This window comes from Rhamphochromis sp. 'chilingali' (assembly GCF_963969265.1).
Source record: "Rhamphochromis sp. 'chilingali' genome assembly, chromosome: 6".
Lineage (NCBI taxonomy): Eukaryota > Metazoa > Chordata > Actinopteri > Cichliformes > Cichlidae > Rhamphochromis > Rhamphochromis sp. 'chilingali'.
Genome location: NC_137933.1, coordinates 7,417,354 through 7,561,532, shown reverse-complemented (window position 1 = coordinate 7,561,532; position 144,179 = coordinate 7,417,354).

Here is a 144,179-nt window from a genome sequence, read left to right as displayed (position 1 = left end):
CAAAGTATAGGTTTTCATTATGTGTATAACTTGGAAATCTTAGCTCAAACAGCTGCAAAACCTGTTTTCCCAGCACGGGGACCTTGAGTTCTATAAGATAAAGCCATAAACATGTTTGTCTGAGTCTTCTATCAAAAGTTACAGCTATTTATATGAAGTTGTACAAAAACGCTTTCTTTCGCCAAGACAGTGCGTTTCTCACTGTTACATGCATTTGAATGGGGAACTCGACCGAAACAAAGTATAGGTTTTCATTATGTGTATAACTTGAAAATCTTAGCTCAAACAGCTGCAAATCCTGTTTTCCCAGCACGGGGACCTTGAGTTCTATAAGATAAAGCCATAAACATGTTTGTCTGAGTCTTCTATCAAAAGTTACAGCTATTTATATGAAGTTGTTCAAAAACGCTTTATTTCGCCAAGACAGTGCGTTTCTCACTGTTACATGCATTTGAATGGGGAACTCGACCGAAACAAAGTATAGGTTTTCATTATGTGTATAACTTGAAAATCTTAGCTCCAACAGCTGCAAATCCTGTTTGCCCAGCACGGGGATATTGAGTTCTATAAGATAAAGCCATAAACATGTTTGTCTGAGTCTTCTATCAAAAGTTACAGCTATTTATATGAAGTTGTACAAAAACGCTTTCTTTCGCCAAGACAGTGCGTTTCTCACTGTTGCATGCATTTGAATGGGGAACTCGACCGAAACAAAGTATAGGTTTTCATTATGTGTATAACTTGGAAATCTTAGCTCAGACAGCTGCAAAACCTGTTTTCCCAGCACGGGGAGCTTGAGTTCTATAAGATAAAGCCATAAACATGTTTGTCTGAGTCTTCTATCAAAAGTTACAGCTATTTATATGAAGTTGTACAAAAACGCTTTCTTTCGCCAAGACAGTGCGTTTCTCACTGTTACATGCATTTGAATGGGGAACTCGACCGAAACAAAGTATAGGTTTTCATTATGTGTATAATTTTAAAATCTTAGCTCCAACAGCTGCAAATCCTGTTTTCCCAGCACGGGGACCTTGAGTTCTATAAGATAAAGCCATAAACATGTTTGTCTGAGTCTTCTATCAAAAGTTACAGCTATTTATATGAAGTTGTTCAAAAACGCTTTATTTCGCCAAGACAGTGCGTTTCTCACTGTTACATGCATTTGAATGGGGAACTCGCCCGAAACAAAGTATAGGTTTTCATTATGTGAATAATTTTAAAATCTTAGCTCAAACGGCTGCAAAACCTGTTTGCCCAGCACGGGGATATTGAGTTCTATAAGATAAAGCCATAAACATGTTTGTCTGAGTCTTCTATCAAAAGTTACAGCTATTTATATGAAGTTGTACAAAAACGCTTTCTTTCGCCAAGACAGTGCGTTTCTCACTGTTACATGCATTTGAATGGGGAACTCGACCGAAACAAAGTATAGGTTTTCATTATGTGTATAACTTGAAAATCTTAGCTCAAACAGCTGCAAATCCTGTTTTCCCAGCACGGGGACCTTGAGTTCTATAAGATAAAGCCATAAACATGTTTGTCTGAGTCTTCTATCAAAAGTTACAGCTATTTATATGAAGTTGTTCAAAAACGCTTTATTTCGCCAAGACAGTGCGTTTCTCACTGTTACATGCATTTGAATGGGGAACTCGACCGAAACAAAGTATAGGTTTTCATTATGTGTATAACTTGAAAATCTTAGCTCCAACAGCTGCAAATCCTGTTTTCCCAGCACGGGGACCTTGAGTTCTATAAGATAAAGCCATAAACATGTTTGTCTGAGTCTTCTATCAAAAGTTACAGCTATTTATATGAAGTTGTACAAAAACGCTTTCTTTCGCCAAGACAGTGCGTTTCTCACTGTTGCATGCATTTGAATGGGGAACTCGACCGAAACAAAGTATAGGTTTTCATTATGTGTATAAATTGGAAATCTTAGCTCAGACAGCTGCAAAACCTGTTTTCCCAGCACGGGGAGCTTGAGTTCTATAAGATAAAGCCATAAACATGTTTGTCTGAGTCTTCTATCAAAAGTTACAGCTATTTATATGAAGTTGTACAAAAACGCTTTCTTTCGCCAAGACAGTGCGTTTCTCACTGTTACATGCATTTGAATGGGGAACTCGACCGAAACAAAGTATAGGTTTTCATTATGTGTATAATTTTAAAATCTTAGCTCCAACAGCTGCAAATCCTGTTTTCCCAGCACGGGGACCTTGAGTTCTATAAGATAAAGCCATAAACATGTTTGTCTGAGTCTTCTATCAAAAGTTACAGCTATTTATATGAAGTTGTTCAAAAACGCTTTATTTCGCCAAGACAGTGCGTTTCTCACTGTTACATGCATTTGAATGGGGAACTCGACCGAAACAAAGTATAGGTTTTCATTATGTGTATAACTTGAAAATCTTAGCTCCAACAGCTGCAAATCCTGTTTTCCCAGCACGGGGACCTTGAGTTCTATAAGATAAAGCCATAAACATGTTTGTCTGAGTCTTCTATCAAAAGTTACAGCTATTTATATGAAGTTGTACAAAAACGCTTTCTTTCGCCAAGACAGTGCGTTTCTCACTGTTGCATGCATTTGAATGGGGAACTCGACCGAAACAAAGTATAGGTTTTCATTATGTGTATAAATTGGAAATCTTAGCTCAGACAGCTGCAAAACCTGTTTTCCCAGCACGGGGAGCTTGAGTTCTATAAGATAAAGCCATAAACATGTTTGTCTGAGTCTTCTATCAAAAGTTACAGCTATTTATATGAAGTTGTACAAAAACGCTTTCTTTCGCCAAGACAGTGCGTTTCTCACTGTTACATGCATTTGAATGGGGAACTCGACCGAAACAAAGTATAGGTTTTCATTATGTGTATAATTTTAAAATCTTAGCTCCAACAGCTGCAAATCCTGTTTTCCCAGCACGGGGACCTTGAGTTCTATAAGATAAAGCCATAAACATGTTTGTCTGAGTCTTCTATCAAAAGTTACAGCTATTTATATGAAGTTGTTCAAAAACGCTTTATTTCGCCAAGACAGTGCGTTTCTCACTGTTACATGCATTTGAATGGGGAACTCGACCGAAACAAAGTATAGGTTTTCATTATGTGTATAACTTGAAAATCTTAGCTCCAACAGCTGCAAATCCTGTTTTCCCAGCACGGGGACCTTGAGTTCTATAAGATAAAGCCATAAACATGTTTGTCTGAGTCTTCTATCAAAAGTTACAGCGATTTATATGAAGTTGTACAAAAACGCTTTCTTTCGCCAAGACAGTGCGTTTCTCACTGTTGCATGCATTTGAATGGGGAACTCGACCGAAACAAAGTATAGGTTTTCATTATGTGTATAAATTGGAAATCTTAGCTCAGACAGCTGCAAAACCTGTTTTCCCAGCACGGGGAGCTTGAGTTCTATAAGATAAAGCCATAAACATGTTTGTCTGAGTCTTCTATCAAAAGTTACAGCTATTTATATGAAGTTGTACAAAAACGCTTTCTTTCGCCAAGACAGTGCGTTTCTCACTGTTACATGCATTTGAATGGGGAACTCGACCGAAACAAAGTATAGGTTTTCATTATGTGTATAATTTTAAAATCTTAGCTCCAACAGCTGCAAATCCTGTTTTCCCAGCACGGGGACCTTGAGTTCTATAAGATAAAGCCATAAACATGTTTGTCTGAGTCTTCTATCAAAAGTTACAGCTATTTATATGAAGTTGTTCAAAAACGCTTTATTTCGCCAAGACAGTGCGTTTCTCACTGTTACATGCATTTGAATGGGGAACTCGCCCGAAACAAAGTATAGGTTTTCATTATGTGAATAATTTTAAAATCTTAGCTCAAACGGCTGCAAAACCTGTTTGCCCAGCACGGGGATATTGAGTTCTATAAGATAAAGCCATAAACATGTTTGTCTGAGTCTTCTATCAAAAGTTACAGCTATTTATATGAAGTTGTACAAAAACGCTTTCTTTCGCCAAGACAGTGCGTTTCTCACTGTTACATGCATTTGAATGGGGAACTCGACCGAAACAAAGTATAGGTTTTCATTATGTGTATAATTTTAAAATCTTAGCTCCAACAGCTGCAAATCCTGTTTTCCCAGCACGGGGACCTTGAGTTCTATAAGATAAAGCCATAAACATGTTTGTCTGAGTCTTCTATCAAAAGTTACAGCTATTTATATGAAGTTGTACAAAAACGCTTTCTTTCGCCAAGACAGTGCGTTTCTCACTGTTACATGCATTTGAATGGGGAACTCGACCGAAACAAAGTATAGGTTTTCATTATGTGTATAATTTTAAAATCTTAGCTCCAACAGCTGCAAATCCTGTTTTCCCAGCACGGGGACCTTGAGTTCTATAAGATAAAGCCATAAACATGTTTGTCTGAGTCTTCTATCAAAAGTTACAGCTATTTATATGAAGTTGTTCAAAAACGCTTTATTTCGCCAAGACAGTGCGTTTCTCACTGTTACATGCATTTGAATGGGGAACTCGCCCGAAACAAAGTATAGGTTTTCATTATGTGAATAATTTTAAAATCTTAGCTCAAACGGCTGCAAAACCTGTTTGCCCAGCACGGGGATATTGAGTTCTATAAGATAAAGCCATAAACATGTTTGTCTGAGTCTTCTATCAAAAGTTACAGCTATTTATATGAAGTTGTACAAAAACGCTTTCTTTCGCCAAGACAGTGCGTTTCTCACTGTTACATGCATTTGAATGGGGAACTCGACCGAAACAAAGTATAGGTTTTCATTATGTGTATAACTTGAAAATCTTAGCTCCAACAGCTGCAAATCCTGTTTTCCCAGCACGGGGACCTTGAGTTCTATAAGATAAAGCCATAAACATGTGTATCCGATTCTTCTATCAAAAGTGACAGCTATTTATATGAAGTTGTTCAAAAACGCTTTATTTCGCCAAGACAGTGCGTTTCTCACTGTTACATGCATTTGAATGGGGAACTCGACCGAAACAAAGTATAGGTTTTCATTATGTGTATAACTTGGAAATCTTAGCTCCAACAGCTGCAAAACCTGTTTTCCCAGCACGGGGACCTTGAGTTTAATAAGATAAAGCCATAAACATGTTTGTCTGAGTCTTCTATCAAAAGTTACAGCTATTTATATGAAGTTGTACAAAAACGCTTTATTTCGCCAAGACAGTGCGTTTCTCACTGTTACATGCATTTGAATGGGGAACTCGACCGAAACAAAGTATAGGTTTTCATTATGTGTATAACTTGGAAATCTTAGCTCAAACAGCTGCAAAACCTGTTTTCCCAGCACGGGGACCTTGAGTTCTATAAGATAAAGCCATAAACATGTTTGTCTGAGTCTTCTATCAAAAGTTACAGCTATTTATATGAAGTTGTACAAAAACGCTTTCTTTCGCCAAGACAGTGCGTTTCTCACTGTTACATGCATTTGAATGGGGAACTCGACCGAAACAAAGTATAGGTTTTCATTATGTGTATAACTTGAAAATCTTAGCTCAAACAGCTGCAAATCCTGTTTTCCCAGCACGGGGACCTTGAGTTCTATAAGATAAAGCCATAAACATGTTTGTCTGAGTCTTCTATCAAAAGTTACAGCTATTTATATGAAGTTGTTCAAAAACGCTTTATTTCGCCAAGACAGTGCGTTTCTCACTGTTACATGCATTTGAATGGGGAACTCGACCGAAACAAAGTATAGGTTTTCATTATGTGTATAACTTGAAAATCTTAGCTCCAACAGCTGCAAATCCTGTTTGCCCAGCACGGGGATATTGAGTTCTATAAGATAAAGCCATAAACATGTTTGTCTGAGTCTTCTATCAAAAGTTACAGCTATTTATATGAAGTTGTACAAAAACGCTTTCTTTCGCCAAGACAGTGCGTTTCTCACTGTTGCATGCATTTGAATGGGGAACTCGACCGAAACAAAGTATAGGTTTTCATTATGTGTATAAATTGGAAATCTTAGCTCAGACAGCTGCAAAACCTGTTTTCCCAGCACGGGGAGCTTGAGTTCTATAAGATAAAGCCATAAACATGTTTGTCTGAGTCTTCTATCAAAAGTTACAGCTATTTATATGAAGTTGTACAAAAACGCTTTCTTTCGCCAAGACAGTGCGTTTCTCACTGTTACATGCATTTGAATGGGGAACTCGACCGAAACAAAGTATAGGTTTTCATTATGTGTATAATTTTAAAATCTTAGCTCCAACAGCTGCAAATCCTGTTTTCCCAGCACGGGGACCTTGAGTTCTATAAGATAAAGCCATAAACATGTTTGTCTGAGTCTTCTATCAAAAGTTACAGCTATTTATATGAAGTTGTTCAAAAACGCTTTATTTCGCCAAGACAGTGCGTTTCTCACTGTTACATGCATTTGAATGGGGAACTCGCCCGAAACAAAGTATAGGTTTTCATTATGTGAATAATTTTAAAATCTTAGCTCAAACGGCTGCAAAACCTGTTTGCCCAGCACGGGGATATTGAGTTCTATAAGATAAAGCCATAAACATGTTTGTCTGAGTCTTCTATCAAAAGTTACAGCTATTTATATGAAGTTGTACAAAAACGCTTTCTTTCGCCAAGACAGTGCGTTTCTCACTGTTACATGCATTTGAATGGGGAACTCGACCGAAACAAAGTATAGGTTTTCATTATGTGTATAATTTTAAAATCTTAGCTCCAACAGCTGCAAATCCTGTTTTCCCAGCACGGGGACCTTGAGTTCTATAAGATAAAGCCATAAACATGTTTGTCTGAGTCTTCTATCAAAAGTTACAGCTATTTATATGAAGTTGTTCAAAAACGCTTTCTTTCGCCAAGACAGTGCGTTTCTCACTGTTACATGCATTTGAATGGGGAACTCGACCGAAACAAAGTATAGGTTTTCATTATGTGTATCACTTGGAAATCTTAGCTCAAACAGCTGCAAAACCTGTTTTCCCAGCACGGGGACCTTGAGTTCTATAAGATAAAGCCATAAACATGTTTGTCTGAGTCTTCTATCAAAAGTTACAGCTATTTATATGAAGTTGTACAAAAACGCTTTCTTTCGCCAAGACAGTGCGTTTCTCACTGTTACATGCATTTGAATGGGGAACTCGACCGAAACAAAGTATAGGTTTTCATTATGTGTATAACTTGGAAATCTTAGCTCAAACAGCTGCAAAACCTGTTTTCCCAGCACGGGGACCTTGAGTTCTATAAGATAAAGCCATAAACATGTTTGTCTGAGTCTTCTATCAAAAGTTACAGCTATTTATATGAAGTTGTACAAAAACGCTTTCTTTCGCCAAGACAGTGCGTTTCTCACTGTTACATGCATTTGAATGGGGAACTCGACCGAAACAAAGTATAGGTTTTCATTATGTGTATAACTTGAAAATCTTAGCTCAAACAGCTGCAAATCCTGTTTTCCCAGCACGGGGACCTTGAGTTCTATAAGATAAAGCCATAAACATGTTTGTCTGAGTCTTCTATCAAAAGTTACAGCTATTTATATGAAGTTGTTCAAAAACGCTTTATTTCGCCAAGACAGTGCGTTTCTCACTGTTACATGCATTTGAATGGGGAACTCGACCGAAACAAAGTATAGGTTTTCATTATGTGTATAACTTGAAAATCTTAGCTCCAACAGCTGCAAATCCTGTTTGCCCAGCACGGGGATATTGAGTTCTATAAGATAAAGCCATAAACATGTTTGTCTGAGTCTTCTATCAAAAGTTACAGCTATTTATATGAAGTTGTACAAAAACGCTTTCTTTCGCCAAGACAGTGCGTTTCTCACTGTTGCATGCATTTGAATGGGGAACTCGACCGAAACAAAGTATAGGTTTTCATTATGTGTATAAATTGGAAATCTTAGCTCAGACAGCTGCAAAACCTGTTTTCCCAGCACGGGGAGCTTGAGTTCTATAAGATAAAGCCATAAACATGTTTGTCTGAGTCTTCTATCAAAAGTTACAGCTATTTATATGAAGTTGTACAAAAACGCTTTCTTTCGCCAAGACAGTGCGTTTCTCACTGTTACATGCATTTGAATGGGGAACTCGACCGAAACAAAGTATAGGTTTTCATTATGTGTATAATTTTAAAATCTTAGCTCCAACAGCTGCAAATCCTGTTTTCCCAGCACGGGGACCTTGAGTTCTATAAGATAAAGCCATAAACATGTTTGTCTGAGTCTTCTATCAAAAGTTACAGCTATTTATATGAAGTTGTTCAAAAACGCTTTATTTCGCCAAGACAGTGCGTTTCTCACTGTTACATGCATTTGAATGGGGAACTCGCCCGAAACAAAGTATAGGTTTTCATTATGTGAATAATTTTAAAATCTTAGCTCAAACGGCTGCAAAACCTGTTTGCCCAGCACGGGGATATTGAGTTCTATAAGATAAAGCCATAAACATGTTTGTCTGAGTCTTCTATCAAAAGTTACAGCTATTTATATGAAGTTGTACAAAAACGCTTTCTTTCGCCAAGACAGTGCGTTTCTCACTGTTACATGCATTTGAATGGGGAACTCGACCGAAACAAAGTATAGGTTTTCATTATGTGTATAACTTGAAAATCTTAGCTCAAACAGCTGCAAATCCTGTTTTCCCAGCACGGGGACCTTGAGTTCTATAAGATAAAGCCATAAACATGTTTGTCTGAGTCTTCTATCAAAAGTTACAGCTATTTATATGAAGTTGTTCAAAAACGCTTTATTTCGCCAAGACAGTGCGTTTCTCACTGTTACATGCATTTGAATGGGGAACTCGACCGAAACAAAGTATAGGTTTTCATTATGTGTATAACTTGAAAATCTTAGCTCCAACAGCTGCAAATCCTGTTTTCCCAGCACGGGGACCTTGAGTTCTATAAGATAAAGCCATAAACATGTTTGTCTGAGTCTTCTATCAAAAGTTACAGCTATTTATATGAAGTTGTACAAAAACGCTTTCTTTCGCCAAGACAGTGCGTTTCTCACTGTTGCATGCATTTGAATGGGGAACTCGACCGAAACAAAGTATAGGTTTTCATTATGTGTATAAATTGGAAATCTTAGCTCAGACAGCTGCAAAACCTGTTTTCCCAGCACGGGGAGCTTGAGTTCTATAAGATAAAGCCATAAACATGTTTGTCTGAGTCTTCTATCAAAAGTTACAGCTATTTATATGAAGTTGTACAAAAACGCTTTCTTTCGCCAAGACAGTGCGTTTCTCACTGTTACATGCATTTGAATGGGGAACTCGACCGAAACAAAGTATAGGTTTTCATTATGTGTATAATTTTAAAATCTTAGCTCCAACAGCTGCAAATCCTGTTTTCCCAGCACGGGGACCTTGAGTTCTATAAGATAAAGCCATAAACATGTTTGTCTGAGTCTTCTATCAAAAGTTACAGCTATTTATATGAAGTTGTTCAAAAACGCTTTATTTCGCCAAGACAGTGCGTTTCTCACTGTTACATGCATTTGAATGGGGAACTCGACCGAAACAAAGTATAGGTTTTCATTATGTGTATAACTTGAAAATCTTAGCTCCAACAGCTGCAAATCCTGTTTTCCCAGCACGGGGACCTTGAGTTCTATAAGATAAAGCCATAAACATGTTTGTCTGAGTCTTCTATCAAAAGTTACAGCTATTTATATGAAGTTGTACAAAAACGCTTTCTTTCGCCAAGACAGTGCGTTTCTCACTGTTGCATGCATTTGAATGGGGAACTCGACCGAAACAAAGTATAGGTTTTCATTATGTGTATAAATTGGAAATCTTAGCTCAGACAGCTGCAAAACCTGTTTTCCCAGCACGGGGAGCTTGAGTTCTATAAGATAAAGCCATAAACATGTTTGTCTGAGTCTTCTATCAAAAGTTACAGCTATTTATATGAAGTTGTACAAAAACGCTTTCTTTCGCCAAGACAGTGCGTTTCTCACTGTTACATGCATTTGAATGGGGAACTCGACCGAAACAAAGTATAGGTTTTCATTATGTGTATAATTTTAAAATCTTAGCTCCAACAGCTGCAAATCCTGTTTTCCCAGCACGGGGACCTTGAGTTCTATAAGATAAAGCCATAAACATGTTTGTCTGAGTCTTCTATCAAAAGTTACAGCTATTTATATGAAGTTGTTCAAAAACGCTTTATTTCGCCAAGACAGTGCGTTTCTCACTGTTACATGCATTTGAATGGGGAACTCGACCGAAACAAAGTATAGGTTTTCATTATGTGTATAACTTGAAAATCTTAGCTCCAACAGCTGCAAATCCTGTTTTCCCAGCACGGGGACCTTGAGTTCTATAAGATAAAGCCATAAACATGTTTGTCTGAGTCTTCTATCAAAAGTTACAGCGATTTATATGAAGTTGTACAAAAACGCTTTCTTTCGCCAAGACAGTGCGTTTCTCACTGTTGCATGCATTTGAATGGGGAACTCGACCGAAACAAAGTATAGGTTTTCATTATGTGTATAAATTGGAAATCTTAGCTCAGACAGCTGCAAAACCTGTTTTCCCAGCACGGGGAGCTTGAGTTCTATAAGATAAAGCCATAAACATGTTTGTCTGAGTCTTCTATCAAAAGTTACAGCTATTTATATGAAGTTGTACAAAAACGCTTTCTTTCGCCAAGACAGTGCGTTTCTCACTGTTACATGCATTTGAATGGGGAACTCGACCGAAACAAAGTATAGGTTTTCATTATGTGTATAATTTTAAAATCTTAGCTCCAACAGCTGCAAATCCTGTTTTCCCAGCACGGGGACCTTGAGTTCTATAAGATAAAGCCATAAACATGTTTGTCTGAGTCTTCTATCAAAAGTTACAGCTATTTATATGAAGTTGTTCAAAAACGCTTTATTTCGCCAAGACAGTGCGTTTCTCACTGTTACATGCATTTGAATGGGGAACTCGCCCGAAACAAAGTATAGGTTTTCATTATGTGAATAATTTTAAAATCTTAGCTCAAACGGCTGCAAAACCTGTTTGCCCAGCACGGGGATATTGAGTTCTATAAGATAAAGCCATAAACATGTTTGTCTGAGTCTTCTATCAAAAGTTACAGCTATTTATATGAAGTTGTACAAAAACGCTTTCTTTCGCCAAGACAGTGCGTTTCTCACTGTTACATGCATTTGAATGGGGAACTCGACCGAAACAAAGTATAGGTTTTCATTATGTGTATAATTTTAAAATCTTAGCTCCAACAGCTGCAAATCCTGTTTTCCCAGCACGGGGACCTTGAGTTCTATAAGATAAAGCCATAAACATGTTTGTCTGAGTCTTCTATCAAAAGTTACAGCTATTTATATGAAGTTGTACAAAAACGCTTTCTTTCGCCAAGACAGTGCGTTTCTCACTGTTACATGCATTTGAATGGGGAACTCGACCGAAACAAAGTATAGGTTTTCATTATGTGTATAATTTTAAAATCTTAGCTCCAACAGCTGCAAATCCTGTTTTCCCAGCACGGGGACCTTGAGTTCTATAAGATAAAGCCATAAACATGTTTGTCTGAGTCTTCTATCAAAAGTTACAGCTATTTATATGAAGTTGTTCAAAAACGCTTTATTTCGCCAAGACAGTGCGTTTCTCACTGTTACATGCATTTGAATGGGGAACTCGCCCGAAACAAAGTATAGGTTTTCATTATGTGAATAATTTTAAAATCTTAGCTCAAACGGCTGCAAAACCTGTTTGCCCAGCACGGGGATATTGAGTTCTATAAGATAAAGCCATAAACATGTTTGTCTGAGTCTTCTATCAAAAGTTACAGCTATTTATATGAAGTTGTACAAAAACGCTTTCTTTCGCCAAGACAGTGCGTTTCTCACTGTTACATGCATTTGAATGGGGAACTCGACCGAAACAAAGTATAGGTTTTCATTATGTGTATAACTTGAAAATCTTAGCTCCAACAGCTGCAAATCCTGTTTTCCCAGCACGGGGACCTTGAGTTCTATAAGATAAAGCCATAAACATGTGTATCCGATTCTTCTATCAAAAGTGACAGCTATTTATATGAAGTTGTTCAAAAACGCTTTATTTCGCCAAGACAGTGCGTTTCTCACTGTTACATGCATTTGAATGGGGAACTCGACCGAAACAAAGTATAGGTTTTCATTATGTGTATAACTTGGAAATCTTAGCTCCAACAGCTGCAAAACCTGTTTTCCCAGCACGGGGACCTTGAGTTTAATAAGATAAAGCCATAAACATGTTTGTCTGAGTCTTCTATCAAAAGTTACAGCTATTTATATGAAGTTGTACAAAAACGCTTTATTTCGCCAAGACAGTGCGTTTCTCACTGTTACATGCATTTGAATGGGGAACTCGACCGAAACAAAGTATAGGTTTTCATTATGTGTATAACTTGGAAATCTTAGCTCAAACAGCTGCAAAACCTGTTTTCCCAGCACGGGGACCTTGAGTTCTATAAGATAAAGCCATAAACATGTTTGTCTGAGTCTTCTATCAAAAGTTACAGCTATTTATATGAAGTTGTACAAAAACGCTTTCTTTCGCCAAGACAGTGCGTTTCTCACTGTTACATGCATTTGAATGGGGAACTCGACCGAAACAAAGTATAGGTTTTCATTATGTGTATAACTTGAAAATCTTAGCTCAAACAGCTGCAAATCCTGTTTTCCCAGCACGGGGACCTTGAGTTCTATAAGATAAAGCCATAAACATGTTTGTCTGAGTCTTCTATCAAAAGTTACAGCTATTTATATGAAGTTGTTCAAAAACGCTTTATTTCGCCAAGACAGTGCGTTTCTCACTGTTACATGCATTTGAATGGGGAACTCGACCGAAACAAAGTATAGGTTTTCATTATGTGTATAACTTGAAAATCTTAGCTCCAACAGCTGCAAATCCTGTTTGCCCAGCACGGGGATATTGAGTTCTATAAGATAAAGCCATAAACATGTTTGTCTGAGTCTTCTATCAAAAGTTACAGCTATTTATATGAAGTTGTACAAAAACGCTTTCTTTCGCCAAGACAGTGCGTTTCTCACTGTTGCATGCATTTGAATGGGGAACTCGACCGAAACAAAGTATAGGTTTTCATTATGTGTATAAATTGGAAATCTTAGCTCAGACAGCTGCAAAACCTGTTTTCCCAGCACGGGGAGCTTGAGTTCTATAAGATAAAGCCATAAACATGTTTGTCTGAGTCTTCTATCAAAAGTTACAGCTATTTATATGAAGTTGTACAAAAACGCTTTCTTTCGCCAAGACAGTGCGTTTCTCACTGTTACATGCATTTGAATGGGGAACTCGACCGAAACAAAGTATAGGTTTTCATTATGTGTATAATTTTAAAATCTTAGCTCCAACAGCTGCAAATCCTGTTTTCCCAGCACGGGGACCTTGAGTTCTATAAGATAAAGCCATAAACATGTTTGTCTGAGTCTTCTATCAAAAGTTACAGCTATTTATATGAAGTTGTTCAAAAACGCTTTATTTCGCCAAGACAGTGCGTTTCTCACTGTTACATGCATTTGAATGGGGAACTCGCCCGAAACAAAGTATAGGTTTTCATTATGTGAATAATTTTAAAATCTTAGCTCAAACGGCTGCAAAACCTGTTTGCCCAGCACGGGGATATTGAGTTCTATAAGATAAAGCCATAAACATGTTTGTCTGAGTCTTCTATCAAAAGTTACAGCTATTTATATGAAGTTGTACAAAAACGCTTTCTTTCGCCAAGACAGTGCGTTTCTCACTGTTACATGCATTTGAATGGGGAACTCGACCGAAACAAAGTATAGGTTTTCATTATGTGTATAACTTGAAAATCTTAGCTCAAACAGCTGCAAATCCTGTTTTCCCAGCACGGGGACCTTGAGTTCTATAAGATAAAGCCATAAACATGTTTGTCTGAGTCTTCTATCAAAAGTTACAGCTATTTATATGAAGTTGTTCAAAAACGCTTTATTTCGCCAAGACAGTGCGTTTCTCACTGTTACATGCATTTGAATGGGGAACTCGACCGAAACAAAGTATAGGTTTTCATTATGTGTATAACTTGAAAATCTTAGCTCCAACAGCTGCAAATCCTGTTTTCCCAGCACGGGGACCTTGAGTTCTATAAGATAAAGCCATAAACATGTTTGTCTGAGTCTTCTATCAAAAGTTACAGCTATTTATATGAAGTTGTACAAAAACGCTTTCTTTCGCCAAGACAGTGCGTTTCTCACTGTTGCATGCATTTGAATGGGGAACTCGACCGAAACAAAGTATAGGTTTTCATTATGTGTATAAATTGGAAATCTTAGCTCAGACAGCTGCAAAACCTGTTTTCCCAGCACGGGGAGCTTGAGTTCTATAAGATAAAGCCATAAACATGTTTGTCTGAGTCTTCTATCAAAAGTTACAGCTATTTATATGAAGTTGTACAAAAACGCTTTCTTTCGCCAAGACAGTGCGTTTCTCACTGTTACATGCATTTGAATGGGGAACTCGACCGAAACAAAGTATAGGTTTTCATTATGTGTATAATTTTAAAATCTTAGCTCCAACAGCTGCAAATCCTGTTTTCCCAGCACGGGGACCTTGAGTTCTATAAGATAAAGCCATAAACATGTTTGTCTGAGTCTTCTATCAAAAGTTACAGCTATTTATATGAAGTTGTTCAAAAACGCTTTATTTCGCCAAGACAGTGCGTTTCTCACTGTTACATGCATTTGAATGGGGAACTCGACCGAAACAAAGTATAGGTTTTCATTATGTGTATAACTTGAAAATCTTAGCTCCAACAGCTGCAAATCCTGTTTTCCCAGCACGGGGACCTTGAGTTCTATAAGATAAAGCCATAAACATGTTTGTCTGAGTCTTCTATCAAAAGTTACAGCTATTTATATGAAGTTGTACAAAAACGCTTTCTTTCGCCAAGACAGTGCGTTTCTCACTGTTGCATGCATTTGAATGGGGAACTCGACCGAAACAAAGTATAGGTTTTCATTATGTGTATAAATTGGAAATCTTAGCTCAGACAGCTGCAAAACCTGTTTTCCCAGCACGGGGAGCTTGAGTTCTATAAGATAAAGCCATAAACATGTTTGTCTGAGTCTTCTATCAAAAGTTACAGCTATTTATATGAAGTTGTACAAAAACGCTTTCTTTCGCCAAGACAGTGCGTTTCTCACTGTTACATGCATTTGAATGGGGAACTCGACCGAAACAAAGTATAGGTTTTCATTATGTGTATAATTTTAAAATCTTAGCTCCAACAGCTGCAAATCCTGTTTTCCCAGCACGGGGACCTTGAGTTCTATAAGATAAAGCCATAAACATGTTTGTCTGAGTCTTCTATCAAAAGTTACAGCTATTTATATGAAGTTGTTCAAAAACGCTTTATTTCGCCAAGACAGTGCGTTTCTCACTGTTACATGCATTTGAATGGGGAACTCGACCGAAACAAAGTATAGGTTTTCATTATGTGTATAACTTGAAAATCTTAGCTCCAACAGCTGCAAATCCTGTTTTCCCAGCACGGGGACCTTGAGTTCTATAAGATAAAGCCATAAACATGTTTGTCTGAGTCTTCTATCAAAAGTTACAGCTATTTATATGAAGTTGTACAAAAACGCTTTCTTTCGCCAAGACAGTGCGTTTCTCACTGTTGCATGCATTTGAATGGGGAACTCGACCGAAACAAAGTATAGGTTTTCATTATGTGTATAAATTGGAAATCTTAGCTCAGACAGCTGCAAAACCTGTTTTCCCAGCACGGGGAGCTTGAGTTCTATAAGATAAAGCCATAAACATGTTTGTCTGAGTCTTCTATCAAAAGTTACAGCTATTTATATGAAGTTGTACAAAAACGCTTTCTTTCGCCAAGACAGTGCGTTTCTCACTGTTACATGCATTTGAATGGGGAACTCGACCGAAACAAAGTATAGGTTTTCATTATGTGTATAATTTTAAAATCTTAGCTCCAACAGCTGCAAATCCTGTTTTCCCAGCACGGGGACCTTGAGTTCTATAAGATAAAGCCATAAACATGTTTGTCTGAGTCTTCTATCAAAAGTTACAGCTATTTATATGAAGTTGTTCAAAAACGCTTTATTTCGCCAAGACAGTGCGTTTCTCACTGTTACATGCATTTGAATGGGGAACTCGCCCGAAACAAAGTATAGGTTTTCATTATGTGAATAATTTTAAAATCTTAGCTCAAACGGCTGCAAAACCTGTTTGCCCAGCACGGGGATATTGAGTTCTATAAGATAAAGCCATAAACATGTTTGTCTGAGTCTTCTATCAAAAGTTACAGCTATTTATATGAAGTTGTACAAAAACGCTTTCTTTCGCCAAGACAGTGCGTTTCTCACTGTTACATGCATTTGAATGGGGAACTCGACCGAAACAAAGTATAGGTTTTCATTATGTGTATAATTTTAAAATCTTAGCTCCAACAGCTGCAAATCCTGTTTTCCCAGCACGGGGACCTTGAGTTCTATAAGATAAAGCCATAAACATGTTTGTCTGAGTCTTCTATCAAAAGTTACAGCTATTTATATGAAGTTGTACAAAAACGCTTTCTTTCGCCAAGACAGTGCGTTTCTCACTGTTACATGCATTTGAATGGGGAACTCGACCGAAACAAAGTATAGGTTTTCATTATGTGTATAATTTTAAAATCTTAGCTCCAACAGCTGCAAATCCTGTTTTCCCAGCACGGGGACCTTGAGTTCTATAAGATAAAGCCATAAACATGTTTGTCTGAGTCTTCTATCAAAAGTTACAGCTATTTATATGAAGTTGTTCAAAAACGCTTTATTTCGCCAAGACAGTGCGTTTCTCACTGTTACATGCATTTGAATGGGGAACTCGCCCGAAACAAAGTATAGGTTTTCATTATGTGAATAATTTTAAAATCTTAGCTCAAACGGCTGCAAAACCTGTTTGCCCAGCACGGGGATATTGAGTTCTATAAGATAAAGCCATAAACATGTTTGTCTGAGTCTTCTATCAAAAGTTACAGCTATTTATATGAAGTTGTACAAAAACGCTTTCTTTCGCCAAGACAGTGCGTTTCTCACTGTTACATGCATTTGAATGGGGAACTCGACCGAAACAAAGTATAGGTTTTCATTATGTGTATAATTTTAAAATCTTAGCTCCAACAGCTGCAAATCCTGTTTTCCCAGCACGGGGACCTTGAGTTCTATAAGATAAAGCCATAAACATGTTTGTCTGAGTCTTCTATCAAAAGTTACAGCTATTTATATGAAGTTGTTCAAAAACGCTTTATTTCGCCAAGACAGTGCGTTTCTCACTGTTACATGCATTTGAATGGGGAACTCGCCCGAAACAAAGTATAGGTTTTCATTATGTGAATAATTTTAAAATCTTAGCTCAAACGGCTGCAAAACCTGTTTGCCCAGCACGGGGATATTGAGTTCTATAAGATAAAGCCATAAACATGTTTGTCTGAGTCTTCTATCAAAAGTTACAGCTATTTATATGAAGTTGTACAAAAACGCTTTCTTTCGCCAAGACAGTGCGTTTCTCACTGTTACATGCATTTGAATGGGGAACTCGACCGAAACAAAGTATAGGTTTTCATTATGTGAATAACTTGGAAATCTTAGCTCAAACAGCTGCAAAACCTGTTTTGCCAGCACGGTGACCTTGAATGCTATAAGATAAAGCCATAAACATGTTTGTCTGAGTCTTCTATCAAAAGTTACAGCTATTTATATGAAGTTGTACAAAAACGCTTTATTTCGCCAAGACAGTGCGTTTCTCACTGTTACATGCATTTGAATGGGGAACTCGACCGAAACAAAGTATAGGTTTTCATTATGTGTATAACTTGAAAATCTTAGCTCCAACAGCTGCAAATCCTGTTTTCCCAGCACGGGGACCTTGAGTTCTATAAGATAAAGCCATAAACATGTGTATCCGATTCTTCTATCAAAAGTTACAGCTATTTATATGAAGTTGTTCAAAAACGCTTTCTTTCGCCAAGACAGTGCGTTTCTCACTGTTACATGCATTTGAATGGGGAACTCGACCGAAACAAAGTATAGGTTTTCATTATGTGTATAACTTGGAAATCTTAGCTCCAACAGCTGCAAAACCTGTTTTCCCAGCACGGGGACCTTGAGTTTAATAAGATAAAGCCATAAACATGTTTGTCTGAGTCTTCTATCAAAAGTTACAGCTATTTATATGAAGTTGTACAAAAACGCTTTATTTCGCCAAGACAGTGCGTTTCTCACTGTTACATGCATTTGAATGGGGAACTCGACCGAAACAAAGTATAGGTTTTCATTATGTGTATAACTTGAAAATCTTAGCTCAAACAGCTGCAAAACCTGTTTTCCCAGCACGGGGACCTTGAGTTCTATAAGATAAAGCCATAAACATGTTTGTCTGAGTCTTCTATCAAAAGTTACAGCTATTTATATGAAGTTGTACAAAAACGCTTTCTTTCGCCAAGACAGTGCGTTTCTCACTGTTACATGCATTTGAATGGGGAACTCGACCGAAACAAAGTATAGGTTTTCATTATGTGAATAACTTGGAAATCTTAGCTCAAACAGCTGCAAAACCTGTTTTGCCAGCACGGGGACCTTGAATGCTATAAGATAAAGCCATAAACATGTTTGTCTGAGTCTTCTATCAAAAGTTACAGCTATTTATATGAAGTTGTACAAAAACGCTTTATTTCGCCAAGACAGTGCGTTTCTCACTGTTACATGCATTTGAATGGGGAACTCGACCGAAACAAAGTATAGGTTTTCATTATGTGTATAACTTGAAAATCTTAGCTCCAACAGCTGCAAATCCTGTTTTCCCAGCACGGGGACCTTGAGTTCTATAAGATAAAGCCATAAACATGTGTATCCGATTCTTCTATCAAAAGTGACAGCTATTTATATGAAGTTGTTCAAAAACGCTTTCTTTCGCCAAGACAGTGCGTTTCTCACTGTTACATGCATTTGAATGGGGAACTCGACCGAAACAAAGTATAGGTTTTCATTATGTGTATAACTTGGAAATCTTAGCTCCAACAGCTGCAAAACCTGTTTTCCCAGCACGGGGACCTTGAGTTTAATAAGATAAAGCCATAAACATGTTTGTCTGAGTCTTCTATCAAAAGTTACAGCTATTTATATGAAGTTGTACAAAAACGCTTTATTTCGCCAAGACAGTGCGTTTCTCACTGTTACATGCATTTGAATGGGGAACTCGACCGAAACAAAGTATAGGTTTTCATTATGTGTATAACTTGAAAATCTTAGCTCAAACAGCTGCAAAACCTGTTTTCCCAGCACGGGGACCTTGAGTTCTATAAGATAAAGCCATAAACATGTTTGTCTGAGTCTTCTATCAAAAGTTACAGCTATTTATATGAAGTTGTACAAAAACGCTTTCTTTCGCCAAGACAGTGCGTTTCTCACTGTTACATGCATTTGAATGGGGAACTCGACCGAAACAAAGTATAGGTTTTCATTATGTGTATAACTTGGAAATCTTAGCTCAAACAGCTGCAAAACCTGTTTTCCCAGCACGGGGACCTTGAGTTCTATAAGATAAAGCCATAAACATGTTTGTCTGAGTCTTCTATCAAAAGTTACAGCTATTTATATGAAGTTGTACAAAAACGCTTTCTTTCGCCAAGACAGTGCGTTTCTCACTGTTACATGCATTTGAATGGGGAACTCGACCGAAACAAAGTATAGGTTTTCATTATGTGTATAACTTGGAAATCTTAGCTCCAACAGCTGCAAAACCTGTTTTCCCAGCACGGGGACCTTGAGTTCTATAAGATAAAGCCATAAACATGTTTGTCTGAGTCTTCTATCAAAAGTTACAGCTATTTATATGAAGTTGTACAAAAACGCTTTCTTTCGCCAAGACAGTGCGTTTCTCACTGTTACATGCATTTGAATGGGGAACTCGACCGAAACAAAGTATAGGATTTCATTATGTGTATAACTTGGAAATCTTAGCTCAAACAGCTGCAAAACCTGTTTTCCCAGCACGGGGACCTTGAGTTCTATAAGATAAAGCCATAAACATGTTTGTCTGAGTCTTCTATCAAACGTTACAGCGATTTATATGAAGTTGTTCAAAAACGCTTTATTTCGCCAAGACAGTGCGTTTCTCACTGTTACATGCATTTGAATGGGGAACTCGACCGAAACAAAGTATAGGTTTTCATTATGTGTATAACTTGAAAATCTTAGCTCAAACAGCTGCAAATCCTGTTTTCCCAGCACGGGGACCTTGAGTTCTATAAGATAAAGCCATAAACATGTTTGTCTGAGTCTTCTATCAAAAGTTACAGCTATTTATATGAAGTTGTTCAAAAACGCTTTATTTCGCCAAGACAGTGCGTTTCTCACTGTTACATGCATTTGAATGGGGAACTCGACCGAAACAAAGTATAGGTTTTCATTATGTGTATAACTTGAAAATCTTAGCTCCAACAGCTGCAAATCCTGTTTTCCCAGCACGGGGATATTGAGTTCTATAAGATAAAGCCATAAACATGTTTGTCTGAGTCTTCTATCAAAAGTTACAGCTATTTATATGAAGTTGTACAAAAACGCTTTCTTTCGCCAAGACAGTGCGTTTCTCACTGTTGCATGCATTTGAATGGGGAACTCGACCGAAACAAAGTATAGGTTTTCATTATGTGTATAAATTGGAAATCTTAGCTCAGACAGCTGCAAATCCTGTTTTCCCAGCACGGGGAGCTTGAGTTCTATAAGATAAAGCCATAAACATGTTTGTCTGAGTCTTCTATCAAAAGTTACAGCTATTTATATGAAGTTGTACAAAAACGCTTTATTTCGCCAAGACAGTGCGTTTCTCACTGTTACATGCATTTGAATGGGGAACTCGACCGAAACAAAGTATAGGTTTTCATTATGTGTATAACTTGGAAATCTTAGCTCAAATGGCTGCAAAACCTGTTCTTTTTTCCCAGCACGGGGACCTTGAGTTCTATAAGATAAAGCCATAAACATGTTTGTCTGAGTCTTCTATCAAAAGTTACAGCTATTTATATGAAGTTGTACAAAAACGCTTTCTTTCGCCAAGACAGTGCGTTTCTCACTGTTTACATGCATTTGAATGGGGAACTCGACCGAAACAAAGTATAGGTTTTCATTATGTGAATAACTTGGAAATCTTAGCTCAAACAGCTGCAAATCCTGTTTTGCCAGCACGGGGACCTTGAATTCTATAAGATAAAGCCATAAACATGTTTGTCTGAGTCTTCTATCAAAAGTTACAGCTATTTATATGAAGTTGTACAAAAACGCTTTATTTCGCCAAGACAGTGCGTTTCTCACTGTTACATGCATTTGAATGGGGAACTCGACCGAAACAAAGTATAGGTTTTCATTATGTGTATAACTTGAAAATCTTAGCTCAAACAGCTGCAAATCCTGTTTTCCCAGCACGGGGACCTTGAGTTCTATAAGATAAAGCCATAAACATGTTTGTCTGAGTCTTCTATCAAAAGTTACAGCTATTTATATGAAGTTGTACAAAAACGCTTTCTTTCGCCAAGACAGTGCGTTTCTCACTGTTGCATGCATTTGAATGGGGAACTCGCCCGAAACAAAGTATAGGTTTTCATTATGTGAATAATTTTAAAATCTTAGCTCAAATGGCTGCAAAACCTGTTCTTTTTTCCCAGCACGGGGACCTTGAGTTCTATAAGATAAAGCCATAAACATGTTTGTCTGAGTCTTCTATCAAAAGTTACAGCTATTTATATGAAGTTGTACAAAAACGCTTTCTTTCGCCAAGACAGTGCGTTTCTCACTGTTACATGCATTTGAATGGGGAACTCGACCGAAACAAAGTATAGGTTTTCATTATGTGTATAACTTGGAAATCTTAGCTCAAACAGCTGCAAAACCTGTTTTCCCAGCACGGGGACCTTGAGTTCTATAAGATAAAGCCATAAACATGTTTGTCTGAGTCTTCTATCAAAAGTTACAGCTATTTATATGAAGTTGTACAAAAACGCTTTCTTTCGCCAAGACAGTGCGTTTCTCACTGTTACATGCATTTGAATGGGGAACTCGACCGAAACAAAGTATAGGTTTTCATTATGTGAATAACTTGGAAATCTTAGCTCAAACAGCTGCAAAACCTGTTTTGCCCAGCACGGGGACCTTGAATTCTATAAGATAAAGCCATAAACATGTTTGTCTGAGTCTTCTATCAAAAGTTACAGCTATTTATATGAAGTTGTTCAAAAACGCTTTCTTTCGCCAAGACAGTGCGTTTCTCACTGTTACATGCATTTGAATGGGGAACTCGACCGAAACAAAGTATAGGTTTTCATTATGTGTATAACTTGAAAATCTTAGCTCAAACAGCTGCAAATCCTGTTTTCCCAGCACGGGGACCTTGAGTTCTATAAGATAAAGCCATAAACATGTTTGTCTGAGTCTTCTATCAAAAGTTACAGCTATTTATATGAAGTTGTACAAAAACGCTTTCTTTCGCCAAGACAGTGCGTTTCTCACTGTTGCATGCATTTGAATGGGGAACTCGCCCGAAACAAAGTATAGGTTTTCATTATGTGAATAATTTTAAAATCTTAGCTCAAATGGCTGCAAAACCTGTTCTTTTTTCCCAGCACGGGGACCTTGAGTTCTATAAGATAAAGCCATAAACATGTTTGTCTGAGTCTTCTATCAAAAGTTACAGCTATTTATATGAAGTTGTACAAAAACGCTTTCTTTCGCCAAGACAGTGCGTTTCTCACTGTTACATGCATTTGAATGGGGAACTCGACCGAAACAAAGTATAGGTTTTCATTATGTGTATAACTTGGAAATCTTAGCTCAAACAGCTGCAAAACCTGTTTTCCCAGCACGGGGACCTTGAGTTTAATAAGATAAAGCCATAAACATGTTTGTCTGAGTCTTCTATCAAAAGTTACAGCTATTTATATGAAGTTGTACCAAAACGCTTTATTTCGCCAAGACAGTGCGTTTCTCACTGTTACATGCATTTGAATGGGGAACTCGACCGAAACAAAGTATAGGTTTTCATTATGTGTATAACTTGGAAATCTTAGCTCAAATGGCTGCAAAACCTGTTCTTTTTTCCCAGCACGGGGACCTTGAGTTCTATAAGATAAAGCCATAAACATGTTTGTCTGAGTCTTCTATCAAAAGTTACAGCTATTTATATGAAGTTGTTCAAAAACGCTTTATTTCGCCAAGACAGCGCGTTTCTCACTGTTACATGCATTTGAATGGGGAACTCGACCGAAACAAAGTATAGGTTTTCATTATGTGTATAACTTGAAAATCTTAGCTCCAACAGCTGCAAATCCTGTTTTCCCAGCACGGGGACCTTGAGTTCTATAAGATAAAGCCATAAACATGTTTTTCTGAGTCTTCTATCAAAAGTTACAGCTATTTATATGAAGTTGTACAAAAACGCTTTCTTTCGCCAAGACAGTGCGTTTCTCACTGTTGCATGCATTTGAATGGGGAACTCGCCCGAAACAAAGTATAGGTTTTCATTATGTGAATAATTTTAAAATCTTAGCTCAAACGGCTGCAAAACCTGTTTGCCCAGCACGGGGATATTGAGTTCTATAAGATAAAGCCATAAACATGTTTGTCTGAGTCTTCTATCAAAAGTTACAGCTATTTATATGAAGTTGTACAAAAACGCTTTCTTTCGCCAAGACAGTGCGTTTCTCACTGTTGCATGCATTTGAATGGGGAACTCGCCCGAAACAAAGTATAGGTTTTCATTATGTGAATAATTTTAAAATCTTAGCTCAAACGGCTGCAAAACCTGTTTGCCCAGCACGGGGATATTGAGTTCTATAAGATAAAGCCATAAACATGTTTGTCTGAGTCTTCTATCAAAAGTTACAGCTATTTATATGAAGTTGTTCAAAAACGCTTTCTTTCGCCAAGACAGTGCGTTTCTCACTGTTACATGCATTTGAATGGGGAACTCGACCGAAACAAAGTATAGGTTTTCATTATGTGTATAACTTGGAAATCTTAGCTCAAACAGCTGCAAAACCTGTTTTCCCAGCACGGGGACCTTGAGTTTAATAAGATAAAGCCATAAACATGTTTGTCTGAGTCTTCTATCAAAAGTTACAGCTATTTATATGAAGTTGTACAAAAACGCTTTCTTTCGCCAAGACAGTGCGTTTCTCACTGTTACATGCATTTGAATGGGGAACTCGACCGAAACAAAGTATAGGTTTTCATTATGTGTATAACTTGGAAATCTTAGCTCAAACAGCTGCAAAACCTGTTTTCCCAGCACGGGGACCTTGACTTCTATAAGATAAAGCCATAAACATGTTTGTCTGAGTCTTCTATCAAAAGTTACAGCTATTTATATGAAGTTGTACAAAAACGCTTTCTTTCGCCAAGACAGTGCGTTTCTCACTGTTACATGCATTTGAATGGGGAACTCGACCGAAACAAAGTATAGGTTTTCATTATGTGTATAACTTGAAAATCTTAGCTCAAACAGCTGCAAATCCTGTTTTCCCAGCACGGGGACCTTGAGTTCTATAAGATAAAGCCATAAACATGTTTGTCTGAGTCTTCTATCAAAAGTTACAGCTATTTATATGAAGTTGTACAAAAACGCTTTATTTCGCCAAGACAGTGCGTTTCTCACTGTTACATGCATTTGAATGGGGAACTCGACCGAAACAAAGTATAGGTTTTCATTATGTGTATAACTTGGAAATCTTAGCTCAAATGGCTGCAAAACCTGTTCTTTTTTCCCAGCACGGGGACCTTGAGTTCTATAAGATAAAGCCATAAACATGTTTGTCTGAGTCTTCTATCAAAAGTTACAGCTATTTATATGAAGTTGTACAAAAACGCTTTCTTTCGCCAAGACAGTGCGTTTCTCACTGTTACATGCATTTGAATGGGGAACTCGACCGAAACAAAGTATAGGTTTTCATTATGTGTATAATTTTAAAATCTTAGCTCCAACAGCTGCAAATCCTGTTTTCCCAGCACGGGGACCTTGAGTTCTATAAGATAAAGCCATAAACATGTTTGTCTGAGTCTTCTATCAAAAGTTACAGCTATTTATATGAAGTTGTTCAAAAACGCTTTATTTCGCCAAGACAGTGCGTTTCTCACTGTTACATGCATTTGAATGGGGAACTCGCCCGAAACAAAGTATAGGTTTTCATTATGTGAATAATTTTAAAATCTTAGCTCAAACGGCTGCAAAACCTGTTTGCCCAGCACGGGGATATTGAGTTCTATAAGATAAAGCCATAAACATGTTTGTCTGAGTCTTCTATCAAAAGTTACAGCTATTTATATGAAGTTGTACAAAAACGCTTTCTTTCGCCAAGACAGTGCGTTTCTCACTGTTACATGCATTTGAATGGGGAACTCGACCGAAACAAAGTATAGGTTTTCATTATGTGAATAACTTGGAAATCTTAGCTCAAACAGCTGCAAAACCTGTTTTGCCAGCACGGGGACCTTGAATGCTATAAGATAAAGCCATAAACATGTTTGTCTGAGTCTTCTATCAAAAGTTACAGCTATTTATATGAAGTTGTACAAAAACGCTTTATTTCGCCAAGACAGTGCGTTTCTCACTGTTACATGCATTTGAATGGGGAACTCGACCGAAACAAAGTATAGGTTTTCATTATGTGTATAACTTGAAAATCTTAGCTCCAACAGCTGCAAATCCTGTTTTCCCAGCACGGGGACCTTGAGTTCTATAAGATAAAGCCATAAACATGTGTATCCGATTCTTCTATCAAAAGTTACAGCTATTTATATGAAGTTGTTCAAAAACGCTTTCTTTCGCCAAGACAGTGCGTTTCTCACTGTTACATGCATTTGAATGGGGAACTCGACCGAAACAAAGTATAGGTTTTCATTATGTGTATAACTTGGAAATCTTAGCTCCAACAGCTGCAAAACCTGTTTTCCCAGCACGGGGACCTTGAGTTTAATAAGATAAAGCCATAAACATGTTTGTCTGAGTCTTCTATCAAAAGTTACAGCTATTTATATGAAGTTGTACAAAAACGCTTTATTTCGCCAAGACAGTGCGTTTCTCACTGTTACATGCATTTGAATGGGGAACTCGACCGAAACAAAGTATAGGTTTTCATTATGTGTATAACTTGAAAATCTTAGCTCAAACAGCTGCAAAACCTGTTTTCCCAGCACGGGGACCTTGAGTTCTATAAGATAAAGCCATAAACATGTTTGTCTGAGTCTTCTATCAAAAGTTACAGCTATTTATATGAAGTTGTACAAAAACGCTTTCTTTCGCCAAGACAGTGCGTTTCTCACTGTTACATGCATTTGAATGGGGAACTCGACCGAAACAAAGTATAGGTTTTCATTATGTGAATAACTTGGAAATCTTAGCTCAAACAGCTGCAAAACCTGTTTTGCCAGCACGGGGACCTTGAATGCTATAAGATAAAGCCATAAACATGTTTGTCTGAGTCTTCTATCAAAAGTTACAGCTATTTATATGAAGTTGTACAAAAACGCTTTCTTTCGCCAAGACAGTGCGTTTCTCACTGTTACATGCATTTGAATGGGGAACTCGACCGAAACAAAGTATAGGTTTTCATTATGTGTATAACTTGAAAATCTTAGCTCCAACAGCTGCAAATCCTGTTTTCCCAGCACGGGGACCTTGAGTTCTATAAGATAAAGCCATAAACATGTGTATCCGATTCTTCTATCAAAAGTGACAGCTATTTATATGAAGTTGTTCAAAAACGCTTTCTTTCGCCAAGACAGTGCGTTTCTCACTGTTACATGCATTTGAATGGGGAACTCGACCGAAACAAAGTATAGGTTTTCATTATGTGTATAACTTGGAAATCTTAGCTCCAACAGCTGCAAAACCTGTTTTCCCAGCACGGGGACCTTGAGTTTAATAAGATAAAGCCATAAACATGTTTGTCTGAGTCTTCTATCAAAAGTTACAGCTATTTATATGAAGTTGTACAAAAACGCTTTATTTCGCCAAGACAGTGCGTTTCTCACTGTTACATGCATTTGAATGGGGAACTCGACCGAAACAAAGTATAGGTTTTCATTATGTGTATAACTTGAAAATCTTAGCTCAAACAGCTGCAAAACCTGTTTTCCCAGCACGGGGACCTTGAGTTCTATAAGATAAAGCCATAAACATGTTTGTCTGAGTCTTCTATCAAAAGTTACAGCTATTTATATGAAGTTGTACAAAAACGCTTTCTTTCGCCAAGACAGTGCGTTTCTCACTGTTACATGCATTTGAATGGGGAACTCGACCGAAACAAAGTATAGGTTTTCATTATGTGTATAACTTGGAAATCTTAGCTCAAACAGCTGCAAAACCTGTTTTCCCAGCACGGGGACCTTGAGTTCTATAAGATAAAGCCATAAACATGTTTGTCTGAGTCTTCTATCAAAAGTTACAGCTATTTATATGAAGTTGTACAAAAACGCTTTCTTTCGCCAAGACAGTGCGTTTCTCACTGTTACATGCATTTGAATGGGGAACTCGACCGAAACAAAGTATAGGTTTTCATTATGTGTATAACTTGGAAATCTTAGCTCCAACAGCTGCAAAACCTGTTTTCCCAGCACGGGGACCTTGAGTTCTATAAGATAAAGCCATAAACATGTTTGTCTGAGTCTTCTATCAAAAGTTACAGCTATTTATATGAAGTTGTACAAAAACGCTTTCTTTCGCCAAGACAGTGCGTTTCTCACTGTTACATGCATTTGAATGGGGAACTCGACCGAAACAAAGTATAGGTTTTCATTATGTGTATAACTTGGAAATCTTAGCTCAAACAGCTGCAAAACCTGTTTTCCCAGCACGGGGACCTTGAGTTTAATAAGATAAAGCCATAAACATGTTTGTCTGAGTCTTCTATCAAAAGTTACAGCTATTTATATGAAGTTGTACCAAAACGCTTTATTTCGCCAAGACAGTGCGTTTCTCACTGTTACATGCATTTGAATGGGGAACTCGACCGAAACAAAGTATAGGTTTTCATTATGTGTATAACTTGGAAATCTTAGCTCAAATGGCTGCAAAACCTGTTCTTTTTTCCCAGCACGGGGACCTTGAGTTCTATAAGATAAAGCCATAAACATGTTTGTCTGAGTCTTCTATCAAAAGTTACAGCTATTTATATGAAGTTGTTCAAAAACGCTTTATTTCGCCAAGACAGCGCGTTTCTCACTGTTACATGCATTTGAATGGGGAACTCGACCGAAACAAAGTATAGGTTTTCATTATGTGTATAACTTGAAAATCTTAGCTCCAACAGCTGCAAATCCTGTTTTCCCAGCACGGGGACCTTGAGTTCTATAAGATAAAGCCATAAACATGTTTTTCTGAGTCTTCTATCAAAAGTTACAGCTATTTATATGAAGTTGTACAAAAACGCTTTCTTTCGCCAAGACAGTGCGTTTCTCACTGTTGCATGCATTTGAATGGGGAACTCGCCCGAAACAAAGTATAGGTTTTCATTATGTGAATAATTTTAAAATCTTAGCTCAAACGGCTGCAAAACCTGTTTGCCCAGCACGGGGATATTGAGTTCTATAAGATAAAGCCATAAACATGTTTGTCTGAGTCTTCTATCAAAAGTTACAGCTATTTATATGAAGTTGTACAAAAACGCTTTCTTTCGCCAAGACAGTGCGTTTCTCACTGTTGCATGCATTTGAATGGGGAACTCGCCCGAAACAAAGTATAGGTTTTCATTATGTGAATAATTTTAAAATCTTAGCTCAAACGGCTGCAAAACCTGTTTGCCCAGCACGGGGATATTGAGTTCTATAAGATAAAGCCATAAACATGTTTGTCTGAGTCTTCTATCAAAAGTTACAGCTATTTATATGAAGTTGTTCAAAAACGCTTTCTTTCGCCAAGACAGTGCGTTTCTCACTGTTACATGCATTTGAATGGGGAACTCGACCGAAACAAAGTATAGGTTTTCATTATGTGTATAACTTGGAAATCTTAGCTCAAACAGCTGCAAAACCTGTTTTCCCAGCACGGGGACCTTGAGTTTAATAAGATAAAGCCATAAACATGTTTGTCTGAGTCTTCTATCAAAAGTTACAGCTATTTATATGAAGTTGTACAAAAACGCTTTCTTTCGCCAAGACAGTGCGTTTCTCACTGTTACATGCATTTGAATGGGGAACTCGACCGAAACAAAGTATAGGTTTTCATTATGTGTATAACTTGGAAATCTTAGCTCAAACAGCTGCAAAACCTGTTTTCCCAGCACGGGGACCTTGACTTCTATAAGATAAAGCCATAAACATGTTTGTCTGAGTCTTCTATCAAAAGTTACAGCTATTTATATGAAGTTGTACAAAAACGCTTTCTTTCGCCAAGACAGTGCGTTTCTCACTGTTACATGCATTTGAATGGGGAACTCGACCGAAACAAAGTATAGGTTTTCATTATGTGTATAACTTGAAAATCTTAGCTCAAACAGCTGCAAATCCTGTTTTCCCAGCACGGGGACCTTGAGTTCTATAAGATAAAGCCATAAACATGTTTGTCTGAGTCTTCTATCAAAAGTTACAGCTATTTATATGAAGTTGTACAAAAACGCTTTATTTCGCCAAGACAGTGCGTTTCTCACTGTTACATGCATTTGAATGGGGAACTCGACCGAAACAAAGTATAGGTTTTCATTATGTGTATAACTTGGAAATCTTAGCTCAAATGGCTGCAAAACCTGTTCTTTTTTCCCAGCACGGGGACCTTGAGTTCTATAAGATAAAGCCATAAACATGTTTGTCTGAGTCTTCTATCAAAAGTTACAGCTATTTATATGAAGTTGTACAAAAACGCTTTCTTTCGCCAAGACAGTGCGTTTCTCACTGTTACATGCATTTGAATGGGGAACTCGACCGAAACAAAGTATAGGTTTTCATTATGTGTATAATTTTAAAATCTTAGCTCCAACAGCTGCAAATCCTGTTTTCCCAGCACGGGGACCTTGAGTTCTATAAGATAAAGCCATAAACATGTTTGTCTGAGTCTTCTATCAAAAGTTACAGCTATTTATATGAAGTTGTTCAAAAACGCTTTATTTCGCCAAGACAGTGCGTTTCTCACTGTTACATGCATTTGAATGGGGAACTCGCCCGAAACAAAGTATAGGTTTTCATTATGTGAATAATTTTAAAATCTTAGCTCAAACGGCTGCAAAACCTGTTTGCCCAGCACGGGGATATTGAGTTCTATAAGATAAAGCCATAAACATGTTTGTCTGAGTCTTCTATCAAAAGTTACAGCTATTTATATGAAGTTGTACAAAAACGCTTTCTTTCGCCAAGACAGTGCGTTTCTCACTGTTACATGCATTTGAATGGGGAACTCGACCGAAACAAAGTATAGGTTTTCATTATGTGAATAACTTGGAAATCTTAGCTCAAACAGCTGCAAAACCTGTTTTGCCAGCACGGGGACCTTGAATGCTATAAGATAAAGCCATAAACATGTTTGTCTGAGTCTTCTATCAAAAGTTACAGCTATTTATATGAAGTTGTACAAAAACGCTTTATTTCGCCAAGACAGTGCGTTTCTCACTGTTACATGCATTTGAATGGGGAACTCGACCGAAACAAAGTATAGGTTTTCATTATGTGTATAACTTGAAAATCTTAGCTCCAACAGCTGCAAATCCTGTTTTCCCAGCACGGGGACCTTGAGTTCTATAAGATAAAGCCATAAACATGTGTATCCGATTCTTCTATCAAAAGTTACAGCTATTTATATGAAGTTGTTCAAAAACGCTTTCTTTCGCCAAGACAGTGCGTTTCTCACTGTTACATGCATTTGAATGGGGAACTCGACCGAAACAAAGTATAGGTTTTCATTATGTGTATAACTTGGAAATCTTAGCTCCAACAGCTGCAAAACCTGTTTTCCCAGCACGGGGACCTTGAGTTTAATAAGATAAAGCCATAAACATGTTTGTCTGAGTCTTCTATCAAAAGTTACAGCTATTTATATGAAGTTGTACAAAAACGCTTTATTTCGCCAAGACAGTGCGTTTCTCACTGTTACATGCATTTGAATGGGGAACTCGACCGAAACAAAGTATAGGTTTTCATTATGTGTATAACTTGAAAATCTTAGCTCAAACAGCTGCAAAACCTGTTTTCCCAGCACGGGGACCTTGAGTTCTATAAGATAAAGCCATAAACATGTTTGTCTGAGTCTTCTATCAAAAGTTACAGCTATTTATATGAAGTTGTACAAAAACGCTTTCTTTCGCCAAGACAGTGCGTTTCTCACTGTTACATGCATTTGAATGGGGAACTCGACCGAAACAAAGTATAGGTTTTCATTATGTGAATAACTTGGAAATCTTAGCTCAAACAGCTGCAAAACCTGTTTTGCCAGCACGGGGACCTTGAATGCTATAAGATAAAGCCATAAACATGTTTGTCTGAGTCTTCTATCAAAAGTTACAGCTATTTATATGAAGTTGTACAAAAACGCTTTCTTTCGCCAAGACAGTGCGTTTCTCACTGTTACATGCATTTGAATGGGGAACTCGACCGAAACAAAGTATAGGTTTTCATTATGTGTATAACTTGAAAATCTTAGCTCCAACAGCTGCAAATCCTGTTTTCCCAGCACGGGGACCTTGAGTTCTATAAGATAAAGCCATAAACATGTGTATCCGATTCTTCTATCAAAAGTGACAGCTATTTATATGAAGTTGTTCAAAAACGCTTTCTTTCGCCAAGACAGTGCGTTTCTCACTGTTACATGCATTTGAATGGGGAACTCGACCGAAACAAAGTATAGGTTTTCATTATGTGTATAACTTGGAAATCTTAGCTCCAACAGCTGCAAAACCTGTTTTCCCAGCACGGGGACCTTGAGTTTAATAAGATAAAGCCATAAACATGTTTGTCTGAGTCTTCTATCAAAAGTTACAGCTATTTATATGAAGTTGTACAAAAACGCTTTATTTCGCCAAGACAGTGCGTTTCTCACTGTTACATGCATTTGAATGGGGAACTCGACCGAAACAAAGTATAGGTTTTCATTATGTGTATAACTTGAAAATCTTAGCTCAAACAGCTGCAAAACCTGTTTTCCCAGCACGGGGACCTTGAGTTCTATAAGATAAAGCCATAAACATGTTTGTCTGAGTCTTCTATCAAAAGTTACAGCTATTTATATGAAGTTGTACAAAAACGCTTTCTTTCGCCAAGACAGTGCGTTTCTCACTGTTACATGCATTTGAATGGGGAACTCGACCGAAACAAAGTATAGGTTTTCATTATGTGTATAACTTGGAAATCTTAGCTCAAACAGCTGCAAAACCTGTTTTCCCAGCACGGGGACCTTGAGTTCTATAAGATAAAGCCATAAACATGTTTGTCTGAGTCTTCTATCAAAAGTTACAGCTATTTATATGAAGTTGTACAAAAACGCTTTCTTTCGCCAAGACAGTGCGTTTCTCACTGTTACATGCATTTGAATGGGGAACTCGACCGAAACAAAGTATAGGTTTTCATTATGTGTATAACTTGGAAATCTTAGCTCCAACAGCTGCAAAACCTGTTTTCCCAGCACGGGGACCTTGAGTTCTATAAGATAAAGCCATAAACATGTTTGTCTGAGTCTTCTATCAAAAGTTACAGCTATTTATATGAAGTTGTACAAAAACGCTTTCTTTCGCCAAGACAGTGCGTTTCTCACTGTTACATGCATTTGAATGGGGAACTCGACCGAAACAAAGTATAGGATTTCATTATGTGTATAACTTGGAAATCTTAGCTCAAACAGCTGCAAAACCTGTTTTCCCAGCACGGGGACCTTGAGTTCTATAAGATAAAGCCATAAACATGTTTGTCTGAGTCTTCTATCAAACGTTACAGCGATTTATATGAAGTTGTTCAAAAACGCTTTATTTCGCCAAGACAGTGCGTTTCTCACTGTTACATGCATTTGAATGGGGAACTCGACCGAAACAAAGTATAGGTTTTCATTATGTGTATAACTTGAAAATCTTAGCTCAAACAGCTGCAAATCCTGTTTTCCCAGCACGGGGACCTTGAGTTCTATAAGATAAAGCCATAAACATGTTTGTCTGAGTCTTCTATCAAAAGTTACAGCTATTTATATGAAGTTGTTCAAAAACGCTTTATTTCGCCAAGACAGTGCGTTTCTCACTGTTACATGCATTTGAATGGGGAACTCGACCGAAACAAAGTATAGGTTTTCATTATGTGTATAACTTGAAAATCTTAGCTCCAACAGCTGCAAATCCTGTTTTCCCAGCACGGGGATATTGAGTTCTATAAGATAAAGCCATAAACATGTTTGTCTGAGTCTTCTATCAAAAGTTACAGCTATTTATATGAAGTTGTACAAAAACGCTTTCTTTCGCCAAGACAGTGCGTTTCTCACTGTTGCATGCATTTGAATGGGGAACTCGACCGAAACAAAGTATAGGTTTTCATTATGTGTATAAATTGGAAATCTTAGCTCAGACAGCTGCAAATCCTGTTTTCCCAGCACGGGGAGCTTGAGTTCTATAAGATAAAGCCATAAACATGTTTGTCTGAGTCTTCTATCAAAAGTTACAGCTATTTATATGAAGTTGTACAAAAACGCTTTATTTCGCCAAGACAGTGCGTTTCTCACTGTTACATGCATTTGAATGGGGAACTCGACCGAAACAAAGTATAGGTTTTCATTATGTGTATAACTTGGAAATCTTAGCTCAAATGGCTGCAAAACCTGTTCTTTTTTCCCAGCACGGGGACCTTGAGTTCTATAAGATAAAGCCATAAACATGTTTGTCTGAGTCTTCTATCAAAAGTTACAGCTATTTATATGAAGTTGTACAAAAACGCTTTCTTTCGCCAAGACAGTGCGTTTCTCACTGTTTACATGCATTTGAATGGGGAACTCGACCGAAACAAAGTATAGGTTTTCATTATGTGAATAACTTGGAAATCTTAGCTCAAACAGCTGCAAATCCTGTTTTGCCAGCACGGGGACCTTGAATTCTATAAGATAAAGCCATAAACATGTTTGTCTGAGTCTTCTATCAAAAGTTACAGCTATTTATATGAAGTTGTACAAAAACGCTTTATTTCGCCAAGACAGTGCGTTTCTCACTGTTACATGCATTTGAATGGGGAACTCGACCGAAACAAAGTATAGGTTTTCATTATGTGTATAACTTGAAAATCTTAGCTCAAACAGCTGCAAATCCTGTTTTCCCAGCACGGGGACCTTGAGTTCTATAAGATAAAGCCATAAACATGTTTGTCTGAGTCTTCTATCAAAAGTTACAGCTATTTATATGAAGTTGTACAAAAACGCTTTCTTTCGCCAAGACAGTGCGTTTCTCACTGTTGCATGCATTTGAATGGGGAACTCGCCCGAAACAAAGTATAGGTTTTCATTATGTGAATAATTTTAAAATCTTAGCTCAAATGGCTGCAAAACCTGTTCTTTTTTCCCAGCACGGGGACCTTGAGTTCTATAAGATAAAGCCATAAACATGTTTGTCTGAGTCTTCTATCAAAAGTTACAGCTATTTATATGAAGTTGTACAAAAACGCTTTCTTTCGCCAAGACAGTGCGTTTCTCACTGTTACATGCATTTGAATGGGGAACTCGACCGAAACAAAGTATAGGTTTTCATTATGTGTATAACTTGGAAATCTTAGCTCAAACAGCTGCAAAACCTGTTTTCCCAGCACGGGGACCTTGAATTCTATAAGATAAAGCCATAAACATGTTTGTCTGAGTCTTCTATCAAAAGTTACAGCTATTTATATGAAGTTGTACAAAAACGCTTTCTTTCGCCAAGACAGTGCGTTTCTCACTGTTACATGCATTTGAATGGGGAACTCGACCGAAACAAAGTATAGGTTTTCATTATGTGAATAACTTGGAAATCTTAGCTCAAACAGCTGCAAAACCTGTTTTGCCCAGCACGGGGACCTTGAATTCTATAAGATAAAGCCATAAACATGTTTGTCTGAGTCTTCTATCAAAAGTTACAGCTATTTATATGAAGTTGTTCAAAAACGCTTTCTTTCGCCAAGACAGTGCGTTTCTCACTGTTACATGCATTTGAATGGGGAACTCGACCGAAACAAAGTATAGGTTTTCATTATGTGTATAACTTGAAAATCTTAGCTCAAACAGCTGCAAATCCTGTTTTCCCAGCACGGGGACCTTGAGTTCTATAAGATAAAGCCATAAACATGTTTGTCTGAGTCTTCTATCAAAAGTTACAGCTATTTATATGAAGTTGTACAAAAACGCTTTCTTTCGCCAAGACAGTGCGTTTCTCACTGTTGCATGCATTTGAATGGGGAACTCGCCCGAAACAAAGTATAGGTTTTCATTATGTGAATAATTTTAAAATCTTAGCTCAAATGGCTGCAAAACCTGTTCTTTTTTCCCAGCACGGGGACCTTGAGTTCTATAAGATAAAGCCATAAACATGTTTGTCTGAGTCTTCTATCAAAAGTTACAGCTATTTATATGAAGTTGTACAAAAACGCTTTCTTTCGCCAAGACAGTGCGTTTCTCACTGTTACATGCATTTGAATGGGGAACTCGACCGAAACAAAGTATAGGTTTTCATTATGTGTATAACTTGGAAATCTTAGCTCAAACAGCTGCAAAACCTGTTTTCCCAGCACGGGGACCTTGAGTTTAATAAGATAAAGCCATAAACATGTTTGTCTGAGTCTTCTATCAAAAGTTACAGCTATTTATATGAAGTTGTACCAAAACGCTTTATTTCGCCAAGACAGTGCGTTTCTCACTGTTACATGCATTTGAATGGGGAACTCGACCGAAACAAAGTATAGGTTTTCATTATGTGTATAACTTGGAAATCTTAGCTCAAATGGCTGCAAAACCTGTTCTTTTTTCCCAGCACGGGGACCTTGAGTTCTATAAGATAAAGCCATAAACATGTTTGTCTGAGTCTTCTATCAAAAGTTACAGCTATTTATATGAAGTTGTTCAAAAACGCTTTATTTCGCCAAGACAGCGCGTTTCTCACTGTTACATGCATTTGAATGGGGAACTCGACCGAAACAAAGTATAGGTTTTCATTATGTGTATAACTTGAAAATCTTAGCTCCAACAGCTGCAAATCCTGTTTTCCCAGCACGGGGACCTTGAGTTCTATAAGATAAAGCCATAAACATGTTTTTCTGAGTCTTCTATCAAAAGTTACAGCTATTTATATGAAGTTGTACAAAAACGCTTTCTTTCGCCAAGACAGTGCGTTTCTCACTGTTGCATGCATTTGAATGGGGAACTCGCCCGAAACAAAGTATAGGTTTTCATTATGTGAATAATTTTAAAATCTTAGCTCAAACGGCTGCAAAACCTGTTTGCCCAGCACGGGGATATTGAGTTCTATAAGATAAAGCCATAAACATGTTTGTCTGAGTCTTCTATCAAAAGTTACAGCTATTTATATGAAGTTGTACAAAAACGCTTTCTTTCGCCAAGACAGTGCGTTTCTCACTGTTGCATGCATTTGAATGGGGAACTCGCCCGAAACAAAGTATAGGTTTTCATTATGTGAATAATTTTAAAATCTTAGCTCAAACGGCTGCAAAACCTGTTTGCCCAGCACGGGGATATTGAGTTCTATAAGATAAAGCCATAAACATGTTTGTCTGAGTCTTCTATCAAAAGTTACAGCTATTTATATGAAGTTGTTCAAAAACGCTTTCTTTCGCCAAGACAGTGCGTTTCTCACTGTTACATGCATTTGAATGGGGAACTCGACCGAAACAAAGTATAGGTTTTCATTATGTGTATAACTTGGAAATCTTAGCTCAAACAGCTGCAAAACCTGTTTTCCCAGCACGGGGACCTTGAGTTTAATAAGATAAAGCCATAAACATGTTTGTCTGAGTCTTCTATCAAAAGTTACAGCTATTTATATGAAGTTGTACAAAAACGCTTTCTTTCGCCAAGACAGTGCGTTTCTCACTGTTACATGCATTTGAATGGGGAACTCGACCGAAACAAAGTATAGGTTTTCATTATGTGTATAACTTGGAAATCTTAGCTCAAACAGCTGCAAAACCTGTTTTCCCAGCACGGGGACCTTGACTTCTATAAGATAAAGCCATAAACATGTTTGTCTGAGTCTTCTATCAAAAGTTACAGCTATTTATATGAAGTTGTACAAAAACGCTTTCTTTCGCCAAGACAGTGCGTTTCTCACTGTTACATGCATTTGAATGGGGAACTCGACCGAAACAAAGTATAGGTTTTCATTATGTGTATAACTTGAAAATCTTAGCTCAAACAGCTGCAAATCCTGTTTTCCCAGCACGGGGACCTTGAGTTCTATAAGATAAAGCCATAAACATGTTTGTCTGAGTCTTCTATCAAAAGTTACAGCTATTTATATGAAGTTGTACAAAAACGCTTTATTTCGCCAAGACAGTGCGTTTCTCACTGTTACATGCATTTGAATGGGGAACTCGACCGAAACAAAGTATAGGTTTTCATTATGTGTATAACTTGGAAATCTTAGCTCAAATGGCTGCAAAACCTGTTCTTTTTTCCCAGCACGGGGACCTTGAGTTCTATAAGATAAAGCCATAAACATGTTTGTCTGAGTCTTCTATCAAAAGTTACAGCTATTTATATGAAGTTGTACAAAAACGCTTTCTTTCGCCAAGACAGTGCGTTTCTCACTGTTACATGCATTTGAATGGGGAACTCGACCGAAACAAAGTATAGGTTTTCATTATGTGTATAACTTGGAAATCTTAGCTCAAACAGCTGCAAAACCTGTTTTGCCCAGCACGGGGACCTTGAATTCTATAAGATAAAGCCATAAACATGTTTGTCTGAGTCTTCTATCAAAAGTTACAGCTATTTATATGAAGTTGTACAAAAACGCTTTCTTTCGCCAAGACAGTGCGTTTCTCACTGTTGCATGCATTTGAATGGGGAACTCGCCCGAAACAAAGTATAGGTTTTCATTATGTGAATAATTTTAAAATCTTAGCTCAAATGGCTGCAAAACCTGTTCTTTTTTCCCAGCACGGGGACCTTGAGTTCTATAAGATAAAGCCATAAACATGTTTGTCTGAGTCTTCTATCAAAAGTTACAGCTATTTATATGAAGTTGTACAAAAACGCTTTCTTTCGCCAAGACAGTGCGTTTCTCACTGTTACATGCATTTGAATGGGGAACTCGACCGAAACAAAGTATAGGTTTTCATTATGTGTATAACTTGGAAATCTTAGCTCAAACAGCTGCAAAACCTGTTTTCCCAGCACGGGGACCTTGAGTTCTATAAGATAAAGCCATAAACATGTTTGTCTGAGTCTTCTATCAAAAGTTACAGCTATTTATATGAAGTTGTACAAAAACGCTTTCTTTCGCCAAGACAGTGCGTTTCTCACTGTTACATGCATTTGAATGGGGAACTCGACCGAAACAAAGTATAGGTTTTCATTATGTGTATAATTTTAAAATCTTAGCTCCAACAGCTGCAAATCCTGTTTTCCCAGCACGGGGACCTTGAGTTCTATAAGATAAAGCCATAAACATGTTTGTCTGAGTCTTCTATCAAAAGTTACAGCTATTTATATGAAGTTGTTCAAAAACGCTTTATTTCGCCAAGACAGTGCGTTTCTCACTGTTACATGCATTTGAATGGGGAACTCGCCCGAAACAAAGTATAGGTTTTCATTATGTGAATAATTTTAAAATCTTAGCTCAAACGGCTGCAAAACCTGTTTGCCCAGCACGGGGATATTGAGTTCTATAAGATAAAGCCATAAACATGTTTGTCTGAGTCTTCTATCAAAAGTTACAGCTATTTATATGAAGTTGTACAAAAACGCTTTCTTTCGCCAAGACAGTGCGTTTCTCACTGTTACATGCATTTGAATGGGGAACTCGACCGAAACAAAGTATAGGTTTTCATTATGTGTATAATTTTAAAATCTTAGCTCCAACAGCTGCAAATCCTGTTTTCCCAGCACGGGGACCTTGAGTTCTATAAGATAAAGCCATAAACATGTTTGTCTGAGTCTTCTATCAAAAGTTACAGCTATTTATATGAAGTTGTTCAAAAACGCTTTATTTCGCCAAGACAGTGCGTTTCTCACTGTTACATGCATTTGAATGGGGAACTCGCCCGAAACAAAGTATAGGTTTTCATTATGTGAATAATTTTAAAATCTTAGCTCAAACGGCTGCAAAACCTGTTTGCCCAGCACGGGGATATTGAGTTCTATAAGATAAAGCCATAAACATGTTTGTCTGAGTCTTCTATCAAAAGTTACAGCTATTTATATGAAGTTGTACAAAAACGCTTTCTTTCGCCAAGACAGTGCGTTTCTCACTGTTACATGCATTTGAATGGGGAACTCGACCGAAACAAAGTATAGGTTTTCATTATGTGAATAACTTGGAAATCTTAGCTCAAACAGCTGCAAAACCTGTTTTGCCAGCACGGGGACCTTGAATGCTATAAGATAAAGCCATAAACATGTTTGTCTGAGTCTTCTATCAAAAGTTACAGCTATTTATATGAAGTTGTACAAAAACGCTTTATTTCGCCAAGACAGTGCGTTTCTCACTGTTACATGCATTTGAATGGGGAACTCGACCGAAACAAAGTATAGGTTTTCATTATGTGTATAACTTGAAAATCTTAGCTCCAACAGCTGCAAATCCTGTTTTCCCAGCACGGGGACCTTGAGTTCTATAAGATAAAGCCATAAACATGTGTATCCGATTCTTCTATCAAAAGTTACAGCTATTTATATGAAGTTGTTCAAAAACGCTTTCTTTCGCCAAGACAGTGCGTTTCTCACTGTTACATGCATTTGAATGGGGAACTCGACCGAAACAAAGTATAGGTTTTCATTATGTGTATAACTTGGAAATCTTAGCTCCAACAGCTGCAAAACCTGTTTTCCCAGCACGGGGACCTTGAGTTTAATAAGATAAAGCCATAAACATGTTTGTCTGAGTCTTCTATCAAAAGTTACAGCTATTTATATGAAGTTGTACAAAAACGCTTTATTTCGCCAAGACAGTGCGTTTCTCACTGTTACATGCATTTGAATGGGGAACTCGACCGAAACAAAGTATAGGTTTTCATTATGTGTATAACTTGAAAATCTTAGCTCAAACAGCTGCAAAACCTGTTTTCCCAGCACGGGGACCTTGAGTTCTATAAGATAAAGCCATAAACATGTTTGTCTGAGTCTTCTATCAAAAGTTACAGCTATTTATATGAAGTTGTACAAAAACGCTTTCTTTCGCCAAGACAGTGCGTTTCTCACTGTTACATGCATTTGAATGGGGAACTCGACCGAAACAAAGTATAGGTTTTCATTATGTGAATAACTTGGAAATCTTAGCTCAAACAGCTGCAAAACCTGTTTTGCCAGCACGGGGACCTTGAATGCTATAAGATAAAGCCATAAACATGTTTGTCTGAGTCTTCTATCAAAAGTTACAGCTATTTATATGAAGTTGTACAAAAACGCTTTCTTTCGCCAAGACAGTGCGTTTCTCACTGTTACATGCATTTGAATGGGGAACTCGACCGAAACAAAGTATAGGTTTTCATTATGTGAATAACTTGGAAATCTTAGCTCAAACAGCTGCAAAACCTGTTTTGCCAGCACGGGGACCTTGAATGCTATAAGATAAAGCCATAAACATGTTTGTCTGAGTCTTCTATCAAAAGTTACAGCTATTTATATGAAGTTGTACAAAAACGCTTTATTTCGCCAAGACAGTGCGTTTCTCACTGTTACATGCATTTGAATGGGGAACTCGACCGAAACAAAGTATAGGTTTTCATTATGTGTATAACTTGAAAATCTTAGCTCCAACAGCTGCAAATCCTGTTTTCCCAGCACGGGGACCTTGAGTTCTATAAGATAAAGCCATAAACATGTGTATCCGATTCTTCTATCAAAAGTTACAGCTATTTATATGAAGTTGTTCAAAAACGCTTTCTTTCGCCAAGACAGTGCGTTTCTCACTGTTACATGCATTTGAATGGGGAACTCGACCGAAACAAAGTATAGGTTTTCATTATGTGTATAACTTGGAAATCTTAGCTCCAACAGCTGCAAAACCTGTTTTCCCAGCACGGGGACCTTGAGTTTAATAAGATAAAGCCATAAACATGTTTGTCTGAGTCTTCTATCAAAAGTTACAGCTATTTATATGAAGTTGTACAAAAACGCTTTATTTCGCCAAGACAGTGCGTTTCTCACTGTTACATGCATTTGAATGGGGAACTCGACCGAAACAAAGTATAGGTTTTCATTATGTGTATAACTTGAAAATCTTAGCTCAAACAGCTGCAAAACCTGTTTTCCCAGCACGGGGACCTTGAGTTCTATAAGATAAAGCCATAAACATGTTTGTCTGAGTCTTCTATCAAAAGTTACAGCTATTTATATGAAGTTGTACAAAAACGCTTTCTTTCGCCAAGACAGTGCGTTTCTCACTGTTACATGCATTTGAATGGGGAACTCGACCGAAACAAAGTATAGGTTTTCATTATGTGAATAACTTGGAAATCTTAGCTCAAACAGCTGCAAAACCTGTTTTGCCAGCACGGGGACCTTGAATGCTATAAGATAAAGCCATAAACATGTTTGTCTGAGTCTTCTATCAAAAGTTACAGCTATTTATATGAAGTTGTACAAAAACGCTTTATTTCGCCAAGACAGTGCGTTTCTCACTGTTACATGCATTTGAATGGGGAACTCGACCGAAACAAAGTATAGGTTTTCATTATGTGTATAACTTGAAAATCTTAGCTCCAACAGCTGCAAATCCTGTTTTCCCAGCACGGGGACCTTGAGTTCTATAAGATAAAGCCATAAACATGTGTATCCGATTCTTCTATCAAAAGTGACAGCTATTTATATGAAGTTGTACAAAAACGCTTTCTTTCGCCAAGACAGTGCGTTTCTCACTGTTACATGCATTTGAATGGGGAACTCGACCGAAACAAAGTATAGGTTTTCATTATGTGTATAACTTGGAAATCTTAGCTCCAACAGCTGCAAAACCTGTTTTCCCAGCACGGGGACCTTGAGTTTAATAAGATAAAGCCATAAACATGTTTGTCTGAGTCTTCTATCAAAAGTTACAGCTATTTATATGAAGTTGTACAAAAACGCTTTATTTCGCCAAGACAGTGCGTTTCTCACTGTTACATGCATTTGAATGGGGAACTCGACCGAAACAAAGTATAGGTTTTCATTATGTGTATAACTTGAAAATCTTAGCTCAAACAGCTGCAAAACCTGTTTTCCCAGCACGGGGACCTTGAGTTCTATAAGATAAAGCCATAAACATGTTTGTCTGAGTCTTCTATCAAAAGTTACAGCTATTTATATGAAGTTGTACAAAAACGCTTTCTTTCGCCAAGACAGTGCGTTTCTCACTGTTACATGCATTTGAATGGGGAACTCGACCGAAACAAAGTATAGGTTTTCATTATGTGTATAACTTGGAAATCTTAGCTCAAACAGCTGCAAAACCTGTTTTCCCAGCACGGGGACCTTGAGTTCTATAAGATAAAGCCATAAACATGTTTGTCTGAGTCTTCTATCAAAAGTTACAGCTATTTATATGAAGTTGTACAAAAACGCTTTCTTTCACCAAGACAGTGCGTTTCTCACTGTTACATGCATTTGAATGGGGAACTCGACCGAAACAAAGTATAGGTTTTCATTATGTGTATAACTTGGAAATCTTAGCTCCAACAGCTGCAAAACCTGTTTTCCCAGCACGGGGACCTTGAGTTCTATAAGATAAAGCCATAAACATGTTTGTCTGAGTCTTCTATCAAAAGTTACAGCTATTTATATGAAGTTGTACAAAAACGCTTTCTTTCGCCAAGACAGTGCGTTTCTCACTGTTACATGCATTTGAATGGGGAACTCGACCGAAACAAAGTATAGGTTTTCATTATGTGTATAACTTGGAAATCTTAGCTCAAACAGCTGCAAAACCTGTTTTCCCAGCACGGGGACCTTGAGTTCTATAAGATAAAGCCATAAACATGTTTGTCTGAGTCTTCTATCAAACGTTACAGCGATTTATATGAAGTTGTTCAAAAACGCTTTATTTCGCCAAGACAGTGCGTTTCTCACTGTTACATGCATTTGAATGGGGAACTCGACCGAAACAAAGTATAGGTTTTCATTATGTGTATAACTTGAAAATCTTAGCTCAAACAGCTGCAAATCCTGTTTTCCCAGCACGGGGACCTTGAGTTCTATAAGATAAAGCCATAAACATGTTTGTCTGAGTCTTCTATCAAAAGTTACAGCTATTTATATGAAGTTGTTCAAAAACGCTTTATTTCGCCAAGACAGTGCGTTTCTCACTGTTACATGCATTTGAATGGGGAACTCGACCGAAACAAAGTATAGGTTTTCATTATGTGTATAACTTGAAAATCTTAGCTCCAACAGCTGCAAATCCTGTTTTCCCAGCACGGGGATATTGAGTTCTATAAGATAAAGCCATAAACATGTTTGTCTGAGTCTTCTATCAAAAGTTACAGCTATTTATATGAAGTTGTACAAAAACGCTTTCTTTCGCCAAGACAGTGCGTTTCTCACTGTTGCATGCATTTGAATGGGGAACTCGACCGAAACAAAGTATAGGTTTTCATTATGTGTATAAATTGGAAATCTTAGCTCAGACAGCTGCAAATCCTGTTTTCCCAGCACGGGGAGCTTGAGTTCTATAAGATAAAGCCATAAACATGTTTGTCTGAGTCTTCTATCAAAAGTTACAGCTATTTATATGAAGTTGTACAAAAACGCTTTATTTCGCCAAGACAGTGCGTTTCTCACTGTTACATGCATTTGAATGGGGAACTCGACCGAAACAAAGTATAGGTTTTCATTATGTGTATAACTTGGAAATCTTAGCTCAAATGGCTGCAAAACCTGTTCTTTTTTCCCAGCACGGGGACCTTGAGTTCTATAAGATAAAGCCATAAACATGTTTGTCTGAGTCTTCTATCAAAAGTTACAGCTATTTATATGAAGTTGTACAAAAACGCTTTCTTTCGCCAAGACAGTGCGTTTCTCACTGTTTACATGCATTTGAATGGGGAACTCGACCGAAACAAAGTATAGGTTTTCATTATGTGAATAACTTGGAAATCTTAGCTCAAACAGCTGCAAATCCTGTTTTGCCAGCACGGGGACCTTGAATTCTATAAGATAAAGCCATAAACATGTTTGTCTGAGTCTTCTATCAAAAGTTACAGCTATTTATATGAAGTTGTACAAAAACGCTTTATTTCGCCAAGACAGTGCGTTTCTCACTGTTACATGCATTTGAATGGGGAACTCGACCGAAACAAAGTATAGGTTTTCATTATGTGTATAACTTGAAAATCTTAGCTCCAACAGCTGCAAATCCTGTTTTCCCAGCACGGGGATATTGAGTTCTATAAGATAAAGCCATAAACATGTTTGTCTGAGTCTTCTATCAAAAGTTACAGCTATTTATATGAAGTTGTACAAAAACGCTTTCTTTCGCCAAGACAGTGCGTTTCTCACTGTTGCATGCATTTGAATGGGGAACTCGACCGAAACAAAGTATAGGTTTTCATTATGTGTATAAATTGGAAATCTTAGCTCAGACAGCTGCAAATCCTGTTTTCCCAGCACGGGGAGCTTGAGTTCTATAAGATAAAGCCATAAACATGTTTGTCTGAGTCTTCTATCAAAAGTTACAGCTATTTATATGAAGTTGTACAAAAACGCTTTATTTCGCCAAGACAGTGCGTTTCTCACTGTTACATGCATTTGAATGGGGAACTCGACCGAAACAAAGTATAGGTTTTCATTATGTGTATAACTTGGAAATCTTAGCTCAAATGGCTGCAAAACCTGTTCTTTTTTCCCAGCACGGGGACCTTGAGTTCTATAAGATAAAGCCATAAACATGTTTGTCTGAGTCTTCTATCAAAAGTTACAGCTATTTATATGAAGTTGTACAAAAACGCTTTCTTTCGCCAAGACAGTGCGTTTCTCACTGTTTACATGCATTTGAATGGGGAACTCGACCGAAACAAAGTATAGGTTTTCATTATGTGAATAACTTGGAAATCTTAGCTCAAACAGCTGCAAATCCTGTTTTGCCAGCACGGGGACCTTGAATTCTATAAGATAAAGCCATAAACATGTTTGTCTGAGTCTTCTATCAAAAGTTACAGCTATTTATATGAAGTTGTACAAAAACGCTTTATTTCGCCAAGACAGTGCGTTTCTCACTGTTACATGCATTTGAATGGGGAACTCGACCGAAACAAAGTATAGGTTTTCATTATGTGTATAACTTGAAAATCTTAGCTCAAACAGCTGCAAATCCTGTTTTCCCAGCACGGGGACCTTGAGTTCTATAAGATAAAGCCATAAACATGTTTGTCTGAGTCTTCTATCAAAAGTTACAGCTATTTATATGAAGTTGTACAAAAACGCTTTCTTTCGCCAAGACAGTGCGTTTCTCACTGTTGCATGCATTTGAATGGGGAACTCGCCCGAAACAAAGTATAGGTTTTCATTATGTGAATAATTTTAAAATCTTAGCTCAAATGGCTGCAAAACCTGTTCTTTTTTCCCAGCACGGGGACCTTGAGTTCTATAAGATAAAGCCATAAACATGTTTGTCTGAGTCTTCTATCAAAAGTTACAGCTATTTATATGAAGTTGTACAAAAACGCTTTCTTTCGCCAAGACAGTGCGTTTCTCACTGTTACATGCATTTGAATGGGGAACTCGACCGAAACAAAGTATAGGTTTTCATTATGTGTATAACTTGGAAATCTTAGCTCAAACAGCTGCAAAACCTGTTTTCCCAGCACGGGGACCTTGAGTTCTATAAGATAAAGCCATAAACATGTTTGTCTGAGTCTTCTATCAAAAGTTACAGCTATTTATATGAAGTTGTACAAAAACGCTTTCTTTCGCCAAGACAGTGCGTTTCTCACTGTTACATGCATTTGAATGGGGAACTCGACCGAAACAAAGTATAGGTTTTCATTATGTGAATAACTTGGAAATCTTAGCTCAAACAGCTGCAAAACCTGTTTTGCCCAGCACGGGGACCTTGAATTCTATAAGATAAAGCCATAAACATGTTTGTCTGAGTCTTCTATCAAAAGTTACAGCTATTTATATGAAGTTGTTCAAAAACGCTTTCTTTCGCCAAGACAGTGCGTTTCTCACTGTTACATGCATTTGAATGGGGAACTCGACCGAAACAAAGTATAGGTTTTCATTATGTGTATAACTTGAAAATCTTAGCTCAAACAGCTGCAAATCCTGTTTTCCCAGCACGGGGACCTTGAGTTCTATAAGATAAAGCCATAAACATGTTTGTCTGAGTCTTCTATCAAAAGTTACAGCTATTTATATGAAGTTGTACAAAAACGCTTTCTTTCGCCAAGACAGTGCGTTTCTCACTGTTGCATGCATTTGAATGGGGAACTCGCCCGAAACAAAGTATAGGTTTTCATTATGTGAATAATTTTAAAATCTTAGCTCAAATGGCTGCAAAACCTGTTCTTTTTTCCCAGCACGGGGACCTTGAGTTCTATAAGATAAAGCCATAAACATGTTTGTCTGAGTCTTCTATCAAAAGTTACAGCTATTTATATGAAGTTGTACAAAAACGCTTTCTTTCGCCAAGACAGTGCGTTTCTCACTGTTACATGCATTTGAATGGGGAACTCGACCGAAACAAAGTATAGGTTTTCATTATGTGTATAACTTGGAAATCTTAGCTCAAACAGCTGCAAAACCTGTTTTCCCAGCACGGGGACCTTGAGTTTAATAAGATAAAGCCATAAACATGTTTGTCTGAGTCTTCTATCAAAAGTTACAGCTATTTATATGAAGTTGTACAAAAACGCTTTATTTCGCCAAGACAGTGCGTTTCTCACTGTTACATGCATTTGAATGGGGAACTCGACCGAAACAAAGTATAGGTTTTCATTATGTGTATAACTTGGAAATCTTAGCTCAAATGGCTGCAAAACCTGTTCTTTTTTCCCAGCACGGGGACCTTGAGTTCTATAAGATAAAGCCATAAACATGTTTGTCTGAGTCTTCTATCAAAAGTTACAGCTATTTATATGAAGTTGTTCAAAAACGCTTTATTTCGCCAAGACAGCGCGTTTCTCACTGTTACATGCATTTGAATGGGGAACTCGACCGAAACAAAGTATAGGTTTTCATTATGTGTATAACTTGAAAATCTTAGCTCCAACAGCTGCAAATCCTGTTTTCCCAGCACGGGGACCTTGAGTTCTATAAGATAAAGCCATAAACATGTTTTTCTGAGTCTTCTATCAAAAGTTACAGCTATTTATATGAAGTTGTACAAAAACGCTTTCTTTCGCCAAGACAGTGCGTTTCTCACTGTTGCATGCATTTGAATGGGGAACTCGCCCGAAACAAAGTATAGGTTTTCATTATGTGAATAATTTTAAAATCTTAGCTCAAACGGCTGCAAAACCTGTTTGCCCAGCACGGGGATATTGAGTTCTATAAGATAAAGCCATAAACATGTTTGTCTGAGTCTTCTATCAAAAGTTACAGCTATTTATATGAAGTTGTACAAAAACGCTTTCTTTCGCCAAGACAGTGCGTTTCTCACTGTTGCATGCATTTGAATGGGGAACTCGCCCGAAACAAAGTATAGGTTTTCATTATGTGAATAATTTTAAAATCTTAGCTCAAACGGCTGCAAAACCTGTTTGCCCAGCACGGGGATATTGAGTTCTATAAGATAAAGCCATAAACATGTTTGTCTGAGTCTTCTATCAAAAGTTACAGCTATTTATATGAAGTTGTTCAAAAACGCTTTCTTTCGCCAAGACAGTGCGTTTCTCACTGTTACATGCATTTGAATGGGGAACTCGACCGAAACAAAGTATAGGTTTTCATTATGTGTATAACTTGGAAATCTTAGCTCAAACAGCTGCAAAACCTGTTTTCCCAGCACGGGGACCTTGAGTTTAATAAGATAAAGCCATAAACATGTTTGTCTGAGTCTTCTATCAAAAGTTACAGCTATTTATATGAAGTTGTACAAAAACGCTTTCTTTCGCCAAGACAGTGCGTTTCTCACTGTTACATGCATTTGAATGGGGAACTCGACCGAAACAAAGTATAGGTTTTCATTATGTGTATAACTTGGAAATCTTAGCTCAAACAGCTGCAAAACCTGTTTTCCCAGCACGGGGACCTTGACTTCTATAAGATAAAGCCATAAACATGTTTGTCTGAGTCTTCTATCAAAAGTTACAGCTATTTATATGAAGTTGTACAAAAACGCTTTCTTTCGCCAAGACAGTGCGTTTCTCACTGTTGCATGCATTTGAATGGGGAACTCGCCCGAAACAAAGTATAGGTTTTCATTATGTGAATAATTTTAAAATCTTAGCTCAAATGGCTGCAAAACCTGTTCTTTTTTCCCAGCACGGGGACCTTGAGTTCTATAAGATAAAGCCATAAACATGTTTGTCTGAGTCTTCTATCAAAAGTTACAGCTATTTATATGAAGTTGTACAAAAACGCTTTCTTTCGCCAAGACAGTGCGTTTCTCACTGTTACATGCATTTGAATGGGGAACTCGACCGAAACAAAGTATAGGTTTTCATTATGTGTATAACTTGGAAATCTTAGCTCAAACAGCTGCAAAACCTGTTTTCCCAGCACGGGGACCTTGAGTTCTATAAGATAAAGCCATAAACATGTTTGTCTGAGTCTTCTATCAAAAGTTACAGCTATTTATATGAAGTTGTACAAAAACGCTTTCTTTCGCCAAGACAGTGCGTTTCTCACTGTTACATGCATTTGAATGGGGAACTCGACCGAAACAAAGTATAGGTTTTCATTATGTGAATAACTTGGAAATCTTAGCTCAAACAGCTGCAAAACCTGTTTTGCCCAGCACGGGGACCTTGAATTCTATAAGATAAAGCCATAAACATGTTTGTCTGAGTCTTCTATCAAAAGTTACAGCTATTTATATGAAGTTGTTCAAAAACGCTTTCTTTCGCCAAGACAGTGCGTTTCTCACTGTTACATGCATTTGAATGGGGAACTCGACCGAAACAAAGTATAGGTTTTCATTATGTGTATAACTTGAAAATCTTAGCTCAAACAGCTGCAAATCCTGTTTTCCCAGCACGGGGACCTTGAGTTCTATAAGATAAAGCCATAAACATGTTTGTCTGAGTCTTCTATCAAAAGTTACAGCTATTTATATGAAGTTGTACAAAAACGCTTTCTTTCGCCAAGACAGTGCGTTTCTCACTGTTGCATGCATTTGAATGGGGAACTCGCCCGAAACAAAGTATAGGTTTTCATTATGTGAATAATTTTAAAATCTTAGCTCAAATGGCTGCAAAACCTGTTCTTTTTTCCCAGCACGGGGACCTTGAGTTCTATAAGATAAAGCCATAAACATGTTTGTCTGAGTCTTCTATCAAAAGTTACAGCTATTTATATGAAGTTGTACAAAAACGCTTTCTTTCGCCAAGACAGTGCGTTTCTCACTGTTACATGCATTTGAATGGGGAACTCGACCGAAACAAAGTATAGGTTTTCATTATGTGTATAACTTGGAAATCTTAGCTCAAACAGCTGCAAAACCTGTTTTCCCAGCACGGGGACCTTGAGTTTAATAAGATAAAGCCATAAACATGTTTGTCTGAGTCTTCTATCAAAAGTTACAGCTATTTATATGAAGTTGTACAAAAACGCTTTATTTCGCCAAGACAGTGCGTTTCTCACTGTTACATGCATTTGAATGGGGAACTCGACCGAAACAAAGTATAGGTTTTCATTATGTGTATAACTTGAAAATCTTAGCTCAAATGGCTGCAAAACCTGTTCTTTTTTCCCAGCACGGGGACCTTGAGTTCTATAAGATAAAGCCATAAACATGTTTGTCTGAGTCTTCTATCAAAAGTTACAGCTATTTATATGAAGTTGTTCAAAAACGCTTTATTTCGCCAAGACAGCGCGTTTCTCACTGTTACATGCATTTGAATGGGGAACTCGACCGAAACAAAGTATAGGTTTTCATTATGTGTATAACTTGGAAATCTTAGCTCAAATGGCTGCAAAACCTGTTCTTTTTTCCCAGCACGGGGACCTTGAGTTCTATAAGATAAAGCCATAAACATGTTTGTCTGAGTCTTCTATCAAAAGTTACAGCTATTTATATGAAGTTGTTCAAAAACGCTTTATTTCGCCAAGACAGCGCGTTTCTCACTGTTACATGCATTTGAATGGGGAACTCGACCGAAACAAAGTATAGGTTTTCATTATGTGTATAACTTGGAAATCTTAGCTCCAACAGCTGCAAAACCTGTTTTCCCAGCACGGGGACCTTGAGTTTAATAAGATAAAGCCATAAACATGTTTGTCTGAGTCTTCTATCAAAAGTTACAGCTATTTATATGAAGTTGTACAAAAACGCTTTATTTCGCCAAGACAGTGCGTTTCTCACTGTTACATGCATTTGAATGGGGAACTCGACCGAAACAAAGTATAGGTTTTCATTATGTGTATAACTTGGAAATCTTAGCTCAAATGGCTGCAAAACCTGTTCTTTTTTCCCAGCACGGGGACCTTGAGTTCTATAAGATAAAGCCATAAACATGTTTGTCTGAGTCTTCTATCAAAAGTTACAGCTATTTATATGAAGTTGTTCAAAAACGCTTTATTTCGCCAAGACAGCGCGTTTCTCACTGTTACATGCATTTGAATGGGGAACTCGACCGAAACAAAGTATAGGTTTTCATTATGTGTATAACTTGAAAATCTTAGCTCCAACAGCTGCAAATCCTGTTTTCCCAGCACGGGGACCTTGAGTTCTATAAGATAAAGCCATAAACATGTTTTTCTGAGTCTTCTATCAAAAGTTACAGCTATTTATATGAAGTTGTACAAAAACGCTTTCTTTCGCCAAGACAGTGCGTTTCTCACTGTTGCATGCATTTGAATGGGGAACTCGCCCGAAACAAAGTATAGGTTTTCATTATGTGAATAATTTTAAAATCTTAGCTCAAACGGCTGCAAAACCTGTTTGCCCAGCACGGGGATATTGAGTTCTATAAGATAAAGCCATAAACATGTTTGTCTGAGTCTTCTATCAAAAGTTACAGCTATTTATATGAAGTTGTACAAAAACGCTTTCTTTCGCCAAGACAGTGCGTTTCTCACTGTTGCATGCATTTGAATGGGGAACTCGCCCGAAACAAAGTATAGGTTTTCATTATGTGAATAATTTTAAAATCTTAGCTCAAACGGCTGCAAAACCTGTTTGCCCAGCACGGGGATATTGAGTTCTATAAGATAAAGCCATAAACATGTTTGTCTGAGTCTTCTATCAAAAGTTACAGCTATTTATATGAAGTTGTTCAAAAACGCTTTCTTTCGCCAAGACAGTGCGTTTCTCACTGTTACATGCATTTGAATGGGGAACTCGACCGAAACAAAGTATAGGTTTTCATTATGTGTATAACTTGGAAATCTTAGCTCAAACAGCTGCAAAACCTGTTTTCCCAGCACGGGGACCTTGAGTTTAATAAGATAAAGCCATAAACATGTTTGTCTGAGTCTTCTATCAAAAGTTACAGCTATTTATATGAAGTTGTACAAAAACGCTTTCTTTCGCCAAGACAGTGCGTTTCTCACTGTTACATGCATTTGAATGGGGAACTCGACCGAAACAAAGTATAGGTTTTCATTATGTGTATAACTTGGAAATCTTAGCTCAAACAGCTGCAAAACCTGTTTTCCCAGCACGGGGACCTTGACTTCTATAAGATAAAGCCATAAACATGTTTGTCTGAGTCTTCTATCAAAAGTTACAGCTATTTATATGAAGTTGTACAAAAACGCTTTCTTTCGCCAAGACAGTGCGTTTCTCACTGTTGCATGCATTTGAATGGGGAACTCGCCCGAAACAAAGTATAGGTTTTCATTATGTGAATAATTTTAAAATCTTAGCTCAAATGGCTGCAAAACCTGTTCTTTTTTCCCAGCACGGGGACCTTGAGTTCTATAAGATAAAGCCATAAACATGTTTGTCTGAGTCTTCTATCAAAAGTTACAGCTATTTATATGAAGTTGTACAAAAACGCTTTCTTTCGCCAAGACAGTGCGTTTCTCACTGTTGCATGCATTTGAATGGGGAACTCGCCCGAAACAAAGTATAGGTTTTCATTATGTGAATAATTTTAAAATCTTAGCTCAAATGGCTGCAAAACCTGTTCTTTTTTCCCAGCACGGGGACCTTGAGTTCTATAAGATAAAGCCATAAACATGTTTGTCTGAGTCTTCTATCAAAAGTTACAGCTATTTATATGAAGTTGTACAAAAACGCTTTCTTTCGCCAAGACAGTGCGTTTCTCACTGTTACATGCATTTGAATGGGGAACTCGACCGAAACAAAGTATAGGTTTTCATTATGTGTATAACTTGGAAATCTTAGCTCAAACAGCTGCAAAACCTGTTTTCCCAGCACGGGGACCTTGAGTTTAATAAGATAAAGCCATAAACATGTTTGTCTGAGTCTTCTATCAAAAGTTACAGCTATTTATATGAAGTTGTACAAAAACGCTTTATTTCGCCAAGACAGTGCGTTTCTCACTGTTACATGCATTTGAATGGGGAACTCGACCGAAACAAAGTATAGGTTTTCATTATGTGTATAACTTGGAAATCTTAGCTCAAATGGCTGCAAAACCTGTTCTTTTTTCCCAGCACGGGGACCTTGAGTTCTATAAGATAAAGCCATAAACATGTTTGTCTGAGTCTTCTATCAAAAGTTACAGCTATTTATATGAAGTTGTTCAAAAACGCTTTATTTCGCCAAGACAGCGCGTTTCTCACTGTTACATGCATTTGAATGGGGAACTCGACCGAAACAAAGTATAGGTTTTCATTATGTGTATAACTTGAAAATCTTAGCTCCAACAGCTGCAAATCCTGTTTTCCCAGCACGGGGACCTTGAGTTCTATAAGATAAAGCCATAAACATGTTTTTCTGAGTCTTCTATCAAAAGTTACAGCTATTTATATGAAGTTGTACAAAAACGCTTTCTTTCGCCAAGACAGTGCGTTTCTCACTGTTGCATGCATTTGAATGGGGAACTCGCCCGAAACAAAGTATAGGTTTTCATTATGTGAATAATTTTAAAATCTTAGCTCAAACGGCTGCAAAACCTGTTTGCCCAGCACGGGGATATTGAGTTCTATAAGATAAAGCCATAAACATGTTTGTCTGAGTCTTCTATCAAAAGTTACAGCTATTTATATGAAGTTGTACAAAAACGCTTTCTTTCGCCAAGACAGTGCGTTTCTCACTGTTGCATGCATTTGAATGGGGAACTCGCCCGAAACAAAGTATAGGTTTTCATTATGTGAATAATTTTAAAATCTTAGCTCAAACGGCTGCAAAACCTGTTTGCCCAGCACGGGGATATTGAGTTCTATAAGATAAAGCCATAAACATGTTTGTCTGAGTCTTCTATCAAAAGTTACAGCTATTTATATGAAGTTGTTCAAAAACGCTTTCTTTCGCCAAGACAGTGCGTTTCTCACTGTTACATGCATTTGAATGGGGAACTCGACCGAAACAAAGTATAGGTTTTCATTATGTGTATAACTTGGAAATCTTAGCTCAAACAGCTGCAAAACCTGTTTTCCCAGCACGGGGACCTTGAGTTTAATAAGATAAAGCCATAAACATGTTTGTCTGAGTCTTCTATCAAAAGTTACAGCTATTTATATGAAGTTGTACAAAAACGCTTTCTTTCGCCAAGACAGTGCGTTTCTCACTGTTACATGCATTTGAATGGGGAACTCGACCGAAACAAAGTATAGGTTTTCATTATGTGTATAACTTGGAAATCTTAGCTCAAACAGCTGCAAAACCTGTTTTCCCAGCACGGGGACCTTGAGTTTAATAAGATAAAGCCATAAACATGTTTGTCTGAGTCTTCTATCAAAAGTTACAGCTATTTATATGAAGTTGTACAAAAACGCTTTATTTCGCCAAGACAGTGCGTTTCTCACTGTTACATGCATTTGAATGGGGAACTCGACCGAAACAAAGTATAGGTTTTCATTATGTGTATAACTTGGAAATCTTAGCTCAAATGGCTGCAAAACCTGTTCTTTTTTCCCAGCACGGGGACCTTGAGTTCTATAAGATAAAGCCATAAACATGTTTGTCTGAGTCTTCTATCAAAAGTTACAGCTATTTATATGAAGTTGTTCAAAAACGCTTTATTTCGCCAAGACAGCGCGTTTCTCACTGTTACATGCATTTGAATGGGGAACTCGACCGAAACAAAGTATAGGTTTTCATTATGTGTATAACTTGAAAATCTTAGCTCCAACAGCTGCAAATCCTGTTTTCCCAGCACGGGGACCTTGAGTTCTATAAGATAAAGCCATAAACATGTTTTTCTGAGTCTTCTATCAAAAGTTACAGCTATTTATATGAAGTTGTACAAAAACGCTTTCTTTCGCCAAGACAGTGCGTTTCTCACTGTTGCATGCATTTGAATGGGGAACTCGCCCGAAACAAAGTATAGGTTTTCATTATGTGAATAATTTTAAAATCTTAGCTCAAACGGCTGCAAAACCTGTTTGCCCAGCACGGGGATATTGAGTTCTATAAGATAAAGCCATAAACATGTTTGTCTGAGTCTTCTATCAAAAGTTACAGCTATTTATATGAAGTTGTACAAAAACGCTTTCTTTCGCCAAGACAGTGCGTTTCTCACTGTTACATGCATTTGAATGGGGAACTCGACCGAAACAAAGTATAGGTTTTCATTATGTGTATAACTTGGAAATCTTAGCTCAAACAGCTGCAAAACCTGTTTTCCCAGCACGGGGACCTTGACTTCTATAAGATAAAGCCATAAACATGTTTGTCTGAGTCTTCTATCAAAAGTTACAGCTATTTATATGAAGTTGTACAAAAACGCTTTCTTTCGCCAAGACAGTGCGTTTCTCACTGTTACATGCATTTGAATGGGGAACTCGACCGAAACAAAGTATAGGTTTTCATTATGTGTATAACTTGAAAATCTTAGCTCAAACAGCTGCAAATCCTGTTTTCCCAGCACGGGGACCTTGAGTTCTATAAGATAAAGCCATAAACATGTTTGTCTGAGTCTTCTATCAAAAGTTACAGCTATTTATATGAAGTTGTACAAAAACGCTTTATTTCGCCAAGACAGTGCGTTTCTCACTGTTACATGCATTTGAATGGGGAACTCGACCGAAACAAAGTATAGGTTTTCATTATGTGTATAACTTGGAAATCTTAGCTCAAATGGCTGCAAAACCTGTTCTTTTTTCCCAGCACGGGGACCTTGAGTTCTATAAGATAAAGCCATAAACATGTTTGTCTGAGTCTTCTATCAAAAGTTACAGCTATTTATATGAAGTTGTACAAAAACGCTTTCTTTCGCCAAGACAGTGCGTTTCTCACTGTTACATGCATTTGAATGGGGAACTCGACCGAAACAAAGTATAGGTTTTCATTATGTGTATAACTTGGAAATCTTAGCTCAAATGGCTGCAAAACCTGTTCTTTTTTCCCAGCACGGGGACCTTGAGTTCTATAAGATAAAGCCATAAACATGTTTGTCTGAGTCTTCTATCAAAAGTTACAGCTATTTATATGAAGTTGTACAAAAACGCTTTCTTTCGCCAAGACAGTGCGTTTCTCACTGTTACATGCATTTGAATGGGGAACTCGACCGAAACAAAGTATAGGTTTTCATTATGTGAATAACTTGGAAATCTTAGCTCAAACAGCTGCAAAACCTGTTTTGCCAGCACGGGGACCTTGAATTCTATAAGATAAAGCCATAAACATGTTTGTCTGAGTCTTCTATCAAAAGTTACAGCTATTTATATGAAGTTGTACAAAAACGCTTTATTTCGCCAAGACAGTGCGTTTCTCACTGTTACATGCATTTGAATGGGGAACTCGACCGAAACAAAGTATAGGTTTTCATTATGTGTATAACTTGAAAATCTTAGCTCAAACAGCTGCAAATCCTGTTTTCCCAGCACGGGGACCTTGAGTTCTATAAGATAAAGCCATAAACATGTTTGTCTGAGTCTTCTATCAAAAGTTACAGCTATTTATATGAAGTTGTACAAAAACGCTTTCTTTCGCCAAGACAGTGCGTTTCTCACTGTTGCATGCATTTGAATGGGGAACTCGCCCGAAACAAAGTATAGGTTTTCATTATGTGAATAATTTTAAAATCTTAGCTCAAATGGCTGCAAAACCTGTTCTTTTTTCCCAGCACGGGGACCTTGAGTTCTATAAGATAAAGCCATAAACATGTTTGTCTGAGTCTTCTATCAAAAGTTACAGCTATTTATATGAAGTTGTACAAAAACGCTTTCTTTCGCCAAGACAGTGCGTTTCTCACTGTTACATGCATTTGAATGGGGAACTCGACCGAAACAAAGTATAGGTTTTCATTATGTGTATAACTTGGAAATCTTAGCTCAAACAGCTGCAAAACCTGTTTTGCCAGCACGGGGACCTTGAGTTTAATAAGATAAAGCCATAAACATGTTTGTCTGAGTCTTCTATCAAAAGTTACAGCTATTTATATGAAGTTGTACAAAAACGCTTTATTTCGCCAAGACAGTGCGTTTCTCACTGTTACATGCATTTGAATGGGGAACTCGACCGAAACAAAGTATAGGTTTTCATTATGTGTATAACTTGGAAATCTTAGCTCAAACAGCTGCAAAACCTGTTTTCCCAGCACGGGGACCTTGAGTTCTATAAGATAAAGCCATAAACATGTTTGTCTGAGTCTTCTATCAAAAGTTACAGCTATTTATATGAAGTTGTACAAAAACGCTTTCTTTCGCCAAGACAGTGCGTTTCTCACTGTTACATGCATTTGAATGGGGAACTCGACCGAAACAAAGTATAGGTTTTCATTATGTGTATAACTTGGAAATCTTAGCTCCAACAGCTGCAAATCCTGTTTTCCCAGCACGGGGACCTTGAGTTCTATAAGATAAAGCCATAAACATGTGTATCCGAGTCTTCTATCAAAAGTTACAGCTATTTATATGAAGTTGTACAAAAACGCTTTCTTTCGCCAAGACAGTGCGTTTCTCACTGTTACATGCATTTGAATGGGGAACTCGACCGAAACAAAGTATAGGTTTTCATTATGTGTATAACTTGGAAATCTTAGCTCAAACAGCTGCAAAACCTGTTTTCCCAGCACGGGGACCTTGAGTTTAATAAGATAAAGCCATAAACATGTTTGTCTGAGTCTTCTATCAAAAGTTACAGCTATTTATATGAAGTTGTACAAAAACGCTTTATTTCGCCAAGACAGTGCGTTTCTCACTGTTACATGCATTTGAATGGGGAACTCGACCGAAACAAAGTATAGGTTTTCATTATGTGTATAACTTGGAAATCTTAGCTCAAACGGCTGCAAAACCTGTTTTCCCAGCACGGGGACCTTGAGTTCTATAAGATAAAGCCATAAACATGTTTGTCTGAGTCTTCTATCAAAAGTTACAGCTATTTATATGAAGTTGTACAAAAACGCTTTCTTTCGCCAAGACAGTGCGTTTCTCACTGTTGCATGCATTTGAATGGGGAACTCGCCCGAAACAAAGTATAGGTTTTCATTATGTGAATAATTTTAAAATCTTAGCTCAAATGGCTGCAAAACCTGTTCTTTTTTCCCAGCACGGGGACCTTGAGTTCTATAAGATAAAGCCATAAACATGTTTGTCTGAGTCTTCTATCAAAAGTTACAGCTATTTATATGAAGTTGTACAAAAACGCTTTCTTTCGCCAAGACAGTGCGTTTCTCACTGTTACATGCATTTGAATGGGGAACTCGACCGAAACAAAGTATAGGTTTTCATTATGTGTATAACTTGAAAATCTTAGCTCAAACAGCTGCAAATCCTGTTTTCCCAGCACGGGGACCTTGAGTTCTATAAGATAAAGCCATAAACATGTTTGTCTGAGTCTTCTATCAAAAGTTACAGCTATTTATATGAAGTTGTTCAAAAACGCTTTATTTCGCCAAGACAGTGCGTTTCTCACTGTTACATGCATTTGAATGGGGAACTCGACCGAAACAAAGTATAGGTTTTCATTATGTGTATAACTTGAAAATCTTAGCTCCAACAGCTGCAAATCCTGTTTTCCCAGCACGGGGACCTTGAGTTCTATAAGATAAAGCCATAAACATGTTTTTCTGAGTCTTCTATCAAAAGTTACAGCTATTTATATGAAGTTGTACAAAAACGCTTTCTTTCGCCAAGACAGTGCGTTTCTCACTGTTGCATGCATTTGAATGGGGAACTCGCCCGAAACAAAGTATAGGTTTTCATTATGTGAATAATTTTAAAATCTTAGCTCAAACGGCTGCAAAACCTGTTTGCCCAGCACGGGGATATTGAGTTCTATAAGATAAAGCCATAAACATGTTTGTCTGAGTCTTCTATCAAAAGTTACAGCTATTTATATGAAGTTGTTCAAAAACGCTTTCTTTCGCCAAGACAGTGCGTTTCTCACTGTTACATGCATTTGAATGGGGAACTCGACCGAAACAAAGTATAGGTTTTCATTATGTGTATAACTTGGAAATCTTAGCTCAAACAGCTGCAAAACCTGTTTTCCCAGCACGGGGACCTTGAGTTTAATAAGATAAAGCCATAAACATGTTTGTCTGAGTCTTCTATCAAAAGTTACAGCTATTTATATGAAGTTGTACAAAAACGCTTTCTTTCGCCAAGACAGTGCGTTTCTCACTGTTACATGCATTTGAATGGGGAACTCGACCGAAACAAAGTATAGGTTTTCATTATGTGTATAACTTGGAAATCTTAGCTCAAACAGCTGCAAAACCTGTTTTCCCAGCACGGGGACCTTGAGTTCTATAAGATAAAGCCATAAACATGTTTGTCTGAGTCTTCTATCAAAAGTTACAGCTATTTATATGAAGTTGTACAAAAACGCTTTCTTTCGCCAAGACAGTGCGTTTCTCACTGTTACATGCATTTGAATGGGGAACTCGACCGAAACAAAGTATAGGTTTTCATTATGTGTATAACTTGAAAATCTTAGCTCAAACAGCTGCAAATCCTGTTTTCCCAGCACGGGGACCTTGAGTTCTATAAGATAAAGCCATAAACATGTTTGTCTGAGTCTTCTATCAAAAGTTACAGCTATTTATATGAAGTTGTACAAAAACGCTTTATTTCGCCAAGACAGTGCGTTTCTCACTGTTACATGCATTTGAATGGGGAACTCGACCGAAACAAAGTATAGGTTTTCATTATGTGTATAACTTGGAAATCTTAGCTCAAATGGCTGCAAAACCTGTTCTTTTTTCCCAGCACGGGGACCTTGAGTTCTATAAGATAAAGCCATAAACATGTTTGTCTGAGTCTTCTATCAAAAGTTACAGCTATTTATATGAAGTTGTACAAAAACGCTTTCTTTCGCCAAGACAGTGCGTTTCTCACTGTTACATGCATTTGAATGGGGAACTCGACCGAAACAAAGTATAGGTTTTCATTATGTGAATAACTTGGAAATCTTAGCTCAAACAGCTGCAAAACCTGTTTTGCCAGCACGGGGACCTTGAATTCTATAAGATAAAGCCATAAACATGTTTGTCTGAGTCTTCTATCAAAAGTTACAGCTATTTATATGAAGTTGTACAAAAACGCTTTATTTCGCCAAGACAGTGCGTTTCTCACTGTTACATGCATTTGAATGGGGAACTCGACCGAAACAAAGTATAGGTTTTCATTATGTGTATAACTTGAAAATCTTAGCTCAAACAGCTGCAAATCCTGTTTTCCCAGCACGGGGACCTTGAGTTCTATAAGATAAAGCCATAAACATGTTTGTCTGAGTCTTCTATCAAAAGTTACAGCTATTTATATGAAGTTGTACAAAAACGCTTTCTTTCGCCAAGACAGTGCGTTTCTCACTGTTGCATGCATTTGAATGGGGAACTCGCCCGAAACAAAGTATAGGTTTTCATTATGTGAATAATTTTAAAATCTTAGCTCAAATGGCTGCAAAACCTGTTCTTTTTTCCCAGCACGGGGACCTTGAGTTCTATAAGATAAAGCCATAAACATGTTTGTCTGAGTCTTCTATCAAAAGTTACAGCTATTTATATGAAGTTGTACAAAAACGCTTTCTTTCGCCAAGACAGTGCGTTTCTCACTGTTACATGCATTTGAATGGGGAACTCGACCGAAACAAAGTATAGGTTTTCATTATGTGTATAACTTGGAAATCTTAGCTCAAACAGCTGCAAAACCTGTTTTGCCAGCACGGGGACCTTGAGTTTAATAAGATAAAGCCATAAACATGTTTGTCTGAGTCTTCTATCAAAAGTTACAGCTATTTATATGAAGTTGTACAAAAACGCTTTATTTCGCCAAGACAGTGCGTTTCTCACTGTTACATGCATTTGAATGGGGAACTCGACCGAAACAAAGTATAGGTTTTCATTATGTGTATAACTTGGAAATCTTAGCTCAAACAGCTGCAAAACCTGTTTTCCCAGCACGGGGACCTTGAGTTCTATAAGATAAAGCCATAAACATGTTTGTCTGAGTCTTCTATCAAAAGTTACAGCTATTTATATGAAGTTGTACAAAAACGCTTTCTTTCGCCAAGACAGTGCTTTTCTCACTGTTACATGCATTTGAATGGGGAACTCGACCGAAACAAAGTATAGGTTTTCATTATGTGTATAACTTGGAAATCTTAGCTCCAACAGCTGCAAATCCTGTTTTCCCAGCACGGGGACCTTGAGTTCTATAAGATAAAGCCATAAACATGTGTATCCGAGTCTTCTATCAAAAGTTACAGCTATTTATATGAAGTTGTACAAAAACGCTTTCTTTCGCCAAGACAGTGCGTTTCTCACTGTTACATGCATTTGAATGGGGAACTCGACCGAAACAAAGTATAGGTTTTCATTATGTGTATAACTTGGAAATCTTAGCTCAAACAGCTGCAAAACCTGTTTTCCCAGCACGGGGACCTTGAGTTCTATAAGATAAAGCCATAAACATGTTTGTCTGAGTCTTCTATCAAAAGTTACAGCTATTTATATGAAGTTGTACAAAAACGCTTTATTTCGCCAAGACAGTGCGTTTCTCACTGTTACATGCATTTGAATGGGGAACTCGACCGAAACAAAGTATAGGTTTTCATTATGTGTATAACTTGGAAATCTTAGCTCAAACGGCTGCAAAACCTGTTTTCCCAGCACGGGGACCTTGAGTTCTATAAGATAAAGCCATAAACATGTTTGTCTGAGTCTTCTATCAAAAGTTACAGCTATTTATATGAAGTTGTACAAAAACGCTTTCTTTCGCCAAGACAGTGCGTTTCTCACTGTTGCATGCATTTGAATGGGGAACTCGCCCGAAACAAAGTATAGGTTTTCATTATGTGAATAATTTTAAAATCTTAGCTCAAATGGCTGCAAAACCTGTTCTTTTTTCCCAGCACGGGGACCTTGAGTTCTATAAGATAAAGCCATAAACATGTTTGTCTGAGTCTTCTATCAAAAGTTACAGCTATTTATATGAAGTTGTACAAAAACGCTTTCTTTCGCCAAGACAGTGCGTTTCTCACTGTTACATGCATTTGAATGGGGAACTCGACCGAAACAAAGTATAGGTTTTCATTATGTGTATAACTTGAAAATCTTAGCTCAAACAGCTGCAAATCCTGTTTTCCCAGCACGGGGACCTTGAGTTCTATAAGATAAAGCCATAAACATGTTTGTCTGAGTCTTCTATCAAAAGTTACAGCTATTTATATGAAGTTGTTCAAAAACGCTTTATTTCGCCAAGACAGTGCGTTTCTCACTGTTACATGCATTTGAATGGGGAACTCGACCGAAACAAAGTATAGGTTTTCATTATGTGTATAACTTGAAAATCTTAGCTCCAACAGCTGCAAATCCTGTTTTCCCAGCACGGGGACCTTGAGTTCTATAAGATAAAGCCATAAACATGTTTGTCTGAGTCTTCTATCAAAAGTTACAGCTATTTATATGAAGTTGTACAAAAACGCTTTCTTTCGCCAAGACAGTGCGTTTCTCACTGTTGCATGCATTTGAATGGGGAACTCGCCCGAAACAAAGTATAGGTTTTCATTATGTGAATAATTTTAAAATCTTAGCTCAAACGGCTGCAAAACCTGTTTGCCCAGCACGGGGATATTGAGTTCTATAAGATAAAGCCATAAACATGTTTGTCTGAGTCTTCTATCAAAAGTTACAGCTATTTATATGAAGTTGTACAAAAACGCTTTCTTTCGCCAAGACAGTGCGTTTCTCACTGTTACATGCATTTGAATGGGGAACTCGACCGAAACAAAGTATAGGTTTTCATTATGTGAATAACTTGGAAATCTTAGCTCAAACAGCTGCAAAACCTGTTTTGCCAGCACGGGGACCTTGAATTCTATAAGATAAAGCCATAAACATGTTTGTCTGAGTCTTCTATCAAAAGTTACAGCTATTTATATGAAGTTGTACAAAAACGCTTTATTTCGCCAAGACAGTGCGTTTCTCACTGTTACATGCATTTGAATGGGGAACTCGACCGAAACAAAGTATAGGTTTTCATTATGTGTATAACTTGAAAATCTTAGCTCAAACAGCTGCAAATCCTGTTTTCCCAGCACGGGGACCTTGAGTTCTATAAGATAAAGCCATAAACATGTTTGTCTGAGTCTTCTATCAAAAGTTACAGCTATTTATATGAAGTTGTACAAAAACGCTTTCTTTCGCCAAGACAGTGCGTTTCTCACTGTTGCATGCATTTGAATGGGGAACTCGCCCGAAACAAAGTATAGGTTTTCATTATGTGAATAATTTTAAAATCTTAGCTCAAATGGCTGCAAAACCTGTTCTTTTTTCCCAGCACGGGGACCTTGAGTTCTATAAGATAAAGCCATAAACATGTTTGTCTGAGTCTTCTATCAAAAGTTACAGCTATTTATATGAAGTTGTACAAAAACGCTTTCTTTCGCCAAGACAGTGCGTTTCTCACTGTTACATGCATTTGAATGGGGAACTCGACCGAAACAAAGTATAGGTTTTCATTATGTGTATAACTTGGAAATCTTAGCTCAAACAGCTGCAAAACCTGTTTTGCCAGCACGGGGACCTTGAGTTTAATAAGATAAAGCCATAAACATGTTTGTCTGAGTCTTCTATCAAAAGTTACAGCTATTTATATGAAGTTGTACAAAAACGCTTTATTTCGCCAAGACAGTGCGTTTCTCACTGTTACATGCATTTGAATGGGGAACTCGACCGAAACAAAGTATAGGTTTTCATTATGTGTATAACTTGGAAATCTTAGCTCAAACAGCTGCAAAACCTGTTTTCCCAGCACGGGGACCTTGAGTTCTATAAGATAAAGCCATAAACATGTTTGTCTGAGTCTTCTATCAAAAGTTACAGCTATTTATATGAAGTTGTACAAAAACGCTTTCTTTCGCCAAGACAGTGCGTTTCTCACTGTTACATGCATTTGAATGGGGAACTCGACCGAAACAAAGTATAGGTTTTCATTATGTGTATAACTTGGAAATCTTAGCTCCAACAGCTGCAAATCCTGTTTTCCCAGCACGGGGACCTTGAGTTCTATAAGATAAAGCCATAAACATGTGTATCCGAGTCTTCTATCAAAAGTTACAGCTATTTATATGAAGTTGTACAAAAACGCTTTCTTTCGCCAAGACAGTGCGTTTCTCACTGTTACATGCATTTGAATGGGGAACTCGACCGAAACAAAGTATAGGTTTTCATTATGTGTATAACTTGGAAATCTTAGCTCAAACAGCTGCAAAACCTGTTTTCCCAGCACGGGGACCTTGAGTTCTATAAGATAAAGCCATAAACATGTTTGTCTGAGTCTTCTATCAAAAGTTACAGCTATTTATATGAAGTTGTACAAAAACGCTTTATTTCGCCAAGACAGTGCGTTTCTCACTGTTACATGCATTTGAATGGGGAACTCGACCGAAACAAAGTATAGGTTTTCATTATGTGTATAACTTGGAAATCTTAGCTCAAACGGCTGCAAAACCTGTTTTCCCAGCACGGGGACCTTGAGTTCTATAAGATAAAGCCATAAACATGTTTGTCTGAGTCTTCTATCAAAAGTTACAGCTATTTATATGAAGTTGTACAAAAACGCTTTCTTTCGCCAAGACAGTGCGTTTCTCACTGTTGCATGCATTTGAATGGGGAACTCGCCCGAAACAAAGTATAGGTTTTCATTATGTGAATAATTTTAAAATCTTAGCTCAAATGGCTGCAAAACCTGTTCTTTTTTCCCAGCACGGGGACCTTGAGTTCTATAAGATAAAGCCATAAACATGTTTGTCTGAGTCTTCTATCAAAAGTTACAGCTATTTATATGAAGTTGTACAAAAACGCTTTCTTTCGCCAAGACAGTGCGTTTCTCACTGTTACATGCATTTGAATGGGGAACTCGACCGAAACAAAGTATAGGTTTTCATTATGTGTATAACTTGAAAATCTTAGCTCAAACAGCTGCAAATCCTGTTTTCCCAGCACGGGGACCTTGAGTTCTATAAGATAAAGCCATAAACATGTTTGTCTGAGTCTTCTATCAAAAGTTACAGCTATTTATATGAAGTTGTACAAAAACGCTTTCTTTCGCCAAGACAGTGCGTTTCTCACTGTTGCATGCATTTGAATGGGGAACTCGCCCGAAACAAAGTATAGGTTTTCATTATGTGAATAATTTTAAAATCTTAGCTCAAACGGCTGCAAAACCTGTTTGCCCAGCACGGGGATATTGAGTTCTATAAGATAAAGCCATAAACATGTTTGTCTGAGTCTTCTATCAAAAGTTACAGCTATTTATATGAAGTTGTACAAAAACGCTTTCTTTCGCCAAGACAGTGCGTTTCTCACTGTTGCATGCATTTGAATGGGGAACTCGCCCGAAACAAAGTATAGGTTTTCATTATGTGAATAATTTTAAAATCTTAGCTCAAACGGCTGCAAAACCTGTTTGCCCAGCACGGGGATATTGAGTTCTATAAGATAAAGCCATAAACATGTTTGTCTGAGTCTTCTATCAAAAGTTACAGCTATTTATATGAAGTTGTTCAAAAACGCTTTCTTTCGCCAAGACAGTGCGTTTCTCACTGTTACATGCATTTGAATGGGGAACTCGACCGAAACAAAGTATAGGTTTTCATTATGTGTATAACTTGGAAATCTTAGCTCAAACAGCTGCAAAACCTGTTTTCCCAGCACGGGGACCTTGACTTCTATAAGATAAAGCCATAAACATGTTTGTCTGAGTCTTCTATCAAAAGTTACAGCTATTTATATGAAGTTGTACAAAAACGCTTTCTTTCGCCAAGACAGTGCGTTTCTCACTGTTACATGCATTTGAATGGGGAACTCGACCGAAACAAAGTATAGGTTTTCATTATGTGTATAACTTGGAAATCTTAGCTCAAACAGCTGCAAAACCTGTTTTCCCAGCACGGGGACATTGAGTTCTATAAGATAAAGCCATAAACATGTTTGTCTGAGTCTTCTATCAAAAGTTACAGCTATTTATATGAAGTTGTACAAAAACGCTTTCTTTCGCCAAGACAGTGCGTTTCTCACTGTTACATGCATTTGAATGGGGAACTCGACCGAAACAAAGTATAGGTTTTCATTATGTGTATAACTTGAAAATCTTAGCTCCAACAGCTGCAAATCCTGTTTTCCCAGCACGGGGACCTTGAGTTCTATAAGATAAAGCCATAAACATGTGTATCCGAGTCTTCTATCAAAAGTTACAGCTATTTATATGAAGTTGTTCAAAAACGCTTTATTTCGCCAAGACAGTGCGTTTCTCACTGTTACATGCATTTGAATGGGGAACTCGACCGAAACAAAGTATAGGTTTTCATTATGTGTATAACTTGGAAATCTTAGCTCAAACAGCTGCAAAACCTGTTTTCCCAGCACGGGGACCTTGAGTTCTATAAGATAAAGCCATAAACATGTTTGTCTGAGTCTTCTATCAAAAGTTACAGCTATTTATATGAAGTTGTACTTCTATCAAAAGTTACAGCTATTTATATGAAGTTGTTCAAAAACGCTTTCTTTCGCCAAGACAGTGCGTTTCTCACTGTTACATGCATTTGAATGGGGAACTCGACCGAAACAAAGTATAGGTTTTCATTATGTGTATAACTTGGAAATCTTAGCTCAAACAGCTGCAAAACCTGTTTTCCCAGCACGGGGACCTTGACTTCTATAAGATAAAGCCATAAACATGTTTGTCTGAGTCTTCTATCAAAAGTTACAGCTATTTATATGAAGTTGTACAAAAACGCTTTCTTTCGCCAAGACAGTGCGTTTCTCACTGTTACATGCATTTGAATGGGGAACTCGACCGAAACAAAGTATAGGTTTTCATTATGTGTATAACTTGGAAATCTTAGCTCAAACAGCTGCAAAACCTGTTTTCCCAGCACGGGGACCTTGAGTTTAATAAGATAAAGCCATAAACATGTTTGTCTGAGTCTTCTATCAAAAGTTACAGCTATTTATATGAAGTTGTACAAAAACGCTTTCTTTCGCCAAGACAGTGCGTTTCTCACTGTTACATGCATTTGAATGGGGAACTCGACCGAAACAAAGTATAGGTTTTCATTATGTGTATAACTTGGAAATCTTAGCTCAAACAGCTGCAAAACCTGTTTTCCCAGCACGGGGACCTTGACTTCTATAAGATAAAGCCATAAACATGTTTGTCTGAGTCTTCTATCAAAAGTTACAGCTATTTATATGAAGTTGTACAAAAACGCTTTCTTTCGCCAAGACAGTGCGTTTCTCACTGTTACATGCATTTGAATGGGGAACTCGACCGAAACAAAGTATAGGTTTTCATTATGTGTATAACTTGGAAATCTTAGCTCAAACAGCTGCAAATCCTGTTTTCCCAGCACGGGGACCTTGAGTTCTATAAGATAAAGCCATAAACATGTTTGTCTGAGTCTTCTATCAAAAGTTACAGCTATTTATATGAAGTTGTTCAAAAACGCTTTCTTTCGCCAAGACAGTGCGTTTCTCACTGTTACATGCATTTGAATGGGGAACTCGACCGAAACAAAGTATAGGTTTTCATTATGTGTATAACTTGGAAATCTTAGCTCAAACAGCTGCAAAACCTGTTTTCCCAGCAGGGGGACCTTGAGTTCTATAAGATAAAGCCATAAACATGTTTGTCTGAGTCTTCTATCAAAAGTTACAGCTATTTATATGAAGTTGTACAAAAACGCTTTCTTTCGCCAAGACAGTGCGTTTCTCACTGTTACATGCATTTGAATGGGGAACTCGACCGAAACAAAGTATAGGTTTTCATTATGTGTATAACTTGAAAATCTTAGCTCCAACAGCTGCAAATCCTGTTTTCCCAGCACGGGGACCTTGAGTTCTATAAGATAAAGCCATAAACATGTGTATCCGAGTCTTCTATCAAAAGTTACAGCTATTTATATGAAGTTGTACAAAAACGCTTTATTTCGCCAAGACAGTGCGTTTCTCACTGTTACATGCATTTGAATGGGGAACTCGACCGAAACAAAGTATAGGTTTTCATTATGTGAATAATTTTAAAATCTTAGCTCAAACGGCTGCAAAACCTGTTTGCCCAGCACGGGGATATTGAGTTCTATAAGATAAAGCCATAAACATGTTTGTCTGAGTCTTCTATCAAAAGTTACAGCTATTTATATGAAGTTGTTCAAAAACGCTTTCTTTCGCCAAGACAGTGCGTTTCTCACTGTTACATGCATTTGAATGGGGAACTCGACCGAAACAAAGTATAGGTTTTCATTATGTGTATAACTTGGAAATCTTAGCTCAAACAGCTGCAAAACCTGTTTTCCCAGCACGGGGACCTTGAGTTTAATAAGATAAAGCCATAAACATGTTTGTCTGAGTCTTCTATCAAAAGTTACAGCTATTTATATGAAGTTGTACAAAAACGCTTTCTTTCGCCAAGACAGTGCGTTTCTCACTGTTACATGCATTTGAATGGGGAACTCGACCGAAACAAAGTATAGGTTTTCATTATGTGTATAACTTGGAAATCTTAGCTCAAACAGCTGCAAAACCTGTTTTCCCAGCACGGGGACCTTGACTTCTATAAGATAAAGCCATAAACATGTTTGTCTGAGTCTTCTATCAAAAGTTACAGCTATTTATATGAAGTTGTACAAAAACGCTTTCTTTCGCCAAGACAGTGCGTTTCTCACTGTTACATGCATTTGAATGGGGAACTCGACCGAAACAAAGTATAGGTTTTCATTATGTGTATAACTTGGAAATCTTAGCTCAAATGGCTGCAAAACCTGTTCTTTTTTCCCAGCACGGGGACCTTGAGTTCTATAAGATAAAGCCATAAACATGTTTGTCTGAGTCTTCTATCAAAAGTTACAGCTATTTATATGAAGTTGTACAAAAACGCTTTCTTTCGCCAAGACAGTGCGTTTCTCACTGTTACATGCATTTGAATGGGGAACTCGACCGAAACAAAGTATAGGTTTTCATTACGTGAATAACTTGGAAATCTTAGCTCAAACAGCTGCAAAACCTGTTTTGCCAGCACGGGGACCTTGAATTCTATAAGATAAAGCCATAAACATGTTTGTCTGAGTCTTCTATCAAAAGTTACAGCTATTTATATGAAGTTGTACAAAAACGCTTTATTTCGCCAAGACAGTGCGTTTCTCACTGTTACATGCATTTGAATGGGGAACTCGACCGAAACAAAGTATAGGTTTTCATTATGTGTATAACTTGAAAATCTTAGCTCAAACAGCTGCAAATCCTGTTTTCCCAGCACGGGGACCTTGAGTTCTATAAGATAAAGCCATAAACATGTTTGTCTGAGTCTTCTATCAAAAGTTACAGCTATTTATATGAAGTTGTACAAAAACGCTTTCTTTCGCCAAGACAGTGCGTTTCTCACTGTTACATGCATTTGAATGGGGAACTCGACCGAAACAAAGTATAGGTTTTCATTATGTGTATAACTTGGAAATCTTAGCTCAAACAGCTGCAAAACCTGTTTTGCCAGCACGGGGACCTTGAGTTTAATAAGATAAAGCCATAAACATGTTTGTCTGAGTCTTCTATCAAAAGTTACAGCTATTTATATGAAGTTGTACAAAAACGCTTTATTTCGCCAAGACAGTGCGTTTCTCACTGTTACATGCATTTGAATGGGGAACTCGACCGAAACAAAGTATAGGTTTTCATTATGTGTATAACTTGGAAATCTTAGCTCAAACAGCTGCAAAACCTGTTTTCCCAGCACGGGGACCTTGAGTTCTATAAGATAAAGCCATAAACATGTTTGTCTGAGTCTTCTATCAAAAGTTACAGCTATTTATATGAAGTTGTACAAAAACGCTTTCTTTCGCCAAGACAGTGCGTTTCTCACTGTTGCATGCATTTGAATGGGGAACTCGACCGAAACAAAGTATAGGTTTTCATTATGTGAATAATTTTAAAATCTTAGCTCAAATGGCTGCAAAACCTGTTCTTTTTTCCCAGCACGGGGACCTTGAGTTTAATAAGATAAAGCCATAAACATGTTTGTCTGAGTCTTCTATCAAAAGTTACAGCTATTTATATGAAGTTGTACAAAAACGCTTTCTTTCGCCAAGACAGTGCGTTTCTCACTGTTACATGCATTTGAATGGGGAACTCGACCGAAACAAAGTATAGGTTTTCATTATGTGTATAACTTGGAAATCTTAGCTCAAACAGCTGCAAAACCTGTTTTCCCAGCACGGGGACCTTGACTTCTATAAGATAAAGCCATAAACATGTTTGTCTGAGTCTTCTATCAAAAGTTACAGCTATTTATATGAAGTTGTACAAAAACGCTTTCTTTCGCCAAGACAGTGCGTTTCTCACTGTTACATGCATTTGAATGGGGAACTCGACCGAAACAAAGTATAGGTTTTCATTATGTGTATAACTTGGAAATCTTAGCTCAAACAGCTGCAAAACCTGTTTTCCCAGCACGGGGACCTTGACTTCTATAAGATAAAGCCATAAACATGTTTGTCTGAGTCTTCTATCAAAAGTTACAGCTATTTATATGAAGTTGTACAAAAACGCTTTCTTTCGCCAAGACAGTGCGTTTCTCACTGTTACATGCATTTGAATGGGGAACTCGACCGAAACAAAGTATAGGTTTTCATTATGTGTATAACTTGGAAATCTTAGCTCAAATGGCTGCAAAACCTGTTCTTTTTTCCCAGCACGGGGACCTTGAGTTCTATAAGATAAAGCCATAAACATGTTTGTCTGAGTCTTCTATCAAAAGTTACAGCTATTTATATGAAGTTGTACAAAAACGCTTTCTTTCGCCAAGACAGTGCGTTTCTCACTGTTACATGCATTTGAATGGGGAACTCGACCGAAACAAAGTATAGGTTTTCATTATGTGAATAACTTGGAAATCTTAGCTCAAACAGCTGCAAAACCTGTTTTGCCAGCACGGGGACCTTGAATTCTATAAGATAAAGCCATAAACATGTTTGTCTGAGTCTTCTATCAAAAGTTACAGCTATTTATATGAAGTTGTACAAAAACGCTTTCTTTCGCCAAGACAGTGCGTTTCTCACTGTTGCATGCATTTGAATGGGGAACTCGCCCGAAACAAAGTATAGGTTTTCATTATGTGAATAATTTTAAAATCTTAGCTCAAATGGCTGCAAAACCTGTTCTTTTTTCCCAGCACGGGGACCTTGAGTTCTATAAGATAAAGCCATAAACATGTTTGTCTGAGTCTTCTATCAAAAGTTACAGCTATTTATATGAAGTTGTACAAAAACGCTTTCTTTCGCCAAGACAGTGCGTTTCTCACTGTTACATGCATTTGAATGGGGAACTCGACCGAAACAAAGTATAGGTTTTCATTATGTGTATAACTTGGAAATCTTAGCTCAAACAGCTGCAAAACCTGTTTTCCCAGCACGGGGACCTTGAGTTTAATAAGATAAAGCCATAAACATGTTTGTCTGAGTCTTCTATCAAAAGTTACAGCTATTTATATGAAGTTGTACAAAAACGCTTTATTTCGCCAAGACAGTGCGTTTCTCACTGTTACATGCATTTGAATGGGGAACTCGACCGAAACAAAGTATAGGTTTTCATTATGTGTATAACTTGGAAATCTTAGCTCAAACAGCTGCAAAACCTGTTTTCCCAGCACGGGGACCTTGAGTTCTATAAGATAAAGCCATAAACATGTTTGTCTGAGTCTTCTATCAAAAGTTACAGCTATTTATATGAAGTTGTACAAAAACGCTTTCTTTCGCCAAGACAGTGCGTTTCTCACTGTTGCATGCATTTGAATGGGGAACTCGACCGAAACAAAGTATAGGTTTTCATTATGTGAATAATTTTAAAATCTTAGCTCAAATGGCTGCAAAACCTGTTCTTTTTTCCCAGCACGGGGACCTTGAGTTCTATAAGATAAAGCCATAAACATGTTTGTCTGAGTCTTCTATCAAAAGTTACAGCTATTTATATGAAGTTGTACAAAAACGCTTTCTTTCGCCAAGACAGTGCGTTTCTCACTGTTACATGCATTTGAATGGGGAACTCGACCGAAACAAAGTATAGGTTTTCATTATGTGAATAACTTGGAAATCTTAGCTCAAACAGCTGCAAAACCTTTTTTGCCCAGCACGGGGACCTTGAATTCTATAAGATAAAGCCATAAACATGTTTGTCTGAGTCTTCTATCAAAAGTTACAGCTATTTATATGAAGTTGTACAAAAACGCTTTCTTTCGCCAAGACAGTGCGTTTCTCACTGTTACATGCATTTGAATGGGGAACTCGACCGAAACAAAGTATAGGTTTTCATTATGTGTATAACTTGGAAATCTTAGCTCAAACAGCTGCAAAACCTGTTTTCCCAGCACGGGGACCTTGACTTCTATAAGATAAAGCCATAAACATGTTTGTCTGAGTCTTCTATCAAAAGTTACAGCTATTTATATGAAGTTGTACAAAAACGCTTTATTTCGCCAAGACAGTGCGTTTCTCACTGTTACATGCATTTGAATGGGGAACTCGACCGAAACAAAGTATAGGTTTTCATTATGTGTATAACTTGGAAATCTTAGCTCAAACGGCTGCAAAACCTGTTTTCCCAGCACGGGGACCTTGAGTTCTATAAGATAAAGCCATAAACATGTTTGTCTGAGTCTTCTATCAAAAGTTACAGCTATTTATATGAAGTTGTACAAAAACGCTTTCTTTCGCCAAGACAGTGCGTTTCTCACTGTTGCATGCATTTGAATGGGGAACTCGCCCGAAACAAAGTATAGGTTTTCATTATGTGAATAATTTTAAAATCTTAGCTCAAATGGCTGCAAAACCTGTTCTTTTTTCCCAGCACGGGGACCTTGAGTTCTATAAGATAAAGCCATAAACATGTTTGTCTGAGTCTTCTATCAAAAGTTACAGCTATTTATATGAAGTTGTACAAAAACGCTTTCTTTCGCCAAGACAGTGCGTTTCTCACTGTTACATGCATTTGAATGGGGAACTCGACCGAAACAAAGTATAGGTTTTCATTATGTGTATAACTTGAAAATCTTAGCTCAAACAGCTGCAAATCCTGTTTTCCCAGCACGGGGACCTTGAGTTCTATAAGATAAAGCCATAAACATGTTTGTCTGAGTCTTCTATCAAAAGTTACAGCTATTTATATGAAGTTGTTCAAAAACGCTTTATTTCGCCAAGACAGTGCGTTTCTCACTGTTACATGCATTTGAATGGGGAACTCGACCGAAACAAAGTATAGGTTTTCATTATGTGTATAACTTGAAAATCTTAGCTCCAACAGCTGCAAATCCTGTTTTCCCAGCACGGGGACCTTGAGTTCTATAAGATAAAGCCATAAACATGTTTGTCTGAGTCTTCTATCAAAAGTTACAGCTATTTATATGAAGTTGTACAAAAACGCTTTCTTTCGCCAAGACAGTGCGTTTCTCACTGTTGCATGCATTTGAATGGGGAACTCGCCCGAAACAAAGTATAGGTTTTCATTATGTGAATAATTTTAAAATCTTAGCTCAAACGGCTGCAAAACCTGTTTGCCCAGCACGGGGATATTGAGTTCTATAAGATAAAGCCATAAACATGTTTGTCTGAGTCTTCTATCAAAAGTTACAGCTATTTATATGAAGTTGTACAAAAACGCTTTCTTTCGCCAAGACAGTGCGTTTCTCACTGTTACATGCATTTGAATGGGGAACTCGACCGAAACAAAGTATAGGTTTTCATTATGTGTATAACTTGAAAATCTTAGCTCCAACAGCTGCAAATCCTGTTTTCCCAGCACGGGGACCTTGAGTTCTATAAGATAAAGCCATAAACATGTGTATCCGAGTCTTCTATCAAAAGTTACAGCTATTTATATGAAGTTGTACAAAAACGCTTTATTTCGCCAAGACAGTGCGTTTCTCACTGTTACATGCATTTGAATGGGGAACTCGACCGAAACAAAGTATAGGTTTTCATTATGTGTATAACTTGAAAATCTTAGCTCCAACAGCTGCAAATCCTGTTTTCCCAGCACGGGGACCTTGAGTTCTATAAGATAAAGCCATAAACATGTTTGTCTGAGTCTTCTATCAAAAGTTACAGCGATTTATATGAAGTTGTACAAAAACGCTTTCTTTCGCCAAGACAGTGCGTTTCTCACTGTTGCATGCATTTGAATGGGGAACTCGCCCGAAACAAAGTATAGGTTTTCATTATGTGAATAATTTTAAAATCTTAGCTCAAATGGCTGCAAAACCTGTTCTTTTTTCCCAGCACGGGGACCTTGAGTTCTATAAGATAAAGCCATAAACATGTGTATCCGAGTCTTCTATCAAAAGTTACAGCTATTTATATGAAGTTGTACAAAAACGCTTTCTTTCGCCAAGACAGTGCGTTTCTCACTGTTGCATGCATTTGAATGGGGAACTCGCCCGAAACAAAGTATAGGTTTTCATTATGTGAATGATTTTAAAATCTTAGCTCAAACGGCTGCAAAACCTGTTTGCCCAGCACGGGGATATTGAGTTCTATAAGATAAAGCCATAAACATGTTTGTCTGAGTCTTCTATCAAAAGTTACAGCTATTTATATGAAGTTGTTCAAAAACGCTTTCTTTCGCCAAGACAGTGCGTTTCTCACTGTTACATGCATTTGAATGGGGAACTCGACCGAAACAAAGTATAGGTTTTCATTATGTGTATAACTTGGAAATCTTAGCTCAAACAGCTGCAAAACCTGTTTTCCCAGCACGGGGACCTTGAGTTTAATAAGATAAAGCCATAAACATGTTTGTCTGAGTCTTCTATCAAAAGTTACAGCTATTTATATGAAGTTGTACAAAAACGCTTTCTTTCGCCAAGACAGTGCGTTTCTCACTGTTACATGCATTTGAATGGGGAACTCGACCGAAACAAAGTATAGGTTTTCATTATGTGTATAACTTGGAAATCTTAGCTCAAACAGCTGCAAAACCTGTTTTCCCAGCACGGGGACCTTGACTTCTATAAGATAAAGCCATAAACATGTTTGTCTGAGTCTTCTATCAAAAGTTACAGCTATTTATATGAAGTTGTACAAAAACGCTTTCTTTCGCCAAGACAGTGCGTTTCTCACTGTTACATGCATTTGAATGGGGAACTCGACCGAAACAAAGTATAGGTTTTCATTATGTGTATAACTTGAAAATCTTAGCTCCAACAGCTGCAAATCCTGTTTTCCCAGCACGGGGACCTTGAGTTCTATAAGATAAAGCCATAAACATGTTTGTCTGAGTCTTCTATCAAAAGTTACAGCTATTTATATGAAGTTGTAGAAAAACGCTTTCTTTCGCCAAGACAGTGCGTTTCTCACTGTTACATGCATTTGAATGGGGAACTCGACCGAAACAAAGTATAGGTTTTCATTATGTGTATAACTTGGAAATCTTAGCTCAAACAGCTGCAAATCCTGTTTTCCCAGCACGGGGACCTTGAGTTCTATAAGATAAAGCCATAAACATGTTTGTCTGAGTCTTCTATCAAAAGTTACAGCTATTTATATGAAGTTGTACAAAAACGCTTTCTTTCGCCAAGACAGTGCGTTTCTCACTGTTACATGCATTTGAATGGGGAACTCGACCGAAACAAAGTATAGGTTTTCATTATGTGTATAACTTGGAAATCTTAGCTCAAACAGCTGCAAAACCTGTTTTCCCAGCACGGGGACCTTGAGTTTAATAAGATAAAGCCATAAACATGTTTGTCTGAGTCTTCTATCAAAAGTTACAGCTATTTATATGAAGTTGTACAAAAACGCTTTCTTTCGCCAAGACAGTGCGTTTCTCACTGTTACATGCATTTGAATGGGGAACTCGACCGAAACAAAGTATAGGTTTTCATTATGTGTATAACTTGGAAATCCTAGCTCAAACAGCTGCAAAACCTGTTTTCCCAGCACGGGGACCTTGAGTTCTATAAGATAAAGCCATAAACATGTTTGTCTGAGTCTTCTATCAAAAGTTACAGCTATTTATATGAAGTTGTACAAAAACGCTTTCTTTCGCCAAGACAGTGCGTTTCTCACTGTTACATGCATTTGAATGGGGAACTCGACCGAAACAAAGTATAGGTTTTCATTATGTGAATAACTTGGAAATCTTAGCTCAAACAGCTGCAAAACCTGTTTTGCCCAGCACGGGGACCTTGAATTCTATAAGATAAAGCCATAAACATGTTTGTCTGAGTCTTCTATCAAAAGTTACAGCTATTTATATGAAGTTGTACAAAAACGCTTTCTTTCGCCAAGACAGTGCGTTTCTCACTGTTGCATGCATTTGAATGGGGAACTCGCCCGAAACAAAGTATAGGTTTTCATTATGTGAATAATTTTAAAATCTTAGCTCAAACGGCTGCAAAACCTGTTTGCCCAGCACGGGGATATTGAGTTCTATAAGATAAAGCCATAAACATGTTTGTCTGAGTCTTCTATCAAAAGTTACAGCTATTTATATGAAGTTGTTCAAAAACGCTTTCTTTCGCCAAGACAGTGCGTTTCTCACTGTTACATGCATTTGAATGGGGAACTCGACCGAAACAAAGTATAGGTTTTCATTATGTGTATAACTTGGAAATCTTAGCTCAAACAGCTGCAAAACCTGTTTTCCCAGCACGGGGACCTTGAGTTTAATAAGATAAAGCCATAAACATGTTTGTCTGAGTCTTCTATCAAAAGTTACAGCTATTTATATGAAGTTGTACAAAAACGCTTTCTTTCGCCAAGACAGTGCGTTTCTCACTGTTACATGCATTTGAATGGGGAACTCGACCGAAACAAAGTATAGGTTTTCATTATGTGTATAACTTGGAAATCTTAGCTCAAACAGCTGCAAAACCTGTTTTCCCAGCACGGGGACCTTGACTTCTATAAGATAAAGCCATAAACATGTTTGTCTGAGTCTTCTATCAAAAGTTACAGCTATTTATATGAAGTTGTACAAAAACGCTTTCTTTCGCCAAGACAGTGCGTTTCTCACTGTTACATGCATTTGAATGGGGAACTCGACCGAAACAAAGTATAGGTTTTCATTATGTGTATAACTTGGAAATCTTAGCTCAAACAGCTGCAAAACCTGTTTTCCCAGCACGGGGACCTTGACTTCTATAAGATAAAGCCATAAACATGTTTGTCTGAGTCTTCTATCAAAAGTTACAGCTATTTATATGAAGTTGTACAAAAACGCTTTCTTTCGCCAAGACAGTGCGTTTCTCACTGTTACATGCATTTGAATGGGGAACTCGACCGAAACAAAGTATAGGTTTTCATTATGTGTATAACTTGGAAATCTTAGCTCAAATGGCTGCAAAACCTGTTCTTTTTTCCCAGCACGGGGACCTTGAGTTCTATAAGATAAAGCCATAAACATGTTTGTCTGAGTCTTCTATCAAAAGTTACAGCTATTTATATGAAGTTGTACAAAAACGCTTTCTTTCGCCAAGACAGTGCGTTTCTCACTGTTACATGCATTTGAATGGGGAACTCGACCGAAACAAAGTATAGGTTTTCATTATGTGAATAACTTGGAAATCTTAGCTCAAACAGCTGCAAAACCTGTTTTGCCAGCACGGGGACCTTGAATTCTATAAGATAAAGCCATAAACATGTTTGTCTGAGTCTTCTATCAAAAGTTACAGCTATTTATATGAAGTTGTACAAAAACGCTTTATTTCGCCAAGACAGTGCGTTTCTCACTGTTACATGCATTTGAATGGGGAACTCGACCGAAACAAAGTATAGGTTTTCATTATGTGAATAATTTTAAAATCTTAGCTCAAATGGCTGCAAAACCTGTTCTTTTTTCCCAGCACGGGGACCTTGAGTTCTATAAGATAAAGCCATAAACATGTTTGTCTGAGTCTTCTATCAAAAGTTACAGCTATTTATATGAAGTTGTACAAAAACGCTTTCTTTCGCCAAGACAGTGCGTTTCTCACTGTTACATGCATTTGAATGGGGAACTCGACCGAAACAAAGTATAGGTTTTCATTATGTGTATAACTTGGAAATCTTAGCTCAAACAGCTGCAAAACCTGTTTTCCCAGCACGGGGACCTTGAGTTCTATAAGATAAAGCCATAAACATGTTTGTCTGAGTCTTCTATCAAAAGTTACAGCTATTTATATGAAGTTGTACAAAAACGCTTTCTTTCGCCAAGACAGTGCGTTTCTCACTGTTGCATGCATTTGAATGGGGAACTCGACCGAAACAAAGTATAGGTTTTCATTATGTGAATAATTTTAAAATCTTAGCTCAAATGGCTGCAAAACCTGTTCTTTTTTCCCAGCACGGGGACCTTGAGTTCTATAAGATAAAGCCATAAACATGTTTGTCTGAGTCTTCTTCCAAAAGTTACAGCTATTTATATGAAGTTGTACAAAATCGCTTTCTTTCGCCAAGACAGTGCGTTTCTCACTGTTACATGCATTTGAATGGGGAACTCGACCGAAACAAAGTATAGGTTTTCATTATGTGAATAACTTGGAAATCTTAGCTCAAACAGCTGCAAAACCTTTTTTGCCCAGCACGGGGACCTTGAATTCTATAAGATAAAGCCATAAACATGTTTGTCTGAGTCTTCTATCAAAAGTTACAGCTATTTATATGAAGTTGTACAAAAACGCTTTCTTTCGCCAAGACAGTGTGTTTCTCACTGTTACATGCATTTGAATGGGGAACTCGACCGAAACAAAGTATAGGTTTTCATTATGTGTATAACTTGGAAATCTTAGCTCAAACAGCTGCAAAACCTGTTTTCCCAGCACGGGGACCTTGAGTTTAATAAGATAAAGCCATAAACATGTTTGTCTGAGTCTTCTATCAAAAGTTACAGCTATTTATATGAAGTTGTACAAAAACGCTTTATTTCGCCAAGACAGTGCGTTTCTCACTGTTACATGCATTTGAATGGGGAACTCGACCGAAACAAAGTATAGGTTTTCATTATGTGTATAACTTGGAAATCTTAGCTCAAACGGCTGCAAAACCTGTTTTCCCAGCACGGGGACCTTGAGTTCTATAAGATAAAGCCATAAACATGTTTGTCTGAGTCTTCTATCAAAAGTTACAGCTATTTATATGAAGTTGTACAAAAACGCTTTCTTTCGCCAAGACAGTGCGTTTCTCACTGTTGCATGCATTTGAATGGGGAACTCGCCCGAAACAAAGTATAGGTTTTCATTATGTGAATAACTTTAAAATCTTAGCTCAAATGGCTGCAAAACCTGTTCTTTTTTCCCAGCACGGGGACCTTGAGTTCTATAAGATAAAGCCATAAACATGTTTGTCTGAGTCTTCTATCAAAAGTTACAGCTATTTATATGAAGTTGTACAAAAACGCTTTCTTTCGCCAAGACAGTGCGTTTCTCACTGTTGCATGCATTTGAATGGGGAACTCGCCCGAAACAAAGTATAGGTTTTCATTATGTGAATAATTTTAAAATCTTAGCTCAAACGGCTGCAAAACCTGTTTGCCCAGCACGGGGATATTGAGTTCTATAAGATAAAGCCATAAACATGTTTGTCTGAGTCTTCTATCAAAAGTTACAGCTATTTATATGAAGTTGTACAAAAACGCTTTCTTTCGCCAAGACAGTGCGTTTCTCACTGTTACATGCATTTGAATGGGGAACTCGACCGAAACAAAGTATAGGTTTTCATTATGTGTATAACTTGAAAATCTTAGCTCCAACAGCTGCAAATCCTGTTTTCCCAGCACGGGGACCTTGAGTTCTATAAGATAAAGCCATAAACATGTGTATCCGAGTCTTCTATCAAAAGTTACAGCTATTTATATGAAGTTGTACAAAAACGCTTTATTTCGCCAAGACAGTGCGTTTCTCACTGTTACATGCATTTGAATGGGGAACTCGACCGAAACAAAGTATAGGTTTTCATTATGTGTATAACTTGAAAATCTTAGCTCCAACAGCTGCAAATCCTGTTTTCCCAGCACGGGGACCTTGAGTTCTATAAGATAAAGCCATAAACATGTGTATCCGAGTCTTCTATCAAAAGTTACAGCTATTTATATGAAGTTGTACAAAAACGCTTTCTTTCGCCAAGACAGTGCGTTTCTCACTGTTGCATGCATTTGAATGGGGAACTCGCCCGAAACAAAGTATAGGTTTTCATTATGTGAATGATTTTAAAATCTTAGCTCAAACGGCTGCAAAACCTGTTTGCCCAGCACGGGGATATTGAGTTCTATAAGATAAAGCCATAAACATGTTTGTCTGAGTCTTCTATCAAAAGTTACAGCTATTTATATGAAGTTGTTCAAAAACGCTTTCTTTCGCCAAGACAGTGCGTTTCTCACTGTTACATGCATTTGAATGGGGAACTCGACCGAAACAAAGTATAGGTTTTCATTATGTGTATAACTTGGAAATCTTAGCTCAAACAGCTGCAAAACCTGTTTTCCCAGCACGGGGACCTTGAGTTTAATAAGATAAAGCCATAAACATGTTTGTCTGAGTCTTCTATCAAAAGTTACAGCTATTTATATGAAGTTGTACAAAAACGCTTTCTTTCGCCAAGACAGTGCGTTTCTCACTGTTACATGCATTTGAATGGGGAACTCGACCGAAACAAAGTATAGGTTTTCATTATGTGTATAACTTGGAAATCTTAGCTCAAACAGCTGCAAAACCTGTTTTCCCAGCACGGGGACCTTGACTTCTATAAGATAAAGCCATAAACATGTTTGTCTGAGTCTTCTATCAAAAGTTACAGCTATTTATATGAAGTTGTACAAAAACGCTTTCTTTCGCCAAGACAGTGCGTTTCTCACTGTTACATGCATTTGAATGGGGAACTCGACCGAAACAAAGTATAGGTTTTCATTATGTGTATAACTTGAAAATCTTAGCTCCAACAGCTGCAAATCCTGTTTTCCCAGCACGGGGACCTTGAGTTCTATAAGATAAAGCCATAAACATGTTTGTCTGAGTCTTCTATCAAAAGTTACAGCTATTTATATGAAGTTGTAGAAAAACGCTTTCTTTCGCCAAGACAGTGCGTTTCTCACTGTTACATGCATTTGAATGGGGAACTCGACCGAAACAAAGTATAGGTTTTCATTATGTGTATAACTTGGAAATCTTAGCTCAAACAGCTGCAAAACCTGTTTTCCCAGCACGGGGACCTTGAGTTCTATAAGATAAAGCCATAAACATGTTTGTCTGAGTCTTCTATCAAAAGTTACAGCTATTTATATGAAGTTGTACAAAAACGCTTTATTTCGCCAAGACAGTGCGTTTCTCACTGTTACATGCATTTGAATGGGGAACTCGACCGAAACAAAGTATAGGTTTTCATTATGTGTATAACTTGAAAATCTTAGCTCCAACAGCTGCAAATCCTGTTTTCCCAGCACGGGGACCTTGAGTTCTATAAGATAAAGCCATAAACATGTGTATCCGAGTCTTCTATCAAAAGTTACAGCTATTTATATGAAGTTGTACAAAAACGCTTTCTTTCGCCAAGACAGTGCGTTTCTCACTGTTGCATGCATTTGAATGGGGAACTCGCCCGAAACAAAGTATAGGTTTTCATTATGTGAATGATTTTAAAATCTTAGCTCAAACGGCTGCAAAACCTGTTTGCCCAGCACGGGGATATTGAGTTCTATAAGATAAAGCCATAAACATGTTTGTCTGAGTCTTCTATCAAAAGTTACAGCTATTTATATGAAGTTGTTCAAAAACGCTTTCTTTCGCCAAGACAGTGCGTTTCTCACTGTTACATGCATTTGAATGGGGAACTCGACCGAAACAAAGTATAGGTTTTCATTATGTGTATAACTTGGAAATCTTAGCTCAAACAGCTGCAAAACCTGTTTTCCCAGCACGGGGACCTTGAGTTTAATAAGATAAAGCCATAAACATGTTTGTCTGAGTCTTCTATCAAAAGTTACAGCTATTTATATGAAGTTGTACAAAAACGCTTTCTTTCGCCAAGACAGTGCGTTTCTCACTGTTACATGCATTTGAATGGGGAACTCGACCGAAACAAAGTATAGGTTTTCATTATGTGTATAACTTGGAAATCTTAGCTCAAACAGCTGCAAAACCTGTTTTCCCAGCACGGGGACCTTGACTTCTATAAGATAAAGCCATAAACATGTTTGTCTGAGTCTTCTATCAAAAGTTACAGCTATTTATATGAAGTTGTACAAAAACGCTTTCTTTCGCCAAGACAGTGCGTTTCTCACTGTTACATGCATTTGAATGGGGAACTCGACCGAAACAAAGTATAGGTTTTCATTATGTGTATAACTTGAAAATCTTAGCTCCAACAGCTGCAAATCCTGTTTTCCCAGCACGGGGACCTTGAGTTCTATAAGATAAAGCCATAAACATGTTTGTCTGAGTCTTCTATCAAAAGTTACAGCTATTTATATGAAGTTGTAGAAAAACGCTTTCTTTCGCCAAGACAGTGCGTTTCTCACTGTTACATGCATTTGAATGGGGAACTCGACCGAAACAAAGTATAGGTTTTCATTATGTGTATAACTTGGAAATCTTAGCTCAAACAGCTGCAAAACCTGTTTTCCCAGCACGGGGACCTTGAGTTCTATAAGATAAAGCCATAAACATGTTTGTCTGAGTCTTCTATCAAAAGTTACAGCTATTTATATGAAGTTGTACAAAAACGCTTTCTTTCGCCAAGACAGTGCGTTTCTCACTGTTACATGCATTTGAATGGGGAACTCGACCGAAACAAAGTATAGGTTTTCATTATGTGTATAACTTGGAAATCTTAGCTCAAACAGCTGCAAAACCTGTTTTCCCAGCACGGGGACCTTGAGTTTAATAAGATAAAGCCATAAACATGTTTGTCTGAGTCTTCTATCAAAAGTTACAGCTATTTATATGAAGTTGTACAAAAACGCTTTCTTTCGCCAAGACAGTGCGTTTCTCACTGTTACATGCATTTGAATGGGGAACTCGACCGAAACAAAGTATAGGTTTTCATTATGTGTATAACTTGGAAATCCTAGCTCAAACAGCTGCAAAACCTGTTTTCCCAGCACGGGGACCTTGAGTTCTATAAGATAAAGCCATAAACATGTTTGTCTGAGTCTTCTATCAAAAGTTACAGCTATTTATATGAAGTTGTACAAAAACGCTTTCTTTCGCCAAGACAGTGCGTTTCTCACTGTTACATGCATTTGAATGGGGAACTCGACCGAAACAAAGTATAGGTTTTCATTATGTGAATAACTTGGAAATCTTAGCTCAAACAGCTGCAAAACCTTTTTTGCCCAGCACGGGGACCTTGAATTCTATAAGATAAAGCCATAAACATGTTTGTCTGAGTCTTCTATCAAAAGTTACAGCTATTTATATGAAGTTGTACAAAAACGCTTTCTTTCGCCAAGACAGTGCGTTTCTCACTGTTGCATGCATTTGAATGGGGAACTCGCCCGAAACAAAGTATAGGTTTTCATTATGTGAATAATTTTAAAATCTTAGCTCAAACGGCTGCAAAACCTGTTTGCCCAGCACGGGGATATTGAGTTCTATAAGATAAAGCCATAAACATGTTTGTCTGAGTCTTCTATCAAAAGTTACAGCTATTTATATGAAGTTGTTCAAAAACGCTTTCTTTCGCCAAGACAGTGCGTTTCTCACTGTTACATGCATTTGAATGGGGAACTCGACCGAAACAAAGTATAGGTTTTCATTATGTGTATAACTTGGAAATCTTAGCTCAAACAGCTGCAAAACCTGTTTTCCCAGCACGGGGACCTTGAGTTTAATAAGATAAAGCCATAAACATGTTTGTCTGAGTCTTCTATCAAAAGTTACAGCTATTTATATGAAGTTGTACAAAAACGCTTTCTTTCGCCAAGACAGTGCGTTTCTCACTGTTACATGCATTTGAATGGGGAACTCGACCGAAACAAAGTATAGGTTTTCATTATGTGTATAACTTGGAAATCTTAGCTCAAACAGCTGCAAAACCTGTTTTCCCAGCACGGGGACCTTGACTTCTATAAGATAAAGCCATAAACATGTTTGTCTGAGTCTTCTATCAAAAGTTACAGCTATTTATATGAAGTTGTACAAAAACGCTTTCTTTCGCCAAGACAGTGCGTTTCTCACTGTTACATGCATTTGAATGGGGAACTCGACCGAAACAAAGTATAGGTTTTCATTATGTGTATAACTTGAAAATCTTAGCTCCAACAGCTGCAAATCCTGTTTTCCCAGCACGGGGACCTTGAGTTCTATAAGATAAAGCCATAAACATGTTTGTCTGAGTCTTCTATCAAAAGTTACAGCTATTTATATGAAGTTGTAGAAAAACGCTTTCTTTCGCCAAGACAGTGCGTTTCTCACTGTTACATGCATTTGAATGGGGAACTCGACCGAAACAAAGTATAGGTTTTCATTATGTGTATAACTTGGAAATCTTAGCTCAAACAGCTGCAAAACCTGTTTTCCCAGCACGGGGACCTTGAGTTCTATAAGATAAAGCCATAAACATGTTTGTCTGAGTCTTCTATCAAAAGTTACAGCTATTTATATGAAGTTGTACAAAAACGCTTTCTTTCGCCAAGACAGTGCGTTTCTCACTGTTACATGCATTTGAATGGGGAACTCGACCGAAACAAAGTATAGGTTTTCATTATGTGTATAACTTGGAAATCTTAGCTCAAACAGCTGCAAAACCTGTTTTCCCAGCACGGGGACCTTGAGTTTAATAAGATAAAGCCATAAACATGTTTGTCTGAGTCTTCTATCAAAAGTTACAGCTATTTATATGAAGTTGTACAAAAACGCTTTCTTTCGCCAAGACAGTGCGTTTCTCACTGTTACATGCATTTGAATGGGGAACTCGACCGAAACAAAGTATAGGTTTTCATTATGTGTATAACTTGGAAATCCTAGCTCAAACAGCTGCAAAACCTGTTTTCCCAGCACGGGGACCTTGAGTTCTATAAGATAAAGCCATAAACATGTTTGTCTGAGTCTTCTATCAAAAGTTACAGCTATTTATATGAAGTTGTACAAAAACGCTTTCTTTCGCCAAGACAGTGCGTTTCTCACTGTTACATGCATTTGAATGGGGAACTCGACCGAAACAAAGTATAGGTTTTCATTATGTGAATAACTTGGAAATCTTAGCTCAAACAGCTGCAAAACCTTTTTTGCCCAGCACGGGGACCTTGAATTCTATAAGATAAAGCCATAAACATGTTTGTCTGAGTCTTCTATCAAAAGTTACAGCTATTTATATGAAGTTGTACAAAAACGCTTTCTTTCGCCAAGACAGTGCGTTTCTCACTGTTGCATGCATTTGAATGGGGAACTCGCCCGAAACAAAGTATAGGTTTTCATTATGTGAATAATTTTAAAATCTTAGCTCAAACGGCTGCAAAACCTGTTTGCCCAGCACGGGGATATTGAGTTCTATAAGATAAAGCCATAAACATGTTTGTCTGAGTCTTCTATCAAAAGTTACAGCTATTTATATGAAGTTGTTCAAAAACGCTTTCTTTCGCCAAGACAGTGCGTTTCTCACTGTTACATGCATTTGAATGGGGAACTCGACCGAAACAAAGTATAGGTTTTCATTATGTGTATAACTTGGAAATCTTAGCTCAAACAGCTGCAAAACCTGTTTTCCCAGCACGGGGACCTTGAGTTTAATAAGATAAAGCCATAAACATGTTTGTCTGAGTCTTCTATCAAAAGTTACAGCTATTTATATGAAGTTGTACAAAAACGCTTTCTTTCGCCAAGACAGTGCGTTTCTCACTGTTACATGCATTTGAATGGGGAACTCGACCGAAACAAAGTATAGGTTTTCATTATGTGTATAACTTGGAAATCTTAGCTCAAACAGCTGCAAAACCTGTTTTCCCAGCACGGGGACCTTGACTTCTATAAGATAAAGCCATAAACATGTTTGTCTGAGTCTTCTATCAAAAGTTACAGCTATTTATATGAAGTTGTACAAAAACGCTTTCTTTCGCCAAGACAGTGCGTTTCTCACTGTTACATGCATTTGAATGGGGAACTCGACCGAAACAAAGTATAGGTTTTCATTATGTGTATAACTTGGAAATCTTAGCTCAAACAGCTGCAAAACCTGTTTTCCCAGCACGGGGACCTTGACTTCTATAAGATAAAGCCATAAACATGTTTGTCTGAGTCTTCTATCAAAAGTTACAGCTATTTATATGAAGTTGTACAAAAACGCTTTCTTTCGCCAAGACAGTGCGTTTCTCACTGTTACATGCATTTGAATGGGGAACTCGACCGAAACAAAGTATAGGTTTTCATTATGTGTATAACTTGGAAATCTTAGCTCAAATGGCTGCAAAACCTGTTCTTTTTTCCCAGCACGGGGACCTTGAGTTCTATAAGATAAAGCCATAAACATGTTTGTCTGAGTCTTCTATCAAAAGTTACAGCTATTTATATGAAGTTGTACAAAAACGCTTTCTTTCGCCAAGACAGTGCGTTTCTCACTGTTACATGCATTTGAATGGGGAACTCGACCGAAACAAAGTATAGGTTTTCATTATGTGAATAACTTGGAAATCTTAGCTCAAACAGCTGCAAAACCTGTTTTGCCAGCACGGGGACCTTGAATTCTATAAGATAAAGCCATAAACATGTTTGTCTGAGTCTTCTATCAAAAGTTACAGCTATTTATATGAAGTTGTACAAAAACGCTTTATTTCGCCAAGACAGTGCGTTTCTCACTGTTACATGCATTTGAATGGGGAACTCGACCGAAACAAAGTATAGGTTTTCATTATGTGTATAACTTGAAAATCTTAGCTCAAATGGCTGCAAAACCTGTTCTTTTTTCCCAGCACGGGGACCTTGAGTTCTATAAGATAAAGCCATAAACATGTTTGTCTCGGAGTCTTCTATCAAAAGTTACAGCTATTTATATGAAGTTGTACAAAAACGCTTTCTTTCGCCAAGACAGTGCGTTTCTCACTGTTACATGCATTTGAATGGGGAACTCGACCGAAACAAAGTATAGGTTTTCATTATGTGTATAACTTGAAAATCTTAGCTCCAACAGCTGCAAATCCTGTTTTCCCAGCACGGGGACCTTGAGTTCTATAAGATAAAGCCATAAACATGTTTGTCTGAGTCTTCTATCAAAAGTTACAGCTATTTATATGAAGTTGTACAAAAACGCTTTCTTTCGCCAAGACAGTGCGTTTCTCACTGTTACATGCATTTGAATGGGGAACTCGACCGAAACAAAGTATAGGTTTTCATTATGTGTATAACTTGGAAATCTTAGCTCAAACAGCTGCAAAACCTGTTTGCCCAGCACGGGGACCTTGAGTTCTATAAGATAAAGCCATAAACATGTTTGTCTGAGTCTTCTATTAAAAGTTACAGCTATTTATATGAAGTTGTACAAAAACGCTTTCTTTCGCCAAGACAGTGCGTTTCTCACTGTTACATGCATTTGAATGGGGAACTCGACCGAAACAAAGTATAGGTTTTCATTATGTGTATAACTTGGAAATCTTAGCTCAAACAGCTGCAAAACCTGTTTTCCCAGCACGGGGACCTTGAGTTCTATAAGATAAAGCCATAAACATGTTTGTCTGAGTCTTCTATCAAAAGTTACAGCTATTTATATGAAGTTGTACAAAAACGCTTTCTTTCGCCAAGACAGTGCGTTTCTCACTGTTACATGCATTTGAATGGGGAACTGACCGAAACAAAGTATAGGTTTTCATTATGTGTATAACTTGGAAATCTTAGCTCAAACAGCTGCAAATCCTGTTTTCCCAGCACGGGGACCTTGAGTTCTATAAGATAAAGCCATAAACATGTTTGTCTGAGTCTTCTATCAAAAGTTACAGCTATTTATATGAAGTTGTACAAAAACGCTTTCTTTCGCCAAGACAGTGCGTTTCTCACTGTTACATGCATTTGAATGGGGAACTCGACCGAAACAAAGTATAGGTTTTCATTATGTGTATAACTTGGAAATCTTAGCTCCAACAGCTGCAAATCCTGTTTTCCCAGCACGGGGACCTTGAGTTCTATAAGATAAAGCCATAAACATGTGTATCCGAGTCTTCTATCAAAAGTTACAGCTATTTATATGAAGTTGTACAAAAACGCTTTCTTTCGCCAAGACAGTGCGTTTCTCACTGTTACATGCATTTGAATGGGGAACTCGACCGAAACAAAGTATAGGTTTTCATTATGTGTATAACTTGAAAATCTTAGCTCCAACAGCTGCAAATCCTGTTTCCCCAGCACGGGGACCTTGAGTTCTATAAGATAAAGCCATAAACATGTTTGTCTGAGTCTTCTATCAAAAGTTACAGCTATTTATATGAAGTTGTACAAAAACGCTTTCTTTCGCCAAGACAGTGCGTTTCTCACTGTTACATGCATTTGAATGGGGAACTCGACCGAAACAAAGTATAGGTTTTCATTATGTGTATAACTTGGAAATCTTAGCTCAAACAGCTGCAAAACCTGTTTGCCCAGCACGGGGACCTTGAGTTCTATAAGATAAAGCCATAAACATGTTTGTCTGAGTCTTCTATTAAAAGTTACAGCTATTTATATGAAGTTGTACAAAAACGCTTTCTTTCGCCAAGACAGTGCGTTTCTCACTGTTACATGCATTTGAATGGGGAACTCGACCGAAACAAAGTATAGGTTTTCATTATGTGTATAACTTGGAAATCTTAGCTCAAACAGCTGCAAAACCTGTTTTCCCAGCAGGGGGACCTTGAGTTCTATAAGATAAAGCCATAAACATGTTTGTCTGAGTCTTCTATCAAAAGTTACAGCTATTTATATGAAGTTGTACAAAAACGCTTTCTTTCGCCAAGACAGTGCGTTTCTCACTGTTACATGCATTTGAATGGGGAACTCGACCGAAACAAAGTATAGGTTTTCATTATGTGTATAACTTGAAAATCTTAGCTCAAACGGCTGCAAAACCTGTTCTGTTTGCCCAGCACGGGGATATTGAGTTCTATAAGATAAAGCCATAAACATGTTTGTCTGAGTCTTCTATCAAAAGTTACAGCGATTTATATGAAGTTGTACAAAAACGCTTTCTTTCGCCAAGACAGTGCGTTTCTCACTGTTACATGCATTTGAATGGGGAACTCGACCGAAACAAAGTATAGGTTTTCATTATGTGTATAACTTGGAAATCTTAGCTCAAACAGCTGCAAAACCTGTTTTCCCAGCACGGGGACCTTGAGTTCTATAAGATAAAGCCATAAACATGTTTGTCTGAGTCTTCTATCAAAAGTTACAGCTATTTATATGAAGTTGTACAAAAACGCTTTCTTTCGCCAAGACAGTGCGTTTCTCACTGTTACATGCATTTGAATGGGGAACTCGACTGAAACAAAGTATAGGTTTTCATTATGTGTATAACTTGGAAATCTTAGCTCCAACAGCTGCAAATCCTGTTTTCCCAGCACGGGGACCTTGAGTTCTATAAGATAAAGCCATAAACATGTTTGTCTGAGTCTTCTATCAAAAGTTACAGCTATTTATATGAAGTTGTACAAAAACGCTTTCTTTCGCCAAGACAGTGCGTTTCTCACTGTTACATGCATTTGAATGGGGAACTCGACCGAAACAAAGTATAGGTTTTCATTATGTGTATAACTTGGAAATCTTAGCTCAAACAGCTGCAAAACCTGTTTTCCCAGCACGGGGAGCTTGAGTTCTATAAGATAAAGCCATAAACATGTTTGTCTGAGTCTTCTATCAAAAGTTACAGCTATTTATATGAAGTTGTACAAAAACGCTTTCTTTCGCCAAGACAGTGCGTTTCTCACTGTTACATGCATTTGAATGGGGAACTCGACCGAAACAAAGTATAGGTTTTCATTATGTGTATAACTTGGAAATCTTAGCTCCAACAGCTGCAAATCCTGTTTTCCCAGCACGGGGACCTTGAGTTCTATAAGATAAAGCCATAAACATGTTTGTCTGAGTCTTCTATCAAAAGTTACAGCTATTTATATGAAGTTGTACAAAAACGCTTTCTTTCGCCAAGACAGTGCGTTTCTCACTGTTACATGCATTTGAATGGGGAACTCGACCGAAACAAAGTATAGGTTTTCATTATGTGTATAACTTGAAAATCTTAGCTCCAACAGCTGCAAATCCTGTGTTCCCAGCACGGGGACCTTGAGTTCTATAAGATAAAGCCATAAACATGTGTATCCGAGTCTTCTATCAAAAGTTACAGCTATTTATATGAAGTTGTACAAAAACGCTTTCTTTCGCCAAGACAGTGCGTTTCTCACTGTTACATGCATTTGAATGGGGAACTCGACCGAAACAAAGTATAGGTTTTCATTATGTGTATAACTTGGAAATCTTAGCTCCAACAGCTGCAAATCCTGTTTTCCCAGCACGGGGACCTTGAGTTCTATAAGATAAAGCCATAAACATGTTTGTCTGAGTCTTCTATCAAAAGTTACAGCTATTTATATGAAGTTGTACAAAAACGCTTTCTTTCGCCAAGACAGTGCGTTTCTCACTGTTGCATGCATTTGAATGAGGAACTCGCCCGAAACAAAGTATAGGTTTTCATTATGTGAATAATTTTAAAATCTTAGCTCAAATGGCTGCAAAACCTGTTCTTTTTTCCCAGCACGGGGACCTTGAGTTCTATAAGATAAAGCCATAAACATGTGTATCCGAGTCTTCTATCAAAAGTTACAGCTATTTATATGAAGTTGTTCAAAAACGCTTTCTTTCGCCAAGACAGTGCGTTTCTCACTGTTACATGCATTTGAATGGGGAACTCGACCGAAACAAAGTATAGGTTTTCATTATGTGTATAACTTGGAAATCTTAGCTCAAACAGCTGCAAATCCTGTTTTCCCAGCACGGGGACCTTGAGTTCTATAAGATAAAGCCATAAACATGTTTGTCTGAGTCTTCTATCAAAAGGTACAGCTATTTATATGAAGTTGTACAAAAACGCTTTCTTTCGCCAAGACAGTGCGTTTCTCACTGTTACATGCATTTGAATGGGGAACTCGACCGAAACAAAGTATAGGTTTTCATTATGTGTATAACTTGGAAATCTTAGCTCCAACAGCTGCAAATCCTGTTTTCCCAGCACGGGGACCTTGAGTTCTATAAGATAAAGCCATAAACATGTGTATCCGAGTCTTCTATCAAAAGTTACAGCTATTTATATGAAGTTGTACAAAAACGCTTTCTTTCGCCAAGACAGTGCGTTTCTCACTGTTACATGCATTTGAATGGGGAACTCGACCGAAACAAAGTATAGGTTTTCATTATGTGTATAACTTGAAAATCTTAGCTCCAACAGCTGCAAATCCTGTTTTCCCAGCACGGGGACCTTGAGTTCTATAAGATAAAGCCATAAACATGTTTGTCTGAGTCTTCTATCAAAAGTTACAGCTATTTATATGAAGTTGTACAAAAACGCTTTCTTTCGCCAAGACAGTGCGTTTCTCACTGTTACATGCATTTGAATGGGGAACTCGACCGAAACAAAGTATAGGTTTTCATTATGTGTATAACTTGGAAATCTTAGCTCAAACAGCTGCAAAACCTGTTTTCCCAGCACGGGGAGCTTGAGTTCTATAAGATAAAGCCATAAACATGTTTGTCTGAGTCTTCTATCAAAAGTTACAGCTATTTATATGAAGTTGTACAAAAACGCTTTCTTTCGCCAAGACAGTGCGTTTCTCACTGTTACATGCATTTGAATGGGGAACTCGACCGAAACAAAGTATAGGTTTTCATTATGTGTATAACTTGAAAATCTTAGCTCCAACAGCTGCAAATCCTGTTTTCCCAGCACGGGGACCTTGAGTTCTATAAGATAAAGCCATAAACATGTTTGTCTGAGTCTTCTATCAAAAGTTACAGCTATTTATATGAAGTTGTACAAAAACGCTTTCTTTCGCCAAGACAGTGCGTTTCTCACTGTTACATGCATTTGAATGGGGAACTCGACCGAAACAAAGTATAGGTTTTCATTATGTGTATAACTTGGAAATCTTAGCTCAAACAGCTGCAAAACCTGTTTGCCCAGCACGGGGACCTTGAGTTCTATAAGATAAAGCCATAAACATGTTTGTCTGAGTCTTCTATTAAAAGTTACAGCTATTTATATGAAGTTGTACAAAAACGCTTTCTTTCGCCAAGACAGTGCGTTTCTCACTGTTACATGCATTTGAATGGGGAACTCGACCGAAACAAAGTATAGGTTTTCATTATGTGTATAACTTGGAAATCTTAGCTCAAACAGCTGCAAAACCTGTTTTCCCAGCACGGGGACCTTGAGTTCTATAAGATAAAGCCATAAACATGTTTGTCTGAGTCTTCTATCAAAAGTTACAGCTATTTATATGAAGTTGTACAAAAACGCTTTCTTTCGCCAAGACAGTGCGTTTCTCACTGTTACATGCATTTGAATGGGGAACTCGACCGAAACAAAGTATAGGTTTTCATTATGTGTATAACTTGGAAATCTTAGCTCAAACAGCTGCAAAACCTGTTTTCCCAGCAGGGGGACCTTGAGTTCTATAAGATAAAGCCATAAACATGTTTGTCTGAGTCTTCTATCAAAAGTTACAGCTATTTATATGAAGTTGTACAAAAACGCTTTCTTTCGCCAAGACAGTGCGTTTCTCACTGTTACATGCATTTGAATGGGGAACTCGACCGAAACAAAGTATAGGTTTTCATTATGTGTATAACTTGAAAATCTTAGCTCAAACGGCTGCAAAACCTGTTCTGTTTGCCCAGCACGGGGATATTGAGTTCTATAAGATAAAGCCATAAACATGTTTGTCTGAGTCTTCTATCAAAAGTTACAGCGATTTATATGAAGTTGTACAAAAACGCTTTCTTTCGCCAAGACAGTGCGTTTCTCACTGTTACATGCATTTGAATGGGGAACTCGACCGAAACAAAGTATAGGTTTTCATTATGTGTATAACTTGGAAATCTTAGCTCAAACAGCTGCAAAACCTGTTTTCCCAGCACGGGGACCTTGAGTTCTATAAGATAAAGCCATAAACATGTTTGTCTGAGTCTTCTATCAAAAGTTACAGCTATTTATATGAAGTTGTACAAAAACGCTTTCTTTCGCCAAGACAGTGCGTTTCTCACTGTTACATGCATTTGAATGGGGAACTCGACTGAAACAAAGTATAGGTTTTCATTATGTGTATAACTTGGAAATCTTAGCTCCAACAGCTGCAAAACCTGTTTTCCCAGCACGGGGACCTTGAGTTTAATAAGATAAAGCCATAAACATGTTTGTCTGAGTCTTCTATCAAAAGTTACAGCTATTTATATGAAGTTGTACAAAAACGCTTTCTTTCGCCAAGACAGTGCGTTTCTCACTGTTACATGCATTTGAATGGGGAACTCGACCGAAACAAAGTATAGGTTTTCATTATGTGTATAACTTGAAAATCTTAGCTCCAACAGCTGCAAATCCTGTTTTCCCAGCACGGGGACCTTGAGTTCTATAAGATAAAGCCATAAACATGTTTGTCTGAGTCTTCTATCAAAAGTTACAGCTATTTATATGAAGTTGTACAAAAACGCTTTCTTTCGCCAAGACAGTGCGTTTCTCACTGTTACATGCATTTGAATGGGGAACTCGACCGAAACAAAGTATAGGTTTTCATTATGTGTATAACTTGGAAATCTTAGCTCAAACAGCTGCAAAACCTGTTTGCCCAGCACGGGGATCTTGAGTTCTATAAGATAAAGCCATAAACATGTTTGTCTGAGTCTTCTATTAAAAGTTACAGCTATTTATATGAAGTTGTACAAAAACGCTTTCTTTCGCCAAGACAGTGCGTTTCTCACTGTTACATGCATTTGAATGGGGAACTCGACCGAAACAAAGTATAGGTTTTCATTATGTGTATAACTTGGAAATCTTAGCTCAAACAGCTGCAAAACCTGTTTTCCCAGCACGGGGACCTTGAGTTCTATAAGATAAAGCCATAAACATGTTTGTCTGAGTCTTCTATCAAAAGTTACAGCTATTTATATGAAGTTGTACAAAAACGCTTTCTTTCGCCAAGACAGTGCGTTTCTCACTGTTACATGCATTTGAATGGGGAACTCGACCGAAACAAAGTATAGGTTTTCATTATGTGTATAACTTGGAAATCTTAGCTCAAACAGCTGCAAAACCTGTTTTCCCAGCAGGGGGACCTTGAGTTCTATAAGATAAAGCCATAAACATGTTTGTCTGAGTCTTCTATCAAAAGTTACAGCTATTTATATGAAGTTGTACAAAAACGCTTTCTTTCGCCAAGACAGTGCGTTTCTCACTGTTACATGCATTTGAATGGGGAACTCGACCGAAACAAAGTATAGGTTTTCATTATGTGTATAACTTGAAAATCTTAGCTCAAACGGCTGCAAAACCTGTTCTGTTTGCCCAGCACGGGGATATTGAGTTCTATAAGATAAAGCCATAAACATGTTTGTCTGAGTCTTCTATCAAAAGTTACAGCGATTTATATGAAGTTGTACAAAAACGCTTTCTTTCGCCAAGACAATGCGTTTCTCACTGTTACATGCATTTGAATGGGGAACTCGACCGAAACAAAGTATAGGTTTTCATTATGTGTATAACTTGGAAATCTTAGCTCAAACAGCTGCAAAACCTGTTTTCCCAGCACGGGGACCTTGAGTTCTATAAGATAAAGCCATAAACATGTTTGTCTGAGTCTTCTATCAAAAGTTACAGCTATTTATATGAAGTTGTACAAAAACGCTTTCTTTCGCCAAGACAGTGCGTTTCTCACTGTTACATGCATTTGAATGGGGAACTCGACTGAAACAAAGTATAGGTTTTCATTATGTGTATAACTTGGAAATCTTAGCTCCAACAGCTGCAAAACCTGTTTTCCCAGCACGGGGACCTTGAGTTTAATAAGATAAAGCCATAAACATGTTTGTCTGAGTCTTCTATCAAAAGTTACAGCTATTTATATGAAGTTGTACAAAAACGCTTTCTTTCGCCAAGACAGTGCGTTTCTCACTGTTACATGCATTTGAATGGGGAACTGACCGAAACAAAGTATAGGTTTTCATTATGTGTATAACTTGGAAATCTTAGCTCAAACAGCTGCAAATCCTGTTTTCCCAGCACGGGGACCTTGAGTTCTATAAGATAAAGCCATAAACATGTTTGTCTGAGTCTTCTATCAAAAGTTACAGCTATTTATATGAAGTTGTACAAAAACGCTTTCTTTCGCCAAGACAGTGCGTTTCTCACTGTTACATGCATTTGAATGGGGAACTCGACCGAAACAAAGTATAGGTTTTCATTATGTGTATAACTTGGAAATCTTAGCTCCAACAGCTGCAAATCCTGTTTTCCCAGCACGGGGACCTTGAGTTCTATAAGATAAAGCCATAAACATGTGTATCCGAGTCTTCTATCAAAAGTTACAGCTATTTATATGAAGTTGTACAAAAACGCTTTCTTTCGCCAAGACAGTGCGTTTCTCACTGTTACATGCATTTGAATGGGGAACTCGACCGAAACAAAGTATAGGTTTTCATTATGTGTATAACTTGAAAATCTTAGCTCCAACAGCTGCAAATCCTGTTTTCCCAGCACGGGGACCTTGAGTTCTATAAGATAAAGCCATAAACATGTTTGTCTGAGTCTTCTATCAAAAGTTACAGCTATTTATATGAAGTTGTACAAAAACGCTTTCTTTCGCCAAGACAGTGCGTTTCTCACTGTTACATGCATTTGAATGGGGAACTCGACCGAAACAAAGTATAGGTTTTCATTATGTGTATAACTTGGAAATCTTAGCTCAAACAGCTGCAAAACCTGTTTTCCCAGCACGGGGAGCTTGAGTTCTATAAGATAAAGCCATAAACATGTTTGTCTGAGTCTTCTATCAAAAGTTACAGCTATTTATATGAAGTTGTACAAAAACGCTTTCTTTCGCCAAGACAGTGCGTTTCTCACTGTTACATGCATTTGAATGGGGAACTCGACCGAAACAAAGTATAGGTTTTCATTATGTGTATAACTTGAAAATCTTAGCTCCAACAGCTGCAAATCCTGTTTTCCCAGCACGGGGACCTTGAGTTCTATAAGATAAAGCCATAAACATGTTTGTCTGAGTCTTCTATCAAAAGTTACAGCTATTTATATGAAGTTGTACAAAAACGCTTTCTTTCGCCAAGACAGTGCGTTTCTCACTGTTACATGCATTTGAATGGGGAACTCGACCGAAACAAAGTATAGGTTTTCATTATGTGTATAACTTGAAAATCTTAGCTCAAACGGCTGCAAAACCTGTTCTGTTTGCCCAGCACGGGGATATTGAGTTCTATAAGATAAAGCCATAAACATGTTTGTCTGAGTCTTCTATCAAAAGTTACAGCGATTTATATGAAGTTGTACAAAAACGCTTTCTTTCGCCAAGACAGTGCGTTTCTCACTGTTACATGCATTTGAATGGGGAACTCGACCGAAACAAAGTATAGGTTTTCATTATGTGTATAACTTGGAAATCTTAGCTCAAACAGCTGCAAAACCTGTTTTCCCAGCACGGGGACCTTGAGTTCTATAAGATAAAGCCATAAACATGTTTGTCTGAGTCTTCTATCAAAAGTTACAGCTATTTATATGAAGTTGTACAAAAACGCTTTCTTTCGCCAAGACAGTGCGTTTCTCACTGTTACATGCATTTGAATGGGGAACTCGACTGAAACAAAGTATAGGTTTTCATTATGTGTATAACTTGGAAATCTTAGCTCCAACAGCTGCAAAACCTGTTTTCCCAGCACGGGGACCTTGAGTTTAATAAGATAAAGCCATAAACATGTTTGTCTGAGTCTTCTATCAAAAGTTACAGCTATTTATATGAAGTTGTACAAAAACGCTTTCTTTCGCCAAGACAGTGCGTTTCTCACTGTTACATGCATTTGAATGGGGAACTGACCGAAACAAAGTATAGGTTTTCATTATGTGTATAACTTGGAAATCTTAGCTCAAACAGCTGCAAATCCTGTTTTCCCAGCACGGGGACCTTGAGTTCTATAAGATAAAGCCATAAACATGTTTGTCTGAGTCTTCTATCAAAAGTTACAGCTATTTATATGAAGTTGTACAAAAACGCTTTCTTTCGCCAAGACAGTGCGTTTCTCACTGTTACATGCATTTGAATGGGGAACTCGACCGAAACAAAGTATAGGTTTTCATTATGTGTATAACTTGGAAATCTTAGCTCCAACAGCTGCAAATCCTGTTTTCCCAGCACGGGGACCTTGAGTTCTATAAGATAAAGCCATAAACATGTGTATCCGAGTCTTCTATCAAAAGTTACAGCTATTTATATGAAGTTGTACAAAAACGCTTTCTTTCGCCAAGACAGTGCGTTTCTCACTGTTACATGCATTTGAATGGGGAACTCGACCGAAACAAAGTATAGGTTTTCATTATGTGTATAACTTGAAAATCTTAGCTCCAACAGCTGCAAATCCTGTTTTCCCAGCACGGGGACCTTGAGTTCTATAAGATAAAGCCATAAACATGTTTGTCTGAGTCTTCTATCAAAAGTTACAGCTATTTATATGAAGTTGTACAAAAACGCTTTCTTTCGCCAAGACAGTGCGTTTCTCACTGTTACATGCATTTGAATGGGGAACTCGACCGAAACAAAGTATAGGTTTTCATTATGTGTATAACTTGGAAATCTTAGCTCAAACAGCTGCAAAACCTGTTTTCCCAGCACGGGGAGCTTGAGTTCTATAAGATAAAGCCATAAACATGTTTGTCTGAGTCTTCTATCAAAAGTTACAGCTATTTATATGAAGTTGTACAAAAACGCTTTCTTTCGCCAAGACAGTGCGTTTCTCACTGTTACATGCATTTGAATGGGGAACTCGACCGAAACAAAGTATAGGTTTTCATTATGTGTATAACTTGAAAATCTTAGCTCCAACAGCTGCAAATCCTGTTTTCCCAGCACGGGGACCTTGAGTTCTATAAGATAAAGCCATAAACATGTTTGTCTGAGTCTTCTATCAAAAGTTACAGCTATTTATATGAAGTTGTACAAAAACGCTTTCTTTCGCCAAGACAGTGCGTTTCTCACTGTTACATGCATTTGAATGGGGAACTCGACCGAAACAAAGTATAGGTTTTCATTATGTGTATAACTTGGAAATCTTAGCTCAAACAGCTGCAAAACCTGTTTGCCCAGCACGGGGACCTTGAGTTCTATAAGATAAAGCCATAAACATGTTTGTCTGAGTCTTCTATTAAAAGTTACAGCTATTTATATGAAGTTGTACAAAAACGCTTTCTTTCGCCAAGACAGTGCGTTTCTCACTGTTACATGCATTTGAATGGGGAACTCGACCGAAACAAAGTATAGGTTTTCATTATGTGTATAACTTGGAAATCTTAGCTCAAACAGCTGCAAAACCTGTTTTCCCAGCACGGGGACCTTGAGTTCTATAAGATAAAGCCATAAACATGTTTGTCTGAGTCTTCTATCAAAAGTTACAGCTATTTATATGAAGTTGTACAAAAACGCTTTCTTTCGCCAAGACAGTGCGTTTCTCACTGTTACATGCATTTGAATGGGGAACTCGACCGAAACAAAGTATAGGTTTTCATTATGTGTATAACTTGGAAATCTTAGCTCAAACAGCTGCAAAACCTGTTTTCCCAGCAGGGGGACCTTGAGTTCTATAAGATAAAGCCATAAACATGTTTGTCTGAGTCTTCTATCAAAAGTTACAGCTATTTATATGAAGTTGTACAAAAACGCTTTCTTTCGCCAAGACAGTGCGTTTCTCACTGTTACATGCATTTGAATGGGGAACTCGACCGAAACAAAGTATAGGTTTTCATTATGTGTATAACTTGAAAATCTTAGCTCAAACGGCTGCAAAACCTGTTCTGTTTGCCCAGCACGGGGATATTGAGTTCTATAAGATAAAGCCATAAACATGTTTGTCTGAGTCTTCTATCAAAAGTTACAGCGATTTATATGAAGTTGTACAAAAACGCTTTCTTTCGCCAAGACAGTGCGTTTCTCACTGTTACATGCATTTGAATGGGGAACTCGACCGAAACAAAGTATAGGTTTTCATTATGTGTATAACTTGGAAATCTTAGCTCAAACAGCTGCAAAACCTGTTTTCCCAGCACGGGGACCTTGAGTTCTATAAGATAAAGCCATAAACATGTTTGTCTGAGTCTTCTATCAAAAGTTACAGCTATTTATATGAAGTTGTACAAAAACGCTTTCTTTCGCCAAGACAGTGCGTTTCTCACTGTTACATGCATTTGAATGGGGAACTCGACTGAAACAAAGTATAGGTTTTCATTATGTGTATAACTTGGAAATCTTAGCTCCAACAGCTGCAAATCCTGTTTTCCCAGCACGGGGACCTTGAGTTCTATAAGATAAAGCCATAAACATGTTTGTCTGAGTCTTCTATCAAAAGTTACAGCGATTTATATGAAGTGGTTGTACAAAAACGCTTTCTTTCGCCAAGACAGTGCGTTTCTCACTGTTACATGCATTTGAATGGGGAACTCGACCGAAACAAAGTATAGGTTTTCATTATGTGTATAACTTGGAAATCTTAGCTCAAACAGCTGCAAAACCTGTTTTCCCAGCACGGGGACCTTGAGTTTAATAAGATAAAGCCATAAACATGTTTGTCTGAGTCTTCTATCAAAAGTTACAGCTATTTATATGAAGTTGTACAAAAACGCTTTCTTTCGCCAAGACAGTGCGTTTCTCACTGTTACATGCATTTGAATGGGGAACTGACCGAAACAAAGTATAGGTTTTCATTATGTGTATAACTTGAAAATCTTAGCTCCAACAGCTGCAAATCCTGTTTTCCCAGCACGGGGACCTTGAGTTCTATAAGATAAAGCCATAAACATGTGTATCCGAGTCTTCTATCAAAAGTTACAGCTATTTATATGAAGTTGTTCAAAAACGCTTTCTTTCGCCAAGACAGTGCGTTTCTCACTGTTACATGCATTTGAATGGGGAACTCGACCGAAACAAAGTATAGGTTTTCATTATGTGTATAACTTGGAAATCTTAGCTCAAACAGCTGCAAAACCTGTTTTCCCAGCACGGGGACCTTGAGTTCTATAAGATAAAGCCATAAACATGTTTGTCTGAGTCTTCTATCAAAAGTTACAGCTATTTATATGAAGTTGTACAAAAACGCTTTCTTTCGCCAAGACAGTGCGTTTCTCACTGTTACATGCATTTGAATGGGGAACTGACCGAAACAAAGTATAGGTTTTCATTATGTGTATAACTTGAAAATCTTAGCTCCAACAGCTGCAAATCCTGTTTTCCCAGCACGGGGACCTTGAGTTCTATAAGATAAAGCCATAAACATGTGTATCCGAGTCTTCTATCAAAAGTTACAGCTATTTATATGAAGTTGTTCAAAAACGCTTTCTTTCGCCAAGACAGTGCGTTTCTCACTGTTACATGCATTTGAATGGGGAACTCGACCGAAACAAAGTATAGGTTTTCATTATGTGTATAACTTGGAAATCTTAGCTCAAACAGCTGCAAAACCTGTTTTCCCAGCACGGGGACCTTGAGTTCTATAAGATAAAGCCATAAACATGTTTGTCTGAGTCTTCTATCAAAAGTTACAGCTATTTATATGAAGTTGTACAAAAACGCTTTCTTTCGCCAAGACAGTGCGTTTCTCACTGTTACATGCATTTGAATGGGGAACTCGACCGAAACAAAGTATAGGTTTTCATTATGTGTATAACTTGAAAATCTTAGCTCCAACAGCTGCAAATCCTGTTTTCCCAGCACGGGGACCTTGAGTTCTATAAGATAAAGCCATAAACATGTGTATCCGAGTCTTCTATCAAAAGTTACAGCTATTTATATGAAGTTGTACAAAAACGCTTTCTTTCGCCAAGACAGTGCGTTTCTCACTGTTACATGCATTTGAATGGGGAACTCGACCGAAACAAAGTATAGGTTTTCATTATGTGTATAACTTGAAAATCTTAGCTCCAACAGCTGCAAATCCTGTTTTCCCAGCACGGGGACCTTGAGTTCTATAAGATAAAGCCATAAACATGTTTGTCTGAGTCTTCTATCAAAAGTTACAGCTATTTATATGAAGTTGTACAAAAACGCTTTCTTTCGCCAAGACAGTGCGTTTCTCACTGTTACATGCATTTGAATGGGGAACTCGACCGAAACAAAGTATAGGTTTTCATTATGTGTATAACTTGGAAATCTTAGCTCAAACAGCTGCAAAACCTGTTTTCCCAGCACGGGGAGCTTGAGTTCTATAAGATAAAGCCATAAACATGTTTGTCTGAGTCTTCTATCAAAAGTTACAGCTATTTATATGAAGTTGTACAAAAACGCTTTCTTTCGCCAAGACAGTGCGTTTCTCACTGTTACATGCATTTGAATGGGGAACTCGACCGAAACAAAGTATAGGTTTTCATTATGTGTATAACTTGGAAATCTTAGCTCAAACAGCTGCAAAACCTGTTTTCCCAGCACGGGGAGCTTGAGTTCTATAAGATAAAGCCATAAACATGTTTGTCTGAGTCTTCTATCAAAAGTTACAGCTATTTATATGAAGTTGTACAAAAACGCTTTCTTTCGCCAAGACAGTGCGTTTCTCACTGTTACATGCATTTGAATGGGGAACTCGACCGAAACAAAGTATAGGTTTTCATTATGTGTATAACTTGAAAATCTTAGCTCCAACAGCTGCAAAACCTGTTTTCCCAGCACGGGGAGCTTGAGTTCTATAAGATAAAGCCATAAACATGTTTGTCTGAGTCTTCTATCAAAAGTTACAGCTATTTATATGAAGTTGTACAAAAACGCTTTCTTTCGCCAAGACAGTGCGTTTCTCACTGTTACATGCATTTGAATGGGGAACTCGACCGAAACAAAGTATAGGTTTTCATTATGTGTATAACTTGGAAATCTTAGCTCAAACAGCTGCAAAACCTGTTTTCCCAGCACGGGGAGCTTGAGTTCTATAAGATAAAGCCATAAACATGTTTGTCTGAGTCTTCTATCAAAAGTTACAGCTATTTATATGAAGTTGTACAAAAACGCTTTCTTTCGCCAAGACAGTGCGTTTCTCACTGTTACATGCATTTGAATGGGGAACTCGACCGAAACAAAGTATAGGTTTTCATTATGTGTATAACTTGAAAATCTTAGCTCCAACAGCTGCAAATCCTGTTTTCCCAGCACGGGGACCTTGAGTTCTATAAGATAAAGCCATAAACATGTTTGTCTGAGTCTTCTATCAAAAGTTACAGCTATTTATATGAAGTTGTACAAAAACGCTTTCTTTCGCCAAGACAGTGCGTTTCTCACTGTTACATGCATTTGAATGGGGAACTCGACCGAAACAAAGTATAGGTTTTCATTATGTGTATAACTTGGAAATCTTAGCTCAAACAGCTGCAAAACCTGTTTGCCCAGCACGGGGACCTTGAGTTCTATAAGATAAAGCCATAAACATGTTTATCTGAGTCTTCTATTAAAAGTTACAGCTATTTATATGAAGTTGTACAAAAACGCTTTCTTTCGCCAAGACAGTGCGTTTCTCACTGTTACATGCATTTGAATGGGGAACTCGACCGAAACAAAGTATAGTTTTTCATTATGTGTATAACTTGGAAATCTTAGCTCAAACAGCTGCAAAACCTGTTTTCCCAGCACGGGGACCTTGAGTTCTATAAGATAAAGCCATAAACATGTTTGTCTGAGTCTTCTATCAAAAGTTACAGCTATTTATATGAAGTTGTACAAAAACGCTTTCTTTCGCCAAGACAGTGCTTTTCTCACTGTTACATGCATTTGAATGGGGAACTCGACTGAAACAAAGTATAGGTTTTCATTATGTGTATAACTTGGAAATCTTAGCTCAAACAGCTGCAAATCCTGTTTTCCCAGCACGGGGACCTTGAGTTCTATAAGCTAAAGCCATAAACATGTTTGTCTGAGTCTTCTATCAAAAGTTACAGCTATTTATATGAAGTTGTACAAAAACGCTTTCTTTCGCCAAGACAGTGCGTTTCTCACTGTTACATGCATTTGAATGGGGAACTCGACCGAAACAAAGTATAGGTTTTCATTATGTGTATAACTTGGAAATCTTAGCTCAAACAGCTGCAAAACCTGTTTTCCCAGCAGGGGGACCTTGAGTTCTATAAGATAAAGCCATAAACATGTTTGTCTGAGTCTTCTATCAAAAGTTACAGCTATTTATATGAAGTTGTACAAAAACGCTTTCTTTCGCCAAGACAGTGCGTTTCTCACTGTTACATGCATTTGAATGGGGAACTCGACCGAAACAAAGTATAGGTTTTCATTATGTGTATAACTTGGAAATCTTAGCTCAAACAGCTGCAAAACCTGTTTTCCCAGCACGGGGAGCTTGAGTTCTATAAGATAAAGCCATAAACATGTTTGTCTGAGTCTTCTATTAAAAGTTACAGCTATTTATATGAAGTTGTACAAAAACGCTTTCTTTCGCCAAGACAGTGCGTTTCTCACTGTTACATGCATTTGAATGGGGAACTCGACCGAAACAAAGTATAGGTTTTCATTATGTGTATAACTTGAAAATCTTAGCTCCAACAGCTGCAAATCCTGTTTTCCCAGCACGGGGACCTTGAGTTCTATAAGATAAAGCCATAAACATGTGTATCCGAGTCTTCTATCAAAAGTTACAGCTATTTATATGAAGTTGTTCAAAAACGCTTTCTTTCGCCAAGACAGTGCGTTTCTCACTGTTACATGCATTTGAATGGGGAACTCGACCGAAACAAAGTATAGGTTTTCATGATGTGTATAACTTGGAAATCTTAGCTCAAACAGCTGCAAAACCTGTTTTCCCAGCACGGGGACCTTGAGTTTAATAAGATAAAGCCATAAACATGTTTGTCTGAGTCTTCTATCAAAAGTTACAGCTATTTATATGAAGTTGTACAAAAACGCTTTCTTTCGCCAAGACAGTGCGTTTCTCACTTGTTACATGCATTTGAATGGGGAACTCGACCGAAACAAAGTATAGGTTTTCATTATGTGTATAACTTGGAAATCTTAGCTCAAACAGCTGCAAAACCTGTTTTCCCAGCACGGGGACCTTGAGTTCTATAAGATAAAGCCATAAACATGTTTGTCTGAGTCTTCTATCAAAAGTTACAGCTATTTATATGAAGTTGTACAAAAACGCTTTCTTTCGCCAAGACAGTGCGTTTCTCACTGTTACATGCATTTGAATGGGGAACTCGACCGAAACAAAGTATAGGTTTTCATTATGTGTATAACTTGAAAATCTTAGCTCCAACAGCTGCAAATCCTGTTTTCCCAGCACGGGGACCTTGAGTTCTATAAGATAAAGCCATAAACATGTTTGTCTGAGTCTTCTATCAAAAGTTACAGCTATTTATATGAAGTTGTACAAAAACGCTTTCTTTCGCCAAGACAGTGCGTTTCTCACTGTTACATGCATTTGAATGGGGAACTCGACCGAAACAAAGTATAGGTTTTCATTATGTGTATAACTTGGAAATCTTAGCTCAAACAGCTGCAAAACCTGTTTGCCCAGCACGGGGACCTTGAGTTCTATAAGATAAAGCCATAAACATGTTTATCTGAGTCTTCTATTAAAAGTTACAGCTATTTATATGAAGTTGTACAAAAACGCTTTCTTTCGCCAAGACAGTGCGTTTCTCACTGTTACATGCATTTGAATGGGGAACTCGACCGAAACAAAGTATAGGTTTTCATTATGTGTATAACTTGGAAATCTTAGCTCAAACAGCTGCAAAACCTGTTTTCCCAGCACGGGGACCTTGAGTTCTATAAGATAAAGCCATAAACATGTTTGTCTGAGTCTTCTATCAAAAGTTACAGCTATTTATATGAAGTTGTACAAAAACGCTTTCTTTCGCCAAGACAGTGCTTTTCTCACTGTTACATGCATTTGAATGGGGAACTCGACTGAAACAAAGTATAGGTTTTCATTATGTGTATAACTTGGAAATCTTAGCTCCAACAGCTGCAAATCCTGTTTTCCCAGCACGGGGACCTTGAGTTCTATAAGCTAAAGCCATAAACATGTTTGTCTGAGTCTTCTATCAAAAGTTACAGCTATTTATATGAAGTTGTACAAAAACGCTTTCTTTCGCCAAGACAGTGCGTTTCTCACTGTTACATGCATTTGAATGGGGAACTCGACCGAAACAAAGTATAGGTTTTCATTATGTGTATAACTTGGAAATCTTAGCTCAAACAGCTGCAAAACCTGTTTTCCCAGCAGGGGGACCTTGAGTTCTATAAGATAAAGCCATAAACATGTTTGTCTGAGTCTTCTATCAAAAGTTACAGCTATTTATATGAAGTTGTACAAAAACGCTTTCTTTCGCCAAGACAGTGCGTTTCTCACTGTTACATGCATTTGAATGGGGAACTCGACCGAAACAAAGTATAGGTTTTCATTATGTGTATAACTTGGAAATCTTAGCTCAAACAGCTGCAAAACCTGTTTTCCCAGCAGGGGGACCTTGAGTTCTATAAGATAAAGCCATAAACATGTTTGTCTGAGTCTTCTATCAAAAGTTACAGCTATTTATATGAAGTTGTACAAAAACGCTTTCTTTCGCCAAGACAGTGCGTTTCTCACTGTTACATGCATTTGAATGGGGAACTCGACCGAAACAAAGTATAGGTTTTCATTATGTGTATAACTTGAAAATCTTAGCTCCAACAGCTGCAAATCCTGTTTTCCCAGCACGGGGACCTTGAGTTCTATAAGATAAAGCCATAAACATGTTTGTCTGAGTCTTCTATCAAAAGTTACAGCGATTTATATGAAGTTGTACAAAAACGCTTTCTTTCGCCAAGACAGTGCGTTTCTCACTGTTACATGCATTTGAATGGGGAACTCGACCGAAACAAAGTATAGGTTTTCATTATGTGTATAACTTGAAAATCTTAGCTCCAACAGCTGCAAATCCTGTTTTCCCAGCACGGGGACCTTGAGTTCTATAAGATAAAGCCATAAACATGTGTATCCGAGTCTTCTATCAAAAGTTACAGCTATTTATATGAAGTTGTTCAAAAACGCTTTCTTTCGCCAAGACAGTGCGTTTCTCACTGTTACATGCATTTGAATGGGGAACCGAAACAAAGTATAGGTTTTCATTATGTGTATAACTTGGAAATCTTAGCTCAAACAGCTGCAAAACCTGTTTTCCCAGCACGGGGACCTTGAGTTTAATAAGATAAAGCCATAAACATGTTTGTCTGAGTCTTCTATCAAAAGTTACAGCTATTTATATGAAGTTGTACAAAAACGCTTTCTTTCGCCAAGACAGTGCGTTTCTCACTGTTACATGCATTTGAATGGGGAACTCGACTGAAACAAAGTATAGGTTTTCATTATGTGTATAACTTGGAAATCTTAGCTCCAACAGCTGCAAATCCTGTTTTCCCAGCACGGGGACCTTGAGTTCTATAAGCTAAAGCCATAAACATGTTTGTCTGAGTCTTCTATCAAAAGTTACAGCTATTTATATGAAGTTGTACAAAAACGCTTTCTTTCGCCAAGACAGTGCGTTTCTCACTGTTACATGCATTTGAATGGGGAACTCGACCGAAACAAAGTATAGGTTTTCATTATGTGTATAACTTGAAAATCTTAGCTCCAACAGCTGCAAATCCTGTTTTCCCAGCACGGGGACCTTGAGTTCTATAAGATAAAGCCATAAACATGTTTGTCTGAGTCTTCTATCAAAAGTTACAGCTATTTATATGAAGTTGTACAAAAACGCTTTCTTTCGCCAAGACAGTGCGTTTCTCACTGTTACATGCATTTGAATGGGGAACTCGACCGAAACAAAGTATAGGTTTTCATTATGTGTATAACTTGGAAATCTTAGCTCAAACAGCTGCAAAACCTGTTTTCCCAGCACGGGGACCTTGAGTTCTATAAGATAAAGCCATAAACATGTTTGTCTGAGTCTTCTATCAAAAGTTACAGCTATTTATATGAAGTTGTACAAAAACGCTTTCTTTCGCCAAGACAGTGCTTTTCTCACTGTTACATGCATTTGAATGGGGAACTCGACTGAAACAAAGTATAGGTTTTCATTATGTGTATAACTTGGAAATCTTAGCTCCAACAGCTGCAAATCCTGTTTTCCCAGCACGGGGACCTTGAGTTCTATAAGCTAAAGCCATAAACATGTTTGTCTGAGTCTTCTATCAAAAGTTACAGCTATTTATATGAAGTTGTACAAAAACGCTTTCTTTCGCCAAGACAGTGCGTTTCTCACTGTTACATGCATTTGAATGGGGAACTCGACCGAAACAAAGTATAGGTTTTCATTATGTGTATAACTTGGAAATCTTAGCTCAAACAGCTGCAAAACCTGTTTTCCCAGCAGGGGGACCTTGAGGTCTATAAGATAAAGCCATAAACATGTTTGTCTGAGTCTTCTATCAAAAGTTACAGCTATTTATATGAAGTTGTACAAAAACGCTTTCTTTCGCCAAGACAGTGCGTTTCTCACTGTTACATGCATTTGAATGGGGAACTCGACCGAAACAAAGTATAGGTTTTCATTATGTGTATAACTTGGAAATCTTAGCTCAAACAGCTGCAAAACCTGTTTTCCCAGCAGGGGGACCTTGAGTTCTATAAGATAAAGCCATAAACATGTTTGTCTGAGTCTTCTATCAAAAGTTACAGCTATTTATATGAAGTTGTACAAAAACGCTTTCTTTCGCCAAGACAGTGCGTTTCTCACTGTTACATGCATTTGAATGGGGAACTCGACCGAAACAAAGTATAGGTTTTCATTATGTGTATAACTTGAAAATCTTAGCTCCAACAGCTGCAAATCCTGTTTTCCCAGCACGGGGACCTTGAGTTCTATAAGATAAAGCCATAAACATGTTTGTCTGAGTCTTCTGTCAAAAGTTACAGCGATTTATATGAAGTTGTACAAAAACGCTTTCTTTCGCCAAGACAGTGCGTTTCTCACTGTTACATGCATTTGAATGGGGAACTCGACCGAAACAAAGTATAGGTTTTCATTATGTGTATAACTTGAAAATCTTAGCTCCAACAGCTGCAAATCCTGTTTTCCCAGCACGGGGACCTTGAGTTCTATAAGATAAAGCCATAAACATGTGTATCCGAGTCTTCTATCAAAAGTTACAGCTATTTATATGAAGTTGTTCAAAAACGCTTTCTTTCGCCAAGACAGTGCGTTTCTCACTGTTACATGCATTTGAATGGGGAACCGAAACAAAGTATAGGTTTTCATTATGTGTATAACTTGGAAATCTTAGCTCAAACAGCTGCAAAACCTGTTTTCCCAGCACGGGGACCTTGAGTTTAATAAGATAAAGCCATAAACATGTTTGTCTGAGTCTTCTATCAAAAGTTACAGCTATTTATATGAAGTTGTACAAAAACGCTTTCTTTCGCCAAGACAGTGCGTTTCTCACTGTTACATGCATTTGAATGGGGAACTCGACTGAAACAAAGTATAGGTTTTCATTATGTGTATAACTTGGAAATCTTAGCTCCAACAGCTGCAAATCCTGTTTTCCCAGCACGGGGACCTTGAGTTCTATAAGCTAAAGCCATAAACATGTTTGTCTGAGTCTTCTATCAAAAGTTACAGCTATTTATATGAAGTTGTACAAAAACGCTTTCTTTCGCCAAGACAGTGCGTTTCTCACTGTTACATGCATTTGAATGGGGAACTCGACCGAAACAAAGTATAGGTTTTCATTATGTGTATAACTTGGAAATCTTAGCTCAAACAGCTGCAAAACCTGTTTGCCCAGCACGGGGACCTTGAGTTCTATAAGATAAAGCCATAAACATGTTTATCTGAGTCTTCTATTAAAAGTTACAGCTATTTATATGAAGTTGTACAAAAACGCTTTCTTTCGCCAAGACAGTGCGTTTCTCACTGTTACATGCATTTGAATGGGGAACTCGACCGAAACAAAGTATAGGTTTTCATTATGTGTATAACTTGGAAATCTTAGCTCAAACAGCTGCAAAACCTGTTTTCCCAGCACGGGGACCTTGAGTTCTATAAGATAAAGCCATAAACATGTTTGTCTGAGTCTTCTATCAAAAGTTACAGCTATTTATATGAAGTTGTACAAAAACGCTTTCTTTCGCCAAGACAGTGCTTTTCTCACTGTTACATGCATTTGAATGGGGAACTCGACTGAAACAAAGTATAGGTTTTCATTATGTGTATAACTTGGAAATCTTAGCTCCAACAGCTGCAAATCCTGTTTTCCCAGCACGGGGACCTTGAGTTCTATAAGCTAAAGCCATAAACATGTTTGTCTGAGTCTTCTATCAAAAGTTACAGCTATTTATATGAAGTTGTACAAAAACGCTTTCTTTCGCCAAGACAGTGCGTTTCTCACTGTTACATGCATTTGAATGGGGAACTCGACCGAAACAAAGTATAGGTTTTCATTATGTGTATAACTTGGAAATCTTAGCTCAAACAGCTGCAAAACCTGTTTTCCCAGCAGGGGGACCTTGAGTTCTATAAGATAAAGCCATAAACATGTTTGTCTGAGTCTTCTATCAAAAGTTACAGCTATTTATATGAAGTTGTACAAAAACGCTTTCTTTCGCCAAGACAGTGCGTTTCTCACTGTTACATGCATTTGAATGGGGAACTCGACCGAAACAAAGTATAGGTTTTCATTATGTGTATAACTTGGAAATCTTAGCTCAAACAGCTGCAAAACCTGTTTTCCCAGCAGGGGGACCTTGAGTTCTATAAGATAAAGCCATAAACATGTTTGTCTGAGTCTTCTATCAAAAGTTACAGCTATTTATATGAAGTTGTACAAAAACGCTTTCTTTCGCCAAGACAGTGCGTTTCTCACTGTTACATGCATTTGAATGGGGAACTCGACCGAAACAAAGTATAGGTTTTCATTATGTGTATAACTTGAAAATCTTAGCTCCAACAGCTGCAAATCCTGTTTTCCCAGCACGGGGACCTTGAGTTCTATAAGATAAAGCCATAAACATGTTTGTCTGAGTCTTCTATCAAAAGTTACAGCGATTTATATGAAGTTGTACAAAAACGCTTTCTTTCGCCAAGACAGTGCGTTTCTCACTGTTACATGCATTTGAATGGGGAACTCGACCGAAACAAAGTATAGGTTTTCATTATGTGTATAACTTGAAAATCTTAGCTCCAACAGCTGCAAATCCTGTTTTCCCAGCACGGGGACCTTGAGTTCTATAAGATAAAGCCATAAACATGTGTATCCGAGTCTTCTATCAAAAGTTACAGCTATTTATATGAAGTTGTTCAAAAACGCTTTCTTTCGCCAAGACAGTGCGTTTCTCACTGTTACATGCATTTGAATGGGGAACCGAAACAAAGTATAGGTTTTCATTATGTGTATAACTTGGAAATCTTAGCTCAAACAGCTGCAAAACCTGTTTTCCCAGCACGGGGACCTTGAGTTTAATAAGATAAAGCCATAAACATGTTTGTCTGAGTCTTCTATCAAAAGTTACAGCTATTTATATGAAGTTGTACAAAAACGCTTTCTTTCGCCAAGACAGTGCGTTTCTCACTGTTACATGCATTTGAATGGGGAACTCGACTGAAACAAAGTATAGGTTTTCATTATGTGTATAACTTGGAAATCTTAGCTCCAACAGCTGCAAATCCTGTTTTCCCAGCACGGGGACCTTGAGTTCTATAAGCTAAAGCCATAAACATGTTTGTCTGAGTCTTCTATCAAAAGTTACAGCTATTTATATGAAGTTGTACAAAAACGCTTTCTTTCGCCAAGACAGTGCGTTTCTCACTGTTACATGCATTTGAATGGGGAACTCGACCGAAACAAAGTATAGGTTTTCATTATGTGTATAACTTGAAAATCTTAGCTCCAACAGCTGCAAATCCTGTTTTCCCAGCACGGGGACCTTGAGTTCTATAAGATAAAGCCATAAACATGTTTGTCTGAGTCTTCTATCAAAAGTTACAGCTATTTATATGAAGTTGTACAAAAACGCTTTCTTTCGCCAAGACAGTGCGTTTCTCACTGTTACATGCATTTGAATGGGGAACTCGACCGAAACAAAGTATAGGTTTTCATTATGTGTATAACTTGGAAATCTTAGCTCAAACAGCTGCAAAACCTGTTTGCCCAGCACGGGGACCTTGAGTTCTATAAGATAAAGCCATAAACATGTTTATCTGAGTCTTCTATTAAAAGTTACAGCTATTTATATGAAGTTGTACAAAAACGCTTTCTTTCGCCAAGACAGTGCGTTTCTCACTGTTACATGCATTTGAATGGGGAACTCGACCGAAACAAAGTATAGGTTTTCATTATGTGTATAACTTGGAAATCTTAGCTCAAACAGCTGCAAAACCTGTTTTCCCAGCACGGGGACCTTGAGTTCTATAAGATAAAGCCATAAACATGTTTGTCTGAGTCTTCTATCAAAAGTTACAGCTATTTATATGAAGTTGTACAAAAACGCTTTCTTTCGCCAAGACAGTGCTTTTCTCACTGTTACATGCATTTGAATGGGGAACTCGACTGAAACAAAGTATAGGTTTTCATTATGTGTATAACTTGGAAATCTTAGCTCCAACAGCTGCAAATCCTGTTTTCCCAGCACGGGGACCTTGAGTTCTATAAGCTAAAGCCATAAACATGTTTGTCTGAGTCTTCTATCAAAAGTTACAGCTATTTATATGAAGTTGTACAAAAACGCTTTCTTTCGCCAAGACAGTGCGTTTCTCACTGTTACATGCATTTGAATGGGGAACTCGACCGAAACAAAGTATAGGTTTTCATTATGTGTATAACTTGGAAATCTTAGCTCAAACAGCTGCAAAACCTGTTTTCCCAGCAGGGGGACCTTGAGTTCTATAAGATAAAGCCATAAACATGTTTGTCTGAGTCTTCTATCAAAAGTTACAGCTATTTATATGAAGTTGTACAAAAACGCTTTCTTTCGCCAAGACAGTGCGTTTCTCACTGTTACATGCATTTGAATGGGGAACTCGACCGAAACAAAGTATAGGTTTTCATTATGTGTATAACTTGGAAATCTTAGCTCAAACAGCTGCAAAACCTGTTTTCCCAGCACGGGGAGCTTGAGTTCTATAAGATAAAGCCATAAACATGTTTGTCTGAGTCTTCTATTAAAAGTTACAGCTATTTATATGAAGTTGTACAAAAACGCTTTCTTTCGCCAAGACAGTGCGTTTCTCACTGTTACATGCATTTGAATGGGGAACTCGACCGAAACAAAGTATAGGTTTTCATTATGTGTATAACTTGAAAATCTTAGCTCCAACAGCTGCAAATCCTGTTTTCCCAGCACGGGGACCTTGAGTTCTATAAGATAAAGCCATAAACATGTGTATCCGAGTCTTCTATCAAAAGTTACAGCTATTTATATGAAGTTGTTCAAAAACGCTTTCTTTCGCCAAGACAGTGCGTTTCTCACTGTTACATGCATTTGAATGGGGAACCGAAACAAAGTATAGGTTTTCATTATGTGTATAACTTGGAAATCTTAGCTCAAACAGCTGCAAAACCTGTTTTCCCAGCACGGGGACCTTGAGTTTAATAAGATAAAGCCATAAACATGTTTGTCTGAGTCTTCTATCAAAAGTTACAGCTATTTATATGAAGTTGTACAAAAACGCTTTCTTTCGCCAAGACAGTGCGTTTCTCACTGTTACATGCATTTGAATGGGGAACTCGACTGAAACAAAGTATAGGTTTTCATTATGTGTATAACTTGGAAATCTTAGCTCCAACAGCTGCAAATCCTGTTTTCCCAGCACGGGGACCTTGAGTTCTATAAGCTAAAGCCATAAACATGTTTGTCTGAGTCTTCTATCAAAAGTTACAGCTATTTATATGAAGTTGTACAAAAACGCTTTCTTTCGCCAAGACAGTGCGTTTCTCACTGTTACATGCATTTGAATGGGGAACTCGACCGAAACAAAGTATAGGTTTTCATTATGTGTATAACTTGGAAATCTTAGCTCAAACAGCTGCAAAACCTGTTTTCCCAGCACGGGGAGCTTGAGTTCTATAAGATAAAGCCATAAACATGTTTGTCTGAGTCTTCTATTAAAAGTTACAGCTATTTATATGAAGTTGTACAAAAACGCTTTCTTTCGCCAAGACAGTGCGTTTCTCACTGTTACATGCATTTGAATGGGGAACTCGACCGAAACAAAGTATAGGTTTTCATTATGTGTATAACTTTAAAATCTTAGCTCCAACAGCTGCAAATCCTGTTTTCCCAGCACGGGGACCTTGAGTTCTATAAGATAAAGCCATAAACATGTGTATCCGAGTCTTCTATCAAAAGTTACAGCTATTTATATGAAGTTGTTCAAAAACGCTTTCTTTCGCCAAGACAGTGCGTTTCTCACTGTTACATGCATTTGAATGGGGAACTCGACCGAAACAAAGTATAGGTTTTCATTATGTGTATAACTTGGAAATCTTAGCTCAAACAGCTGCAAAACCTGTTTTCCCAGCACGGGGACCTTGAGTTTAATAAGATAAAGCCATAAACATGTTTGTCTGAGTCTTCTATCAAAAGTTACAGCTATTTATATGAAGTTGTACAAAAACGCTTTCTTTCGCCAAGACAGTGCGTTTCTCACTGTTACATGCATTTGAATGGGGAACTCGACCGAAACAAAGTATAGGTTTTCATTATGTGTATAACTTGGAAATCTTAGCTCAAACAGCTGCAAAACCTGTTTTCCCAGCACGGGGACCTTGAGTTCTATAAGATAAAGCCATAAACATGTTTGTCTGAGTCTTCTATCAAAAGTTACAGCTATTTATATGAAGTTGTACAAAAACGCTTTCTTTCGCCAAGACAGTGCGTTTCTCACTGTTACATGCATTTGAATGGGGAACTCGACCGAAACAAAGTATAGGTTTTCATTATGTGTATAACTTGAAAATCTTAGCTCCAACAGCTGCAAATCCTGTTTTCCCAGCACGGGGACCTTGAGTTCTATAAGATAAAGCCATAAACATGTTTGTCTGAGTCTTCTATCAAAAGTTACAGCGATTTATATGAAGTTGTACAAAAACGCTTTCTTTCGCCAAGACAGTGCGTTTCTCACTGTTACATGCATTTGAATGGGGAACTCGACCGAAACAAAGTATAGGTTTTCATTATGTGTATAACTTGAAAATCTTAGCTCCAACAGCTGCAAATCCTGTTTTCCCAGCACGGGGACCTTGAGTTCTATAAGATAAAGCCATAAACATGTGTATCCGAGTCTTCTATCAAAAGTTACAGCTATTTATATGAAGTTGTTCAAAAACGCTTTCTTTCGCCAAGACAGTGCGTTTCTCACTGTTACATGCATTTGAATGGGGAACCGAAACAAAGTATAGGTTTTCATTATGTGTATAACTTGGAAATCTTAGCTCAAACAGCTGCAAAACCTGTTTTCCCAGCACGGGGACCTTGAGTTTAATAAGATAAAGCCATAAACATGTTTGTCTGAGTCTTCTATCAAAAGTTACAGCTATTTATATGAAGTTGTACAAAAACGCTTTCTTTCGCCAAGACAGTGCGTTTCTCACTGTTACATGCATTTGAATGGGGAACTGACCGAAACAAAGTATAGGTTTTCATTATGTGTATAACTTGAAAATCTTAGCTCCAACAGCTGCAAATCCTGTTTTCCCAGCACGGGGACCTTCAGTTCTATAAGATAAAGCCATAAACATGTGTATCCGAGTCTTCTATCAAAAGTTACAGCTATTTATATGAAGTTGTTCAAAAACGCTTTCTTTCGCCAAGACAGTGCGTTTCTCACTGTTACATGCATTTGAATGGGGAACTCGACCGAAACAAAGTATAGGTTTTCATTATGTGTATAACTTGGAAATCTTAGCTCCAACAGCTGCAAATCCTGTTTTCCCAGCACGGGGACCTTGAGTTCTATAAGATAAAGCCATAAACATGTGTATCCGAGTCTTCTATCAAAAGTTACAGCTATTTATATGAAGTTGTTCAAAAACGCTTTCTTTCGCCAAGACAGTGCGTTTCTCACTGTTACATGCATTTGAATGGGGAACCGAAACAAAGTATAGGTTTTCATTATGTGTATAACTTGGAAATCTTAGCTCAAACAGCTGCAAAACCTGTTTTCCCAGCACGGGGACCTTGAGTTTAATAAGATAAAGCCATAAACATGTTTGTCTGAGTCTTCTATCAAAAGTTACAGCTATTTATATGAAGTTGTACAAAAACGCTTTCTTTCGCCAAGACAGTGCGTTTCTCACTGTTACATGCATTTGAATGGGGAACTGACCGAAACAAAGTATAGGTTTTCATTATGTGTATAACTTGAAAATCTTAGCTCCAACAGCTGCAAATCCTGTTTTCCCAGCACGGGGACCTTCAGTTCTATAAGATAAAGCCATAAACATGTGTATCCGAGTCTTCTATCAAAAGTTACAGCTATTTATATGAAGTTGTTCAAAAACGCTTTCTTTCGCCAAGACAGTGCGTTTCTCACTGTTACATGCATTTGAATGGGGAACTCGACCGAAACAAAGTATAGGTTTTCATTATGTGTATAACTTGGAAATCTTAGCTCAAACAGCTGCAAAACCTGTTTTCCCAGCACGGGGACCTTGAGTTCTATAAGATAAAGCCATAAACATGTTTGTCTGAGTCTTCTATCAAAAGTTACAGCTATTTATATGAAGTTGTACAAAAACGCTTTCTTTCGCCAAGACAGTGCGTTTCTCACTGTTACATGCATTTGAATGGGGAACTCGACCGAAACAAAGTATAGGTTTTCATTATGTGTATAACTTGGAAATCTTAGCTCAAACAGCTGCAAAACCTGTTTTCCCAGCACGGGGAGCTTGAGTTCTATAAGATAAAGCCATAAACATGTTTGTCTGAGTCTTCTATCAAAAGTTACAGCTATTTATATGAAGTTGTACAAAAACGCTTTCTTTCGCCAAGACAGTGCGTTTCTCACTGTTACATGCATTTGAATGGGGAACTCGACCGAAACAAAGTATAGGTTTTCATTATGTGTATAACTTGAAAATCTTAGCTCCAACAGCTGCAAATCCTGTTTTCCCAGCACGGGGACCTTGAGTTCTATAAGATAAAGCCATAAACATGTTTGTCTGAGTCTTCTATCAAAAGTTACAGCTATTTATATGAAGTTGTACAAAAACGCTTTCTTTCGCCAAGACAGTGCGTTTCTCACTGTTACATGCATTTGAATGGGGAACTGACCGAAACAAAGTATAGGTTTTCATTATGTGTATAACTTGGAAATCTTAGCTCAAACAGCTGCAAATCCTGTTTTCCCAGCACGGGGACCTTGAGTTCTATAAGATAAAGCCATAAACATGTTTGTCTGAGTCTTCTATCAAAAGGTACAGCTATTTATATGAAGTTGTACAAAAACGCTTTCTTTCGCCAAGACAGTGCGTTTCTCACTGTTACATGCATTTGAATGGGGAACTCGACCGAAACAAAGTATAGGTTTTCATTATGTGTATAACTTGGAAATCTTAGCTCCAACAGCTGCAAATCCTGTTTTCCCAGCACGGGGACCTTGAGTTCTATAAGATAAAGCCATAAACATGTGTATCCGAGTCTTCTATCAAAAGTTACAGCTATTTATATGAAGTTGTACAAAAACGCTTTCTTTCGCCAAGACAGTGCGTTTCTCACTGTTACATGCATTTGAATGGGGAACTCGACCGAAACAAAGTATAGGTTTTCATTATGTGTATAACTTGAAAATCTTAGCTCCAACAGCTGCAAATCCTGTTTTCCCAGCACGGGGACCTTGAGTTCTATAAGATAAAGCCATAAACATGTTTGTCTGAGTCTTCTATCAAAAGTTACAGCTATTTATATGAAGTTGTACAAAAACGCTTTCTTTCGCCAAGACAGTGCGTTTCTCACTGTTACATGCATTTGAATGGGGAACTCGACCGAAACAAAGTATAGGTTTTCATTATGTGTATAACTTGGAAATCTTAGCTCAAACAGCTGCAAAACCTGTTTTCCCAGCACGGGGACCTTGAGTTCTATAAGATAAAGCCATAAACATGTTTGTCTGAGTCTTCTATCAAAAGTTACAGCTATTTATATGAAGTTGTACAAAAACGCTTTCTTTCGCCAAGACAGTGCGTTTCTCACTGTTACATGCATTTGAATGGGGAACTCGACCGAAACAAAGTATAGGTTTTCATTATGTGTATAACTTGAAAATCTTAGCTCCAACAGCTGCAAATCCTGTTTTCCCAGCACGGGGACCTTGAGTTCTATAAGATAAAGCCATAAACATGTTTGTCTGAGTCTTCTATCAAAAGTTACAGCTATTTATATGAAGTTGTACAAAAACGCTTTCTTTCGCCAAGACAGTGCGTTTCTCACTGTTACATGCATTTGAATGGGGAACTCGACCGAAACAAAGTATAGGTTTTCATTATGTGTATAACTTGGAAATCTTAGCTCAAACAGCTGCAAAACCTGTTTGCCCAGCACGGGGACCTTGAGTTCTATAAGATAAAGCCATAAACATGTTTGTCTGAGTCTTCTATTAAAAGTTACAGCTATTTATATGAAGTTGTACAAAAACGCTTTCTTTCGCCAAGACAGTGCGTTTCTCACTGTTACATGCATTTGAATGGGGAACTCGACCGAAACAAAGTATAGGTTTTCATTATGTGTATAACTTGGAAATCTTAGCTCAAACAGCTGCAAAACCTGTTTTCCCAGCACGGGGACCTTGAGTTCTATAAGATAAAGCCATAAACATGTTTGTCTGAGTCTTCTATCAAAAGTTACAGCTATTTATATGAAGTTGTACAAAAACGCTTTCTTTCGCCAAGACAGTGCGTTTCTCACTGTTACATGCATTTGAATGGGGAACTCGACCGAAACAAAGTATAGGTTTTCATTATGTGTATAACTTGGAAATCTTAGCTCAAACAGCTGCAAAACCTGTTTTCCCAGCAGGGGGACCTTGAGTTCTATAAGATAAAGCCATAAACATGTTTGTCTGAGTCTTCTATCAAAAGTTACAGCTATTTATATGAAGTTGTACAAAAACGCTTTCTTTCGCCAAGACAGTGCGTTTCTCACTGTTACATGCATTTGAATGGGGAACTCGACCGAAACAAAGTATAGGTTTTCATTATGTGTATAACTTGGAAATCTTAGCTCAAACAGCTGCAAAACCTGTTTTCCCAGCACGGGGAGCTTGAGTTCTATAAGATAAAGCCATAAACATGTTTGTCTGAGTCTTCTATTAAAAGTTACAGCTATTTATATGAAGTTGTACAAAAACGCTTTCTTTCGCCAAGACAGTGCGTTTCTCACTGTTACATGCATTTGAATGGGGAACTCGACCGAAACAAAGTATAGGTTTTCATTATGTGTATAACTTGAAAATCTTAGCTCCAACAGCTGCAAATCCTGTTTTCCCAGCACGGGGACCTTGAGTTCTATAAGATAAAGCCATAAACATGTGTATCCGAGTCTTCTATCAAAAGTTACAGCTATTTATATGAAGTTGTTCAAAAACGCTTTCTTTCGCCAAGACAGTGCGTTTCTCACTGTTACATGCATTTGAATGGGGAACTCGACCGAAACAAAGTATAGGTTTTCATTATGTGTATAACTTGGAAATCTTAGCTCAAACAGCTGCAAAACCTGTTTTCCCAGCACGGGGACCTTGAGTTTAATAAGATAAAGCCATAAACATGTTTGTCTGAGTCTTCTATCAAAAGTTACAGCTATTTATATGAAGTTGTACAAAAACGCTTTCTTTCGCCAAGACAGTGCGTTTCTCACTGTTACATGCATTTGAATGGGGAACTCGACCGAAACAAAGTATAGGTTTTCATTATGTGTATAACTTGGAAATCTTAGCTCAAACAGCTGCAAAACCTGTTTTCCCAGCACGGGGACCTTGAGTTCTATAAGATAAAGCCATAAACATGTTTGTCTGAGTCTTCTATCAAAAGTTACAGCTATTTATATGAAGTTGTACAAAAACGCTTTCTTTCGCCAAGACAGTGCGTTTCTCACTGTTACATGCATTTGAATGGGGAACTCGACCGAAACAAAGTATAGGTTTTCATTATGTGTATAACTTGAAAATCTTAGCTCCAACAGCTGCAAATCCTGTTTTCCCAGCACGGGGACCTTGAGTTCTATAAGATAAAGCCATAAACATGTTTGTCTGAGTCTTCTATCAAAAGTTACAGCGATTTATATGAAGTTGTACAAAAACGCTTTCTTTCGCCAAGACAGTGCGTTTCTCACTGTTACATGCATTTGAATGGGGAACTCGACCGAAACAAAGTATAGGTTTTCATTATGTGTATAACTTGAAAATCTTAGCTCCAACAGCTGCAAATCCTGTTTTCCCAGCACGGGGACCTTGAGTTCTATAAGATAAAGCCATAAACATGTGTATCCGAGTCTTCTATCAAAAGTTACAGCTATTTATATGAAGTTGTTCAAAAACGCTTTCTTTCGCCAAGACAGTGCGTTTCTCACTGTTACATGCATTTGAATGGGGAACCGAAACAAAGTATAGGTTTTCATTATGTGTATAACTTGGAAATCTTAGCTCAAACAGCTGCAAAACCTGTTTTCCCAGCACGGGGACCTTGAGTTTAATAAGATAAAGCCATAAACATGTTTGTCTGAGTCTTCTATCAAAAGTTACAGCTATTTATATGAAGTTGTACAAAAACGCTTTCTTTCGCCAAGACAGTGCGTTTCTCACTGTTACATGCATTTGAATGGGGAACTGACCGAAACAAAGTATAGGTTTTCATTATGTGTATAACTTGAAAATCTTAGCTCCAACAGCTGCAAATCCTGTTTTCCCAGCACGGGGACCTTCAGTTCTATAAGATAAAGCCATAAACATGTGTATCCGAGTCTTCTATCAAAAGTTACAGCTATTTATATGAAGTTGTTCAAAAACGCTTTCTTTCGCCAAGACAGTGCGTTTCTCACTGTTACATGCATTTGAATGGGGAACTCGACCGAAACAAAGTATAGGTTTTCATTATGTGTATAACTTGGAAATCTTAGCTCAAACAGCTGCAAAACCTGTTTTCCCAGCACGGGGACCTTGAGTTCTATAAGATAAAGCCATAAACATGTTTGTCTGAGTCTTCTATCAAAAGTTACAGCTATTTATATGAAGTTGTACAAAAACGCTTTCTTTCGCCAAGACAGTGCGTTTCTCACTGTTACATGCATTTGAATGGGGAACTCGACCGAAACAAAGTATAGGTTTTCATTATGTGTATAACTTGGAAATCTTAGCTCAAACAGCTGCAAAACCTGTTTTCCCAGCACGGGGAGCTTGAGTTCTATAAGATAAAGCCATAAACATGTTTGTCTGAGTCTTCTATCAAAAGTTACAGCTATTTATATGAAGTTGTACAAAAACGCTTTCTTTCGCCAAGACAGTGCGTTTCTCACTGTTACATGCATTTGAATGGGGAACTCGACCGAAACAAAGTATAGGTTTTCATTATGTGTATAACTTGAAAATCTTAGCTCCAACAGCTGCAAATCCTGTTTTCCCAGCACGGGGACCTTGAGTTCTATAAGATAAAGCCATAAACATGTTTGTCTGAGTCTTCTATCAAAAGTTACAGCTATTTATATGAAGTTGTACAAAAACGCTTTCTTTCGCCAAGACAGTGCGTTTCTCACTGTTACATGCATTTGAATGGGGAACTGACCGAAACAAAGTATAGGTTTTCATTATGTGTATAACTTGGAAATCTTAGCTCAAACAGCTGCAAATCCTGTTTTCCCAGCACGGGGACCTTGAGTTCTATAAGATAAAGCCATAAACATGTTTGTCTGAGTCTTCTATCAAAAGGTACAGCTATTTATATGAAGTTGTACAAAAACGCTTTCTTTCGCCAAGACAGTGCGTTTCTCACTGTTACATGCATTTGAATGGGGAACTCGACCGAAACAAAGTATAGGTTTTCATTATGTGTATAACTTGGAAATCTTAGCTCCAACAGCTGCAAATCCTGTTTTCCCAGCACGGGGACCTTGAGTTCTATAAGATAAAGCCATAAACATGTGTATCCGAGTCTTCTATCAAAAGTTACAGCTATTTATATGAAGTTGTACAAAAACGCTTTCTTTCGCCAAGACAGTGCGTTTCTCACTGTTACATGCATTTGAATGGGGAACTCGACCGAAACAAAGTATAGGTTTTCATTATGTGTATAACTTGAAAATCTTAGCTCCAACAGCTGCAAATCCTGTTTTCCCAGCACGGGGACCTTGAGTTCTATAAGATAAAGCCATAAACATGTTTGTCTGAGTCTTCTATCAAAAGTTACAGCTATTTATATGAAGTTGTACAAAAACGCTTTCTTTCGCCAAGACAGTGCGTTTCTCACTGTTACATGCATTTGAATGGGGAACTCGACCGAAACAAAGTATAGGTTTTCATTATGTGTATAACTTGGAAATCTTAGCTCAAACAGCTGCAAAACCTGTTTTCCCAGCACGGGGACCTTGAGTTCTATAAGATAAAGCCATAAACATGTTTGTCTGAGTCTTCTATCAAAAGTTACAGCTATTTATATGAAGTTGTACAAAAACGCTTTCTTTCGCCAAGACAGTGCGTTTCTCACTGTTACATGCATTTGAATGGGGAACTCGACCGAAACAAAGTATAGGTTTTCATTATGTGTATAACTTGAAAATCTTAGCTCCAACAGCTGCAAATCCTGTTTTCCCAGCACGGGGACCTTGAGTTCTATAAGATAAAGCCATAAACATGTTTGTCTGAGTCTTCTATCAAAAGTTACAGCTATTTATATGAAGTTGTACAAAAACGCTTTCTTTCGCCAAGACAGTGCGTTTCTCACTGTTACATGCATTTGAATGGGGAACTCGACCGAAACAAAGTATAGGTTTTCATTATGTGTATAACTTGGAAATCTTAGCTCAAACAGCTGCAAAACCTGTTTGCCCAGCACGGGGACCTTGAGTTCTATAAGATAAAGCCATAAACATGTTTGTCTGAGTCTTCTATTAAAAGTTACAGCTATTTATATGAAGTTGTACAAAAACGCTTTCTTTCGCCAAGACAGTGCGTTTCTCACTGTTACATGCATTTGAATGGGGAACTCGACCGAAACAAAGTATAGGTTTTCATTATGTGTATAACTTGGAAATCTTAGCTCAAACAGCTGCAAAACCTGTTTTCCCAGCACGGGGACCTTGAGTTCTATAAGATAAAGCCATAAACATGTTTGTCTGAGTCTTCTATCAAAAGTTACAGCTATTTATATGAAGTTGTACAAAAACGCTTTCTTTCGCCAAGACAGTGCGTTTCTCACTGTTACATGCATTTGAATGGGGAACTCGACCGAAACAAAGTATAGGTTTTCATTATGTGTATAACTTGGAAATCTTAGCTCAAACAGCTGCAAAACCTGTTTTCCCAGCAGGGGGACCTTGAGTTCTATAAGATAAAGCCATAAACATGTTTGTCTGAGTCTTCTATCAAAAGTTACAGCTATTTATATGAAGTTGTACAAAAACGCTTTCTTTCGCCAAGACAGTGCGTTTCTCACTGTTACATGCATTTGAATGGGGAACTCGACCGAAACAAAGTATAGGTTTTCATTATGTGTATAACTTGGAAATCTTAGCTCAAACAGCTGCAAAACCTGTTTTCCCAGCACGGGGAGCTTGAGTTCTATAAGATAAAGCCATAAACATGTTTGTCTGAGTCTTCTATTAAAAGTTACAGCTATTTATATGAAGTTGTACAAAAACGCTTTCTTTCGCCAAGACAGTGCGTTTCTCACTGTTACATGCATTTGAATGGGGAACTCGACCGAAACAAAGTATAGGTTTTCATTATGTGTATAACTTGAAAATCTTAGCTCCAACAGCTGCAAATCCTGTTTTCCCAGCACGGGGACCTTGAGTTCTATAAGATAAAGCCATAAACATGTGTATCCGAGTCTTCTATCAAAAGTTACAGCTATTTATATGAAGTTGTTCAAAAACGCTTTCTTTCGCCAAGACAGTGCGTTTCTCACTGTTACATGCATTTGAATGGGGAACTCGACCGAAACAAAGTATAGGTTTTCATTATGTGTATAACTTGGAAATCTTAGCTCAAACAGCTGCAAAACCTGTTTTCCCAGCACGGGGACCTTGAGTTTAATAAGATAAAGCCATAAACATGTTTGTCTGAGTCTTCTATCAAAAGTTACAGCTATTTATATGAAGTTGTACAAAAACGCTTTCTTTCGCCAAGACAGTGCGTTTCTCACTGTTACATGCATTTGAATGGGGAACTCGACCGAAACAAAGTATAGGTTTTCATTATGTGTATAACTTGGAAATCTTAGCTCAAACAGCTGCAAAACCTGTTTTCCCAGCACGGGGACCTTGAGTTCTATAAGATAAAGCCATAAACATGTTTGTCTGAGTCTTCTATCAAAAGTTACAGCTATTTATATGAAGTTGTACAAAAACGCTTTCTTTCGCCAAGACAGTGCGTTTCTCACTGTTACATGCATTTGAATGGGGAACTCGACCGAAACAAAGTATAGGTTTTCATTATGTGTATAACTTGAAAATCTTAGCTCCAACAGCTGCAAATCCTGTTTTCCCAGCACGGGGACCTTGAGTTCTATAAGATAAAGCCATAAACATGTTTGTCTGAGTCTTCTATCAAAAGTTACAGCGATTTATATGAAGTTGTACAAAAACGCTTTCTTTCGCCAAGACAGTGCGTTTCTCACTGTTACATGCATTTGAATGGGGAACTCGACCGAAACAAAGTATAGGTTTTCATTATGTGTATAACTTGAAAATCTTAGCTCCAACAGCTGCAAATCCTGTTTTCCCAGCACGGGGACCTTGAGTTCTATAAGATAAAGCCATAAACATGTGTATCCGAGTCTTCTATCAAAAGTTACAGCTATTTATATGAAGTTGTTCAAAAACGCTTTCTTTCGCCAAGACAGTGCGTTTCTCACTGTTACATGCATTTGAATGGGGAACCGAAACAAAGTATAGGTTTTCATTATGTGTATAACTTGGAAATCTTAGCTCAAACAGCTGCAAAACCTGTTTTCCCAGCACGGGGACCTTGAGTTTAATAAGATAAAGCCATAAACATGTTTGTCTGAGTCTTCTATCAAAAGTTACAGCTATTTATATGAAGTTGTACAAAAACGCTTTCTTTCGCCAAGACAGTGCGTTTCTCACTGTTACATGCATTTGAATGGGGAACTGACCGAAACAAAGTATAGGTTTTCATTATGTGTATAACTTGAAAATCTTAGCTCCAACAGCTGCAAATCCTGTTTTCCCAGCACGGGGACCTTCAGTTCTATAAGATAAAGCCATAAACATGTGTATCCGAGTCTTCTATCAAAAGTTACAGCTATTTATATGAAGTTGTTCAAAAACGCTTTCTTTCGCCAAGACAGTGCGTTTCTCACTGTTACATGCATTTGAATGGGGAACTCGACCGAAACAAAGTATAGGTTTTCATTATGTGTATAACTTGGAAATCTTAGCTCAAACAGCTGCAAAACCTGTTTTCCCAGCACGGGGACCTTGAGTTCTATAAGATAAAGCCATAAACATGTTTGTCTGAGTCTTCTATCAAAAGTTACAGCTATTTATATGAAGTTGTACAAAAACGCTTTCTTTCGCCAAGACAGTGCGTTTCTCACTGTTACATGCATTTGAATGGGGAACTCGACCGAAACAAAGTATAGGTTTTCATTATGTGTATAACTTGGAAATCTTAGCTCAAACAGCTGCAAAACCTGTTTTCCCAGCACGGGGAGCTTGAGTTCTATAAGATAAAGCCATAAACATGTTTGTCTGAGTCTTCTATCAAAAGTTACAGCTATTTATATGAAGTTGTACAAAAACGCTTTCTTTCGCCAAGACAGTGCGTTTCTCACTGTTACATGCATTTGAATGGGGAACTCGACCGAAACAAAGTATAGGTTTTCATTATGTGTATAACTTGAAAATCTTAGCTCCAACAGCTGCAAATCCTGTTTTCCCAGCACGGGGACCTTGAGTTCTATAAGATAAAGCCATAAACATGTTTGTCTGAGTCTTCTATCAAAAGTTACAGCTATTTATATGAAGTTGTACAAAAACGCTTTCTTTCGCCAAGACAGTGCGTTTCTCACTGTTACATGCATTTGAATGGGGAACTGACCGAAACAAAGTATAGGTTTTCATTATGTGTATAACTTGGAAATCTTAGCTCAAACAGCTGCAAATCCTGTTTTCCCAGCACGGGGACCTTGAGTTCTATAAGATAAAGCCATAAACATGTTTGTCTGAGTCTTCTATCAAAAGGTACAGCTATTTATATGAAGTTGTACAAAAACGCTTTCTTTCGCCAAGACAGTGCGTTTCTCACTGTTACATGCATTTGAATGGGGAACTCGACCGAAACAAAGTATAGGTTTTCATTATGTGTATAACTTGGAAATCTTAGCTCCAACAGCTGCAAATCCTGTTTTCCCAGCACGGGGACCTTGAGTTCTATAAGATAAAGCCATAAACATGTGTATCCGAGTCTTCTATCAAAAGTTACAGCTATTTATATGAAGTTGTACAAAAACGCTTTCTTTCGCCAAGACAGTGCGTTTCTCACTGTTACATGCATTTGAATGGGGAACTCGACCGAAACAAAGTATAGGTTTTCATTATGTGTATAACTTGAAAATCTTAGCTCCAACAGCTGCAAATCCTGTTTTCCCAGCACGGGGACCTTGAGTTCTATAAGATAAAGCCATAAACATGTTTGTCTGAGTCTTCTATCAAAAGTTACAGCTATTTATATGAAGTTGTACAAAAACGCTTTCTTTCGCCAAGACAGTGCGTTTCTCACTGTTACATGCATTTGAATGGGGAACTCGACCGAAACAAAGTATAGGTTTTCATTATGTGTATAACTTGGAAATCTTAGCTCAAACAGCTGCAAAACCTGTTTTCCCAGCACGGGGACCTTGAGTTCTATAAGATAAAGCCATAAACATGTTTGTCTGAGTCTTCTATCAAAAGTTACAGCTATTTATATGAAGTTGTACAAAAACGCTTTCTTTCGCCAAGACAGTGCGTTTCTCACTGTTACATGCATTTGAATGGGGAACTCGACCGAAACAAAGTATAGGTTTTCATTATGTGTATAACTTGAAAATCTTAGCTCCAACAGCTGCAAATCCTGTTTTCCCAGCACGGGGACCTTGAGTTCTATAAGATAAAGCCATAAACATGTTTGTCTGAGTCTTCTATCAAAAGTTACAGCTATTTATATGAAGTTGTACAAAAACGCTTTCTTTCGCCAAGACAGTGCGTTTCTCACTGTTACATGCATTTGAATGGGGAACTCGACCGAAACAAAGTATAGGTTTTCATTATGTGTATAACTTGGAAATCTTAGCTCAAACAGCTGCAAAACCTGTTTTCCCAGCACGGGGACCTTGAGTTCTATAAGATAAAGCCATAAACATGTTTGTCTGAGTCTTCTATCAAAAGTTACAGCTATTTATATGAAGTTGTACAAAAACGCTTTCTTTCGCCAAGACAGTGCGTTTCTCACTGTTACATGCATTTGAATGGGGAACTCGACCGAAACAAAGTATAGGTTTTCATTATGTGTATAACTTGGAAATCTTAGCTCAAACAGCTGCAAAACCTGTTTTCCCAGCAGGGGGACCTTGAGTTCTATAAGATAAAGCCATAAACATGTTTGTCTGAGTCTTCTATCAAAAGTTACAGCTATTTATATGAAGTTGTACAAAAACGCTTTCTTTCGCCAAGACAGTGCGTTTCTCACTGTTACATGCATTTGAATGGGGAACTCGACCGAAACAAAGTATAGGTTTTCATTATGTGTATAACTTGAAAATCTTAGCTCCAACAGCTGCAAATCCTGTTTTCCCAGCACGGGGACCTTGAGTTCTATAAGATAAAGCCATAAACATGTTTGTCTGAGTCTTCTATCAAAAGTTACAGCGATTTATATGAAGTTGTACAAAAACGCTTTCTTTCGCCAAGACAGTGCGTTTCTCACTGTTACATGCATTTGAATGGGGAACTCGACCGAAACAAAGTATAGGTTTTCATTATGTGTATAACTTGAAAATCTTAGCTCAAACAGCTGCAAAACCTGTTTTCCCAGCACGGGGAGCTTGAGTTCTATAAGATAAAGCCATAAACATGTTTGTCTGAGTCTTCTATTAAAAGTTACAGCTATTTATATGAAGTTGTACAAAAACGCTTTCTTTCGCCAAGACAGTGCGTTTCTCACTGTTACATGCATTTGAATGGGGAACTCGACCGAAACAAAGTATAGGTTTTCATTATGTGTATAACTTGAAAATCTTAGCTCCAACAGCTGCAAATCCTGTTTTCCCAGCACGGGGACCTTGAGTTCTATAAGATAAAGCCATAAACATGTGTATCCGAGTCTTCTATCAAAAGTTACAGCTATTTATATGAAGTTGTTCAAAAACGCTTTCTTTCGCCAAGACAGTGCGTTTCTCACTGTTACATGCATTTGAATGGGGAACTCGACCGAAACAAAGTATAGGTTTTCATTATGTGTATAACTTGGAAATCTTAGCTCAAACAGCTGCAAAACCTGTTTTCCCAGCACGGGGACCTTGAGTTTAATAAGATAAAGCCATAAACATGTTTGTCTGAGTCTTCTATCAAAAGTTACAGCTATTTATATGAAGTTGTACAAAAACGCTTTCTTTCGCCAAGACAGTGCGTTTCTCACTGTTACATGCATTTGAATGGGGAACTGACCGAAACAAAGTATAGGTTTTCATTATGTGTATAACTTGAAAATCTTAGCTCCAACAGCTGCAAATCCTGTTTTCCCAGCACGGGGACCTTGAGTTCTATAAGATAAAGCCATAAACATGTGTATCCGAGTCTTCTATCAAAAGTTACAGCTATTTATATGAAGTTGTTCAAAAACGCTTTCTTTCGCCAAGACAGTGCGTTTCTCACTGTTACATGCATTTGAATGGGGAACTCGACCGAAACAAAGTATAGGTTTTCATTATGTGTATAACTTGGAAATCTTAGCTCAAACAGCTGCAAAACCTGTTTTCCCAGCACGGGGACCTTGAGTTTAATAAGATAAAGCCATAAACATGTTTGTCTGAGTCTTCTATCAAAAGTTACAGCTATTTATATGAAGTTGTACAAAAACGCTTTCTTTCGCCAAGACAGTGCGTTTCTCACTGTTACATGCATTTGAATGGGGAACTGACCAAAACAAAGTATAGGTTTTCATTATGTGTATAACTTGGAAATCTTAGCTCAAACAGCTGCAAATCCTGTTTTCCCAGCACGGGGACCTTGAGTTCTATAAGATAAAGCCATAAACATGTTTGTCTGAGTCTTCTATCAAAAGTTACAGCTATTTATATGAAGTTGTACAAAAACGCTTTCTTTCGCCAAGACAGTGCGTTTCTCACTGTTACATGCATTTGAATGGGGAACTCGACCGAAACAAAGTATAGGTTTTCATTATGTGTATAACTTGGAAATCTTAGCTCCAACAGCTGCAAATCCTGTTTTCCCAGCACGGGGACCTTGAGTTCTATAAGATAAAGCCATAAACATGTGTATCCGAGTCTTCTATCAAAAGTTACAGCTATTTATATGAAGTTGTACAAAAACGCTTTCTTTCGCCAAGACAGTGCGTTTCTCACTGTTACATGCATTTGAATGGGGAACTCGACCGAAACAAAGTATAGGTTTTCATTATGTGTATAACTTGAAAATCTTAGCTCCAACAGCTGCAAATCCTGTTTTCCCAGCACGGGGACCTTGAGTTCTATAAGATAAAGCCATAAACATGTTTGTCTGAGTCTTCTATCAAAAGTTACAGCTATTTATATGAAGTTGTACAAAAACGCTTTCTTTCGCCAAGACAGTGCGTTTCTCACTGTTACATGCATTTGAATGGGGAACTCGACCGAAACAAAGTATAGGTTTTCATTATGTGTATAACTTGGAAATCTTAGCTCAAACAGCTGCAAAACCTGTTTTCCCAGCACGGGGAGCTTGAGTTCTATAAGATAAAGCCATAAACATGTTTGTCTGAGTCTTCTATCAAAAGTTACAGCTATTTATATGAAGTTGTACAAAAACGCTTTCTTTCGCCAAGACAGTGCGTTTCTCACTGTTACATGCATTTGAATGGGGAACTCGACCGAAACAAAGTATAGGTTTTCATTATGTGTATAACTTGAAAATCTTAGCTCCAACAGCTGCAAATCCTGTTTTCCCAGCACGGGGACCTTGAGTTCTATAAGATAAAGCCATAAACATGTTTGTCTGAGTCTTCTATCAAAAGTTACAGCTATTTATATGAAGTTGTACAAAAACGCTTTCTTTCGCCAAGACAGTGCGTTTCTCACTGTTACATGCATTTGAATGGGGAACTCGACCGAAACAAAGTATAGGTTTTCATTATGTGTATAACTTGGAAATCTTAGCTCAAACAGCTGCAAAACCTGTTTGCCCAGCACGGGGACCTTGAGTTCTATAAGATAAAGCCATAAACATGTTTGTCTGAGTCTTCTATTAAAAGTTACAGCTATTTATATGAAGTTGTACAAAAACGCTTTCTTTCGCCAAGACAGTGCGTTTCTCACTGTTACATGCATTTGAATGGGGAACTCGACCGAAACAAAGTATAGGTTTTCATTATGTGTATAACTTGGAAATCTTAGCTCAAACAGCTGCAAAACCTGTTTTCCCAGCACGGGGACCTTGAGTTCTATAAGATAAAGCCATAAACATGTTTGTCTGAGTCTTCTATCAAAAGTTACAGCTATTTATATGAAGTTGTACAAAAACGCTTTCTTTCGCCAAGACAGTGCGTTTCTCACTGTTACATGCATTTGAATGGGGAACTCGACTGAAACAAAGTATAGGTTTTCATTATGTGTATAACTTGGAAATCTTAGCTCCAACAGCTGCAAATCCTGTTTTCCCAGCACGGGGACCTTGAGTTCTATAAGATAAAGCCATAAACATGTTTGTCTGAGTCTTCTATCAAAAGTTACAGCTATTTATATGAAGTTGTACAAAAACGCTTTCTTTCGCCAAGACAGTGCGTTTCTCACTGTTACATGCATTTGAATGGGGAACTCGACCGAAACAAAGTATAGGTTTTCATTATGTGTATAACTTGGAAATCTTAGCTCAAACAGCTGCAAAACCTGTTTTCCCAGCACGGGGAGCTTGAGTTCTATAAGATAAAGCCATAAACATGTTTGTCTGAGTCTTCTATCAAAAGTTACAGCTATTTATATGAAGTTGTACAAAAACGCTTTCTTTCGCCAAGACAGTGCGTTTCTCACTGTTGCATGCATTTGAATGGGGAACTCGACCGAAACAAAGTATAGGTTTTCATTATGTGTATAACTTGGAAATCTTAGCTCAAACAGCTGCAAAACCTGTTTTCCCAGCACGGGGACCTTGAGTTTAATAAGATAAAGCCATAAACATGTTTGTCTGAGTCTTCTATCAAAAGTTACAGCTATTTATATGAAGTTGTACAAAAACGCTTTCTTTCGCCAAGACAGTGCGTTTCTCACTGTTACATGCATTTGAATGGGGAACTCGACCGAAACAAAGTATAGGTTTTCATTATGTGTATAACTTGGAAATCTTAGCTCAAACAGCTGCAAAACCTGTTTTCCCAGCACGGGGACCTTGAGTTTAATAAGATAAAGCCATAAACATGTTTGTCTGAGTCTTCTATCAAACGTTACAGCTATTTATATGAAGTTGTACAAAAACGCTTTCTTTCGCCAAGACAGTGCGTTTCTCACTGTTACATGCATTTGAATGGGGAACTCGACCGAAACAAAGTATAGGTTTTCATTATGTGTATAACTTGGAAATCTTAGCTCAAACAGCTGCAAAACCTGTTTTCCCAGCAGGGGGACCTTGAGTTCTATAAGATAAAGCCATAAACATGTTTGTCTGAGTCTTCTATCAAAAGTTACAGCTATTTATATGAAGTTGTACAAAAACGCTTTCTTTCGCCAAGACAGTGCGTTTCTCACTGTTGCATGCATTTGAATGGGGAACTCGACCGAAACAAAGTATAGGTTTTCATTATGTGTATAACTTGAAAATCTTAGCTCCAACAGCTGCAAATCCTGTTTTCCCAGCACGGGGACCTTGAGTTCTATAAGATAAAGCCATAAACATGTTTGTCTGAGTCTTCTATCAAAAATTACAGCTATTTATATGAAGTTGTACAAAAACGCTTTCTTTCGCCAAGACAGTGCGTTTCTCACTGTTACATGCATTTGAATGGGGAACTCGACCGAAACAAAGTATAGGTTTTCATTATGTGTATAACTTGAAAATCTTAGCTCCAACAGCTGCAAATCCTGTTTTCCCAGCACGGGGACCTTGAGTTCTATAAGATAAAGCCATAAACATGTGTATCCGAGTCTTCTATCAAAAGTTACAGCTATTTATATGAAGTTGTACAAAAACGCTTTATTTCGCCAAGACAGTGCGTTTCTCACTGTTACATGCATTTGAATGGGGAACTCGCCCGAAACAAAGTATAGGTTTTCATTATGTGAATAATTTTAAAATCTTAGCTCAAATGGCTGCAAAACCTGTTCTTTTTTCCCAGCACGGGGACCTTGAGTTCTATAAGATAAAGCCATAAACATGTGTATCCGAGTCTTCTATCAAAAGTTACAGCTATTTATATGAAGTTGTTCAAAAACGCTTTCTTTCGGCAAGACAGTGCGTTTCTCACTGTTACATGCATTTGAATGGGGAACTCGACCGAAACAAAGTATAGGTTTTCATTATGTGTATAACTTGGAAATCTTAGCTCAAACAGCTGCAAAACCTGTTTTCCCAGCACGGGGACCTTGAGTTTAATAAGATAAAGCCATAAACATGTTTGTCTGAGTCTTCTATCAAAAGTTACAGCTATTTATATGAAGTTGTACAAAAACGCTTTCTTTCGCCAAGACAGTGCTCACTGTTGCATGCATTTGAATGGGGAACTCGACCGAAACAAAGTATAGGTTTTCATTATGTGTATAACTTGAAAATCTTAGCTCCAACAGCTGCAAATCCTGTTTTCCCAGCACGGGGACCTTGAGTTCTATAAGATAAAGCCATAAACATGTTTGTCTGAGTCTTCTATCAAAAGTTACAGCTATTTATATGAAGTTGTACAAAAACGCTTTCTTTCGCCAAGACAGTGCGTTTCTCACTGTTACATGCATTTGAATGGGGAACTCGACCGAAACAAAGTATAGGTTTTCATTATGTGTATAACTTGGAAATCTTAGCTCAAACAGCTGCAAATCCTGTTTTCCCAGCACGGGGACCTTGAGTTCTATAAGATAAAGCCATAAACATGTTTGTCTGAGTCTTCTATCAAAAGTTACAGCTATTTATATGAAGTTGTACAAAAACGCTTTCTTTCGCCAAGACAGTGCGTTTCTCACTGTTACATGCATTTGAATGGGGAACTCGACCGAAACAAAGTATAGGTTTTCATTATGTGTATAACTTGGAAATCTTAGCTCAAACAGCTGCAAAACCTGTTTTCCCAGCACGGGGACCTTGAGTTTAATAAGATAAAGCCATAAACATGTTTGTCTGAGTCTTCTATCAAAAGTTACAGCTATTTATATGAAGTTGTACAAAAACGCTTTCTTTCGCCAAGACAGTGCGTTTCTCACTGTTACATGCATTTGAATGGGGAACTGACCGAAACAAAGTATAGGTTTTCATTATGTGTATAACTTGGAAATCTTAGCTCAAACAGCTGCAAATCCTGTTTTCCCAGCACGGGGACCTTGAGTTCTATAAGATAAAGCCATAAACATGTTTGTCTGAGTCTTCTATCAAAAGGTACAGCTATTTATATGAAGTTGTACAAAAACGCTTTCTTTCGCCAAGACAGTGCGTTTCTCACTGTTACATGTATTTGAATGGGGAACTCGACCGAAACAAAGTATAGGTTTTCATTATGTGTATAACTTGGAAATCTTAGCTCCAACAGCTGCAAATCCTGTTTTCCCAGCACGGGGACCTTGAGTTCTATAAGATAAAGCCATAAACATGTGTATCCGAGTCTTCTATCAAAAGTTACAGCTATTTATATGAAGTTGTACAAAAACGCTTTCTTTCGCCAAGACAGTGCGTTTCTCACTGTTACATGCATTTGAATGGGGAACTCGACCGAAACAAAGTATAGGTTTTCATTATGTGTATAACTTGAAAATCTTAGCTCCAACAGCTGCAAATCCTGTTTTCCCAGCACGGGGACCTTGAGTTCTATAAGATAAAGCCATAAACATGTTTGTCTGAGTCTTCTATCAAAAGTTACAGCTATTTATATGAAGTTGTACAAAAACGCTTTCTTTCGCCAAGACAGTGCGTTTCTCACTGTTACATGCATTTGAATGGGGAACTCGACCGAAACAAAGTATAGGTTTTCATTATGTGTATAACTTGGAAATCTTAGCTCAAACAGCTGCAAAACCTGTTTTCCCAGCACGGGGAGCTTGAGTTCTATAAGATAAAGCCATAAACATGTTTGTCTGAGTCTTCTATCAAAAGTTACAGCTATTTATATGAAGTTGTACAAAAACGCTTTCTTTCGCCAAGACAGTGCGTTTCTCACTGTTACATGCATTTGAATGGGGAACTCGACCGAAACAAAGTATAGGTTTTCATTATGTGTATAACTTGAAAATCTTAGCTCCAACAGCTGCAAATCCTGTTTTCCCAGCACGGGGACCTTGAGTTCTATAAGATAAAGCCATAAACATGTTTGTCTGAGTCTTCTATCAAAAGTTACAGCTATTTATATGAAGTTGTACAAAAACGCTTTCTTTCGCCAAGACAGTGCGTTTCTCACTGTTACATGCATTTGAATGGGGAACTCGACCGAAACAAAGTATAGGTTTTCATTATGTGTATAACTTGGAAATCTTAGCTCAAACAGCTGCAAAACCTGTTTGCCCAGCACGGGGACCTTGAGTTCTATAAGATAAAGCCATAAACATGTTTGTCTGAGTCTTCTATTAAAAGTTACAGCTATTTATATGAAGTTGTACAAAAACGCTTTCTTTCGCCAAGACAGTGCGTTTCTCACTGTTACATGCATTTGAATGGGGAACTCGACCGAAACAAAGTATAGGTTTTCATTATGTGTATAACTTGGAAATCTTAGCTCAAACAGCTGCAAAACCTGTTTTCCCAGCACGGGGACCTTGAGTTCTATAAGATAAAGCCATAAACATGTTTGTCTGAGTCTTCTATCAAAAGTTACAGCTATTTATATGAAGTTGTACAAAAACGCTTTCTTTCGCCAAGACAGTGCGTTTCTCACTGTTACATGCATTTGAATGGGGAACTCGACTGAAACAAAGTATAGGTTTTCATTATGTGTATAACTTGGAAATCTTAGCTCCAACAGCTGCAAATCCTGTTTTCCCAGCACGGGGACCTTGAGTTCTATAAGATAAAGCCATAAACATGTTTGTCTGAGTCTTCTATCAAAAGTTACAGCTATTTATATGAAGTTGTACAAAAACGCTTTCTTTCGCCAAGACAGTGCGTTTCTCACTGTTACATGCATTTGAATGGGGAACTCGACCGAAACAAAGTATAGGTTTTCATTATGTGTATAACTTGGAAATCTTAGCTCAAACAGCTGCAAAACCTGTTTTCCCAGCACGGGGACCTTGAGTTTAATAAGATAAAGCCATAAACATGTTTGTCTGAGTCTTCTATCAAACGTTACAGCTATTTATATGAAGTTGTACAAAAACGCTTTCTTTCGCCAAGACAGTGCGTTTCTCACTGTTACATGCATTTGAATGGGGAACTCGACCGAAACAAAGTATAGGTTTTCATTATGTGTATAACTTGGAAATCTTAGCTCAAACAGCTGCAAAACCTGTTTTCCCAGCACGGGGACCTTGACTTCTATAAGATAAAGCCATAAACATGTTTGTCTGAGTCTTCTATCAAAAGTTACAGCTATTTATATGAAGTTGTACAAAAACGCTTTCTTTCGCCAAGACAGTGCGTTTCTCACTGTTGCATGCATTTGAATGGGGAACTCGACCGAAACAAAGTATAGGTTTTCATTATGTGTATAACTTGAAAATCTTAGCTCCAACAGCTGCAAATCCTGTTTTCCCAGCACGGGGACCTTGAGTTCTATAAGATAAAGCCATAAACATGTTTGTCTGAGTCTTCTATCAAAAGTTACAGCTATTTATATGAAGTTGTACAAAAACGCTTTCTTTCGCCAAGACAGTGCGTTTCTCACTGTTACATGCATTTGAATGGGGAACTCGACCGAAACAAAGTATAGGTTTTCATTATGTGTATAACTTGAAAATCTTAGCTCCAACAGCTGCAAATCCTGTTTTCCCAGCACGGGGACCTTGAGTTCTATAAGATAAAGCCATAAACATGTGTATCCGAGTCTTCTATCAAAAGTTACAGCTATTTATATGAAGTTGTACAAAAACGCTTTATTTCGCCAAGACAGTGCGTTTCTCACTGTTACATGCATTTGAATGGGGAACTCGACCGAAACAAAGTATAGGTTTTCATTATGTGTATAACTTGAAAATCTTAGCTCCAACAGCTGCAAATCCTGTTTTCCCAGCACGGGGACCTTGAGTTCTATAAGATAAAGCCATAAACATGTTTGTCTGAGTCTTCTATCAAAAGTTACAGCTATTTATATGAAGTTGTACAAAAACGCTTTCTTTCGCCAAGACAGTGCGTTTCTCACTGTTGCATGCATTTGAATGGGGAACTCGCCCGAAACAAAGTATAGGTTTTCATTATGTGAATAATTTTAAAATCTTAGCTCAAATGGCTGCAAAACCTGTTCTTTTTTCCCAGCACGGGGACCTTGAGTTCTATAAGATAAAGCCATAAACATGTGTATCCGAGTCTTCTATCAAAAGTTACAGCTATTTATATGAAGTTGTACAAAAACGCTTTCTTTCGCCAAGACAGTGCGTTTCTCACTGTTACATGCATTTGAATGGGGAACTCGACCGAAACAAAGTATAGGTTTTCATTATGTGTATAACTTGGAAATCTTAGCTCAAACAGCTGCAAAACCTGTTTTCCCAGCACGGGGACCTTGAGTTTAATAAGATAAAGCCATAAACATGTTTGTCTGAGTCTTCTATCAAAAGTTACAGCTATTTATATGAAGTTGTACAAAAACGCTTTCTTTCGCCAAGACAGTGCGTTTCTCACTGTTACATGCATTTGAATGGGGAACTCGACCGAAACAAAGTATAGGTTTTCATTATGTGTATAACTTGGAAATCTTAGCTCAAACAGCTGCAAATCCTGTTTTCCCAGCACGGGGACCTTGAGTTCTATAAGATAAAGCCATAAACATGTTTGTCTGAGTCTTCTATCAAAAGTTACAGCTATTTATATGAAGTTGTACAAAAACGCTTTCTTTCGCCAAGACAGTGCGTTTCTCACTGTTACATGCATTTGAATGGGGAACTCGACCGAAACAAAGTATAGGTTTTCATTATGTGTATAACTTGAAAATCTTAGCTCCAACAGCTGCAAATCCTGTTTTCCCAGCACGGGGACCTTGAGTTCTATAAGATAAAGCCATAAACATGTTTGTCTGAGTCTTCTATCAAAAGTTACAGCTATTTATATGAAGTTGTACAAAAACGCTTTCTTTCGCCAAGACAGTGCGTTTCTCACTGTTACATGCATTTGAATGGGGAACTCGACCGAAACAAAGTATAGGTTTTCATTATGTGTATAACTTGGAAATCTTAGCTCAAACAGCTGCAAAACCTGTTTGCCCAGCACGGGGACCTTGAGTTCTATAAGATAAAGCCATAAACATGTTTGTCTGAGTCTTCTATTAAAAGTTACAGCTATTTATATGAAGTTGTACAAAAACGCTTTCTTTCGCCAAGACAGTGCGTTTCTCACTGTTACATGCATTTGAATGGGGAACTCGACCGAAACAAAGTATAGGTTTTCATTATGTGTATAACTTGGAAATCTTAGCTCAAACAGCTGCAAAACCTGTTTTCCCAGCACGGGGACCTTGAGTTCTATAAGATAAAGCCATAAACATGTTTGTCTGAGTCTTCTATCAAAAGTTACAGCTATTTATATGAAGTTGTACAAAAACGCTTTCTTTCGCCAAGACAGTGCGTTTCTCACTGTTACATGCATTTGAATGGGGAACTCGACTGAAACAAAGTATAGGTTTTCATTATGTGTATAACTTGGAAATCTTAGCTCCAACAGCTGCAAATCCTGTTTTCCCAGCACGGGGACCTTGAGTTCTATAAGATAAAGCCATAAACATGTTTGTCTGAGTCTTCTATCAAAAGTTACAGCTATTTATATGAAGTTGTACAAAAACGCTTTCTTTCGCCAAGACAGTGCGTTTCTCACTGTTACATGCATTTGAATGGGGAACTCGACCGAAACAAAGTATAGGTTTTCATTATGTGTATAACTTGGAAATCTTAGCTCAAACAGCTGCAAAACCTGTTTTCCCAGCACGGGGACCTTGAGTTTAATAAGATAAAGCCATAAACATGTTTGTCTGAGTCTTCTATCAAACGTTACAGCTATTTATATGAAGTTGTACAAAAACGCTTTCTTTCGCCAAGACAGTGCGTTTCTCACTGTTACATGCATTTGAATGGGGAACTCGACCGAAACAAAGTATAGGTTTTCATTATGTGTATAACTTGGAAATCTTAGCTCAAACAGCTGCAAAACCTGTTTTCCCAGCACGGGGACCTTGACTTCTATAAGATAAAGCCATAAACATGTTTGTCTGAGTCTTCTATCAAAAGTTACAGCTATTTATATGAAGTTGTACAAAAACGCTTTCTTTCGCCAAGACAGTGCGTTTCTCACTGTTGCATGCATTTGAATGGGGAACTCGACCGAAACAAAGTATAGGTTTTCATTATGTGTATAACTTGAAAATCTTAGCTCCAACAGCTGCAAATCCTGTTTTCCCAGCACGGGGACCTTGAGTTCTATAAGATAAAGCCATAAACATGTTTGTCTGAGTCTTCTATCAAAAGTTACAGCTATTTATATGAAGTTGTACAAAAACGCTTTCTTTCGCCAAGACAGTGCGTTTCTCACTGTTACATGCATTTGAATGGGGAACTCGACCGAAACAAAGTATAGGTTTTCATTATGTGTATAACTTGAAAATCTTAGCTCCAACAGCTGCAAAACCTGTTTGCCCAGCACGGGGACCTTGAGTTCTATAAGATAAAGCCATAAACATGTTTGTCTGAGTCTTCTATTAAAAGTTACAGCTATTTATATGAAGTTGTACAAAAACGCTTTCTTTCGCCAAGACAGTGCGTTTCTCACTGTTACATGCATTTGAATGGGGAACTCGACCGAAACAAAGTATAGGTTTTCATTATGTGTATAACTTGGAAATCTTAGCTCAAACAGCTGCAAAACCTGTTTTCCCAGCACGGGGACCTTGAGTTCTATAAGATAAAGCCATAAACATGTTTGTCTGAGTCTTCTATCAAAAGTTACAGCTATTTATATGAAGTTGTACAAAAACGCTTTCTTTCGCCAAGACAGTGCGTTTCTCACTGTTACATGCATTTGAATGGGGAACTCGACTGAAACAAAGTATAGGTTTTCATTATGTGTATAACTTGGAAATCTTAGCTCCAACAGCTGCAAATCCTGTTTTCCCAGCACGGGGACCTTGAGTTCTATAAGATAAAGCCATAAACATGTTTGTCTGAGTCTTCTATCAAAAGTTACAGCTATTTATATGAAGTTGTACAAAAACGCTTTCTTTCGCCAAGACAGTGCGTTTCTCACTGTTACATGCATTTGAATGGGGAACTCGACCGAAACAAAGTATAGGTTTTCATTATGTGTATAACTTGGAAATCTTAGCTCAAACAGCTGCAAAACCTGTTTTCCCAGCACGGGGACCTTGAGTTTAATAAGATAAAGCCATAAACATGTTTGTCTGAGTCTTCTATCAAACGTTACAGCTATTTATATGAAGTTGTACAAAAACGCTTTCTTTCGCCAAGACAGTGCGTTTCTCACTGTTACATGCATTTGAATGGGGAACTCGACCGAAACAAAGTATAGGTTTTCATTATGTGTATAACTTGGAAATCTTAGCTCAAACAGCTGCAAAACCTGTTTTCCCAGCACGGGGACCTTGACTTCTATAAGATAAAGCCATAAACATGTTTGTCTGAGTCTTCTATCAAAAGTTACAGCTATTTATATGAAGTTGTACAAAAACGCTTTCTTTCGCCAAGACAGTGCGTTTCTCACTGTTGCATGCATTTGAATGGGGAACTCGACCGAAACAAAGTATAGGTTTTCATTATGTGTATAACTTGAAAATCTTAGCTCCAACAGCTGCAAATCCTGTTTTCCCAGCACGGGGACCTTGAGTTCTATAAGATAAAGCCATAAACATGTTTGTCTGAGTCTTCTATCAAAAGTTACAGCTATTTATATGAAGTTGTACAAAAACGCTTTCTTTCGCCAAGACAGTGCGTTTCTCACTGTTACATGCATTTGAATGGGGAACTCGACCGAAACAAAGTATAGGTTTTCATTATGTGTATAACTTGAAAATCTTAGCTCCAACAGCTGCAAATCCTGTTTTCCCAGCACGGGGACCTTGAGTTCTATAAGATAAAGCCATAAACATGTGTATCCGAGTCTTCTATCAAAAGTTACAGCTATTTATATGAAGTTGTACAAAAACGCTTTATTTCGCCAAGACAGTGCGTTTCTCACTGTTACATGCATTTGAATGGGGAACTCGACCGAAACAAAGTATAGGTTTTCATTATGTGTATAACTTGAAAATCTTAGCTCCAACAGCTGCAAATCCTGTTTTCCCAGCACGGGGACCTTGAGTTCTATAAGATAAAGCCATAAACATGTTTGTCTGAGTCTTCTATCAAAAGTTACAGCTATTTATATGAAGTTGTACAAAAACGCTTTCTTTCGCCAAGACAGTGCGTTTCTCACTGTTGCATGCATTTGAATGGGGAACTCGCCCGAAACAAAGTATAGGTTTTCATTATGTGAATAATTTTAAAATCTTAGCTCAAATGGCTGCAAAACCTGTTCTTTTTTCCCAGCACGGGGACCTTGAGTTCTATAAGATAAAGCCATAAACATGTGTATCCGAGTCTTCTATCAAAAGTTACAGCTATTTATATGAAGTTGTACAAAAACGCTTTCTTTCGCCAAGACAGTGCGTTTCTCACTGTTACATGCATTTGAATGGGGAACTCGACCGAAACAAAGTATAGGTTTTCATTATGTGTATAACTTGGAAATCTTAGCTCAAACAGCTGCAAAACCTGTTTTCCCAGCACGGGGACCTTGAGTTTAATAAGATAAAGCCATAAACATGTTTGTCTGAGTCTTCTATCAAAAGTTACAGCTATTTATATGAAGTTGTACAAAAACGCTTTCTTTCGCCAAGACAGTGCGTTTCTCACTGTTACATGCATTTGAATGGGGAACTCGACCGAAACAAAGTATAGGTTTTCATTATGTGTATAACTTGGAAATCTTAGCTCAAACAGCTGCAAATCCTGTTTTCCCAGCACGGGGACCTTGAGTTCTATAAGATAAAGCCATAAACATGTTTGTCTGAGTCTTCTATCAAAAGTTACAGCTATTTATATGAAGTTGTACAAAAACGCTTTCTTTCGCCAAGACAGTGCGTTTCTCACTGTTACATGCATTTGAATGGGGAACTCGACCGAAACAAAGTATAGGTTTTCATTATGTGTATAACTTGGAAATCTTAGCTCAAACAGCTGCAAAACCTGTTTTCCCAGCACGGGGAGCTTGAGTTCTATAAGATAAAGCCATAAACATGTTTGTCTGAGTCTTCTATCAAAAGTTACAGCTATTTATATGAAGTTGTACAAAAACGCTTTCTTTCGCCAAGACAGTGCGTTTCTCACTGTTACATGCATTTGAATGGGGAACTCGACCGAAACAAAGTATAGGTTTTCATTATGTGTATAACTTGAAAATCTTAGCTCCAACAGCTGCAAATCCTGTTTTCCCAGCACGGGGACCTTGAGTTCTATAAGATAAAGCCATAAACATGTTTGTCTGAGTCTTCTATCAAAAGTTACAGCTATTTATATGAAGTTGTACAAAAACGCTTTCTTTCGCCAAGACAGTGCGTTTCTCACTGTTACATGCATTTGAATGGGGAACTCGACCGAAACAAAGTATAGGTTTTCATTATGTGTATAACTTGGAAATCTTAGCTCAAACAGCTGCAAAACCTGTTTGCCCAGCACGGGGACCTTGAGTTCTATAAGATAAAGCCATAAACATGTTTGTCTGAGTCTTCTATTAAAAGTTACAGCTATTTATATGAAGTTGTACAAAAACGCTTTCTTTCGCCAAGACAGTGCGTTTCTCACTGTTACATGCATTTGAATGGGGAACTCGACCGAAACAAAGTATAGGTTTTCATTATGTGTATAACTTGGAAATCTTAGCTCAAACAGCTGCAAAACCTGTTTTCCCAGCACGGGGACCTTGAGTTCTATAAGATAAAGCCATAAACATGTTTGTCTGAGTCTTCTATCAAAAGTTACAGCTATTTATATGAAGTTGTACAAAAACGCTTTCTTTCGCCAAGACAGTGCGTTTCTCACTGTTACATGCATTTGAATGGGGAACTCGACTGAAACAAAGTATAGGTTTTCATTATGTGTATAACTTGGAAATCTTAGCTCCAACAGCTGCAAATCCTGTTTTCCCAGCACGGGGACCTTGAGTTCTATAAGATAAAGCCATAAACATGTTTGTCTGAGTCTTCTATCAAAAGTTACAGCTATTTATATGAAGTTGTACAAAAACGCTTTCTTTCGCCAAGACAGTGCGTTTCTCACTGTTACATGCATTTGAATGGGGAACTCGACCGAAACAAAGTATAGGTTTTCATTATGTGTATAACTTGGAAATCTTAGCTCAAACAGCTGCAAAACCTGTTTTCCCAGCACGGGGACCTTGAGTTTAATAAGATAAAGCCATAAACATGTTTGTCTGAGTCTTCTATCAAACGTTACAGCTATTTATATGAAGTTGTACAAAAACGCTTTCTTTCGCCAAGACAGTGCGTTTCTCACTGTTACATGCATTTGAATGGGGAACTCGACCGAAACAAAGTATAGGTTTTCATTATGTGTATAACTTGGAAATCTTAGCTCAAACAGCTGCAAAACCTGTTTTCCCAGCACGGGGACCTTGACTTCTATAAGATAAAGCCATAAACATGTTTGTCTGAGTCTTCTATCAAAAGTTACAGCTATTTATATGAAGTTGTACAAAAACGCTTTCTTTCGCCAAGACAGTGCGTTTCTCACTGTTGCATGCATTTGAATGGGGAACTCGACCGAAACAAAGTATAGGTTTTCATTATGTGTATAACTTGAAAATCTTAGCTCCAACAGCTGCAAATCCTGTTTTCCCAGCACGGGGACCTTGAGTTCTATAAGATAAAGCCATAAACATGTTTGTCTGAGTCTTCTATCAAAAGTTACAGCTATTTATATGAAGTTGTACAAAAACGCTTTCTTTCGCCAAGACAGTGCGTTTCTCACTGTTACATGCATTTGAATGGGGAACTCGACCGAAACAAAGTATAGGTTTTCATTATGTGTATAACTTGAAAATCTTAGCTCCAACAGCTGCAAATCCTGTTTTCCCAGCACGGGGACCTTGAGTTCTATAAGATAAAGCCATAAACATGTGTATCCGAGTCTTCTATCAAAAGTTACAGCTATTTATATGAAGTTGTACAAAAACGCTTTATTTCGCCAAGACAGTGCGTTTCTCACTGTTACATGCATTTGAATGGGGAACTCGACCGAAACAAAGTATAGGTTTTCATTATGTGTATAACTTGAAAATCTTAGCTCCAACAGCTGCAAATCCTGTTTTCCCAGCACGGGGACCTTGAGTTCTATAAGATAAAGCCATAAACATGTTTGTCTGAGTCTTCTATCAAAAGTTACAGCTATTTATATGAAGTTGTACAAAAACGCTTTCTTTCGCCAAGACAGTGCGTTTCTCACTGTTGCATGCATTTGAATGGGGAACTCGCCCGAAACAAAGTATAGGTTTTCATTATGTGAATAATTTTAAAATCTTAGCTCAAATGGCTGCAAAACCTGTTCTTTTTTCCCAGCACGGGGACCTTGAGTTCTATAAGATAAAGCCATAAACATGTGTATCCGAGTCTTCTATCAAAAGTTACAGCTATTTATATGAAGTTGTACAAAAACGCTTTCTTTCGCCAAGACAGTGCGTTTCTCACTGTTACATGCATTTGAATGGGGAACTCGACCGAAACAAAGTATAGGTTTTCATTATGTGTATAACTTGGAAATCTTAGCTCAAACAGCTGCAAAACCTGTTTTCCCAGCACGGGGACCTTGAGTTTAATAAGATAAAGCCATAAACATGTTTGTCTGAGTCTTCTATCAAAAGTTACAGCTATTTATATGAAGTTGTACAAAAACGCTTTCTTTCGCCAAGACAGTGCGTTTCTCACTGTTACATGCATTTGAATGGGGAACTCGACCGAAACAAAGTATAGGTTTTCATTATGTGTATAACTTGGAAATCTTAGCTCAAACAGCTGCAAAACCTGTTTTCCCAGCACGGGGACCTTGACTTCTATAAGATAAAGCCATAAACATGTTTGTCTGAGTCTTCTATCAAAAGTTACAGCTATTTATATGAAGTTGTACAAAAACGCTTTCTTTCGCCAAGACAGTGCGTTTCTCACTGTTACATGCATTTGAATGGGGAACTCGACCGAAACAAAGTATAGGTTTTCATTATGTGTATAACTTGAAAATCTTAGCTCCAACAGCTGCAAATCCTGTTTTCCCAGCACGGGGACCTTGAGTTCTATAAGATAAAGCCATAAACATGTTTGTCTGAGTCTTCTATCAAAAGTTACAGCTATTTATATGAAGTTGTACAAAAACGCTTTCTTTCGCCAAGACAGTGCGTTTCTCACTGTTACATGCATTTGAATGGGGAACTCGACCGAAACAAAGTATAGGTTTTCATTATGTGTAT